This window comes from Protomyctophum parallelum, assembly GCF_964188405.1.
Source record: "Protomyctophum parallelum genome assembly, chromosome: 12".
Lineage (NCBI taxonomy): Eukaryota > Metazoa > Chordata > Actinopteri > Myctophiformes > Myctophidae > Protomyctophum > Protomyctophum parallelum.
In genome coordinates, this window is record NC_139712.1 from 17,467,546 (window position 1) to 17,611,724 (window position 144,179).

General features: G+C 43.4%; 6 protein-coding genes across 11 annotated transcripts in view; 1 reads left to right on the top strand and 5 right to left on the bottom strand.

Moving 5' to 3' along the window:
* Positions 1-5,482: 5,482 nt before the first annotated feature.
* On the bottom strand, positions 5,483-40,666 carry LOC310867544 (kinesin-1 heavy chain-like; the record flags this gene model as incomplete). The annotated part of the gene is made up of 25 exons (XM_083777658.1): positions 5,483-5,610; positions 6,002-6,209; positions 6,770-6,874; positions 10,570-10,641; positions 11,181-11,241; positions 12,839-12,940; positions 13,503-13,612; positions 14,080-14,144; positions 16,290-16,407; positions 17,507-17,695; positions 18,379-18,522; positions 20,595-20,801; positions 22,210-22,278; positions 22,610-22,821; positions 24,290-24,438; positions 25,059-25,204; positions 26,216-26,320; positions 26,501-26,625; positions 30,948-31,035; positions 31,921-31,976; positions 32,143-32,191; positions 33,076-33,180; positions 33,270-33,343; positions 34,244-34,331; positions 40,538-40,666. The coding sequence occupies 25 exons, from the start codon at positions 40,664-40,666 to the stop codon at positions 5,483-5,485; spliced, it is 2,904 nt and encodes a 967-aa protein (XP_083633784.1).
* Positions 37,014-37,528, top strand: LOC310867748 (large ribosomal subunit protein uL14-like). The gene has a single exon (XM_083777867.1). The coding sequence runs from the start codon at positions 37,035-37,037 to the stop codon at positions 37,455-37,457; it is 423 nt and encodes a 140-aa protein (XP_083633993.1). The 5' UTR covers positions 37,014-37,034; the 3' UTR covers positions 37,458-37,528.
* Positions 40,667-45,981: 5,315 nt separating the features above from the next.
* LOC310867904 (NADH dehydrogenase [ubiquinone] 1 alpha subcomplex subunit 1-like) lies at positions 45,982-46,213 on the bottom strand (the record flags this gene model as incomplete). Its single annotated transcript, XM_083778074.1, has 1 exon — positions 45,982-46,213. The coding sequence occupies one exon, from the start codon at positions 46,211-46,213 to the stop codon at positions 46,001-46,003; it is 213 nt and encodes a 70-aa protein (XP_083634200.1). The 3' UTR covers positions 45,982-46,000.
* Positions 46,214-54,338: 8,125 nt separating this feature from the next.
* Positions 54,339-88,707, bottom strand: gfod1 (glucose-fructose oxidoreductase domain containing 1; the record flags this gene model as incomplete). The annotated part of the gene is made up of 3 exons (XM_083778803.1): positions 87,944-88,707; positions 56,108-56,301; positions 54,339-55,091 (listed from the first exon to the last, which is right to left on the bottom strand). Exons 1-3 carry the CDS (start codon positions 88,194-88,196, stop codon positions 54,339-54,341), a joined length of 1,200 nt encoding a protein of 399 aa, XP_083634929.1. The 5' UTR covers positions 88,197-88,707.
* Positions 88,708-112,851: 24,144 nt separating this feature from the next.
* On the bottom strand, positions 112,852-132,675 carry LOC310868076 (copine-3-like). Of its 5 annotated transcripts, XM_083778330.1 has the most exons (17): positions 132,600-132,675; positions 131,322-131,455; positions 130,318-130,497; positions 124,225-124,299; positions 124,048-124,119; positions 123,621-123,701; positions 121,836-121,925; positions 120,620-120,718; positions 120,338-120,424; positions 119,899-119,958; positions 119,268-119,401; positions 118,585-118,639; positions 118,341-118,392; positions 117,174-117,307; positions 116,104-116,340; positions 115,009-115,126; positions 112,863-112,999 (listed from the first exon to the last, which is right to left on the bottom strand). In XM_083778330.1, exons 2-16 carry the CDS (start codon positions 131,451-131,453, stop codon positions 115,010-115,012), a joined length of 1,605 nt encoding a protein of 534 aa, XP_083634456.1. In that variant the 5' UTR covers positions 131,454-131,455; positions 132,600-132,675; the 3' UTR covers positions 112,863-112,999; position 115,009. The 5 variants fall into 5 exon arrangements, with proteins under 5 accessions (XP_083634452.1, XP_083634453.1, XP_083634454.1 ...); XM_083778326.1 differs by lacking the exon at positions 115,009-115,126 and having other exon boundaries at positions 112,852-112,999; XM_083778327.1 differs by lacking the exon at positions 115,009-115,126 and having other exon boundaries at positions 112,852-112,999; positions 131,322-131,509; positions 132,600-132,653.
* A 4,824-nt stretch (positions 132,676-137,499) lies between these two features.
* LOC310868074 (copine-3-like) overlaps positions 137,500-144,179 on the bottom strand; it is a 19,676-nt gene continuing 12,996 nt past the window's right edge. Inside the window, exons 10-17 of one of the 2 annotated variants that reach the window (XM_083778324.1) lie at positions 143,673-143,732; positions 142,032-142,165; positions 141,027-141,081; positions 140,802-140,853; positions 140,533-140,666; positions 139,940-140,176; positions 138,866-138,980; positions 137,512-137,638 (exon numbers count right to left, since the gene is read on the bottom strand). In XM_083778324.1, the coding sequence (XP_083634450.1) occupies positions 138,870-138,980; positions 139,940-140,176; positions 140,533-140,666; positions 140,802-140,853; positions 141,027-141,081; positions 142,032-142,165; positions 143,673-143,732 (783 nt within the window). In that variant the 3' untranslated portion in view covers positions 137,512-137,638; positions 138,866-138,869. Of the gene's footprint in view, positions 137,639-138,865; positions 138,981-139,939; positions 140,177-140,532; positions 140,667-140,801; positions 140,854-141,026; positions 141,082-142,031; positions 142,166-143,672; positions 143,733-144,179 lie in introns of both variants that reach the window. The other variant, XM_083778323.1, reaches the window with a different exon arrangement.

Sequence of the window (144,179 nt, forward strand, 5' to 3'; positions counted from 1 at the left end):
CTGAAATTTTGATTATGGATTTAGACCACCAATGGGAACACTATTACTCCGTTCCCCAAGTTTCAAACTTCAATAACTTCATACATTGCATTTTACGCGAGCCCACGCAGTTTCTACAGGAACTGCTTTCTAGTTATTTAGTTATAGTTGCTGCGAGAGGGAGGTCTAGCCTCTCTGGATCCAACTCTGGATTCCTGGATCGCTGCCCTCCACAAATTCCTATCCAACATCAGGTTCTTGAGCTCTGCAGTGTTGTCAGCCAAGATGTCGCGCCACAGCACGTCTACATAGGTGGTATACGCTTCTTTCCTCTCCTGGCTTTGCCCTGGGTTGGCTCCCATAGGGTCAATTTACTTGCCTATATCCTTGTATAGGGATTAAATGGTTAATATTGTCTGTCTTCATGAGAACTCGTACCGCAGCACAATGTGTTCCTTCTTGTCCTACTTCCTCTCCCCAAGAAGGAAACTGCCTGAGGATAATACCACCCTCAGCACTATAGTACCAAGTTACCGACACGGCAGGGGGTCATGAAGGATAATACCACCACCCTCAGCACGAGTACCAACACGGCAGGGGGCCATGAAGGATAATACCACCCTATAGCAACACGGCAGGGGGCCATGACACTAAACAATTGTGCCGAAGGCAGAACAATAGTAACAAATAAGAGTCACAGCAAGGTTTCTCTTTGAGACTTTATTGGTATAGTAGCGTAACAAAACAACTTGAGGAACCAAGGCTGCAGCAAGCTGAAGCATTTTAGGAAATCAGAAATACATTGTTGTCCACTCTGCATTATAATGTAGCATAATACTGTGTGTACTGTATATATATGAACAGTGCTGTCACAACCTGCAGGGAAACCAATTGGGGGGGGGGGGGGGGGGGACAACATAAATGCTGAGACAATCAATTTAATGTTTAGTTTAAATCATTCCAGTTCTTTTTCCCCTCTATATCAGACATCACAATCATTATTTGAGAGGTTATGCTTATCAGACATCACAATCATTATTTGAGAGGTTATGCTTATCAGACATCACAATCATTACTTGAGAGGTTATTTCTTATCAGACATCACAATCATTTGAGAGGTTATTAAGGCATACGTTTGAAAGTGCTGTATAGGGTAAAGGGATTGCAGGTTATTTACTGTAGATATCTTTGCTAAAGTAAGTGTTAAATAGCTCCATACTCTGATATTTGTTCATAGTGTTTGTTCAGTAACCAGGGTCTCCACGTCTCTACAGCTCAGCAAATATATTCTGAGCTTGTGATACCAATATTATCAAATCAGGAGAGAGGACTCATAGAAACAACTGAAATTGGAAGTGATGAAACAAAAAACAAAAAAGAACAGACATAATTTGAACTGAAAGACTATTAATTTGAACTTCAAATGAATAGTCTTTCAGTTAAAATTTAAATCTTCAAATTTTGAAGATTTAAATATCTTTGAGGCCTTCTCTCTCTCCGGATTGGATAAAATTCGTATCCAAATTCCTAACATAAAAATGTATTTTCTGTTTATACTAAAGAGGTGGAGAGACGGGGAAAACCATTTACTGAACAAACATTTCATAGCAATGATTTCTATACGCGAATATAGAACTTAAACCTTTTAAGAAATTATTTTACTAAAACACATCGCCTTTAACTTCAAATAATGAAAAAAAATAAAACAAGTTTCCAGTTACAGGATCCATTTTAACAGTAAGTTTCACTGCCTGATTTTATTTTGCACTAGTAGGGGTTTTTCAGTAATCAGTACACTTGGCCAAGACAGTCCTACACAGCATGTGTCACTACCATAGACTGTAAAAACATATGGACAAAGCGTTCGCCGGGTCTGATATGGACGTAAAATGAAGCCAGTCAGTCCTTGTATTGTAAATCGCCATCTTTCTAGATCCGTTTTGGCCCAGCTGGCCATTGGCTGGCCCAGGTTTTTATTTTGACTCGAACGGGGGGTGGCTCCCGTTCATAGACCGTAACGGTAGCCACGCCCCTCAGAACATACGCAACTTTATGGTCATGTTTTTAATAAATGGGACCATAATTTTCCAAAAAGAATATTATGACATGAGAAATGAGACTTTAAACTAGTGACTGGAAGCAGAAAGTTTTTTGGGCCCAATGACAGCGCCACAACAGGCCATTATATGAACTTTCAGGATGTCCCGATTTCCTTAGTGGCTTCACAAAATATCTGTCTGACTGCCCCCCTGGTCACTACTAGGGTCATTGCAACCACATCCAACAGAACAGCAACAATAAGCAAAACAAAAATATCTATCTATAAAGTTAAAAAAGATAAACAACCTAAAGTACAGCTCCCACCCACAGTCCAACAATAATAGCTATAATAATACCAATGGAGGTAGTGTCTGCTTCTTACAGGATCATCACTTATAGAGGAATGGATATAAATGCCATCTCTCATCTTCTTACACACCAAAACAAACCCCGCAACATGACATCTGAGACAAGAGCTCAGTCAAAATTCTGCAATCTCTAGGCAGCTGAAGAGAGAAGCCTGAAAAATGCATGTCACATACAGTTAAAGAAAGACAGGTTATAATTTAAACGTGTCCTGGTAAATGGAGGTTTATGAATACTAAATAGTAAAGCTAATGAAATATGTGCACTTCACCTTTTTGGGGTGCTGGGTTAGAAATGATCATAGAGGAAAATAATAGAACCTTCACAATCATAATGCTCCAATACAACTTATTCAACGCTGTTTCGAGCCTGGGCTCTTTGTCAGCTGGGCCAAACTTGATTTTTGAACATTTGGCCTCCAATGGTTTCTACACAGCCCTGGACTTGAGCATACAAAATGTACATCTGATAATGTGAAATGAAGTGTCTGACATTTTTGCGGAGAAATACACGCAAGACATCAGTCCACACATCAGAACAATTGTGACTAAATTTGCCTGAGGGACTGCCATTGGATTTATTTGAATTTTCGTTTTTTTTTTTCATGTCATATGAAAGCAGGGAATCATAGCTTCAAATTGACATATTGGTTTGACCCATCAGTTTTGGAGATATGGCTTATAGAGTAATGTCTTGCAGAAAACAGCGAGTCGAGAAAACAGGCTTGAAAGGTGGTCTCTAACATTACACTTAGCTACATGTTTGGGCATTTATTTCATATTTACATGTCTATTTCAGCTCTGACATTTTTTTCAGACTCTAGTATGTGAAGAGTCTGCCTAGCCTGTGCTATAAACTCATAAAAATAAATAAAAAAAACTCAAAGCTGGAATTTGCGCAATGACAGTCTCTCAGTCAAATCGGGTCACAATTGGATTTAGGTTGGAAATGTACAAGCATTTACCTTTAATAATGGGAGTGTTAGATGTAGGTGTGCCAATGAGCAAGCACTGAAAATGTTACTATAAAATGTAATATTATAATTACCATTTATACACAATGGGCATTTGGCATGATCACTTTGGCATAAGTAAATCTAATCTATCCCATTATTATGCCATGTTTCTCACTGACGGTTACTGTACATCACAATGTACAAAGATGAGTTATATCCATTCCATACCCTAAAATAAAAATGTTAACCTTCAGATAGCAACAGACCCACACATGTAGCCCAAAGCGATAGTTCCCCTTTAACCCATTTTGGGCGGGAACCCCTTTTGGTGTTAGCATTATGATATGCTTTAGATATTGAAAAATAGCAGATCTACAAGCTCATAGCGCGCCACCGAGTGGCACGCTACGAGCTTGTAGGTCTGCTATTTTAGAAAAATCTAAGAACGACTGACATACGTAGACACATAGCTTTTTCAGAAAACTGTCAGGATGTGGAAGACATTTTTTAGAATCTGATCTCAGGTTAACTATTACTCACTAAATGGAAACCCTGCTCAGATGGATCACCGCAGTCATCCTTCCGTAACAAATAGGTACGTCTCAGGTCCCCCATAACTAAACGAGCCTTGTCATTTCCATTTGTGATACCATGAGTGATGTTATCTCTGCAGAGATCGTGTCTCTTCCCAGGGGGAAAACGTTGAACAGCTGTTGCAGTCCAGCTGTGTGATTTGCATATCATATAGTCAGTATAAATGGGTATTATAGTTTATGAATAAGCCCAACCAAGATGTTGCTCTAATACGGAACAGGAATATCTCTATGATGTTACAGCTATTAATGCGCCACGTCTCTGTGTGTGTGTGTGCGTGTGCGTGTGCGTGTGCGTGTGCGTGTGCGTGTGTGTGTGCGGTTGTAATGCACGTAACTCGAGAACCGTGTGCCCCACCACCGACTTCACATTCGACACACGCGTTCTACTACTGGCAGATACAGAGATCTCCATATGGGGGACAGAGTAGACAGATAGTTAAAACGGGTGCTATGACAAGTTGACAACGGGTATTATAGGTTCCCAAGTCACATCCTTCTCAAGTAGGCCGGTGGCCAACAGGCACGTACAGGTCTAGTGATTATTAAAACACAAAGGTTCGAATCCTCCCCGGTGCCTCTGGCTTGGCCAGGCACTCCAACAAGCACAATAGAGCGTCGCAGTCCCGCCCCGTTTCAGAACGACGACGGCACCGGAAGAGAATTTCCCATTCATTTTTTTTCCTTAGACGTTTTAGAAAGTATTTATTTAAAGACCTCGGACAGAGCCAACTCGGCTCCTGACAAATCATGACAATAAACAAAACAGCCGAACAAATAATTAGAAAGAAGAAAAAAAGGGCAGGGTACAGCACTACGTGTACACTTTTTTCTTCTTTCTAATTATTTGTTTTTAGTGTCATGATTTTGTTTGGGCTTGACCCCCTAAATAATAATAATACATTTTATTTATAAAGCACTTTACATTCTTTCAAATCTCAGAGTGCTGCAAGGTTTAAAAGCATGGCATGAAAACAGCATAGGCAACAAACAAAAAAGGAAATAAAACAAATCATTGCAGACTCTTAACAGTACAACAGAGCAGTGGTAATTGGTATGCTTTTCACCAGTAAAAACATGTCAAGTGAGCTGGGCGTTGAATGGTGTTTCCATCGAGATTTCCACTCCTTTTAGAGTTTATGTTTGCTGTTAAGAAACAATTACAGACATATTCTACTTGTCTCAATGTGTAGGTGGAAAACAAAGAGCAATGCATTGATTCATGTTAATATTAGTTTCTCTTTTTTTTGTCTGCAAGATACAGTAAAACCCATACTAAAGTACGTGTACCTCTCATATTTATACTTGACATTGGAACCATCGTCCAGCTATGATTCACTGCTGGGAAATGTAGCATTTGGCCTTGGTGATCTCTCTTTGAAGGCCCATGCTCCATCTTCAGCGGCTGTGTTAGGGGAAACAGATAAGACATGAAGTCAAGAATATTACAATCCTTATATTGACACCCATTGGATATTTTATTAGAAACTGATCTAAGAGATAACACAAAATTACATTTGCAAGAAAAGTGGCAAAATTGTACCCAGTTCTACTCCTGTTTGATGACGTCTCCTCCCCTGACTGTGGGCTGGCTGTTCTGGAGACTGTTGACCCGGTTCACGTTGATGCTCGTGGGAGTGGGTGACATCTGCTGCTGACCCGGCCGGATGGGCTTGGCTGCACGCACGCGCACACACGCACACACAGTCACACACACACACACACACACACACACACACACACACACACACACACACACACACACACACACACACACACACACACACAATTTAGGCATTTAGCAGACGCTCTTAATCCAGAGCGATTTACAGTAAGCAAGAACAACACAAGGTAATGCATCAAATACATAATCATAAGCAAGCCAAGAACATAATATCTATCTAACAGCCGATATCTGTATGGTGAAGCTATGAGTATACATTATAGATTGCTATGTCTATATAAAATGCTTGCTATAAAAAAACGTGTGTGTGTGTGTGTGTGTGTGTGTGTGTGTGTGTGTGTGTGTGTGTGTGTGTGCGTGCGTGCATTGTTTCTTCATGCTGACCAATCTGTCCTCTGCGAGCCATGTTCTTAGCCCGGACAGCCTCCTTGATCCGGTCCACCTCCTGCTGGTAGCGCTTGCGGTCCCGGGACGCGTTCTCCTTGGCCTCCTTCAGGGCCGACTCCAGAGCTTTGACCCGCTCCGCCGTGGCGCGCAGGCGCTTCTCCAGCTTGGGAAGCTCGCAGCGCAGGTCGGCGTTGTCACGCACCAGCTATAGGTGGAGCGAGATTAAGCCATTGAGACGGGCACCGCAGTGTGCAAGATGTGCATCTTGCATAATGGTGATGCTATTGCATTGACTACATACAGTATGCCCACACAGACAGGGCTGGACTGGGACAAAAATTCGGCCCGGGCATTTTCACGTGAATTTGGCCCAGACCGGCCCACCACAACCAGCGCGCAGATAGCAGAAACTCTACCGCCCGCTCCGTCGCGGCACACACAAACAAACAAGCCCTAATACCACCACTTTTGATATGTGATGTAAATTATACTAACCAACAGACAACTACACAACCCTTTGTAGAGGGTATATTTGTCACTCACTGATACAGGTACAGTGACATTATCATGATGGCACTGGCAGAATGGCAGCACGCCCGGACCTTTCCTGGTGGCCTGCCAAAAATAAATAAAAAAAGGCGGCCCCTACGGTCGCGACCCACCATACCAGAATACCAGCCATGCTGTCATGGTAAAAACAAAGTGTGCTTTTTCGTATCAAAAAAAAGAGTCAACATCAACATGGTGATGCTTTTAATTGTTTACCTGTTTGTGGACCTTGGTGAGCTGCTCCAGGTTGTTTTCCAGGAAGGAGATCTTCTGCTTCTGGGCAGCGCTGCCTCCTGTATTCTCAGAGTCCATCTCTGCACTCTGTTCAGACACAACACTCAGAACTAGGGTTCTGTTCAGACACAACACTCAGAACTAGGGTTCTGTTCAGACACAACACTCAGAACTAGGGTTGACCCGATTCGATCACGTCAGTTTTGAATTGATCGGAATCGGATAGGGAGCAAAGAAACGTGATCGGGACATCCCTATAAGAACTTTAGTTTTTTGCTGGACGCAGGGGCTGGCCAACATGAATCCATGCTCTTAAACCTTTTTTGCACGTTTTTGCAATATTTTAGAAAGGGACTGTTATTATTTTTGCAATGCCATAGTTTCACTCTTTAAATTTTGGGGAAAACGTTCCCAAATTTAAATACAGCAATGCATTGATTGATTAATTGAAAGGGAATTTATTCGTAATATGTACTTTTGAAAGCTTGAATATTTGCTTCAGTATATAGTTGCATGTACACTACAGCACCACCGCACGTTGCCTCAGCCTAGTGACTGCAGCCTCAGCCTAGTGACTGTAGCCTCAGCCTAGTGACTGTAGCCTCAGCCTAGTGACTGTAGCCTCAGCCTAGTGACTGTAGCCTCAGCCTAGTGACTGTAGCCTCAGCCTAGTGACTGTAGCCTCAGCCTAGTGACTGTAGCCTCAGTCTAGTGACTGTAGCCTCAGCCTAGTGACTGTAGTCTCAGCCTAGTGACTGTAGCCTCAGTCTAGTGACTGTAGTCTCAGCCTAGTGACTGTAGCCTCAGTCTAGTGACTGTAGTCTCAGCCTAGTGACTGTAGCCTCAGTCTAGTGACTGTAGCCTCAGCCTAGTGACTGTAGCCTCAGCCTAGTGACTGTAGTCTCAGCCTAGTGACTGTAGCCTCAGTCTAGTGACTGCAGCCTCAGCCTAGTGACTGTAGCCTCAGCCTAGTGACTGTAGCCTCAGCCTAGTGACTGTAGTCTCAGCCTAGTGACTGTAGCCTCAGCCTAGTGACTGTAGCCTCAGCCTAGTGACTGTAGCCTCAGCCTAGTGACTGTAGCCTCAGCCTAGTGACTGTAGCCTCAGCCTAGTGACTGTAGCCTCAGTCTAGTGACTGTAGTCTCAGTCTAGTGACTGTAGTCTCAGCCTAGTGACTGTAGCCTCAGCCTAGTGACTGTAGTCTCAGCCTAGTGACTGTAGCCTCAGTCTAGTGACTGTAGTCTCAGCCTAGTGACTGTAGCCTCAGTCTAGTGACTGTAGCCTCAGCCTAGTGACTGTAGCCTCAGCCTAGTGACTGTAGTCTCAGCCTAGTGACTGTAGCCTCAGTCTAGTGACTGTAGCCTCAGCCTAGTGACTGTAGCCTCAGCCTAGTGACTGTAGTCTCAGCCTAGTGACTGTAGCCTCAGTCTAGTGACTGTAGCCTCAGCCTAGTGACTGTAGTCTCAGCCTAGTGACTGTAGCCTCAGTCTAGTGACTGTAGTCTCAGCCTAGTGACTGTAGTCTCAGTCTAGTGACTGTAGCCTCAGCCTAGTGACTGTAGCCTCAGCCTAGTGACTGTAGTCTCAGTCTAGTGACTGTAGTCTCAGCCTAGTGACTGTAGCCTCAGTCTAGTGACTGTAGCCTCAGCCTAGTGACTGTAGTCTCAGCCTAGTGACTGTAGCCTCAGTCTAGTGACTGTAGTCTCAGCCTAGTGACTGTAGTCTCAGTCTAGTGACTGTAGTCTCAGCCTAGTGACTGTAGCCTCAGCCTAGTGACTGTAGCCTCAGCCTAGTGACTGTAGTCTCAGCCTAGTGACTGTAGCCTCAGTCTAGTGACTGTAGTCTCAGCCTAGTGACTGTAGCCTCAGTCTAGTGACTGTAGCCTCAGCCTAGTGACTGTAGCCTCAGCCTAGTGACTGTAGTCTCAGCCTAGTGACTGTAGCCTCAGCCTAGTGACTGTAGCCTCAGCCTAGTGACTGTAGTCTCAGCCTAGTGACTGTAGCCTCAGCCTAGTGACTGTAGCCTCAGCCTAGTGACTGTAGCCTCAGCCTATAGTGACTGTAGTCTCAGCCTAGTGACTGTAGTCTCAGCCTATAGTGACTGTAGTCTCAGCCTAGTGACTGTAGCCTCAGCCTAGTGACTGTAGTCTCAGCCTAGTGACTGTAGTCTCAGTCTAGTGACTGTAGTCTCAGTCTAGTGACTGTAGCCTCAGTCTAGTGACTGTAGCCTCAGCCTAGTGACTGTAGTCTCAGCCTAGTGACTGTAGTCTCAGCCTAGTGACTGTAGTCTCAGCCTAGTGACTGTAGCCTCAGCCTAGTGACTGTAGCCTCAGTCTAGTGACTGTAGCCTCAGTCTAGTGACTGTAGCCTCAGCCTAGTGACTGTAGCCTCAGCCTAGTGACTGTAGTCTCAGCCTAGTGACTGTAGCCTCAGCCTATAGTGACTGTAGTCTCAGTCTAGTGACTGTAGCCTCAGTCTAGTGACTGTAGCCTCAGCCTAGTGACTGTAGTCTCAGCCTAGTGACTGTAGTCTCAGCCTAGTGACTGTAGTCTCAGCCTAGTGACTGTAGCCTCAGCCTAGTGACTGTAGCCTCAGCCTAGTGACTGTAGCCTCAGTCTAGTGACTGTAGCCTCAGCCTAGTGACTGTAGCCTCAGCCTAGTGACTGTAGTCTCAGCCTAGTGACTGTAGCCTCAGCCTATAGTGACTGTAGCCTCAGCCTAGTGACTGTAGCCTCAGCCTATAGTGACTGTAGTCTCAGCCTAGTGACTGTAGTCTCAGCCTAGTGACTGTAGTCTCAGCCTAGTGACTGTAGTCTCAGCCTAGTGACTGTAGCCTCAGCCTATAGTGACTGTAGTCTCAGCCTAGTGACTGTAGTCTCAGCCTAGTGACTGTAGCCTCAGTCTAGTGACTGTAGCCTCAGCCTAGTGACTGTAGCTCTGAATGAGCCTCAGTGACTGTAGCCTCAGCCTATAGTGACTGTAGTCTCAGCCTAGTGACTGTAGTCTCAGCCTGTAGTGACTGTAGTCTCAGCCTGTAGTGACTGTAGTCTCAGTCTAGTGACTGTAGCCTCAGTCTAGTGACTGTAGCCTCAGTCTAGTGACTGTAGTCTCAGCCTAGTGACTGTAGTCTCAGCCTAGTGACTGTAGCCTCAGCCTATAGTGACTGTAGCCTCAGCCTAGTGACTGTAGCCTCAGTCTAGTGACTGTAGCCTCAGCCTAGTGACTGTAGCTCTGAATGAGCCTCAGTGACTGTAGCTCTGAATGAGCCTCGATAGCTCTGTAGCCCATGAGTCAGTGATCTGTAGAGAAACCGAATCCCTTATTTACACATGTTACCTTTGAAGAATCCCATGACCTACTTATCACAGACACTCATTCTTCCCCGGGCTCATTAAAATTTAAACACAGGGACATTTTAATTGGGGATAGCGGCCGCAGGATTAAAGATGCATGGCTGAGGCACACGTGTGTGTGTGTGTGTGTGTGTGTGTGTGTGTGTGTGTGTGTGTGTGTGTGTGTGTGTGTGTGTGTGTGTGTGTGTGTGTGTGTGTGTGTGTGTGTGTGTGTGTGTGTGACCATTTGAACTAATGAAGAACCATATAAAATGGTACAATATATACAGTTATATATATACAGTCATCAATGAAGCAAACTATCAACTCTTTTCCAATATTTTTGAGTAAACAAGAAAAAGAAAAGAACAGTTTACTGTAAAAAGGCTAGCATTTTACAGTTAAACACTGACTGTACGTTACTGTACCGTTACTGCAACGTAAACCGTTACCTTCTTGACTCTGGCGGTCAAATCCTGAACAAACAGCCTTCTCAGGTTGTGGAGGGTTTGCAGCTCTCTAAGCTGTGTGAGTCATCACAGAGAACCAGATCACAGAAGGATTGGGACACAAACATGTAAAGTACATGAGAAAATACTGTACATTGCATGTGCATTATTTCTTCCCCAATAGCTGCTGGTCTGGTCGGAATGCAGGTTCCCACTTACAAAATATAGAATTGTAAGTAGGGTTTGTATATTCATATTTTGGGCCAATACGCTCTTTAAGTATAAACCATTCGTTGACACATACTATGTTCGTCAACCTTGAAATTAACCTACATAATTACCACTCCGGCAGAAGCTGTAGTCAGATATAGGTCACAACTTTTACCATAATATCAACATGTTTTACAAAATGTTCCCCCAAAAGATTACAAGTTCTAAATCCATTGTTGTCCATCCGTTGTAGTTTGTAGCTAAATAACTTAAATAAGCCGTTAACAAACTACAGTGAATACCATTCATATTGATAAGAGTGCAGACAAGCAAATTTGAAGAAAAAATAATCTGCACCCTCCAATAACCGCATAGAAATCCACATGAACACATTAATAACTCACTACTGTCTCCTCCAGTCCCTTCAGGTCCTGTCTCGCCTGCTCCCTTCGGTCCTGCATAATCCTGGGGTCGGATAAAAAACAAAGCCAGAAAATCATTCCATTTAGCCAGCACACAAATAACACAATCCCTGGGGGACTACCAGCTCTGCTAATAAAACAGTATACATTTTGTCTCATTGTCTTCTAGTCTCTTGACAATCACAATTGAACGTAATTATTATAATTGTTTTGTAATCAGTTCAAGTGTGGACTGAAAAGTGCTTTGAGAATTGCGATAGCATAAACGTGCACTTTAAACAATCAAATCAATAATGGTAATGATCAATAGCAGCCATCGATCTATACCAGGGCCCAGCGGGCATTGTAGGGGGTTTGATTGATTGATTGAAATATTTATTAACAGTTTGCAGAATTACAGTACATTTCAAGCACAAACTCAGACTGTTAACTGTTAACTGTGAGTGGACGACCCAATTAAGCATTACACTTGTTTACAAGAGGGTCCACCTTGTTCAATTCATCAAAACATTTAGAGACGTACAAATAGACACTTCTATATAGTCAAAGAACAGAACAGGAATTCATCATAAAGTAGGTAAAAAGGGAAAAGAAGTCAGTGAGGGGGAAAAGGAGTGGGGGGATTCAGATTTTACGAGGGCCAGTTTTGAATTGCAGCCGTCCGTAGGTGCCCTTTGAGAGCAGTTTTGAAGGAGTCAAGGGATTCACATGTCTTAATGTGCGAAGAGACGTGAGGTGAAAGGGACAGCCAATTAGGACATTTCGTTACAGTAGTTATGCTACAGATTCAAGCAACAAAGATTGCAACACTTGGAATGAGATATTAGTTTGCCTAAATCCAGCATACAGTTCAACTAGTGAAACACTTACTTTCAGTTTCTGTAAGTGTCTGTAATGTACTTTATCTATCTTGGTTTGGTTCTTGACACTACTCTCACCTGTACCTATCCTGAATTTCACTCTTACTGCCGTTTCTGCTACTGTATATGAGTCATATCATATGTCAATATGACTCAATGCAGGTCATGACACAGGCATTTCTCCACAGGGATAAAGGAGGTTTCTCTTACTTTTTTCAATTTCGTATTATTACTTTACCCTCTTGCTGCTATATGACACCTGCATTTCCCCACAGGGATACAGATTCATCTCACTTTCAGTTTCTATATTAATATTTTATTATTACTTAATTTATTTTTGTTCTTCTTGACTCTACTGTTTACCTGTACTTTCCCTCTTTCTGCTAAATGACACCTGCATTTCCCCACAGGGATACAGATTCATTTCACTTTCAGTTTCTAATTAGTTTTCATAAAACCAGCATACGAATAGTGAAATAATGGTTTTTACTTTCTTACAAAGCTGTCACTCATTCATCTGTAATGGTGTGCGTGCATAAACTAGAGCCCAACCGATGACAATTTTTTTGGCTGATGCCGATCCCCGCTATCGGAGAGTCCTGTACCACAGATTAACCGATATTTTGTCCAAAAGTCAAGTCTAATCAATTTGAAAAACTTAGACTTGATTTAATTTACTTGAGAACATTCAAATTATAAGTGAACAAAAGGCTCTAGTTAGTATAAACTTCAAGCGGTACAAACTCAGTTCAGTGCATTAGCGTTAGCGTTAGCACATACGTGAGCTCGTGGATCTGGCGGCTTTTCTCCTGGTCGGCGGACTTGAGTTTGTCGTGCTCTGCCTTCAGTCTCTCCTGCTCCAACACGATCTCCTGGTTCACACTGAACACACCATATAGAGAGAGGCAGTCAGTGTGTATTCTATGCATTGGCTCTGTTATCTGTGTGTACGTGCGGTGAGTGGCTGTTTCTAGGGGTGAATGTGGTCTTGTATGTGTATTTTGTTTTGTGTGTACAGTATGTGTGGTGGTGGTGGTGGTGGTGGTGGTGATGTGCGTGTGTGTGTGTGTGTGTAGCACTTGCACTAGTCTCGGCGACCTTACAGGCGTATGCAAAGGCTAAATTTATGTAATTTAGATAGCATTTTATACAGACATAGCACTCTATAATGTATACTTCACCGTACAGATTATCTATTGTTAGACAGATATATTATGTATTGGATGCATTACCTTGTGTTGTTCTTTATTAAATCACTCTGGATTAAGAGCGTCTGCTAATTAAATGCCTAAATTATGTGTGTGTGTGTGTGTGTGTGTGTGTGTGTGTGTGTGTGTGTGTGTGTGTGTGTGTGTGTGTGTGTTTGTGTGTGTGTGTGTGTGTGTGTGTGTGTGCGCGCACACGTGTGTGCGTGCGTGAGTGTGCGTGTGGAGTAGTTTCTAACTCTTGCAGGTCGGTCATCGTTTTCTCCTTCTCGTCCAGTTCGTCTCTCAGGCTGCTGATCTGTTTCAGATGACCTTCCCTCTGAGACTGGATCTTTTTCTCCACTGCCTCCTGACCACAGCCAAACAAAAAAATATATATAATACAATACAATAATATATACACACACACACACACACACACACACACACACAAATAATGCAGAATGTGCAAAGCTGACGTGTTTAAGATGTGTGCATAAATCTGCTGTATATTGTGTATAGAATATACTATACATTGTTTACACAAGGTCACGGTATAGCTACCGTTAGGTAGCAGCTACTGGGGAAAAATATGCCGTTGGTGTATACCAATATACCTAGATTTTGTACATGTACATTTCAAGATGCTCTATTATATTATCTTTTTTGCACTCTCTTTTCTCTAAATGTTTTTATTTGATTTTTTTTTAAACTTTTTCTAGCATTATACCGTTGTTGTTATTATCTATGCAGCTGCATTGTCTGAAGGAGGACAAACCAAAATAAGTTTGACTCTTATGTACCTGTACAGAGGATGTAACAATAAAGTACACTAACCCTGAACCTTGAACCTTGAACCTCAGATTGTCTCTCATTCTCTTTCTCCTCCATGTGGATTTTCTCTGGAGGGGGAAATGCCAGGAACATTTTAGCACCAGGGACACTTTACTGTATGTGGTGCAATGATTCATGAAATACTCCATTATCATTCAACAACATTTTGTAATTGGTTTAGTGATGCATCATAGAAAATGATATAATATATGTGTTTCACAAACATGTGATGGTAAATGTTTGTCTTTGTTCCATTGTTAAACAATATCAAAAGCAATTTCAATTTCAATTTCAAAATGTCTATTTGGGCTCAGGTAACTGGGGTCTGGGGATGAGCATTTAGCATTTCATAAATAATTACCATATCTTACCATAATCTTATTGTTTTAATTACTTACATTGATTAATTAAATTATCAGGAAAAACTATTATATTTCTATAGTCACAAATTACAATACAATTCCTAACACAGCACATGACTACCAACAAAATACATTAGTCATACAGTTCTCATAGTGCAACAGGACACTGCATTCACCACTAGGTGGTGCTAAAAGATAATCTAAGCCATTGCAGTGCTGCGCAAACTCTAAAATAAATCCTCATTTAGATGTTTAAACTCAATTCATTATGTTATATTATTGTATAGTTAGCATGGAAAGCTTAGGAATTTCCACATTCATAAATGCCAGTAGGCCTAACATTTACCCAGGATAGGTATGCTAAGCATGAGTGCTCTTTTTCAGCGACGCCCTGCAAAGGCCTGCATGACTTGGGAACTGCACAACTGTACATCCTCAGTCAGAGACTGATGGCCACTGAGCAGCTCCACTGGAGCGGTGGGGGGGTTCAATGCCTTGCTCAAGGGCACTGCGGTGTTGAGGGAGGGGTGAGCTTGGCGGTCAATAGGCCTGTCTCACAGCCCTTCCCCGCCCCCTTTCTAGACCTAGTGGTGATGACGTCACGTGACGTCACATTACATTACGTTAAAAGACCTACATTCAGAAGCCATAAACAAGGCTTTTTCTGAAGATAAACTTTATTCCATTTGTTTTAGCGGTCTTAACATCTTGTTTTCTTCATAATAATATTGGTCTTTTACATTTTAAGTTTAACATTTGGAAACGGCCTTAAATGGTGCAGAGAAAGCAGGTAGGGATGTAGCTCTGGTCCATGAGTAAGGCTATGGACCAGAGTTACATCCCTACCTGCTTTCTCTGGCTGTGAGACAGGCCTATTACTTTACTTCCCCACCCATATTTTTTTGTTGGTCAGGGGAGGGGTTGAACCGGGAACCTTTAGGTCACATGAGGGTAACGTGTCATTGTTCCGACTGCTCATTAGTCGAAGCCATTACTAGCCCTATCCCAAACGCACGCGGAAGCCATGGGGTGAGTCTTAAGCCCAACACACACCGTCTGTGAAGCGGGTGCGCAGCGCTGCGCCAACGCCTGGAAAATAGAACAGTGGCGTATCGGAGCGGCAGGACGGAGCCGGTGTGGGATAGGTTCATTGAAAATAACGGAGGCGGCTGTTTTGACGCGCGGCGTTCGCAGTCGGTGTGTGTTGGGCTTTAACCGGTCATGTTGTCGGACTAACGGGATGTCAGACTAATGTGCAGTCCCCCACAAACATTTAGGCCACTGCTGCCTCAATTAGTTTAAATCTGGGTGTAAAAATGGACCTATAGCGTTTCATATAGAGCACCGAAGTCTGATGTCACTTTCAGTAGAGGGCGTCAGTCCCCAGGTTCATGTATTTGTTTAGTTGCATTGAAATCCCCATTGAGGCGATTTTAGATCAGCTCATATAACAACTGTGTTTGAAAAATAAACATGTCACCCCGGCCGCTTCACTCATATGGATATGAAGAATTAACTGACTGAGAGAAAACGCTAATGTTACTGCTGCTGAATTAGTTAGATTTTCGCTAGAAGCAGACTGTATCATATATGAGTGACTGACTGTTGCAAACGATACAGAGACACCTCCCTGACAATAACGCAGAGACAGCTTGTTTATTTTTGGACCACAACGCTTATAGTAGACGATATTAAGATCACCCCATGTTATTCTCCATAGAGAAATTACTTCCGCGAACCAGGGGAATCGTCGGGATGAGCGAAGTTACGTCAGGACTTCGGTGCTCTATAGTTATACAACATGGACGTTAGGATGTGGCTGTGTTGTGTTTTCCAGACAGCTCTCCTCACCCTGGGCACTGAGCTGGACCAGCTCCTCGGTCAGCGAGTCTATTTTCTCCTCCAACTGCCTCTTCTTCTGCTCCACATTGTGGAGATACTCCGTCAGGGACTTGATCTTAGCTTCATGCTAAACACCACCGAGAACCAAGGGACAGAGAGAGAGTAAAATGACGGGAGGTAAAAAACTCCATGACCAGACCGAGTAGGCATGCACACTTTGGTCACACACAGAAATGATATATTTTCCACCCAAAGTGTTGGTCAGTCAACAATGTTTTCAGTTTAAATCAAAATTCCTTGCAGATGATTAAGTGTCAGAGTTTGTAAGTGCTCATTATCAGTAAAGCAACGTATTATAACTCCTGTATTATACGCAAATTCAAAACAGGTGGTACACAGCGCTGTTGAGTGATATCCAACGAGCACTTCCAAACTCAAACACTTTGAAAAATAATAATAATCTGCAAGGAAGTAGCTAAGTAGCTAGTAGGCCAAAGAGCCTCTGTCTCACCCACACTCGGTTGCTCATGGACACTTGCAAACTTTAGCAGGGACTTGAATCCACATACTTGGCCTTATTTAAAACTGCCTTTTAACTCACAGCACAGTAGTGTTGTTTTCGTCGACTAAAACTAAGACGAAATATGTTCGTCGACTACCTATTTTCACTGACAAAAACAAATGGAAACTAAATGAAAACTAAGCTACGATGACTAAAACTAAGACTAAATATATTGACAATTTCGTCGACAAATAAAAACTAGACTAAAACGTTAGGAAGGGACTAGTGGACAAGAGATCCAGTAGAAGTCATTTTACACTTGGTTGCATGCTGAAAATAGCTGATCTATCGGCTATTTTCTATCTATCGGCTATTTTCAGCAAGTGTAAAAACACTCATTACGACCCGCCAAAATACATTTTAGTCGACTAAATCAACTGTAGATTTAGTCGACTAAAGTCTTATGAGATTTAGTCGACTAAAACTAGACTAACACTAAGACATTCCAGGTGACTAAAATGTGACTAAAACTAAATAAAGTTTCAGTCCAAAGACTATGACTAAACTAAAATAGAAATTTGCTGCCAAAAACAACACTGCAGCGCACACAATATTCTAACAACAACCAGATGTGACACTACAGTGGTCTGTCTCCTTGACAGCAGCAGCAGCTGCCATGACAGCAGGGCAGGCTGCCGCGGTGTGGTGGTGGTTGGGGTGTTACCTGGGAGATGCGCAACTGGCACGCAGCCAGCTCCTTGTCGTTTTGCTCTAGACTCTGGGCGCTCTCCGTCTGGGTGCTCTCCAGCTGTTTGCTGCGCTTCACCATGTTCTTCACCTCCGACTTCATCTTGCTGATGTAGAGGCGGGCCACCGTGAACTCCTCGTCAATCAGACCGCTGCTTTCCTGTTGCTGGAGGAAGGACACAGAGGGGGCGACAGTACAGTTGACGCTGAGAGTAGACCACCATGAGAAGGAATGGGGTTTGTGTCACCTTGTGGCCAGGTCTGGTGCTTTAAAGGGGCTTTTGGAAAAAAGCAGCCAACAGAAGGCACTTGTTATAGAACGGACATATTTTTGTGCCTAAACATAGCTGGCATGAAATGCAAGACTTTGAAAATGTTATAATTGCTGTCATTAACTGACAACTGTATTTAACCGCAATGAGGGCATCTCCCTTAATACAATCCTACGGTATAAATTAAGGTTGAATGAATGAATAAGCAACAAGTCTTTGTCAAACATTGACAAAGACATCCTGATTATACTGTGTGGAAAGGCTTAATAAGACTGGCAACCTTGATGTGTAGGGCATCTAGTCGACTAGTCGACAAGTAAATCCACTAGTCGACCTTGTTGGTACTAGTTGGCTAGTTGATAAGAAGGAAAAAAAGTTTTTTTATTTTATTTTCCCCCCGATTTTGTAGGCCTCAAGAGCAGGTAGATTATAGTTATAGTCACCAATGTACACAGTTTTTAAATGTACAAATATTTATTTCCAAAAAAAGGAAAAAGTTAAACAACTACCTATTAAATCGACTAGTCGACTAGTAAACTAGGCAACTAGTAAAAATGACTAGAAGTGAATGCCCAACCTTGATGTCCTTGCTGCCCACAGCAATGCCGATCTCCGCCAGATCTTTGAGCAGAGATGACATCATCTCCATGGTCCTCTTCTTCTGATGGTTCGTAATCTCCTTCAGCTTCTGCAGCTCCGAGTCGATGGAGGCCAGCGAACTCTGCTCGGAGACAGTAAAGGAAGAAGAATTGAATTGGAGCTTGTTTAGAAATTAACCCATTCTGACCTGAGATCAGATTCATACGAGGTTTCCGCCGGACACACACTGGTCTGATGAACCCATTCTGACCTGAGATCAGATTCTAAAAATGTCAGTCGCTCTTCGATTTTTCAAAAATAGCAGACCTACAAGCTCGTATCGCGCCACTCGGTGGCGCGATATGAGCTTGTAGATCTGCTATTTTTCAATAGCTAAAGCACGACATGATGCCGACACCAAAATGGGTGCCCGTTCAGAATGGGTTAAGATGTTTACCTACAGCAGGAATAATGGCTGCAGCCTGCAGCGTATACTGCAGCGTACTCCAACCGAACACAAACTTTGTTCAGCTAAGTTAGGTCAATAAGGACAAAAGTACGGTATGTCATTAAGAGTTTTGGCAGTGCCTTTCAAAACATGTGTACCTGTAGAGAAGATGTAGTACCACCTAAACCTTCCAACCCACCGATCAAAGTTCGGACCGAACATCGTCTGTGATTGGTCACAATGGTCAGACACTCGATATGCTCATAATTACTTTTTTTGCGTAGTTTAAAGAAAAAAATCTGTTTTATAATAATAATAATAATAATAATAAATACGTTTAGTGGCAATTTTGTGGCAAGTGTTGTTGTAGCAATAATTCAAGACAACTTCAGGATATTGACAGATTTTGCAGATTATTACAAAGTATAGCTGTCCCACCTAATGTCTCATATCTATCTATACATGCACCATGTCTCTGTTGTACGTAGATGTGTACGGCTGTAATGCATGTAACTCGAGAACCGTTCGCCCCACCGGCGTTCCACACCCCCACAGGGAGTGCAGTGCCCGGTGTTGAGTCGGACGCACGGTTGTCCAGAACCGCCACAAAAGGCCTCTGCCTTTGCACTGGATGAAATGACCCCCAGTGACAACTGGAAGAGGAGAACGAAAATAAAAGCCTGGGTACCGAGGCTACTTTTCTTCTTATAAAACCACAGACACGGTTAACCACTTTAACTTTTTTTGAAAATAGCGAAAACAGCAGATCTACAAGCTCACAGCACACGTTGTGAGCTTGCAGATCAACTATTTTCATTATTACTTTTGACTGAGTGACACAGTTGTACAACGAAGCAGGGTGTTCATTTACATAATAAGTTGACATACGCAGCAAATACAAGGTTTCTACCCGACAGCATGCAAAGAAATGAAAGTCACAAGCTCTCCCGCTGTGACTCGTCTTCGTTCCTGTCATCACAGATTACAGTAACAGGGCAAAGAAAATAAGTGTGATTGTGTACACACAATTGTTTGTACTGACAGAATGTCAGTACAAAAATGCTGCCCTCTAGTGGATGAAATGGTTGGACCTCGTACATGCCTAGCTGTGTGTCCCCCTCCGACCCTATGCAAGTTTAAAGTAAAATTACACGCACGCACGCACGCACGCACACACACACACACACACACACACACACACACACACACACACACACACACACACACACACACACACACACACACACACACACACACACACACACACACACACACACACACACACACAGTATATGTACAGTATATGTATATATGCAAGTGTACAAATGCAACCGTGCAATATATGCCATGAATCAAAATCACACCCGTGTGACCTAATTTCTCCTTTCAATGTCAATGGCAAATATGACGTGTGGGGACAAGATTTACGTCATATTTGGCGGACATTTGACCTAATTTCTCCTTGTCGATATATGAGACGTGTGGAGACAAGTTGACATATTTGTTATTCCCTTCATTGTCAGTGGCATTTAATGTTTTTGTTACATTTTGTGGGGGCAAAAGCTGTACAGTATATAGGAGGAGGGGCTAGCGCCCCTAAAAAACATAGAGCCTGGCGGTGTTGAGGGATGTGTACTGCACCAGTTAACCCATTCTGACCTGAGATCAGATTCTAAAAATGTCTTCTACATCCTGACAGTTTTCTGAAAAAGCTATGTTTCTATGTCAGTCGTTCTTCGATTTTCTTTTGAGGGCCTCAAACTCACCGACTTCTCGTTGAGCTCCTGGTTGAGGGCCTCAAACTCATTGGTCTTGTCCTCCACGTCCTGGCTCTTCTGGTCGTAGTTGACGGCCAGCTCCTCCAGGGCCTGCAGCACCTCCTTCACCTCCTCCTTGGACGCCTCGTTCTCCCCCAGGAGCCGGTTCAGCTCCGTCTGCAGGGTGTCGTGGTCGCGGCGCGACGAGGCCAGGAGCTGCACGGTGGAGACAAACAGGAGAAGGGGCGCATGCAGTGCAATTCAATTCAATTCAATTCAATTCAAAGGGCTTTATTGGCATGAGAAAACATACGTTTACATTGCCAAAGCAAGCAGAAAGATTATGCTACATTTGAAGGTCAGAATCTTCAATAGATCAAATTCTATGTACCAAGATCACTCGATGCAGGTATAGTGCAGGAATATACACAATGATTAGTCTTTAGGGTGGTTGTGTTCCATTTGATATCCTTCTCCTATCACAGGAACTCACAAATCTTGCTGCTGTGTTTGCACTTTGCACATTGTTGTACTTCACCCAGCAGATATGGGAGTTTTTTGTCATTGGTCATGTTTTCAAAATCTCCGTGTGTGGTTGTAATCTGTGGGAAGTATGTGTCTCTGATGTCTTGGTACAGTGGACAGATGGTTAGGAAGTGTAGCTCGGTTTCCACTTCATTTTGTGTGCAGTGGGTGCATAGTCTGTCTTCTCTCGCATGCACACCAGTATTGGTGAGGCGCTAAAAGGCCTAAGGCGATGAAACATAGTGGGTGGGTGGTTAATAGTGAATTGCAGAGTGTGTCATGTCTATGTCTATTGTGGTTCCGCCCCATTTCCCTAGTAAGCTTGCAGTGTGTGGGTTAAAAGCCGGTCCCTAATGCAGTTGGGACCGGGGAGCTACCCCAAAGCAAAATGATTGTTTTTTTTTTGTTTTTATTAATATATCTTTTATCCCACGATTTTGTAACCCATTTTTCACGCCTGTGTCAATCATCTAATGTGATCCATGGGCTCTACACACCCTCCGCCAACCTAGTCCCCATATATGGGGGACAAGGGGAGAGCAACGGATGAGTGTCCAAGTTGCTCCTTTACACCTGACAGGGGGGAGTTTTCCTGGTTGGACGTAGCGTGTGGAGGGAACACGTTATTCCAACCAGTTCCTTTCCCCTCCATCAGGCGCCCCGGCTGGCCAGGGGGAGGCAGTTTAGTGACCAGGATTACCGCATGTTTTTTGTGAGGGTACCTACCCCAGGGGACACGGGGAGAACATGCAAACTCCACACAGAAAGGCCCTTTCGTCAACCCCGCCTTTGGGTATGGGCACTGATGACACGGAGGAGGAAACACGCCGCCAGCACCCACAGCGTCCCGAGCGGGAATCGAACCCAGGACCTTCTAGCTGTGAGGCGACAGCACTACCAACTGTGCCACCGTGCCCCCGCAAAATGATTGATTATTAGGAACCAATTGGACCCTCCTTTGGGTCCCATCAGAGTTAAAGCAATACTTTAGGCTGTGGCCTAATGCAAATGGAACTTGGGGTCTAGGAAATGAAAAAGGTTGAGACCCAGAACCACTGTGGTTCTGGATGGACTGTCACTAGCAGGAGGAGCTGCTCACCTCCTCCTGGTCCAACATCTGCTGAGTCAGCTTCTCCACCATCTGGCTCTGTTGGTTGATCTCTTCATCCTGGAGGAAGACGATGGAGGATATGAGAGAGAAACAAAAATGGAGCTTCTGTATCCTGTGTGTAACTGGCAGGACAACAGGCAAATTATGAATTATAAATGTATATTTTAAAGTTATTTTTTATTACTTTATGTCTACAATGCATATCTGAATCTGTCCTCTTGTATGAAAACAGACTGTGGGCATCACAATTGAAGCACTGACTGTCAATTGTGTGCCATCAGTGTAGAAGTCATTTACACAATTACGCCACCCTGACTTTTTGGCAATTGTTGCCATGCCATTTCTCTTGATTTCAGAGTAATACAAAATAAAAATAAATAAACTTCACCTTGTCATCCAGCTCTTTGTAAAGCTTGGCCACCTCCGCCTCACACTTGTCCTTCTCAGCATCCGTCAGCTTCACCGCAGGGATGGCACTGTTGGCGGGCGTAGACGCCGTCTTGTCGTTGTTGAGGACATTGTCCAGAGCTTGGACCTCCTCTTTAGCATCTTCTTTAGCTTTCTCCTTGTCAAACTGTTCCTCCACCGGCACCTTCTCGCCTGCCAGGGGGAAGCGTTACGTAGCAGATCAGAAAGAGAGGCCTGGATATTATCTGCACACTGCAATTCAAGCTCCCTTTATTTACTGATCAGAATGTTGCTCATAGAAATTGAGCTTAAATTCCAGTGCGCCTATATATATATGTATATATGTATAAATATCTATTTTCTCATTTTAATATTTCTTATATGCGGCAAATGTGGCCAGTTTGTTGGAGTGCCCGGCCAAGCTGGATGCAACACAGAGGATTCAAACCACGCTCTCTGTAGTGGTGGGTAGGAATTGTCCTCCGAGTGAAAGGCAAAGTTCAAGAACAAGTTTGTAAGCTCGTCAAACTTAGCTTTATAGTTAACACCAAACATTGCAAACGCCGTTGCACGAATCTGTGGGCCAAACTACAGTAGCATCCTGGGCCAAACTACAGTAGCATCCTGGGCCAAACTACAGTAGCATCCTGCTGATCATCCCAAACAACCGCGTTATACATATCTCCTCTCCTTCACTGCAGCGCTATGGTGTTTCCCAGGGATGGTGCGCCTCACCCTGGCTGGCTTACAACATTACATCACTTCAGTGTTAATGAGTGAACAACACCACCATGCGTGTTTAGCAATGTCGGAGAACAGTCCCATGACAAGCTCTAAACTCTAAAAATTGCATTCAAGCATGACCATTTTAAGTGTCTGAACTAGGGAACAAAGGCAATATTCTTTATTTTGTGTGGCCAATATGGACCTTAAAAACAAAGGGGTCTTTCTCTGGCTTTCGAGCATCAAGTCAACCATATCCTACTAAAGTTTCAATTGGAACTGGTGTGATGCAGCTGTAATGCACCATGACACGAAAGAAAAAGAATAAAATGAGATGGGACTTCTCTGCACTAAAAAATTATATTGTTTGGGACCGACACCACGAGCAGAGAGGAGGGATGAGATGAAACACAGGTCTCAAGATGAAATCAAACCTGGGGACATTACCTGTGATTAGGTTTGAGGAGCGAGCGGTATAGGATGCTCTGTCTCACCGTGCAGTGAGGGGCAGTGAGGGGTTTGAGGAGGTTATAGGATGGTCTGTCTCACCGTGCAGTGAGGGGCAGTGAGGGGTTTGAGGAGGTTATAGGATGCTCTGTCTCACCGTGCAGTGAGGGGCAGTGAGGGGTTTGAGGAGGTTATAGGATGCTCTGTCTCACCGTGCAGTGAGGGGCAGTGAGGGGTTTGAGGAGGTTATAGGATGGTCTGTCTCACCGTGCAGTGAGGGGCAGTGAGGGGTTTGAGGAGGTTATTATAGGATGCTCTGTCTCACCGTGCAGTGAGGGGCAGTGAGGGGTTTGAGGAGGTTATAGGATGGTCTGTCTCACCGTGCAGTGAGGGGCAGTGAGGGGTTTGAGGAGGTTATAGGATGCTCTGTCTCACCGTGCAGTGAGGGGCAGTGAGGGGTTTGAGGAGGTGATAGGATGGTCTGTCTCACCGTTCCTCCAGCGGTTCAGTTCGTTCTCCAGCCAGGTCACGGTGCTCCTCAACGTCTTGTTCTTCTCTCTCTCCTTCTCCCACTTCTTCTTCCACTGCTCTGCCGTCAGCTCCACGTTGAGGACGCACGCGTTCTTGATGGTCTTGGCCCTGACGTACAGTAGGAGGACAGAGAGAGAGAGAGAGAGAGAGAGAGAGAATAAACAACGTAATACCTGTCTGCAGCTCTTTTTCAAGGATATACAAGGATACTGTTCTCTACCGTTCTCGGACTGAATGATGACAGAGAGAGAGAGAGAGAGAGAGAGAGAGAGAGAGAGAGAGAGAGAGAGAAGGAACTGTAATGTAACACCTGCATCTCTCTCTCTCTCTCTCTCTCTCTCTCTCTCTCTCTGTATACAAGGTTAATGTACACATTAACACATTTTAATGTGTTCTCTGTTGAGTTGTTGTTGAATTCACATCAGCAGAATGCGAGAGAGAGAGAGGGGGAGGTAAATGGTGCAGTGAGTGAGTGAGTGAGTGAGTAAGTGAGCAAGTGAGCGAGTGAGTGAGCGAGCGAGTGAGTGAGTGAATGAGCGAGTGAGTGAGTGAGCGAGCGAGTGAGCAAGCGAGTGAGTGAGCGAGCGAGTGAGCGAGTGAGTGAGTGAGTGAGTGAGCGAGTGAGGGAGTGAGCGAGTGAGTGAGCGAGCGAGTGAGTGAGTGAGTGAGAGAGTGAGTGAGTGAGCGAGTGAGCGAGTGTGCGAGCGAGCGAGCGAGTGAGTGAGCACCTTTGTCCAAACATTAGCGTGGATCGGGTCTCAGCCTCGTTGTTATCGGAGGGCGAGCAGCAGATGACCATGGTGGTCCGACAGTTCCCCCCCAGAGAGTCCTGAAGGATACGGGTCATCTTGCTGTCTCTGTATGGTACATATGGCTGACAGAAGACAAGATCGGATTTGTACTTGGCTACCAAGTATGCTCAAGGGTTTATTGCACTTTTAAGCATTACGTTATACTTTAGCTATTTTTTTAAAGTTGTGAAAATGTGGCGCAAATCTTTGAATATATATTTCAGAGAGAACATTTTTAACTCAAATATTTGCTTCTGGGGGGGTCCCTAGAACAAAATATTTTGAGATGGGGGTCAGTGGCCCAATAGAGATAATTCTGGGGGTCGAACACACCCTTGGTTGAGCACAACTGACATAGAAACATGGGTTTTTCAGAAAACTGTTAGGATTTAGAAGCCTTTTTTTAATCGACCTCAGTCCAAAATGGGTTACTCTGTAAGAGTCTCCTAAATGCCTAAATTGTACATTGTTTGTACATTGTTAAAGGTTTCATGACATACTGGCTTTAGAAAACGTGTATTTAAAGGCTTTTTTTTTTGTTTTGCCGTGTGAGAATGGACTGTGATGTCACAATCCACAGACCAACCACAAATTATTCAGACCACCAAGTTCAGGTTTTTGGGTGTAATTGAGGTCAGAAAAACAAAAATATATAAATTTGATGTCATGAAACCTCTAAGGCCTGGCTCACACCTTCACAACAGATTGTTGTATAGCTGATGCATGAGACTTGTTTACTGATGCAACCTCGCAATGCATTTCCAATGGGAGTCACGTGATTTGATACAACATTTGTGTTGTAGGAGGGGGAGGGGGAGGGGCAGTTGAAACACAGTCGAAAGCCGTACAACAAAAATGTTGTGTTAAACCCATTGGAAATGCATTGGGGCAAGATGTAAACAAACCCTTTGTTTACATCTAGCATCCAACAATGTTGTATGCTAGATCGAAAGGTGTGAGGCAACGGCGTCAACGGGTGCGCAGGAGCTGACGCACCCGCTGGCAAAATAATAAGCCGTAATAATATGCAGTATATGCACGGTGCACCCACTGAAATGTCTGGTGAGCCTACAGACACTGATACCCTCGCTCACCGAGCCTTCAGCCAGAGCTGAGATGACGTTTCCTAACGACGACAGGGACTTGTTGATCATCTTGGCTTCGTCCAACACCGTGCCCTCTGCTCCGGTTTTACCCAGCTATAAACACACACACACACGCATGCACACACACACACACACACACACACACACACACACACACACACACACACACACACACACACACACACACACACACACACACACACAGCCCAGATGAAAACAAACCAAACACATACATGTCTAATATAGTGATAAGATGGAGGAATAGTGATGTACTTTTTCGCTCCCAGCCAGGTCGACCAGGTACAGCTTGCCAGTGAGTTTCTGTCCCGTCTGGTTGTTTTCCTGCTTTATGTTAATGAGGAAGATGCTATGACTTCTGGAGCTTTGCTCATTCATGTCTGAGTTGGAGACACAGACACACACAGACACACACAGACACACACAGACACACACACACACACACGCACGTACGCACGTACCCACACACACGCACACACACAATTAACCATCAATTTAATTACACCAACTAGGACGCTCATAAGAAACATTGCGCATCGATACTACACCAAGATCAATTCAATTCCCCTTTTTTTACTTCATGACATTTAGCGATGAATACTTTAAAAAACGTAAACATTTGTTGTCTCAGAGGCAGCAACACATTTTCTAGTATTAAACATGGGACTGCACAACAAATACAATTCACATGAGATTAGAAGTATGGACAATAAAGCTGACGTTAAGGTTTTTCAGCAGTAAATGTGGAGGTATATGGGGACGATAATGCATGTTTACATTTACAGTTGTAAATATGGAGGTATGGGGACGATAATGCATGTTTACATTTACAGTAGTAAATGTGGAGGTATGGGGACGATAATGCATGTTTAAATTTACAGTTGTAAATATGGAGGTATGGGGACGATAATGCATGTTTAAATTTACAGTAGTAAATATGGAGGTATGGGGACGATAATGCATGTTTACATTTACAGTTGTAAATATGGAGGTATGGGGACGATAATGCATGTTTAAATTTACAGTAGTAAATATGGAGGTATGGGGACGATAATGCATGTTTACATTTACAGTTGTAAATATGGAGGTATGGGGACGATAATGCATGTTTACATTTACAGTTGTAAATATGGAGGTATGGGGACGATAATGCATGTTTAAATTTACAGTAGTAAATATGGAGGTATGGGGACGATAATGCATGTTTACATTTACAGTTGTAAATATGGAGGTATGGGGACGATAATGCATGTTTACATTTACAGTTGTAAATATGGAGGTATGGGGACGATAATGCATGTTTAAATATGGAGGTATGGGGACGATAATGCATGTTTACATTTACAGTAGTAAATGTGGAGGTATGGGGACGATAATGCATGTTTACATTTACAGTTGTAAATATGGAGGTATGGGGACGATAATGCATGTTTACATTTACAGTTGTAAATGTGGAGGTATGGAGACGATAATGCATGTTTACATTTACAGTAGTAAATGTGGAGGTATGGGGACGATAATGCATGTTTACATTTACAGTTGTAAATATGGAGGTATGGGGACGATAATGCATGTTTACATTTACAGTTGTAAATATGGAGGTATGGGGACGATAATGTATGTTTACATTTACAGTTGTAAATATGGAGGTATGGGGACGATAATGCATGTTTACATTTACAGTTGTAAATATGGAGGTATGGGGACGATAATGCATGTTTACATTTACAGTTGTAAATATGGAGGTATGGGGACGATAATGCATGTTTACATTTACAGTAGTAAATATGGAGGTATGGGGACGATAATGTATGTTTAAATTTACAGTTGTAAATATGGAGGTATGGGGACGATAATGCATGTTTACATTTACAGTTGTAAATATGGAGGTATGGGGACGATAATGCATGTTTACATTTACAGTAGTAAATATGGAGGTATGGGGACGATAATGTATGTTTACATTTACAGTTGTAAATATGGAGGTATGGGGACGATAATGCATGTTTACATTTACAGTTGTAAATATGGAGGTATGGGGACGATAATGCATGTTTACATTTACAGTTGTAAATATGGAGGTATGGGGACGATAATGCATGTTTACATTTACAGTAGTAAATATGGAGGTATGGGGACGATAATGCATGTTTACATTTACAGTTGTAAATGTGGAGGTATGGAGACGATAATGCATGTTTACATTTACAGTTGTAAATATGGAGGTATGGAGACGATAATGCATGTTTACATTTACAGTAGTAAATGTGGAGGTATGGGGACGATAATGCATGTTTACATTTACAGTTGTAAATATGGAGGTATGGGGACGATAATGTATGTTTACATTTACAGTTGTAAATATGGAGGTATGGGGACGATAATGCATGTTTACATTTACAGTTGTAAATATGGAGGTATGGGGACGATAATGCATGTTTACATTTACAGTAGTAAATGTGGAGGCATGGGGACGATAATGCATGTTTACATTTACAGTTGTAAATATGGAGGTATGGGGACGATAATGCATGTTTACATTTACAGTAGTAAATGTGGAGGTATGGGGACGATAATGTATGTTTACATTTACAGTTGTAAATATGGAGGTATGGGGACGATAATGCATGTTTACATTTACAGTAGTAAATATGGAGGTATGGGGACGATAATGCATGTTTACATTTACAGTTGTAAATATGGAGGTATGGGGACGATAATGCATGTTTACATTTACAGTTGTAAATATGGAGGTATGGGGACGATAATGTATGTTTACATTTACAGTTGTAAATATGGAGGTATGGGGACGATAATGCATGTTTACATTTACAGTTGTAAATATGGAGGTATGGGGACGATAATGCATGTTTACATTTACAGTTGTAAATATGGAGGTATGGGGACGATAATGTATGTTTACATTTACAGTAGTAAATATGGAGGTATGGGGACGATAATGCATGTTTAAATGTGGAGGTATGGGGACGATAATGCATGTTTACATTTACAGTAGTAAATATGGAGGTATGGGGACGATAATGCATGTTTACATTTACAGTAGTAAATATGGAGGTATGGGGACGATAATGCATGTTTACATTTACAGTAGTAAATATGGAGGTATGGGGACGATAATGCATGTTTAAATGTGGAGGTATGGGGACGATAATGCATGTTTACATTTACAGTAGTAAATATGGAGGTATGGGGACGATAATGCATGTTTACATTTACAGTAGTAAATATGGAGGTATGGGGACGATAATGCATGTTTAAATATGGAGGTATGGGGACTATAATGCATGTTTAAATATGGAGGTATGGGGACGATAATGCATGTTTACATTTACAGTTGTAAATATGGAGGTATGGGGACGATAATGCATGTTTACATTTACAGTAGTAAATGTGGAGGTATGGGGAGGATAATGCATGTTTACATTTACAGTTGTAAATATGGAGGTATGGGGACGATAATGCATGTTTACATTTACAGTTGTAAATGTGGAGGTATGGGGACGATAATGCATGTTTAAATTTACAGTTGTAAATATGGAGGTATGGGGACGATAATGCATGTTTACATTTACAGTTGTAAATATGGAGGTATGGGGAGGATAATGCATGTTTACATTTATAGTTGTAAATATGGAGGTATGGGGACGATAATGCATGTTTACATTTACAGTTGTAAATATGGAGGTATGGGGACGATAATGCATGTTTACATTTACAGTTGTAAATATGGAGGTATGGGGACGATAATGCATGTTTACATTTACAGTAGTAAATATGGAGGTATGGGGACGATAATGTATGTTTACATTTACAGTTGTAAATATGGAGGTATGGGGACGATAATGCATGTTTACATTTACAGTTGTAAATATGGAGGTATGGGGACGATAATGTATGTTTACATTTACAGTTGTAAATATGGAGGTATGGGGACGATAATGCATGTTTACATTTACAGTTGTAAATATGGAGGTATGGGGACGATAATGCATGTTTACATTTACAGTTGTAAATATGGAGGTATGGGGACGATAATGCATGTTTACATTTACAGTTGTAAATATGGAGGTATGGGGACGATAATGCATGTTTACATTTACAGTAGTAAATATGGAGGTATGGGGACGATAATGCATGTTTACATTTACAGTAGTAAATATGGAGGTATGGGGACGATAATGCATGTTTACATTTACAGTTGTAAATATGGAGGTATGGGGACGATAATGCATGTTTACATTTACAGCACCCGAGATCATATCTGCGGCTGCCTCAAGTATCTTGCGTTTTGGAAATTGCAGCAATTCAAATTAAACAAATGTGTAAATTGTGCAGCCCCTACTTAAACACAAATGAGCTGCAAGGCCTTGTAAAACTTCCAAGGAAACAAAGATAATCAGCGGCTGTTCTGAATATAATTTCAGATAAGTGACACAGCCCCGCTCATCAGTAGTCATAAAGGCCCATGGCTATTTCTTTTTTGACATTTCTGCTGAGTAAGTCACCCTTTGCGGAGGTTATTTAGTAGCCCTGGGCTAAAAGGTAACTTGTCACCGGGTCTGTGAAGCTCGGAGGGCTCCATGGTGTGAGCCTGGTCGTCACATACAGTCAGGAGGTCCACTAAGGTTGAACCCATGACAGGCGTCGGTCGGGACTGAAGGAGCTCAGTGTTGAAACTCACTTGTGTAGGCCACGTGTCTGTTGTTCTTGCCTTCGTCTACAGCGTCCATGACCTCCTCGTAGCTGCACACAAAACGCTCTGTGCTCCCCTGGGGGACAAACACACACACACACACACACACACACACACACACACGCAAACACACACTTACTGAGAACCGCTGTTTCAAACGAAGATAAAGGCCCAGCGGGATGGGTCTTTACAAAGGAACAACTATGTTCAAGGGAACCATGTTTGTTACTTTGGTGATTTCAAAGCCTTATGGCATCGAAGATGGGAGAGTTCTCTTCACTTAACTCAACTGTCTTTGCATTGATCTCTAGAAAAATAACTAGAATATGTATTAAATGTCATAGAGAAATTGTGCAACACTATTTTACGGTCAAACTTTACATCTAATGTACAATAAAAACATATTAGGTCACTTAACCACTTAAGTCCAATTTTATACATTGTCACGTTACAAAATAGTTATTTACATTCCGAACTTGTAGGTCAGACATCTTTTTAAGTTGTGACAATTTTAGCCTACAGTATGCTCAAAGTAGGGATGCAAGGTAAAAAGTGGTTAAGTAAATTATTTCCTGACTATGTGATTATCCATAAGTCCTGCAGTCATTGTATTACAAAAACATTCTTAAACAACATATATGCCGGTAGGCACATTTTCTATTGCTTCACTGGCAGACAATAACTCTCTACTGAGACGCACAGCTCCACAACATCAAATAGACATACATAATGCAGATCTGGGCGGGAACCCCTTTTGGTGTTTTACCCCTTCAGGCCGGGAACCCATTTTTGGGTTCTGTACAGTATGTACACTTTGTACAGTATTCAAAAATGTAAAAAAAAATTATGCTGCTATATAAATATTTGAAGTTTTTCAGAAAACAGGATTTAGAAGGCCTCAGGCCTAAATGGGTTAAAGTGTTGGTCTTTAAGTTCTCTATAGTTTCTTTGGGTCTCTCACCTTGACATACGGCACCCTGTTCTTGTCCTCATGCACAGACAGGTTGGTTTTTGATACTGTGAAAGAACAGAGTGTGTTAGAGTTAGACAACTACCTAACAGGAGAACATCCTATTTGATAGGTGATGCCTGGGTGTGGGGTTAGCAACTTAGCGTATGCTGTATTTGAAATAACATAAATACTATAAGAACCTCAGAGAAGGATGTAAAGGGAGGTACAAACCATCTAATAGGTCCTTGATCTTGTCCAAATAGATTTCAAAATACGACACCTGTAAAGCAGTGGCCCCTCAGTTAGACTTTTTTTTTAAACAACTGTATATAATTTTCTGCCAATTTAGTAATTGTCAATGCCAATTCTACACAAGGGTAATGTGGTCCTTGTCACTGTAATAGTCAGGACAAGGGTGTAGTAGACAACCACATCTCTTCTGCATCTTCCAACTGACAGCAAGGAGTTTCACAGAAGTTCACAATATGTTCACCAGTAACCCACCCCGCTGAACAGGTGCCCAGAACAACCAGCAGCTTTTGCTACGACTCACTAGTACGTTGATAAGGACGCACACAAATCTACTGCTGGCTTCCCACCCTACGAACACCTGGCCAAGCCAGAAGAACTGCTGCTGCTGGGAGTCAAACCCGGGTCTCAGCGGTGGTGGGTGAGTGGTAGCCTGCAGTGAAACCACTCCCCCTGCTGGACAACATTTGCATTCTGCCAGCAGGGAGAGTCTGGGAACTCTCAGGCAGAGATGATGTACTCCGGTCCAATTCTGTCCGGAGCGATATGCGGCTGTATGAGGCCGCTAGAGGCGGGATCAACGCGAGACTTATGACATATTGAAGTAAACACAACCTAACAAGACTACAACTCGAAATGATTATGGAGATATCAAATGTTTGTCCCGCTGCTTCCGGGTTCATCGTTTCTGCTTGAGAGATCCCAGATGCAGGCAGGAGGAGGGAACTGGTGAACTCAATACTGCCACCATCTGGCGGAGTCAGGTTAGGTGAATCGTTTCCCTCTATCCAATTTGCAACTTTGACGCCAACCCCATTAGATTAGACATTGTGATTTGTGTTTCATTAACAGTCCCAAATGTTGAGCATGAACTTAGAAGCTTACAAGAAGAAGGTTATGAAATTATTGACATACTTTGATATGAAACTCCAGGTTTTCATCCATGGAATAGATGTAGCTGAAGATGTCTTGAATTATTCTGGGAATAATCCCCATCATGTCTGGGTCATGGAGGTTCCCCTTTATGAAGCATAGAACCCAGAACATTAGTACCGATGTCAGGCTAGTAGAAGACGTCACGTTACTCATAACATTCCAGCTCATCTTACCTCCATGGTGTGCGTTTTGCCTGAGGCGGTTTGCCCATAGGCAAATATTGTCCCGTTGTAGCCTCCCAGGACATCTGCATATACAGTATATACAGTATAGTCAGACACAGTGATGAGAGAAATGTTGTACAGTACATGCACTAATGCATAGTCATGCCCTTGTTTATAGAGGGTATGCGCGTGACATCATCATCAAACCAGGAAGGCCTACTGAGTGACAAAAAACTACTTTCTGGCCTTGACAGCCCATACGACCACACAGAAAAGTCCTATCTGATTGCATTAAACAACATTAAACAATGTTAAACTCACTTTGCACGTTGCTTTGCCACTCGATGTGCCATTCACTTTAAGCATCTATTGGTCTTTTTACCGTTTTCATGTGTCTTTGTGCTTTAACTACAAAATATATAACTTTAATTAATTTTGTTTCTTAAGAAGAATATTGCCTAGCAAGTGGTACTACAAGCCAAGGCACTCTTTTACAGTCAAGGGAAAAGCCTTTATTTAGATAAAGCATAAGCTCGGCAAAGGGCATTAAAAAAAGACAGGCCTACGTGTTTCGGCTGTTAAGCCTTCGTCAGGGTCCCATAGTGTCTAGGCAAGCATTACTTATTAATTACTAACTTATAGCAGGCCGCAAGACAATTGTTATGAGAGATTAAAAACATATATTTTCTTCCCCTTTTTGGTAGCCGGTCACTCCACCCTTTCCATGAATAAACAATTTGAAATCAAAATATTAGCAGACACAAATGTACAACTAAACAAATTGTAAATATAGGATACACAATTATAACTATTTATTTTATTTCTTTAAGATAAGGCAAAGGGAGAAAACACAGCTCCCAGCACAATTCTTGTGCACAGCTCTTATCAATTAGAAGTATATCATATCATATGTTGGATTGGACCCCTTCACAGGCTGTTTGTGACACCCAGGTCCAGTTTGACCGCCTTTGTCTACAGCCTACCTTTGACAGTTCTACAAGCAACAGCATTGTAGAACTGCTCCTGAGTAGTATTGGACTGGAAGACACGGTCAAAGTAGAACGGTTTATCCTGTGAAAGAGAGGGGGTTAGGAATGGTTACAACACTGTTTATAGGCCTATATCAAAACCTAGTCACAGTTTTGAGTTGGAAATAATACATGCTATGCCAATAAATGCTATCGGTTAGCTTACATGAGCTGTCACGTGGTAAAACTCACACTCGTGTGAAGTGAGGGGCGCTCTTATCATCATCATCGTTGTCATTATGACGTAACATGTCTATTTGCTCAGACATTATGTAACATTCTCCATTTATTATCTATGGGAATGTAATGTTTGTGTAAGACAAAAATAGACACTAAGCCGATTTGCTCAGACACTATGATGTCAAATTCTCTATTCATTGTCAATGGGAATTTAATGTTGTAGTGTAGGAGGAAAATATACACTGAATAGCTGAATATAGGAGGGGACCCCTCTAAAACAATACAGAAGAAGCACCACAGTGTTGCCCATTGCCAGGCTAATACTCAGCCCAAATCACTGTGGCACAGCTAGGGTGCTGCAGAGAAAAACGGGTTTGTTCATTACTGGATTCTAAGGCTTTCTATTGGATGGTGATGTGCTGTCTCACTCTTCATTACTGGATTCGAAGGCTTTCTATTGGATGGTGATGTGCTGTCTCACTCTTCCCAGAAGGTCAGACAATGATATTGTAATACTGAAGTCTGGCGGAGAACTCTGATCTGTCTGTATCTTTATTATCTACCTCTCAAATGAATCAGAGGAGAAAGAAATATATTCTTGTGGTAATTTACGATCAGTATGTCCGTGGAAAATTATGAAGAACAAATTAACTCTCATCTAACTTCCCAAAATATTGCCGCACTTCAGGGGGCATTTTCCTGGTCGCCACTAGTGCTCTGTCATGTGGCTCACTATTAGGCCAATAACAGCATAGACAGATCTGTGCAGTTTACGACGTTTTGGAGAATTGCAGAAAAGCCATATTTGTATCAAGACCTAATATCAACCACGACTGTCTTTATCAGATGCATCATGATCCACCATTTGATTTTGCTGATTGATTTTGTAATATTTTTCCTGTATACAATCGGGGTAGGCAAAAATAAGCTCCTAGCTTCAGCCTACACCCTTTTGGTCCGTTATTGTCTCCACCAGGCCGAAGGCATGGGGGGAGAGTATGTTTTGCACTCCGTCCGTCCGTCCGTCCGTCCGTCCGTGTGTGTGTGTGTGTGTCCGTCCGTCCGTGTGTCCGTGAGCAGCTAATCTCGGCCACCGTTAACCCGGTCGATGCCAAATTTTGCACACACACTCCCTGGATGCCAACGATGAACCTCTGCCCCAAAATGTCCAGAACGGCCTGTTATAGCGCCACCAGGAGGCCGCTTTGTGCAAAACAAGTTTTTGCACAGTACACCTACAGATTTTGTCCAAACACCACGCAAATTGGTACACAGTCTCTCTAGAGCCAATCAACGAAACCGGTCTTTCAGATTTCTCAGACTCCATCCTGATTGGTTAAGATTGGCTTCCAAAGTTCACAGGAGTGCTCAGTTTCAAACAAAATGCTGCAAATCATGAACACATCGCGTGATTTCCGTGAAATTGTGCACCCACATTCCCACTAGGCCGAGGACGAAATGCCACATGAACAATTTCAACTCAGCCTCAAGGTGGCGCTATAACTGGCCGAAAAGTGTTTTTACCTCTAATTTACTTTTGTTGCCCTTTTATCCAACCACCAGATGAAGGCAAGCTGCAATGTCCTACATTCCTATCCTGGTGGAGACCTGTGCCCAGAAGGGCACTTTTTCTAGTTTTCTTCTGCATTCTTTTTTTGTTATTATTGTGATGTATTGTGCTGAAAAGGACCAAATAAACTATCATCATTATCACCATTTAGCATAGGCTATTTGGAGATGAATAGAAATAGAATGTTACATCAACCTCTTGAAGAACATCGTGTAGTCTAAACCCTTGAGCCCAAAAGTCAGCCAGAGAATTCTGAGCCAGAAGATGAGACTACACAGTGACTTGAATCAGACTTTGAGACTTTCATTCACTGCCAAGTGCCATTTCACCCGACTGTTCACATAATCAGTGTAAATGACAGACTTTCCACCTGACTGACTAGATGTGCCATGTGTTTCCTATGACCTCATCACAAGCTGTGTGTTTTTGTAAGTAGCACAAGCTGATGCAGAGAGACAAGACCAGAGCAGCTCTTTAACACGGGCAGCAGTGTTAAAAGGTTTCCCCTAAGGAGACTTATTTCACTTTGTTTTTAGTCCAGCAGTGTTTCCTCTTAATCTCTCCTCTACTTCTGGCAGACTGACATCTTAACACTCCACCTCACCCTCTTGCAACTAATAATATCTTTGTGTCTGCACTATTTGATAATTTGATTTGATGTTCTTCTGGTGCTGACTAGTAGAGAGATGTTATGTTATGTTATGTAGATAGCTGCATATAGTATGTTATGTTATTTCATCATCATCATTTATTCTATATTTAAAATTGGATTAAGGGAGAACCGGCCCACCGGCGGGCAGACCTCTGACATCACATTCATGTCATCATGACTCAGCCGCTACGGCCAAATATGGAGTTCGTTGTCTAACCTCAATGTGAGGTCATGGCATCAGGTGCAATCATGTCAGTCAGCTCTGCTAAGGATCTACTTCACTGTCTTCACAACTTCATATCCCACAATTCCTTTTTCCGTCTTCCTCTTTCCCCTCGGCAGCAATGTCTAAGAGAGGACGTGGTGGGGCTTCTGGAGCCAAGTTCCGCATCTCACTGGGTCTCCCAGTGGGAGCGGTTATCAACTGCGCCGACAACACAGGAGGTAAAAACCTGTACATCATCTCTGTGAAGGGCATCAAGGGTCGTCTGAACCGTCTGCCTGCTGCAGGAGTTGGTGACATGGTCATGGCCACAGTCAAGAAAGGCAAGCCAGAACTCAGGAAGAAGGTGCATCCTGCGGTGGTGATACGGCAGCGGAAGTCGTATAGGCGAAAGGATGGCATGTTTCTCTACTTTGAAGACAACGCCGGTGTCATAGTAAACGTAAAAGGAGAAATGAAAGGTTCAGCCATCACAGGCCCAGTGGCCAAGGAGTGTGCTGACCTTTGGCCCAGGATTGCTTCCAATGCTGGCAGCATTGCCTAGTCTGGACCTGCATTTGTTTGTTTTCAATAAAAAACTGATGTAAAGCCAGCCAAAAATAAATAAAATAAAAATCAGCTCTGCTAAGGAATCTTCAACCCCCAAAATATGCAAGGAAACTCTCTAAAACAGAGTCATGTTTGCAATCTAATTGTAACCATTTAATGACTATAAAACGACTACTACTGTTGGAATAAAAACCTTCTTCAACATTCAAACTGTGTTCATATGGCTAAAACACACACACACACACACACACACACTTTGTTTTACTTTTTGCTCAATTGTGGAGTTCCATTATCCCTGACTTCTGTACCAAATCATTGTACCCCATGGGTCACATATGGGCACAAAAGTGGGCATCCATACGCATATACTGTACGTATGACATCAGGGATAGCTAAATACGGGCCTGAAAGGGACATGGACTGACAGATACAGAGATCTCCAGCATGCCCATACAGTATATGGGCATATACTGATGACATCAGGGATCTCCATACAAGTAAGCCTTGCCGAGCCATGAGGCCCATAGGGCAGGAACCTATCTCTTGTTTCTGTAGCGCGAGACAGCTTGACCCTGGACATGATGCTAGTATGTTGCAGGCACTTAGCCCCAATACAACCCTTGACGCTGAGTGCTGAGTGCCAAGCAGGGAGGCATTGGGTCCCATTTCTTACAGTCTTTGGTATGACCCGGCTGGGGATCGAACCCCAACCTCCCAGTCCCAGGGCAGACACTGTGCCTATCTATCTCCTGTTTCTGTAGCACGAGACAGCTTGATGTACAAGTACGCCCCCTGGACATGATGCTAGTATGTTGCAGGCACTTACCCCCAATCCAACCCTTGACGCTGAGTGCTGAGTGCCAAGCAGGGAGGCATTGGGTCCCAGTCTTTGGTATGACCCGGCTGGGGATCGAACCCCAGCCTCCCAGTCCCAGGGCAGACACTCTAACCACGAGGCCACTGAGCTGGTTATATGGGATCTCCATACATGGGCATAAAAGGGACGCGGACTTACAGGCAGAGACCTCCATATATGGGCATACAGATGTGATCTATATTTTAGATGGGCTCGAACCTCTAGTTTTAATCAACCATTTACCCTGTTGATGGTTCGCAACGGTTTACTGCACTTTGTAAGTCACATAAAGTGTCTAAATTGTACTTCAGAATAAAAGCCAATGAAATAGTGCCTGCTTCCCATATAGATTAGTATAGGTATTAACTATAACTTTGTCAACACAGGGAGTAGGAATTCATATAGCCTCGGAAACCCAGACGTTTTTATTTCCAGGGAGAAAGAAAATTCATAAATAATTCATAAAGCGCCAACCATTATGACTGAGGGAACACAACATAATTGGTGCAATCAGGCATGGGTAATTTGGCATTATATAGAAATTTCACAAGACAGTGAAATATTGGTGGATGATATTACACAGCCCTTCTTCAGAGTCACTGTAATGACTTGATGCCAGAGATAAGCCAGAGAGAAATGACAACGCTAATCACTAATCAGTTCTAGTGAAAAGTGATTTCCTTACACAAAGAGCTGGGTGATGAACCCAGGCAGTTACCTCACTCATTCTGTTCTATTTAAGATACATCTTACTCACGGACTGAGTCATCACACTGGTCTTCTGTATCACTGAGTCAGGACAACAGTTCCATTTGAAAAAACAGCTGAACCAAAACCATTAAAATACAGGCTCCTTTAAAATTCCACTGCAGCTTTTCCCCCTCCTATATAAACCAGTTAGAATCAGACCTTATTCCCCAAAGTAGTCCTCATGGACACCAGGTTATTTTGATTTGAAGCAGTATAGCCTACTGCAGTCTACATTTCATATGTACTGTATATAGCCTGTTTGCAACGAGGGGAAAATCACTATAAACCACACCAAATATCATGGCCATGAAGTTGGTGAATTCAGAATTGCTATGCAGGCATGGTGTGACAAGGATGCTGTTATTCTGCAAGGTGTGCTGGCGTGCTGCTATGATGGTCTGCTCACTCTACTTAATTGCCTCTACAGTAGGCTACATATTAAAGAACATTTCAGGCAAGGTACAATATACCACAAACTAAATTAAGTCCTTCCTCAATCTCATCTCGGTGGGGCCTTTCTGGAGGAAATCCAAAACAACATATTGCTCAGTTTCATACATACATACATACATACATACATACATACATACATACAGTATAGTCTAGTTTTAGCAGTTTTTAAGGACCCACTTTTAGGCCAGTGCACCAGAGCAAGCTCTTGCCTTTTTTTTAAACCCTACCCATTTTAACCAAATACATACAGTATGCGGTCTAGTCTAACTTGGACTCAGGGGGGTGGACGCCTCTGCCTTGCATAGTCCCCAGTGAATAGGGATTGAAAGGGATTTTACAAAAAAGCCCCCCCTTTTACATACATACATACATGCATACATACATACATACACGTATACATGTACATACATACACATACATGTACATACATACGTTAGTTTTTTGTTTGTGGGAAGGATGTATGAGGAAAACTGTACTTTTCTCTTGAGAGGTATCGTTCACAGATATTCAAAATAGAGCTAAAACATCCTCTAGTTGCCATTGATGAGCGAGCAGGCCACATCCTCCCTAGTAGGCCTATACAGCATGTTGGCAATTTTAACGTACCAGCCGAAAAGGGCATCACATAGCCTAGCAAATAATCCATGGGTGGGCTATTGTTTGGAGCATTAGCCAGGCCTATTATTAATGTCCCAATCTTACTGGATTTATATTGATTTGATGACAATACTCAACATTTTGATTTAAACGTTCAAAAGGTAACATACCAAACTACATCATTTCAGCCACACTGCCCACACAATGCAAATTATTACATGAAGTGCAAGTGCAACGTCAAGATAAGAGATAAATAGGCTACACACAGTTAGAAGTTAAGACAGAGACTATAATTTAACTAAACACTTAATAGATCATTCTTACAAAACAACTTTTGAAATTAAAGTGTCCTACTTTATTATCTTATAGCCACCACAACGGTGTGAATTATAAATAGGTAGGCGTTATAATAAACCTACCCCTATCTGCACACAATCGTCCCCTTTGAACTTCGGGATGTATTTGTCTTTTCTGGCCAGCTCCATGCTGTTCAGTGGCCTGAAACGACATATCACTTTGATGGTGGTCGACTCGCCCGCGCCCGCCATCTCTTCCGCGCTGGGCATGATGGCTGGACGTTAAGGATGCGAGGATGGGGATGCAATATGGAGAGTCAGCCCTGCTGCCGTGCCGAACCGTCCGGATCCCTGGCTGTCAAGACAGGAGAGAACAGATAACGTTACAAGAACAGAAACCGGAGCAGAGCGCTGCGTCATGGGTCAGTGCGAGGGGAGGCAGTGAGGGGAGGGGAGGGGAGGGGAGCCGCACCCCTGACTGACTCTGTCTCTGTCCCAGTTTGTGCACGGCAGCAGCAGCTACTGTTCTATTACTTTAGTTATTGGGCTAAAGATTGTGCGCAAACAATCGCAGTTTTTATTAAAACAAAGGCAACGAACGGATCATTTTTGTACAACGCTGCTGCACACATGTTAAAACGAATTAAGTCAGGTCGGTCGGTGCACCACTGCACCTGCTGTTGTTGCTGCTTGCACCAATGCACCCCGCCCCGAGCCGAGAGGAGAGAGCCCACTCACTGTCCAGTAGGCCTGGCCTACCCTGAACATCAATGTTCCGTCAATCTGAAGGCACTCGTCAATCTCTTTTACTATATAAGCATGTGACGTCCGGTTGGTGGACTTCAAAATATAATAGTGCTGCAGTTTTGTCATTTACAATTACAGCCATGAATCCAGGATTGGAACAAAACCTTTGCAAACGCTATAAAATAATCCTAAAATAACAACAACAACTCGAATTCATCATGTGGGCTATCGGCCTACAAGAGGATGACATCACTGGGGTTGGGGGGTTGTTTATGCTGTTTTTTGTTTTCTTTTTTCAGTTTGTCTTGTCTTGTTTAACAAAAAAAGATGATTCTGTAATTCGTTGTTTTGAATGATGACGTTTGCATTATCATTAAATAAATCTTTAAAAAAAAGAGAGGCCGACATCAAACATCATCACTCCTTACTTGTGCTTTTAAGAACTGCACTGTTTAGGCTATAATAATAAACCAACGATTATTAGTGGCAATTTTGATTTATATAGCGAGCTCTTGAGGCAGGTCTCTGCTCTGCATATTAAAGTGAATCAAATATACAGTAGAATAGATGCATATCAGAGGAGACATACCACAAGAGGTCACTATATGCTGCTACAAGTCTCTAATGCACTGTCTTCCAGACGAAGGGGAAAAAAAGGAAAGATAAAAAAATATATATATCCAAGGCGTGTATATCCACGGGTATCCCAAATGCTGAATTTCCAGCTGGCCCAAACTTTGCAAAGTAAGCTACACTTTTAACCAGGTCTTATAAGTTCATACTGTCACAGACAGTGGTTACCCATTGATTGGATACACTTGTAACCTGTTAATATTTCCCACACCTACGGCCTATAGTATAGCCTAGTCACAAGCAAGTATATAGATAGCATGTCAGGGTATTCAGAAAGACTCAAATGCAGAAAATAGCAGGCCTTGTTTGCCTTTTTATGTGATACCTATGGTATCACATAAAAAGGCAAACAAGGCAAGGCAAAAGGCAAAATCCAAAAAACTGGCAGTCCGCTTCAAAGGCCATGTTCAGACGGGAACAGAAAACAGGAGTTATGACGACAAACTGACAAATGTAGATGTTGAAGCTCACTTACTTAAATAGCCTCAAACTAATTAGAGCAACAGCCAGCAGGTGAGTAGAAACAGGTAATTGGCTGAATACTGATTGCTAGGAATGTAGGGGGGCGTGAACACAAAGGCCAGGTGTGGAACCAAGTAGGGCAGTAGGCTATACATTTACTTCAGGTCTACTTAAGTACAATTTAGAGGTACCTTTACTGGAGTATTTTACATTTTCAGTAGGCCTACTTTTACATTGCAGAGGCAAAGATTGTAGGCTACTTTTACTCCACTACAATTATTTCAAAACTTTAGTTACTATAACTAAAAGTTTTCATTATCCATGCATACTTTTCATTTGACCAACAACAACAGAACTGGTTCTAAATGTTCTCCTTTGACAAACAACAAATTGATTCTAAATGTTCTAATATGAGAAATAAGGTAAAATAAACATGACATAAACATGGGGCGAGATATCCGCTTTGGGGCGAGATATCCACGCTGTGGGGCGAGCCGTGTATATCCACGAATATAGCCCAAGCCGTGTATATCCACGAATATATTCCTCAGCCTAGTATGAAAGTCTGTGAAAGATTCCATGTAGGCACACTGCCTTCATGATTTGAGACATTTTCAAAAATCCACCTGTTGGTGGCGCTGTAAGTCAAATTAGTTCTACAACTATATACTATAGTTACTTTGTAGATTTGTATTATTATTACAAAACATACATTAACCACTTCAGCCCTATACATCATGAAGCTGATGTGGTTAATTTTGTATACATTTCATTTCAGTAGGCTATACATTTCGGCCATTTGAAAATAGCCGATCTACAAACTCAGTCACAATGCGTCGCCATGCTATTTTCAAAAGAAAACTTGAATTCTACAATGGAGTAGCCTACTTTAATTGTACTTTTGGTAATTTAAGTAGGATACATTTTGATGGCAAAATGATGATGATGATGGCAAATTTGTACTTACACATTTTGAATTCCGTAGCCTACTTTTACTTGTAACGGAGTATAGTTCTACAATTGAGTATATAGTCTACTTTTAACTGCTGACTTCTCTGGCGCTGTCCAAGGTCCTGATCCTCCTCCCGATGCCCTGCTGCTCCTCTCCTCGGTACCGGCATGGACTTTTATTTTCGTCCTCTCCTCGGTACCAGGGCTTTTATTTTCGTTCGCATTCGGCTACGAAAGGGACAACAATGGAAACTACTCTCTGCGGAGAGCAGATCCCCGCCAGGCCGGCTTACTTTAATTCTCAGGGCTGTTGTGTTGTGTTCTAGCGCCACCATGAGGCGGCCTATTTGAAAAAAAATGTAGGGTGTGCGTTCAAAGTATAATAATAATAATTTAAAAAAAAATCAACTGTATCTCTAGACAGACAAACTGTCGGTGACAGTCTGTCTGTCTGTCTGTCTGTCTGTGCTAACAGGCTAAGGAATATTACACATACAATTGTGAATGTAATCACATGAGTTGCAAATTGCAATACCTTAAATTCCAATTTCTACAACTAATAACTAAGGAGTATCTAATCAAACATTGGGTTAAATCATGCAAACTGTCTGCATTGATGTTGATACAGTATGGAGCCCTCGTACAAGGTTTCTTTGACTATGCATCCACCTCTTGGTACCACAGCACCTCAAAGGCCCTTAAAACAAGGCTCCAGACCTCCCAAAACAAACTGGTCAGGCTCCTACTTGGCCTCACCCCCCGAACCCACCTCACCCCTGCCCACTTTGACAGGCTGGGATGGCTTAGGGTCGACGACAGAGTACAGCATCTTGCAATGGGTCTGGTCCACAAGATTCGATACACCCAAGATACCCATGTACCTGTCTAAATACTTCCTTAATGTAAACAAAGTCCACACCCACAACACCAGAGGGAATGCAACAAACCATGTACAACCCAGATTCGGCACAAACAAGGGACTAAATTATTTTCGCTCCTATGCCACCAAAATGTGGAACGCCCTACCAACAGTCATTAAGACATGTGACTCCTTCAAAACCGCTCTCAAAGGGCACCTACGGATGGCTGCAATTCAAAACTGGCCTCTGTAAAATCTGAATCCCCCACCCCCCCCCCCCCCCCCATTTCCCCTCACTGTATATGTATCTTTTCCCTTTTTGCTTCCGATGAATTCCTGTTCTGTTCTTTAACTACATAGAAGTGTCTATTTGTATGTCTCTAAATGTTTTGATGAATTGAACAATGTGGACCCTGTTGTAAACAAGTGTAATGCTTAATTGGGTCGTCCACTCACAGTTAACAGTCTTTGTATTGAGTTTGTGCTTGAAATGTACTGTAATTCTGCAAACTGTTAATAAATATTTCAATCAATCAATCAATAATGCGAGTTTAATAGGGCAGGTTACTATGCTCTAAAACGGGTTATATATTTTGTACCTGCAGAGGGAGCCAAAGAGTGAATGATTCGTTTCATTTAGGTTTGTCCCTATGCTGGTGTTGTGCGTCTTTGGATGGAAGCTGAAACAAAGTTGTTGTTTTTATCTCTATATTGTAATAGTGATTATTTCTAGTGTATGTTCAGTAAGAGCTCGAGGTCTCTACAGATATTTAGGTCAGTGGATCTTTTTCACGTAAGGCCCCAAAATGAATGTATTTGGCTGCTGACCTGATCTGAAAATAATTGGTGCTAGACCTCCATACAAGAGTTTCAATAATATTCATTCTTTTGTAGGCAGGACCATGGCCACATCCTCTGACATCACATAACCATAAACAAACCCAATATGCCCATAGGTATATATGAAGATCCACTTGTCCGGAGCCCGAGATCCAGTCTGCTATGATCATTATAATATGGTCATGACATGTGCATATTATGGGATCGACTGACTTCAGAGTTCAGGCGCACGCATGCATCAGCAAGGACTCGTGGGAGTGCGGTGGCCGCCACCGTCGTTCAGATATGCTGTTGTCCAGAACCGCCAATCGGACCAATATGTCCATTTACTGTATGAAGGTATATGTCCAGTTATCCAGCACCGATCCAACAAATATGCCCATATTGTATATGGGCATGCCAAGATACAGGGTATCCATACTGGGTCATCTGGTAGTTCTTCTGGGCAGGGCCAGGGGCAAGTCTCTGGGAGCTGTATGGAAATACCCAGGGCTACCCTACAAAAAAGAACGACTTCACACAAGAAATGCAGAAGTCCATGTTCGACTCATTAATGAAGACTAGACTTGTACGTGCCTGTCGCAGTCGGCCACCGGCCTACAGTACTTGGGAACGATGCTTGGGAACCTAATGATATACATTGCCATAGCACCTGTTTTAACTGTCAGCCGGTGTCCCACATGGAGATCTGTGTATGTGCCTGCGTGAAGACTGCAAACTGAAAAGTGTACTTGGCAATCAATTGGTCCCACTGACAGAGCCTGATTGGTTGAGCCTCAATTGGCTGAGGCAGAGGCACTGGCCAAGCCTGGCCCAGGTGAAAGGAGTTGGCCTCATTAGGCCAACTGGCAGAGCTTGACCAGAGCCTTTTGTGGTGGTTCTGGAGAACCGTGGGTCTGACTGACTCGATACCTGGCACTGCACTCCCTGAGGGTGTGTGGAGTCGAATGTGAGGTCGGTGGGTCAAACGGTTCTTGAGTTACGTGTATTACAACCGTACGTACGCACGCACGCACACAGAGACGTGGCACATTTATAGTAGGATTGTTACCTTGTGTACTCTCATAATAGTATTGTAATCGTGGAAGTCGATCTTAGTGGATATTTTCAAGTCCCTTAGACTGATGGTATACACCTGTTCCTGACACCCGTTTATCTCTCTCCATCAAATACCACTGCCAGTTAACTCGTGCGATCCTCTTTTCCTTCCCCCCGTTGGTGAATTTGTGGATCTGTGCCGTTGCAATGCCGGGAAGGATCAGACACACGGTCATGATGCCAAATGCAGGCAATATCTCATACCACATACTTTCAGCGTAACCGTCGTCTGTGATCAGATACCCCAAGAGGTTCTATTTTGATCGGCAATAGAGCTAAGAAAATATCAAATATCCTGAACGTGAGTGGTGGCAGTCATCCAACAGTGAACGCACAATCTTCAGACTTCAATGAAAAAAGGTGGTCCGTCAACATCTTTTATAGTGGTGGTGACGTCACAGTTAGTTCCAACCTCACATTAGGATTGGCCCAGACCCATTTTCAGTATTTCCAATCCTACTACTGTATAAATGCACCACGTCTCTGTACGTGTGTGTGTCTGTAATCCACGTAACTGCATGGCGAACTGTTCGCCCCACAACTTCAAATTTGACACACGTTCCACACCACCACCACCACAGTTGAGTGCACTGCAGTGCCCGGTTTCGAGTCGGTCACGGTTGTCCAGAAACACCACAAAAGGCTCTGGTTAGGCTCTGCCAGTGGACCTAATGAGCCTAAGTCCCCTCACCTGTAGATTCCATGACGTCACATTGAGATTACTTATACTTATATTTGGGCATGCCTGACACAGAACTCCATATATAGGAATAAAGGGACACAGAGAGACAGATACAGACATTTCCATATATGGGCATAAAAGGGACACAGACAGATGGGTGGAACAGGTACTCTGACACACACGGGTACAACGGGTATTGGATCTCCAACTTCCATCGTTACTGACTCGGTGCTCTACTACAGCCAGGCACTGGTCTAGTTATAGAAAAAATGTATTTTGTACTGTGATTGATGTTGATATTAATCTGTTTTTAGACCACACACACGAACCCAATGTTATGCCCATGTACCCTGTGTTACCAGTAAAGTACGCTGTGATTTCAAGTCCTGTGTCTGTGTTCTGATCGACACCCCATACTGGTGAAAATTTCCAAACCACCCACCGTACTCCACTACAACACCTCTGCCTCTTCTCAGCCTCCCGGTCGACCCCGACGACACCACTGCTGCCTCGTCTCGGCCTCCAGGCCGCCCTCCAGATGACATCTTGCCGACCTCGTCTCGGCCTCCAGGCCGTCCCCCTGACGTTGCCAGCTCTGCCTAGGCCATCGTCCTGGCCGTCCTCCAGAGGTCGCCTGTCCTGCCGCGTCCCGGCCTCCCGTCCCGGCCTCCAGACAACACCCGCTCAGCCCTGGTCCATCATTCAGGCCACCGCCCACCTGAGATCACCTGCCCAGCCCTGGTGTATTAGTATTGTATATAGTATTGAGTGATAGTTACACAGTATTAAAAGACATTAACAGATGAATATACTGGACTCTTAGTGTAATGTATACATCTTTATTCCATAGAAATGGCATTACAGACACACACACTTATTCAAATGTTCACATTCTCACACACACACACACACACACACACACACACACACACACACACACACACACACACACACACACACACACACACACACACACACACACACACACACACACACACACACACACACACACACACACACACACACACACACCTCATATCATGCCTTACTGCAGTGAGAATTCAGAAGCACTGCTACTTCCATGTACGACCCCGCCCCCGCAGCCAACTCTCTGAAACAGAATATTGTCCTCGGAAGATGGATAGAAAATATAAATATATATATACACAATCCCTATACTAGGCAGATTCTCTAGATTACGACATAAATATGCTTCAGAATTCACATTACAGTATATGTACAGAGGTCCACGAGTGCACACTATACAAACAATTAGAATAGTCAGAAGTCAAGTTGGATATTTTGTGCTTCAACATGAGCAGTGCAGCAACATATAAATAGGAAGTACCAGCCTTTACATACTAGTTGGGGGGCGGGGGGGGGGGGGGGCGGGGGGGGGGGGGGGGGGGGGGGGGGGGGTTTGCACAGCGGTTGCCATGGTTACTCTTGCTCTCAGCAGGTGGGACTGATGTAGAGGTCAAATATAATATATTTCCTTTATTAACATAAAAATGAAGTCAGGGTCGCTATTATCACCACATCATCACACATCAGCCGATCAAATCATCACATTCCGTGCTACACACAAAGCTGTGCATAGGTTAGGAGGGGCTAGCACCCCTCAAAAAAAGTGAGAGAATGATATAAAACTAGCTTACAAGGAGAGAGATAATATAAATAGGGAAACGAGAGGAAGGGAGGAGACCCAAAGATTGCCTGGATAATATAACCAGACCGAATCAGCCGTGTGATTCGAGTCTGGCTTATTAGCCAGGCTAACCTAAAGAGACATGTAAATGTCAGATCAATAACAAGCAGAAGAAATCCACCTTCAATACAGTTTGCAAAACATATATTTTCCGGTCAGTGACTGTGTGTGTGTGTGTGTGTGTGTGTGTGTGTGTGTGTGTGTGTGTGTGTGTGTGTGTGTGTGTGTGTGCGCGCGCGTGCGCGCGCGCGTGCGCGTGCGTGTATAAGACAGATAGTAAACCTAAACACCTGGGTTCCCGAGGCTAGACAGATGGAAGAGAGAAATAAGTCCAGCAGTGTCTGTGTTTCTGTGTGTGTGTGCGCGTGTGTGTGTCTGTGTGTGTGTGTGTGTGTGTGTGTGTGTGTTTGTGTGTGTGTCTGTAGAAAAAAGGAAAAAAAAAAGAAACCCAAGGGCAGGCAGGACCTGGTCTTGGCATCGTGGATGTTGGTTGCTAAGCAACGGTCTTTGAGGGTAGAAGAAGCGACTCTTTGAGGTTGTTCTACTCAAAATTAACAATTTACCCCCTCCCCCCCCCTCCCCCCTTCCCATTTAAAGTGAAAGAAAAAGGCAAGTCCTTCCCTCAACAGTTTCTGAATGCTGGCAGACCAAGGAGAAGCAATTCATAGTGACCGTTTACAGAACACAGTATTCAGAGTGCAGGCAGAACTACAATTCTACCTAGTATCTACAATACTAGATATTTAATGGCAATATCCGGACACATGATTTATACATATTATCATCAACAGAATTGATATAAGAGACCTGTGTTTTGTAATACCTTTCGGTATAGGGCATTGGTACACAACCCATACCATTATGTTCTTAGTTTAAATGGCAATGCAGAACTTGATTCAACGTATCTATAATTGCCCCCTCCTGTTTTGACACTTTCGATAATTGCATACCCTACTAATCTCCATATTTTTGTACTTCTTGTCCTGTAATTGATGATGCTATAGCATTTGTGTTTCGATATATTATTGTGAGAGAGCAACCTTTTTTTCAATTAATGTTTTTAAAAATAAAAATGAATCATCACTTCCAACATTGGAAAGGATAAGACACTGGGTTATCAGTCAAGCAGCAGCCATTTAACAAATACAACGAGGGGAATGTATTACACTACTATATTTTAAAACACATGAAATCTTCATAAGAGTACTGGGCTCATTTAAATTCCACTCGTTAAATATTCAACACTGCAAAATAATCTAACCAGATACTGACTTTTCTGTTCCAGTGATCTGCGAATTTATACTCTTTCCTACGGCAGTGTTGTGCACTGAAAATAGCAGATCTACCATCTCACAACTGGTTGCTTCACAATGCATTGGGGTAGGGTATGCATTGGGGTAGGTTCAACATGGATAACCTGGCATAAATTAACAATTATGAACTGATTTTATTATTTATTTTATTCAATTTTCCCATGCATTCCAATTGAGTCCCCTGTACTGGCTGTGGCCCCCACTCTGAAAACGTGTATGCTATCCTGTTCTGTATTAGTGGACTACTGCAGAAGTTGCAAAACAAATCCACCAGGGGGTGAAGTGAGTTGGCAAGTGGCAACATCAGTGCAACATGGGGGAAAAAAAGAAAAAGTGGAACCCCAAAACAGTCTTTGTTCATTGATTGAGGCCGGTTTCATCACATTTACATCTTAAAGGGAAGCTGCTAAACAGCTAGCTTTGATTAGCTGTAGCTCTGACACCAACTTGTAGCTGATAAAGATCAGCTATGGTTATCAATCTAACAAACAAACAATATGTAAATCAACCAAAGCATGACAGAGGTCTTTGAACTTTTTTCTTTCATTCTCTCTAGTCTATACCATTTCAGTGCAATACCATTTTATTGCCACGCAAACCCAAGTCTTTATCACACTAGTCTACTTGTTTGTGATAACACAGAACAACACAGGACTATGTGGACTGTCTCTTTGACCTGACTGTAAATTGTCAAATATTTATATTATAAGAACTCTTGTCAGACAAAGGGGAAAGTCTATATGCTGTTCTGATAAGACGCTTGCGATGGATGAAGCGGTAGAGAGCATACTATTTATTGTGTTATATATAGCGATAGCTTATCAGTGCTCTCCATTTAGAAAATGACACAGGTTTTTCTGAACATAACTCAGTCGGAACCTGGGATGACGAAGGAAGGGGACGGCGTTTTCTAATAACATTGTAACAACAACAGTTGTTGTGCATTGTTGTGCCTAGGTGTTGCTGATCGCAACCACAGCACGCCTGGTAACACAACACCACGGAGGGCATGACTGCACTGACCTCTCTGCAGCGCATGATGTGACACGTTAGAACACAATAAGAACACAATGCACAATACAGAAAGGGGCTCGCCAATGACTGCTGCCAACTGTGTCTGCTCTGCCCACTGTCTCCAACCACTGGCCATCACCATGCCACAGACGATAACAATGCTATTATTCCACGCTGTGTGACCAAAATCAAACAAACACTAAATGCATGTGCAAATGTTGTTTCTTTATGAATTATTCATGATGCATGTGTCTGAATGCAGAGAGGACACGTAAAGCTTTTCACAATAAAACATTTGTTTAAAAAAAAAAGGGGGAACACTTTGTTCATTAATTATTTCAGACATAAAGGAATTGAGTGCTCCAAGGCCTCGTCTATCCATCTCCCTCCAAATACAGTACAGATCAGTCTGAAACATACCGTAAACAAAGACACAAAAAAATACCCTTACTCTCTTAACAGTGTTTTAAAAAAATGTATTCCAGTTCCTTGGTTTTTACAAATCAAATACATACAGTATAGTACTTGTCTATCCACAATAACATTTGTATAATAGTTTTCTACTAAATATCAGATTTCAGCAGTCAGAGAACTTAAAACCTCGACAGGGAACAAGGATACATTTGAGTTGCTAAAAAATGAAATAAAAATAATATATAATAAAAAATACATCTTTTGGCTCACGGTGTCAGGGCGTATGCAGTGCTCTCCCTTTAACCGTGCGTTAAATACAAGACTTGGGTCCAACTGTATTGGCACATACATTTTAGCATAATTTGTATTACAGTAAATCATATGCCATTTACCACACAAATCAATAAATAACAGTAACACCCTCACAGTAAATTGCTTAATATTCAGTAGTCACTTAAGGACACTATTCCATGACTGACGGCTCACCTGACAATATCTGAATAGTCCTGATGCAGCTATAAGGCCCTCCAAATCCAAGCAGATTGCTAAAAATGCTAAAAAATGATCTGCCAATGTGATTCAACCCAGGTCTACATGATATGCATTGAGACCTTTTTCTCTTCCAACACATACGTAAACAAAATAATCCAGATTTGTTTCCAAATGTCACTGAGCATGAACCCAAGTTATAACAGACCACAATATGGGTGGCTGACCAGGCAGGCCAACTGTTGACCAATACAGAAATATGTGGCGTAGTAGTAGCTGCTAAGTGGTCCTGTCCATCTGCCTGGTGGGAAAATAACTGGGAAAGAAATGGCCGGACTTTCATGAAACTAAGAGGGAATGATCAGTAGGCTGCCCAGAGGAGACGATATACATTTGGAATCGAAAAGGTCACAGGTCAAGGTCACATTGACAGTCAAGGTCGGGAATTGACAACAAATGGCCGGATTTTCACTCAACTCTGTGGGAATGATCAGTAGGGCTGCCCCGAAGATATGGATAACTTTTGGGTTTGTAAGGTAAAAGGTCATGGTCACATGTCACAATCACGGTCAAGCTCAAAATAATATTATCAGTCTGGAATGGGCGGACGTAGCGTATAGGAAGCATTTGCACTATCCAGGTGTGTTTTTCATTTGCTATTTTACCTCTCCGGGCAGGTCTTAAGATTTTATTTCTCTTTGGAGGCTGTCATTTAATCATCTACAGTGAGTACTACTACGATTGGGAAGAGATCTTGAAATATAACTGCATGTGTCGTCTTTGCTCAAGGTTTAAAAAAAAGTGTATACTGTGTATACTGATCAATGATCCATGCCATAACATCCCTCCCAGAAACCAACCTGTGCAACAACTCCCTTCATTTTGCTGCATTCTTCTTGACTGTGTTGCATTGGGTTCTCATCTCAGGCACAAATCCACAGACTGGACCTGATGCTGCAGATACCCTGCTCTAATACCCATGAGTGTACGTGTGTTGGAAGCGTTTTAAAGCATGCTAACATGACCCTGTTAAATTATACCAGCTGGATTAGAGTCTGGGATAAAAACCCACGTGACCCACAGCTTTCACTCACAGCATAGTGCAGGATTGTCGACTCTCAACCACACTGAATTCTGGGAATTTCATTGCAATACTACACAGCCATCATGGTCCGCAGATAATGGGGCATTTTAAAAAAGGGGAAAAAAGAAAGAAAGATACACATTTGAGAAGAATCTGAAGGAAGTATTAACAGCACAAAGTAATCATTGCAAAGGCCATGCATGCATTCCAAGTTGCAGTGCTACTATAGGGCTTAAGCACCGATGCACAGCTTGGTCTAATTCAGAGGTTCTCAAGAACCCCCATAGCTCAAATGGAACCAAAATGGACCCCTTACGGGTCCATTTTGGTTACATTTTAATACGGTCAGAGTATACTTATACGGTATTGGACGCTTACAGACCGCTATGGTATTACAGTAATTGGACCGTTGGTATTTCCAGTTAAATACTCTGAGTTACAGACCTGTAAGTGTCCATTTGGATCCCCCTTCAAAGGAACCATGAGGGCCCCTGGAACCCGCTCTAATTGCATACAAGCACAGCACTATATGAACCTCTTTTAAATGCAGAGCAGGCGAGGGCTCCTTTCCTTACTAAAGGCAGGCTGATGCACAGTAAAGTCCACAGGGATTTCTAGCTTAGATATATTGCATACTTAAAGTGACCCATCTGCAAACCGCACCAGCCAGCCAAGCTATTGATTTTTTTCCCTCTCCCTCTCCGGTTTCATACATACAGAGGCATACATATACAGAGCAGACCGAGACAAAGACTGAAGTAGTCAAGCACACTATACATGTTCAACATTCACATTTCCAGAGGAGGACTTAGTTAAAACTATAAAGCAGTCCAGAGTATCGCAACAGCATAGTGGCACAGTTATCTTTCCAGACTTCCCATCCTTTTCCGTCCATCTTCACTCTGACCCACAGTGTGATATTTCTCATCCAGACAAAGATGGGGGGAAGAGAAGAGAAGAACGGGTGTGTGCTTCACTTTATATTTCACATGGACATAGCTAGCATGGTGGTGAAAACCTTCGTTGACAAATCAACAGTGTCTCTTTCAAATGAATTAGGAGCGAATCCTGGAAAATAATAGTTACTCTTCGTTCACATAATCTCATAACCTTTCCATCAAGACGAGCAGGATGAAAGGGGTGTTTTCCAGTGTTCCTATTGGCTAATCAGCTTAATTGGCTGATGAGGTAACAGGAAGGGCCGTCTCTCGCTCCCTGAACTGCTCCTTGACGGGGGATAGTCGTATTAGTCGTCAGTCAGAATTCCTCATATCGCAGAAACGCGTCTCTTGTTTCCCACAGCTGGGTGAACATCTGTCTCAGAAGGACAATGGTCATTAGTCTATTGGTGGAAGAAAGCTTTCTAATAAATAAGAATGTGCCCGTTTTAAACACTTTGCTACTCCCCTACCTCTGAGACAAGGGGGTGCTGTGATAGCACTCAGAGCCATGTCGGAACCATAGCCATTTGTATCCCATTACCCCTCTGCGTCTGTAACAGTACTATTACAGATGTGAAGGTCTTGAAGAAATGGATGTGAACCAGTAATGAAAAACATTTCCTTAAAATACCTTGCACTTTTTAACCACCATGTCCCCTGACCCGTACAGGACCGCGAGGAGTGTGGGTCTAACAGTAGAGGGACATCCGACTCCGCCGCATGGCCTCGCTGATCAGGTAGGCGGGGCTGATCTCCGGCTCCTCCTTCATCACCTCAATGTTCTGCCACTCTCCGCACTGGTTGGACTTCTTGATGGCGTCCACCACGCAGAGCGCGTAGAGGCAGTCCTCGAAGGTGGCCGCCATGGTCAGCGGCCTCCCGTCCCACGTCCGCCGGTCGTCCTGGTCCTGGAAGGCCTGCCGCACGGCCTGGATCATGCGGATGGTTCCGGTGAGGAACGGCGACGGGATGTCGCTGAAGGCCTTCTCCGGCAGAGAGGCCTTCTCCAGAGGCGTGGTGTCCTTCAGGAGCAGCTCCGGTCCGCCCCCGCCCCCTCCTCCTCCACCCTCTGCCCCGTCGTTCTTCTGCCCGTACAGGTCGGTGCCCGTCACCGTCAGCCTCCCCACCGTGCCCACCACGATCACCTCCTGCCGGAACTCCCCGGGGACGTTGAAGTTGAGCGTGACGGTGCAGCAGGCGCCGCCCTCCAGCACCATCTGGAAGGTGCAGAAGTCGTCGCTGGTGATCTGCCGGATGCCCCGGATGTGGTCCGTCTGCTTGACGAAGGTCTTGAGGAAGCCGTGGACCTTGGCCGCCCGCTGGCCCGTCAGGAAGGTCAGCAGGTCGATGATGTAGCTGCCCACCGAGTGCAGGCCTCCGCCGCCCATCAGGTCGTCACAGCTCCAGTTGTACTTCTTGCCCAGCAGACTCCCACTGTGGACCTGAGGCACAGAGCAAAGGTCATTAGAGCATTAGTTAGGGTGGTTGCTCTAGGCAACACACTTATTGTTCTCAGTCTGAGAAGAGAACCTGTTTTTTGTTAGGTTTAGACCAACAGAAAAGTGGTCATGCAGTCACACAGTGGATTCCTCACGACTCACGTCAGTGCAGCCACACCTTTCTACTTAAATTTTTGTTGTTCGATTTTGAATGTTTTTCAAAGCGGGTTTTCTGGTTTAGTTCTATTTTCAGGTTAGTTTCAGTGGATTTTTTGCATTGTTGTATGGGTTAGTCAGGAGTCAGGACCACCGCCAACCACTGGAGATGTGCTAGTTATATTATAGATACTCTACCGCACAGATCTTTTGAAATACATTTGTATTCAATAAAATAAGTCTGGGATGATAGCCTTAACCCATTTTGGTGTTAGCATTACGTTATGCTTTAGCTATTGAAAAATAGCAGATCTACAAGCTCATAGGGCGCCACCGAGTGGCATCGACTGACTGACATAGAAACATAGCTTTTTCAGAAAACTGTCAGGATGTAGAAGACATTTTTTAGAATCTGATCTCAGGTCAAAATGGGTTAATGTAAATTAGTCTATTCCCTTTTTTGGCAAATATATATAAAATATATAGACATTTTTTCATTGAGAAAGCTTGACTGAATTTGCTGGAAGGAATGTACCCCCTCCCCACCCCATCCAAAGATTATAAATCATGAACAGAATCCATTGTAGTTGTACCTGAGCCTCACAGACCAGCAGCTCTCCCACATATGAACAGCTCTCCCTCATATGAACAGTTCATTGTAGTTGTACCTGAGCCTCACATACCAGCAGCTCTCCCACATATGAACAGTTCATTGTAGTTCAGTACCTGAGCCTCACAGACCAGCAGCTCTCCTACATATGAACAGCTCTCCCACATATGAACAGAATCTATTGTAGTTCAGTACCTGAGCCTCACAGACCAGCAGCTCTCCCACATATGAACAGTTCATTGTAGTTCAGTACCTGAGCCTCACAGACGAGCAACTCTCCCACGTATCCTTCCTCCACCAGCTCCTTCATCCGCACGAAGGCCGGCAGGAAGCGCAGCACATTTCCCATGATGCTCAGCAGCTTGGGGTAGTACTGCGCCGCAGACATCATGCGGAAGGCGTCCAGGGGCGTGGCGGTGCGGTCACAGATCACATTCTTGCCGATGCCTTCAGAACAAAAGGAGAGAGGAGATGGAAAACATTAATGCCTTCAGAACAAATACCAGAACAATACCTTCAGAACAAAAGGAGAGAGGAGATAGACTTTTCTTTTAGAAAATACGTACACATTTGGCCACAATCAATTAGGGATGCAACAGTTAATCAAATGAATCGATTTGATCAATTATAGCAAATAATCGATAATCAATCATTTAATAAAATAATCCCTATTCTGGGCATAATCATAGATAAAACGTTTCCAAAACTTTCAACAAAAAAATCTAAAATATTGAAAATAGCTGACCTACATACAAGCTAACAACGTGTTGTGAGCTTAACCACTTTCTTAACCCCTATATATTTCATTGCCTGGAGTCCCCAAGGTCCTATACTAGGCCTCCATTTATTTTTCACTGGATCATCCATTTTCAAATACTAGTCACAGCATCATCTCATCTCATCCAACCAGGTTCAGTAAAGCAGAGTTAATAATGTCCTCCGGGTGATTGCTACGCAGCAAAAACTCACTAAATAGCTGACTCAACGTCCATTCTCCCTGGAACCAGACGGGGACGTTTAAAACAGAGGGGAATCCTTATGATGAAACACAATGTTCAGCATCTTCAAAGCTCTCTCTCTGTGTGTGTGTGTGTGTGTGTGTGTGTGTGTGTGTGTGTGTGTGTGTGTGTGTGTGTGTGTGTGTGTGTGCGCGTGTGTCACACACATCACTGTCAATATGTTATTTTGTTAGAAGTACAGGTTAAAACTACAGGTTCACACCGAGATCGCACCGCCGATACAACCAATTATGTCCGAGTCATAGTTTGGTCAGAGTACCAGCTGTACCAGTCTGTCTGTGTCACTTTTGTGCCCATATATGGAGATCTCTGCATCCTGTGTCCCATTTCTGCACATGACCATATATGGCCATGGTGGTCGGATCTGTGCCTCTGGATAATAAGATCTCAATATATGCCTATATATGGGAATATATCGGGTATGTTTATGGTTATGTCTGAGTCAGAGTGACGTAGCCGTGGTCCGCTGGTCCATCCAGTAAGACATTTTAATATAGGTATATTCATTGAGACGTTTTGTTGACTATACTGTGTCAGTGTCACTCAACATTATTTTATTTTGTTGGTCTAGTAATATAATATATAATATCATGTCCAGAACCATAAAAAAATGGAATGCAGAGGAGAGAGAACCATAAAAATGGAATGTGTTGGCGAGCAGGCAGAATGTTCTTCACTTCTGTGGCAATAATACCACACTGCTTAGAGAGCTGCGTGTACTTTACTGAGGTCAGAAAGAAGGATATTATGGGTCTCTGTCAGGCAGAAACCTCATAACTCAATTCTTTAACGCCCCACCCGTAAAATAATGGCATACTTCTTGGTGTCACACAAGAGTGGCAATGACATTGCTCATCTAAAAGCTCACAAGCTACAAGCTACGTACAAGCTCACAAGCTTGTAGATCAGCTATTTTTTAACATACACTGTTTTGGAAGGTTTCCACCCGACAGCGACAATATGTTTTAATGGCTTCCCTTTCTTGTTTAATGTGCCAGTACAGAGACAAAGACAGGAAAGTCATAGGTGCTATAAGGGATATTTCAGAGTGGTACAACCACTCCAAGGAATAGCAATGTCCCTATGTCCTAACCTAACCTATGTGACTATGTCCGTTTAGAGTACCAGTAGGGGCAAAAGTGGCGCTGTTGTACCAGAAACAGAGAGAGAAAGAGATAGTGTTGCACTGTTGCTTGCTTGAGAGAGAGAGGAGAGAGGAGAGAGGGAGAGAGAGGAGTTGCACCACTCAGTTCACACAGGTGTGATTTTTTTGCTATTGAATATATTAGTTATAGAAAATAAATTATCAGGTGTGCCACCAATTTAATCCAATCTGAAGAGAGAATTAATTAATCAGCTCGAGTGTTTCAGTTCCAAATGTGTCCGCTGATTTTGTTTCATCACTTGATTCACTTCCAATTTCAGGTGTTTTTATCTGTATCCCTACATACAGCATGGATTCTCCCTCTCCTGACTGGATGAAATTGGTATCCCCAACCCAATGAAAATGCAGTTTCCGTTTACTAAAGACAGCTGGAGAGACAGCATCTGAAACCTGTTGCTGGGGGGGGGGGGGGACATGAAATACTAACAAAATAACACAATACTAACAAAAGAATGATTACTCGATTACTAGATGTTTCTAGAGCTATTTTAACAAAGAGTGACAAAACATATCCCTTTACAGTCTCTTGAGGACAGTGCAAGAGAGAGAGAGGATGGCTTTCAGCACAGGCTGTTATAGTACAACTAAAACCCCACAATGTCAAGAGTATTAGGTTGCCCCCCCCAGAGTACTGTACAGTAGAATGTTTTAATAGGAGAAGAAAATAAAGGAAAATTACTCCTGGGGAAGAAAGTAAGTGACATCTACACAGTATGCAAGATTGATGGATGTGTCTTGTGTGACAGCCACTGCATGCCAAGAAATACAGTACATGACCTGACATGACAGTGTCACGAGACAGGGAGGCACGCTATGGTCCGACGGAGCATTGGTTCGACATGCTTCCGCACCTCGGAGTAGCGCCTGCTCCCGTGCTTGCGGTTATGGTTAGGATAGGGTTTGAGGTGGGTTGTCGTGTTTCGGACCAATGACTAGTCGCACTAAGGTACTGTATACCCCACGAGACAAGATAAACCATTTGCTAGCAGTGTTAGATATACGTCACAATACTGCATGCAGCGCCATTTATAAACTCGTATTTCATGAACGTCTCCATGACCTCAAGCCAAGGAGTGAGGAATACAAAAAAACGCTCACCCCAAAATACGCTCGTCCCGGGTCAAATCCGGCGACCTCGAAACGGTCGCCACCAGGTAACCTCAACTATGCGTAAACCTAATGCCTATGCCTAACCCTAAACTAATTCCTAACCTTAAACTCAGTAAAATGAATACAAGAACCGCTGGGGGGGTCCCCAAAAAGAATGAGTCATCGCAGTTAACCCCCTGCCTGAGACAGCTATAATGTCATCAGAAAATAAAAATAATACAGAAAATAGCAGATATGAAAGCTCTCAACGTGTCGTGGTGAGACGCATTGTGAGCTTTTTGATTGCGGTTATCACACAAAAATGTTGGATTGTTTTTGTTTTTAATCTTTCATCTGCCCAAGGTTTAAAGTGGTTAAGGAAATGGGTCCACACACAGTAATGCATGCCAAGGTGCCAACAATGAGAGATTACATTTTCTCAAATACATTATCCTGAAAGCGGAGAAAAGGATTCTTTGTTGAAGTGAATCAGAGAGGTGCTTGAACAAAAACAAACTATTATGCCAACAGACAGAGTTACGACCTTGAGGGGGCAGAAAACAACTAGTAACTATTCGCCAATACAAGTCTATGTAGAAGAGCCGCCATTGGACTGAAGCCCCATGAAGTGAACAGAGTTGTCGTAACTCTGTCTTACTCTATGGCTCTGGGTCAGACGAAAAAACAAACAAACATGAAATCAAAGGAAAAAACTAAGAAAACAGGAATTTACTGTTTCAAAGAAAGCTGCATTACCCTATGTCCAGCCACATGGCATCTGACCGATCAGCTTTGGCACTTACTTTTCTGGTCACACATAAACAACAGGGGGACAAAACACTGGCAGAAACCCCGAGCGTGTGAAAATCAACATACCGCCACACTTCCACTTCTAGCTGGGAGGTGGCGGGGAATTTTTGGAAGTGAAACTTCTTCTCATGCTAATCCACCATTAGCTCCGATTGGCTACACCCAGCCACACCAGCATATTAATCCCTCTGACCCAGTTCTGAGGGAATGCCCCCACGGGATAACCCCACCCACCACCACACCTTCCTCAACAAGTCATTGACCCCCCCCCCCGCCTTCCCCCTTATACAGTTCAGTTCTGCTGTGAACAATCATATTTGGTGTACTTAGTTCATTGAGACACTTCAGCTCAGATTGACCATAAACCATTTATTGCAAAGCTATTGCATGTTAGTATGGCGGTGTGGCTCTGCTCATGTGTTATCAGATGATCTGCGTACCGAGACACAGCTCTGATATCACATTGATATCTCCGGTTATCTGTGCACCGAGACACAGCTCTGATATCAATGACCCCCCCAGAGCAGAGCCAAAGATACAATAATCCATGAACAACAACAATACACAGTAATAATACATGATTCAGCACAATGCATCTACAGTTCTACACAATCGCAAACAATACAATAATATCCCATAACCCCTGGAAGTAAGAATTACAGGGAGGAGGCCGGGGAGGTGGGTGGAAATTTTCACGCAGACGCCGCACGAGCTGCTTTGACAGCTCAGCATGCAAAGAATGAGTAGAGAGAGCTGAGGCTGCTTAAGTAGGCCTGTGGCACTGTGGGAATGAGGGCGTGGCCTGGAGAGGCAGCAGACTTAACCCATTTTGACCTGAGATCAGATTCTAAAAGTGTCTTCTACATCCTGACAGTTTTCTGAAAAAGCTATGTTTCTATGTCAGTCGTTCTTCGATTTTTCAAAAATAGCAGACCTACAAGCTCGTAGCTTGTAGATCTGCTATTTTTCAATAGCTAAAGCCCAGAATGGATTAAAGAAGCAGTATAGATCACTAAGGGGAATGAATGAGGGGGAACCATGTACACACATATATATATATATAAACACACTATGTACACACATATCTAAACCATCTGCCTTCCGTGCCGCAATGAACTAACGCTACGCTTGAATTCACTTTCGACCACTGGAGATTTGGCTCACATTTACAGTATGTACTGCATTGCTCAAATGTTTTCGGAATCAGAATGATTTAAACAGAATGGTTTAAGTTTCAAAAGCGTCATGCCTCGCCTGGCCGTCGAGTTGGATAAAGAACAGCAGAAGCCCAAGAGTGTCTCCCTAATATTAAAGTCATTTCATGGGTATGAAAACATTAATATTTTTCATTTGATTAGGTATAGATTTAACACCGTGCCATTTTATTTTTTTACCTACGAATAAATAAAACAATACATTGCGATATATATGAGGAATCCGAAAACCCTGCTGCCAATGTATAGATGTGTGCTATACTGCTATTCCACTGTGGCCTTCCTTCGCCTCTCGGCCAGGCATTCACTGATGACCTTTTGTCAAATTAAACCGCTCGCTAGCAACAACCTTTCATCTCCTTTCTCCTCCGAAATGTCACAGCTGGCTTACCCAGGTCAGCCTGTTGAGTCACCAGAGTGACCGCATCTCAGCCAGAAGGTGGGTGTGTGTGTGTGCGTGTGTGTGTGTGTGTGTGTGCGTGCGTGTGCGTGTGCAACTACAGTACTGTGATAGCAGAGCAGAGAAAGGTGAAGTGATATTAGATACTATACAGTAGAACAACAGAGATGACTTCTCTGGACAACAAGAGAGAGAGAGGCAGAGAGAGAGAGAGGCAGAGAGAGAGGCAGAGAGAGAGGCAGAGAGAGAGAGAGAGAGAGAGAGAGAGAGGCAGAGAGAGAGGCAGAGAGAGAGAGAGAGAGAGAGAGAGTTAACAGTTAATCGATCTCTAGGCCTGACATTCTTCTATTTTCACGATCTTTCAAAAATAGCAGACCTACAAGCTTTTCAATAGCTAAATTATAACATAATGTTTAAAACATCAAAAGGGGTTCCCGTCTAAAATGAATTGTGAAAGCGAGTCTGAAAATCAGACCCTCTCTCTGATTTTGTCAGATATAAGAAGGGGGGGCTTCCAGGTAAAAAATAAAGATAAGGTTAGGAACCACTGCACTCTGATGCGTCTGATGTTAGTGTGGAACTCAACAGGCATGTAATGCTCCATGGCCCCGTGGGGGCATAGTAATGGAGCAGAAAGAAGCCTTTAGCTTTAGCCGCTCAGTCCCAGAGCATAAATAATGGACGCACATCCAATCTAGAGACTTCAAACACTTTGCCACCAGCTAGCCAAAACACTGAGAGAGAGAGAGAGAGAGAGAGAGAGAGAGAGAGAGAGAGAGAGATACAGATATCTGTAGGTCAGCGTGTATCTCATCCATGACATGTAATGATAGCATGGTGTGTGTATGTCGTTGGCCTGCCCACAGTAAGGATACAGAATCCTCTGTCACATCCTCATGGGGAACGGTGGATTAACCACATGACAAACTGGGGTGAACATTCTGCGAAAATAGCCCGATCTACAGTGCAAGGTGCAAAGCTCACAACGAGATTTGGAGTACAATGTTCGATACTGGGCTCACCTAGTTACTGAAGTGTCCTTGAGCAAGACACTGAACTCCTAATTGCTGTGCCCGGTTGGTGCCTTGCATGGTTTCCTTCGCCATCTGTGTATGAATGTGTGTGAATACTGAATAGCGTCTTGGATAAAGATGCAAATATAAATGCTCAATTCACCATTTATATAAATGAACCATTTATCATATAAGACACCCAACACCTACAACTCATCAAGCTAATTGAGATCACGATAGAACATTCAGCTATGTCTCAGGAGTCATTCAGTCAGATCCTGTGAAAGCGAATGCTGGGATTATTATGAGTACTATAGGTTACTGACTGTTATGAACATAAAACAATGGCTCATTTGGAGGTCATCTCACACTTCTACCTCGTTTATTGAAACACCTTATCCTGTTTATAATAACGTGAATAGGCTCTCATCCTGATAATGAAAACCCATTCTGTTTGTGGGATATCTGTTGACCTTGGCACTAGAGCTCCAGGTTTCATTTCAATGACAATTTGTTTTCTTTGATTATAATAAGTGATATACTTATTAGATAGTATTGATAGTACTCATTGTTCCAACAAGGACTCATTTTCAGACCATGCCACTAATTAATGTACACTATAGAAATAGATAATAAGTCCACTGTAGTAGCATGGATGTTTCCACTCATAGTAACAATATGCTTTCATCATGTCAAACATGGAAGAGGAAGTAATCATTTCACGGCGCCTCTCTGTGACATGTTTGCTGCTCGATATAATGCATTGGTTATTGTATCCATAACAAGTGTCATTGAATCCCCCCCCCCCTGCAAAACAGGTGGCTGTGAACAAAGAAATATGCATGTGCATATGACCTATGGATACTTTTATATCTATGCTATTGCTTATATTTGTGGTATAAGCACAGTAGCACACACACAGTGAATGAATGGTAGACTGCCTGTGGTAATAGTACTGTAGTGGTTGCGAATGTAGTGATTGTGAAGTGAGACATTACTATGTAACACCACAGATAATGATGAATACCATTGGACTATTAGTTCATCAACAGAAAGAGGCATATTCTTTTAATCAATTGAGGAGGTCATTTGGATCTACCGTTTGCTGAGAAGGATGTTAAAAATAGAGAGTGGTTTAAATAAACTCAGGCTAGAAGATCTGGCAGGAGAGAGCTTATGGAGAGAGGATGAAAGGATCAGAGAGAGAGAGAGAGAGAGAGAGAGAGAGAGAGAGAGAGAGAGATTTGTAGAGACAGGCAGGAAGAGACACAGAGGCAGAGAAAACAGCTGCAGTGTGATGATGACCTCTCGCTCTGTTGCATGGCTCCGACTGCACACTATACTAATGACTGAGCTCCCATCCTATTCCTCTCTGACTGCACAATATACTAATGACTCTGAGCTCCCATCCTATTCCTCTCTGACTGCACAATATACTAATGACTCTGAGCTCCCATCCTATTCCTCTCTGACTGCACAATATACTAATGACTCTGAGCTCCCATCCTATGCTGCACAATATACTAATGACTCTGAGCTCCCATCCTATTCCTCTCTGACTGCACAATATACTAATGACTCTGAGCTCCCATCCTATTCCTCTCTGACTGCACAATATACTAATGACTCTGAGCTCCCATCCTATTCCTCTCTGACTGCACAATATACTAATGACTCTGAGCTCCCATCCTATTCCTCTCTGACTGCACAATATACTAATGACTCTGAGCTCCCATCCTATGCTGCACAATATACTAATGACTCTGAGCTCCCATCCTATTCCTCTCTGACTGCACAATATACTAATGACTCTGAGCTCCCATCCTATTCCTCTCTGACTGCACAATATACTAATGACTCTGAGCTCCCATCCTATTCCTCTCTGACTGCACAATATACTAATGACTCTGAGCTCCCATCCTATTCCTCTCTGACTGCACAATATACTAATGACTCTGAGCTCCCATCCTATGCTGCACAATATACTAATGACTCTGAGCTCCCATCCTATGCTGCACAATATACTAATGACTCTGAGCTCCCATCCTATTCCTCTCGGACTGCACAATATACTAATGACTCTGAGCTCCCATCCTATGCTGCACAATATACTAATGACTCTGAGCTCCCATCCTATTCCTCTCTGACTGCACAATATACTAATGACTCTGAGCTCCCATCCTATTCCTCTCTGACTGCACAATATACTAATGACTCTGAGCTCCCATCCTATTCCTCTCTGACTGCACAATATACTAATGACTCTGAGCTCCCATCCTATTCCTCTCTGACTGCACAATATACTAATGACTCTGAGCTCCCATCCTATTCCTCTCTGACTGCACAATATACTAATGACACTGAGCTCCCATCCTATGCTGCACAATATACTAATGACTCTGAGCTCCCATCCTATTCCTCTCTGACTGCACAATATACTAATGACTCTGAGCTCCCATCCTATTCCTCTCTGACTGCACAATATACTAATGACTCTGAGCTCCCATCCTATTCCTCTCTGACTGCACAATATACTAATGACTCTGAGCTCCCATCCTATTCCTCTCTGACTGCACAATATACTAATGACTCTGAGCTCCCATCCTATGCTGCACAATATACTAATGACTCTGAGCTCCCATCCTATTCCTCTCTGACTGCACAATATACTAATGACACTGAGCTCCCATCCTATGCTGCACAATATACTAATGACTCTGAGCTCCCATCCTATGCTGCACAATATACTAATGACTCTGAGCTCCCATCCTATTCCTCTCTAATAAACACCTTCATCCTCTACATCTTCATGTCTAATTTATAACCGATCCACAAGCCCACAGCACGTCACATGGACGTGATCAGCTATATGTCTGACACGTGACTACAATAGGAATGTGTTGTTCATGCATGCGTGTGTGTGTGTGTGTGTGCGCACACATACACGAATAACAATTCAGCAACAGCAACAACTAGATAAAGTGCCAATCGGCACAGGTCTCCACCAGGATTCTTCCTCAGCCTAGTGGGAAAATGCGTGCACAGTTTCATGGCAATCGGACGCTGCGTTGAGGAGTTGTGGCCATTTGCTACTCCTGAAAACTGTAGGAGCCAATCGTGGCCAATCAGGATGGAATATGAGAAATCAAACAAACCTGTCTTGATCACATGACTATGGAGATCATGTGTACCGATTTGCGTGAAATTTGGATAAAATGTGAAGGAGTAATAATAGAAAATGTGTTTTACATATGTCGGCCTCCTGGTGGCGCTATAAAGAGCAGATGTGAAAAATTCCAGGCAAAGGTTTTTCCTTGGCCTCTAGGGAGTTGGCATACAAAGTTATCCACAGATCCGTGCAGTTAGAGGTAAAAACACTTTTGGGCCAGTTATAGCGCCACCTTGAGGCTGAGTTGAAATTGTTCATGTGGCATTTCGTCCTCGGCCTAGTGGGAATGTGGGTGCACAATTTCACGGAAATCACGCGATGTGTTCATGATTTGCAGCATTTTGTTTGAAACTGAGCATTCCTGTGAATTTTGGAAGCCAATCTTAACCAATCAGGATGGAGTCTGAGAAATCTGAAAGACCGGTTTGGTTGAATGGCTCTAGAGAGACTGTGTACCAATTTGCGTGATGTTTGGACAAAATCTGTAGGTGTACTGTGCAAAAACTTGTTTTGCACAAAGCGGCCTCCTGGTGGCGCTATAACAGGCCGTTCTGGAAGGTTTGGGGCAGAGGTTCATGGTTGGCATCCAGGGAGTGTGTGTGCAAAATTTGGCATCGACCGAGTTAACGGTGGCCGAGATTAGCTGCTCACGGACGGACGGACGGACACACGGACGGACGGACACGCGGACGGACGGAGTGCAAAACATACTCTCCCCCATGCCTTCGGCCTGGTGGAGACAATAATGCTAAGGAAGGAAGGACGGACAGGAAGTGCTAAGTACTGTAACTGTAAATTATCTACACAACTGGTCACACGTCTTTACGGGTCACAATATAAAAAAAACACGAAATTCAACAAAGAACACTCATAATGTATACCGGTACATGTCTATAGCGGACAGTTGTGAATGTATTCCAAACGCTGAAATGAAATCAAGTTAAATTTAATAACAAAGGCCCATCATTGGAAAGTCGCCAACAGCTGGACTGGGGGGGGGGGACCAGGTGGCTTAATGAGGATGCTAAAGTATTCAGTGTGACAGCCGAACACAATAGACCCTCCACTCCAGAACGCCACAAATAGACAGAACTGGGGAAAACCGGTCTCCACGAAGGCAGAGGGGTCTCTCCACTCTTTACACAATCTATAATGTAATGACTCATTCAGAATGAAAACGTGCCCCGTTTTTCCTTTCTTTTTTCTTTTCTTTGTCTTATCTAGTCTTTTAGTCCAATAAATATTTTCACGATTTTTCAAAAATAGCAGACCTACAAGCTCGTAGCGCGCCACTCGGTGGCCTATATACTGTAATATCCAGTGCATAAAATGGACCCACACAAGGGAGACTCTTACTGTGGTGACACGAAACATAATTCATATTCATTCTAAGGTCTAAAATATGTCTCTCACTGCCTCAGTACCTACGTATTTATACAGAATATTATGAATTACGAATATTCATATTCAGTGTTGTGGCGTGGTAATCAGTTGCACTTCCCCAATAATGCACCATTTTACCATTTATTGTCTCCAGGCAGCATCATGCAAATACACCAACCATAAACTACTACCGTGGTGCACCACTGATAATTCACAGACACGGGTGCAGTTAAGACCGTTTTTGGTTTAGACTAGTCATTGGTTAGACCAGTCATTAGCCCTACAACTACAACCTATCTCAAACCCTCAGCCTAAACCTAACCTCCCACGGGGCAGCACACCTAAACCTAACCTTAACCCATGTCTAACCAACTAGTCTAAACTAAGTAGTAAGTATGCACCCCGACATGCCTATAGTTTGTACGAAAACTTGTAGTTTCCCACACAGATTCAAAGCACCATGAATGTAATCTAACAATAAAATTTGTCCATCGTGACATGTAGTTGTCATTTGTGATGGGATTGCATGTCCAGCATGCAATTGTGCACTGGGGAATGGGGCGTGTACTGGTGACCTCACAGTCACGCACATGCACGTGTAGCAGAGTGACTCAGAGCCTCAGCCTGATGATGGCTTCAAAAGTCTAATATCTGTGCACCCGGTCCATATTGTCCCTTTGGTCTAGCGGTTAACCCATTTAGGCCTGACGTCGACATTTATTAAATGTCTTCTAAATCTTGACAGTTTTCTGTTTTCTGATTTGTGCCACATTTTCACGATTTTTTCAAAAATAGCAGACCTACAAGCTCGTAGCGCGCCACTCGGTGGCGCGCTATGAGCTTGTAGATCTGCTATTTTTCAATAGCTAAATTATAACATAATGTTTAAAACACCAAAATGGGTTAAGATATTGATTGGACTTTCACGCGGGAGACCCAAGTTTGAATCCTGGACGTTCTACGGATCTCATACAGGTTTGTCTTACCATCTTTGTGGGGACATCAAAAGCATTTTCATTCATTTTCCCAATCTAACTTTAACTGTAATATCCACCACACTGAACGTCAACATCCTGTAATTGAACCCCTCACCCTAATCCCAATTTGACTCTTTATCATTATAGCCTTATTTAAAATATGAAATATTTATTTCTTCCCATGAAGAAATCTTTTCTTCATGCGACCATAAAAAGGTTCCCACTAGGTCTACAGTACAGTCTTTTGATCGCCAGGACAACAATAGTAAAACAAAAGGCACACACACATCAAAGAGCAAGGGGAGAAAATAGCCTAATAATGGCTACCATTGAAGCCAAATAATCATTTGATTTAATAATTAACAACATGAACCGTAGCATCCCTATGAAGAAATACCTAGCATGTCATAATAATCTACCATTGAGCAAAAAAACATTTGACACAAATAGCAGACCTATACAAGCTCACAAGCTGTGATGCATTGTGAGCTTGTAGATTGGCCATTTTCTGAGATGTGGTGCAGAGAGGGACAAAAGGAAACCTAGTAAAGACCCCAGAGGGACCCCATAGCCATAGGAAACAAGGTATAGGGCTTAAGTGGTCCAAAAGAGGTTGTAAATTCAGCATGTATCCTTGGAAATTAATCGTTTAGAGTGGTCGTTCACCTACAGTACCACTGACTGAAGTGCCCTTGTGCAAGGCACTAAATCCACCAGCTGCTCAGTGCCCGACAGCACTGGGCCTCCCAGTGTGAATGTGTGTCACTGTATGAGTGTATGAAGCAGGATGCCTTGGATGGATAGACAGATACACAGATAAAAACAATAAGCTAAAACAACATGAGAGGCAGAAGAACAATGGATGACTAAGACCAGTTTAGACCATTAGGTGCCTGTCGTCCAATAGAGGGTATGCGTGTGACATCATCATCATCATCATCATACCCAGAAGTTATGTGGGAACGCCTATAGTATAGTATACTATACTGACTACTGACTGTACTGAGTGGCAAAAAATGACTTTCTGGCCTTGACAGCCCATACATCTAAACAGAGAAGTCCTATCTAATTGCATTAAACAACATTAAACTCACGTTGCCATACTCACTTTACTTTATGCATAGTGCATACTCTCTATACTGGTAAGAGATTGGTCTTAAAGCATCCATCTATACACATTACACACACAAGTCTCTGTACGTATGTGTGATGGTGTGTACGTAAGTACAAAAATAATTTCAGAAGATGTTAGACCTAAATGATTTGAATACTGTTCAGTCAGGACAACTCATGAATGGAGTTTGCAGCCAGCGAGTTAAAAAGCCAGTGAGCATATTATCAACCTTTACTGAATTGGCAGACGACAGGAATAGAGCAGAAATGAGAGCCAGAGGACCATAATAACAGAGTAACAGACTCATCTTTCTGCCGATTATCCCAAATTGAATCTACCTTAAAGCAATTACGAAGCACGACAGCAGAGGAGAGAGAGACAGAGACCAGAGGAGAAACCAGACATTCTTCTCGCCAGCATTACTTTCTTGTCGGATTTGCAGAAAACAAGCTTCCGAGTTGACTAATCTCTTATTATGCGGCTGGCATGTCTCCTCAGTCTGAAATTTGCATGTAAATAGCATTGCTTTTTAAGCACCGATGGATGAACACTATACTCTGAAGGCAGAATAACGTTTGACTTCCCAGTCGCCAGAAACAAAAGCGGCACTGACTGAAAACGATATCCCTGCTGGCCTGAACGGCATCACATTCTGTGTTACAGCAGATTACAAGTTAACCCATTTTGGGGCGGGAACCCCTTTTGGTGTTAGCATTATGTTATGCTTTAGCTATTGAAAAATAGCAGATCTACAAGCTCATAGCGCGCCACCGAGTGGCGCGTTAGGAGCTTGTAGGTCTGCTATTTTAGAAAAATCGAAGAACGACTGACATAGCTTTTTCAGAAACTATCAGGATGTAGAAGACATTTTTTTAAATCTTATCTCAGGTCAAAATGGAAATATATTCTGTGAAACACACATCTACTAAAGCAGTAAATACAAAATATAATAGCATGTACTGTACCCTGGTGCACGTTGGTGGGAGGACCAGGTCCATTAGTAAATGGCAGGGCCTGTGGTAGCAGTGTCAAGAAGCATTAGCCTCACTTATATTATAGCCGACTGTCCCTATCAGTTAATAGGAGTTTATAGCATTCCCAAATGTGCGTAAGTGGTGCCATTATGGATTATGCCATGTTACAGAGTGGCTTGCTACTATAAGAGATGGATACCTACCAACCCCACGGATTGGACTCAACATTTTTAATTTAAAAGACCCCCCAGTCTGATATGCATTAGGCCACCACAGACCTTGACATGATTTTTTTTAATCTCTGGGAACCCCATCTATATACTATTAAATCCTCAATGATCTCTGCTAGATAAACTCCATTTAAGCAATATTACATAAGATGGTGTGCTTTATCGTGATTATTGGCATGCCAGTGATGCGGTCAGGAGGCTTTAGCAGAGTTCCGCAAGCACCATATTTAGCCACTACGACCGCAAATGTCCCACACTAACCGCTAGCCTATAACCATTAACCACTCAGCCGGCTCTGCTCTGCAAGACTAGCTGGACGGGGAGTCAGGACACCCTGGAACCTCTTCAAAGGACAACTGGGGGTACCCAGACCCCATATTGAGAACCAGTGCAGTATATTGCTTATTTTTACGCTATGCACGAACACTATTTCATGTGTTTGTGTATATAATGCCCAGGATTCTTCGAAACCGGGCGGGGCAACAAAGCCGAACATCTTAACCACTAGTTGGCTTGGCCGGGGAAGATATTAGGATTTTGGTATTCAGGCAGAGGCTTCGAGGCACTCTGCTACAATTTGCATGCGTGTTGTTAATTGGCACATTAAACTAATTCAATTTGTAATTCGAGCGTTGTTACGATAATGAATAAATGCCGAGTTATTGGATTGCATAAATTACCTCCACCATTCTGCCCTCTCCAATTAATTATTGTGGCACCGTAAATGTCACATTATAGGGTGCTTCAAAAAGGGGGCAAAATGGTTGCTATGGAGCTCCGCTGTGTGGCTAATTGGCCACCAGGACAGTGTTCTTCATGCGTATAAGCATCCCCTTATGCCAAACAATTTCACACATTGATTGTTTAAAATAATATTAAGAATCTAACTTAAGCATGTTACAGAAATTTGTATTGAATACCCTGTTAAAAGTAGAATTTATGCCAAGAGTGGGGAGGTTGCTGACCACGGGAGACAAACTTTAAAATAGGAAGGAGAGGTTGCACAACTCCTAGTCCCGATGCCAAAAATACTTTGACTCAACTACTGAGGTTGGGTATTTTGTCCAAGCCCCAATCCCCCGCCGGCGGGGGCAGCGGCTGTCCACCTCATGAACAGCTCTCAGCGGGTAAATGGGGCTGGTTAAGGTCTCAGGTTCCAACTCCGATATTTTAGATTTTCCCTCCTGGACCCCCCTGGGGTTTAAGAGGTTAAAAAAACATGCATGCTTTTCGCAGTGTCCTTGACCAAGTTACAGGCAGTGGCATTAGAACTGGTATCGGTCCCCGAGCGCTGCACCGTTAATCTAACTCAAAAAGATCTATTTACTCTCCGAGTCAAATTAACAGTCTGGATTTGCACACAAAGCACAAGAGCTAATATAATGATGTAACTTATCATCCATTCAGAGGACAATATTGTACTGATAATGTCATTTGTACGGATATTGTTTCTCCTGTTATCAGTGTATTATTTCCTCACCGTGGCTGGAGACTAGCCCCACTCAGTCTCTAGTGCAGTTGCCACAGACAAACAAATGCACTTACATGGGGCCCCAGACCCCATTTCAACTCAAATTAACTCCCCTCTTTTATTCACTACAAAAGGATTACTGGAAGGACAGATGAATCAGGACAGTTAATCCAAGGCAAATCTTCAGGGGGAACGCTCGTCTTGGTTCACTCAACATTCTAGGTGCAAAGGCTATCTGATATTTTAGATAATTTGTGATTGGAGAACAAGGTAGGCGGTCTGACAGCGAGGCCCTGAGGCTTTAGTGTGAACTAAAACGAGTGCTCCCTCCATGGGTTTGGTGAATCGTAGTGCTTGGGGGCAGGATATTGAGTTCCTTTTTTATTTTCAAAATCTTTTTATTGTAATTTCAATAGTATAGATCCCAGGAATCATAGGGCAGACATAATCTAATGAAAAGAGTATTATTGCAAAACATGCCCCTTCAAGACAAAAGAATAAAGAAAAATGTCCTCCCCTTCAAGTCCCAATTTAGTAAAGCCAATTCCCAATTCCCCAGCCTCTCTACGAGTACTCCATCTCTGCTAACCCCCACAATCAGTCATTGGGAACGTGAAGAAAGCCTCGGGTCTCCTCCGATACCCGGGCCGTCAAGCCACCATCTTCTTTCCACCCGACAGTGACAGCTGGTCTCACTAGGGGGGCATAATCGTGCACCCCTAGAAGAAAGTTAACTGTACATTGTGTCCAATCCTTACTGTGGCCACTGTCATAAAAGGGGTGACCATTTATGAACAAACATAGCTTGAAAGTCATGCTTGTACAACATGACAAACTGAGTGTGTAGACCTCAGACATAGTGTGTGAGGATCTGAATCACCAGCATCATGAGACTATGAGATCAACATTAAGTCACCCAAGTTAACTGCCAACAACAGTTCAGACATTGCTAACTGGTGAGACAGGGGGATGACTTTACTTTGAGCATCCTGTTTCATATTGACTTTTTCCATTCGCTACTCAACTCTCTGTCCCTATTTTGGTCATTATAGGCAAACATTTTAAAAATGTTCTAATAATGTAGAACATTTGAAAATAATAATCATTTGCGAAAATAACCAATTTACAAGCTCCAATTGCGTCTGTTGTGAGCTTGCAGACTCACTATTTTCACCATTTGTCGTATGCCGGGGTTAAGAGGGTAAATGCAGCCATTGTGAATCTGCCTATATGGCCGTTTGTTTGAGGAGGCATTTGTCCGGTTGTTGTACAGTGTGCTAATTTGCTTTGGCGGAACATGTGTCTCACTGGCTCAACTCTGGCCTGGTACGGCCAGATAAGGAAACAGTACAATGATTCATTTAGTTAGTCTGTCGCTCTGTGGCAGGAGGATAAACAAGGTTGGAAAATAATGCACAGTGTCTCTGGAACGAAGCAGAAACAAGCACGTTAAAACAAGGACAGAGAAAACAAAACAGCAGTAGCTGGTAGAAAGGAGATAATGACAGATATGAGAGAGGGGATAGGATATTGTAAACAAAGCGGATTCAAAATATACAACATATCATAATTATCACATGATATCACATGATATCACATATCACATGATGCCACTGAGAGACACGACAGCAAAAGCACCTCGAATAGCTGCAGAGATTAAACTCTCCCTACTGCATGCAAAATCCCTTACTGTCCATCTCCAGTTTGATATCTGATTACTCTGCATGAATAGAGAGATTGTGGCCTCAAACCGAGCTTCACTAAGACTGCAATGTTTGTCTGCATCTCAAGTGTATAATCTGCGTTTGTAGATTTTAATTATTTGTTTTGTGTAACCTGCTGGCTTTGACTGGCTGACTCATGCGACTGGCAGGTGGGCATCTGCATTTGATGGCCATTCAAAGACATGCATTGCATGTTGTCAGATACACCCCCTCACCCCTCTTCTGTCTCTCTGTATTGTCGTCCTCCTATGATGAAAAAACAACAAACAAACAGTGAATTCCCACTGAGCAAGAGAGAGAAAGCCCTCTCCAAATCATTATTGTGGTAGGGTAGTAGCATAGTAAATGTGACAGTCACTCACAAAACGAGGAAAGTGGTTGCTATGGTGCTCCATTGTATGGCTAATTGCCCCACCTCCCCCATATGTGTTCACACTATGAGCATCCATACGTGTGATGCACAATAATAACCATGTGGGTAATAATAGTTGTCCCAGAGAACTAGTTGATTGCTGCTGACTCACGTAAACAGCTGCTGTAAGGTACACAGCAGTGACTGCACCATGAAAATATGGATTTACAGTATGTAACAGAGACACGTACACTGTATGTATGGAACCATGCAGTCATGTTGATGAGTTTGGTCCGTTTAAGAGAGATGTTTGCAACACAAATCACAATGTACATCATAATAAAAGGCCCGACAGCCTTTACTGCATGTCACCTTCCCCATCTCTCTCCCCCATTTCCTGTCAGCCTACTGTCTGTCCCTCTATAAAACATATAAAATAAAGGCGAATGCCGCAAAAAAACACATATATTTTTTAAATAAAGTCCGAAAATATATATCGAAACCGATATTTAGAACCCACTATAAATGACTTAAATAATGAAGAAGCAATTTAATGAAGAAGCAATTGTTTTAGCTGTATACAAAAACAAATTCAAATTAATCACACTAATCTAAGCTTTAGCAGATTCTGCTTGTAGCAAAGCATCTTCAATGTTTACTTCACATGATTTTGAGTTAAGAGGGTACAGTACACTGAGTACAGTACATTGCCTTGAACCGGCTCACACAAACATCAATGTTGACGACGTACAAAAATACATTAAACATATTTGTTGAAACATCTCTCCATTTTCCCCCTTATGCATCCACCCATCACTCACACCTTCCTCCTCACTAACCAAGCCACACAAACCAACCCATACAAATCATAGTGAAGATAGGAATCCCTTAAGGGACCACAGACAGCATCAGCTGTGTCATCTGATCAGAAGCCCTGACTGCTGCATCTAATGTCTCCATGGTGCCTCCTGTGTTCCCCGTTCCCTCGTGACCAATTAGGGAACACGGGGCACGGCCCGGGGCAGGCCCTGTCTGGCCTGAACACAATGTGCATAAACAAAGGGACAGCAGAGCGAGACCGTCATGGAGCAGGTTCACCTCGGGGAATTAGGGAACAGGGGAGGGCAACTATCAGCCGAGGACACAGAGACAGACGGGACAGGAGATGAAGTTCATGGGCCAAAACGATGCAGTGATGTTTAAGGCCATCCATTACACCACAATCAGTGTTTGCCAACACTGATGATGGGTGAATGGTTGTGCGCACACGCGCACACACACACACACACACACACACACACACACCTTTCTCAGTGTCACTCCAATGATGGGTGGGTGCGTTCCAGCAACATTGGTCATGTCCTGTGAAATATGTTCAGGCCTGGGGTGTTGCATCAGGGTGCAGCGAGGTGTGTTCAGTGACACATACATATCTTACATGTGATGACATGAAGGATTACATGCACTTTTTGAATAATATAGTGGCTTAAGGTCATTATCTGCACCAGGCCAAAGGCAGGTGCTGGAGATTATGTTTTTGCCCCCATTTGTCTGTCTGTCTGTCTGTGTGTGTGTGTGTGTGTGTTTATGATTCCGGGATAGATCTTGCAAACTTCTGGACAGATCGGTGCCACATTTCTTGGAACACGCTGCTGTATTAGGCCAAGGAAGTCAATCCTCACATGTCTCACAAATCACTTGTTGAGGGACGTCTATAGAGCCTTGCAGTCCCGCCCCCTCGAGAGACCCGGAAAATAAATCCCTGTTCATTTTCCTCATAGACTTTTCAGAAAGTATTTATTTAAAGACGCGGACAAAGCCAACTGTTGTCGTGACAAATCATGATAAACACAATGTTTTGGGCCAAACAAAGAATTAGAAAGTAGAAAAAAACGGTAGGTTACAACACTTTTTTTGTTGTTTTTCTTCTTTGTAATTATTTGTTTGGTCCAAAATATTGTGTTTGTCGTCATGATTTGTCACGACTCGAGTTGGCTTCGTACGACTCTTAAAAGGTCTTTAAATAAATGCATTTTAAAATGTCTAATGGAAAAATGCATTGGGATTAATTTCCTGGGCCTGGCGTCGTCATGAAAGGGGGCGGGACTGCAACGCTCTATAGAGCACACTTCCAAAAGCACGTTCACTTTCTGACGATACGGGGGGGGACACAAATGCAAAATTGTGAACCACATCATGTCAGAAAGCCACATTTCCCTTTGCATTCCTCGGGTGCCACTGCCTCTCACCGACTTGCTTGCAACACATTCCCATTTCTTGAGAGGTGAGATGGTTTAATGTGCTTTGGCTATCTGACTCTGTGCTGCTTATTAATTTGTTGTCAACTTGGGACAGACATGAGGATGAGGGGCGATGTCATTCATATTCCTGCCCACATTTGTGTGCCCACTAGTCTGGCACTGTACAAACAGTAGGGGCTGGCAATGTGAAAAAAATATAATATCACAATATATTTTCAAGCAGTATCACGATAAACGATATTATCACGATATTTTGGTGCGTTTTTTTATGGTTATTTTTCAAGTTACTTAACAGTTCCACCACCTACAAGGTATCACAAACTAAAACAACAAGGAGTAACAGACCATTTAGATTAGACCATTTAGACCTCCCCCTTAACCCATTTTGACCTGAGATCAGATTCTAAAAATGTCTTCTACATCCTGACAGTTTTCTGAAAAAGCTATGTTTCTATGTCAGTCGTTCTTCGATTTTTCAAAAATAGCAGACCTACAAGCTCGTAGCGCGCCACTTGGTGGCGCGCTACGAGCTTGTAGATCTGCTATTTTTCAATAGCTAAAGCACAACATAATGCTAACACCAAAAGGGGTTCCCGCCCAATTCTGTTAAGTTCAATACAAATGGAGAATCATGCCTTTACTCTGAATGGAGAAAAGGCAGAATTTTGGACGGAGAGATGGGGGTTGGATAGACTTTTCTATCTTTCTTCAGGAATGGATGTTGACTGACTGACTGAAAGAGCTTCCCCACTCTGCCATTCATTTTGACAAAGGCGATTTCACAGGACTCTGACAGGCAGACACACACATTCACACATATATATTATATATACGCTCCCAGGCTGTCATTAGCATGTTAATGGAGGTCTGAGACAGCAGAACATGAAGGAGTGCTAAAGTCTTTGTGCTGAACCAGGCGGGGACCTTGAGAAGGAAAGCTTGGGAAAAGGGAACACACACGCACACGCACACGCACGCACAAAACACTACTCTGAAGGTCAATTGAAGGTTATAATATGTGACTAAAACGGCTACGAAGAGAACTCAATCCCAAGATTATAATCCATGACAAAGGCTGCCCAGACGCACTGGGAAATCAAACTAAATCACATAAATATTAAAGACGGGGGCCTCCATCTTGCGATACCCTTATCCCTTAGCCCTAAACTAATTTGCCATTTTTACTATTTAAAAAAACCCTTTAAAATAGTTCAACAGTTTGAACTATTTTAAAAGGTTTTTGGTTAATTACGGTAGTAAAGAAAAATGGCAAATTAGTTTAGGGATAAGGGTTAAGGGGTAGCGCAAGATATAGCCCAGGATCAATTAATCAAATTTGTGTGTGTGTGTTGCAGTGGTCAATGGGTGAGAGAGTGTGTGTGTGTGAGTGTGTGTGTAATTAGTTTGTTTAGTCACTTTTCTCTGTCATTCCACCCAATCACAATTGGCGTCTTCAATTTTCTGTCATTCCACCCAATCACAATTGCCGTCTTCAATTTTCTGTCATTCCACCCAATCACAATTGGCGTCTTCAATTTTCCGCCCTCACTTTTTATAATTCAATATGTACTTTGCTCAGCCAATCAAATCATCGCTATGGTGGTGATCAGCCAATCACATCATCGCTCTGGTTCAGACAAACACACAAAGCTGGGCATACAGTAGGAGGGGGCTAGCGCCCCTCAAAAACATGCCGCTCCATTATTCAGTTAACCCATTCTGGGCGGGAACCCCTTTTGGTGTTAGCATTACGTTATGCTTTAGCTATTGAAAAATAGCAGATCTACAAGCTCATAGCACGCCACAGAGTGGCGTGCTACGAGCTTGTAGGTCTGCTATTTTAGAAAAATCAAAGAACGACTGACATAGAAACATAGCTTTTTCCAGAAAACTGTCAGGATGTAGAAGACATTTTTTAGAATCTGATGGGTTAATCGTGAATAAATCGATAGAATAATCATGAAGAAATGTATTCAATAGTTGGGGTCAATCAACTGCATGCATGCACCACCAGTGGGAAGTGGAGTTGCATAACAGTGTCTGTCAGTGTGGTGGAACTGGGAAGCTCCAGGGGTGATGATGTGTCCTCCTCCTTCTACAGCGAGGGAGGCTATATATAGCACTACACCACAGGTCAGCCCTCCACTCCTCCAGCTCATTACAACATCATCAGATACACACAGTTTGACATTCAACTCCCAAAGCAAACATCACATCCCGTGACACACACACACACACACACACACCTCATCACAATTAATACTCCTCGGTTTCCACCGTCTTCAGTAGAAGTAGAACGCAAGCAATACCGTATATCCGTTTGGCCGATATTTGGACCATTATTTGAAATCGGCATTAATGCAGCAGCCGATGTGTTCCGATTATACTTTGTTCTACAATTGACTATAATCACACAGTGGCCATTTTGCTCTCACGTAATATTTGTGGGGTGCCATTTAATTTAATTAACTTCAATACAGCTGATGCAACGCATTGTGTCGCCTCTCCACTGTCTCTGGAATATATATACACACATGTATTGCAATTCCATAGGGTATCCTGCCAGCGTGTACATACATACTATAAGACAGATGCTTGGGTGATGTTTTCTGTAAATATTACAGGATTTCATAACCTACTTTGCCACCAGTGCGTGCCACCAAACCCCGTCAGACTGTCACAACAACAGATGCACTGCGACTGCGAGTAAGGCTGAATTGAACATGGAATAATACCATCGTTAGGGGGTCAGTTCTCACACTATTAAAAAGGTTTCAATTAACACACCTCGTTGTATCATCAGTCATGATGCTGTACTAACTCTGCTTTTCACATCTTCCCCCTCTGGTCATTAATTGTTTATGTTTCATCTCTGCTTCGCCTTCTAGTCAGCCTGAATTACATACAGTACCATCGAGACGATAGTCCTCTGGCATGATATTTAGCACCTAAATGAAAAAAGGCCTCATTCCTTCATTCTGCTGATATCTATGCTAATGAGATGCACCGGAAAATGCGAAAACTAACATTCTGGTATTGTTTTCTCAGAGACTGTAAGCGTTATAATTAACACTTGGAGTCGGGGAGGTTCATAATAATTACAAAAAATGAATGAACATATAATTACGTAGAGGGTGGTTTAATCAACACAGAGCCAACAGCAATTCCAATTACATCCACCGCAAATGAAAATTGTACAATTGTAATTGTAAACATGTAACCGTTTGTTGCAAAAAAACATGATTTTTGGGGGATAGATCACTTGATAAATTACTTGATCACAGGTGTGACGTGAAATTGTAATTGGCTAGCAAAATGAGTGGGAGGGGCCTATATTTCCAAATGAGTCTGTGCGATCGAGGCAACCACACTTTTTCCAGAATTGCATCTTTCTAGTTTCTAGTGTTATAACCTCGGCCCGGGCACCATGCTTTACTGTACTTTACTGTGCTGCACATACGTAGCAACCATTGTTTCTTCCAACTGGGAGGCTATGATAAAGGGCCATTCTGAAAGGCCTCACAAGAAAGAAAGATTGTTCCGTTTGTTTGCATTTAAGGAAGGACCGAAGGTGGCTATTCTTGGACTGGCCCGTCTGCTCCACTCAGCAGGAGGGAGGAAGTGTCTGGCGACGACTCGACCTGTACCTGATATCCTCCGTCACTGATGACACACCAGAGAGAGAGAGAGAGACAGAGAGACAGAGAGAAAGACGGAGAGAGAGAGACGTGTGCGTGTGTGTGCACGCGTCCGTGAAAAAGATAATTACTGTAAGTCTCTCAGGATTCCAGTGAAATCAAAGATATACTGCAAAAGAACTCTAGAGGATAGTGGTGTGTTTGCAGACAGTGGTGTGTTCTACCGTTATACCTTATAGTTTTATGAGGGGTATGTATAGCTTTGAGGGTTTGTGTAACAAACATTTACGTCATCTGTAGACGAGCAAGGTTTTTTTTTTTAAACATTGTATCATGGTTAAAAGACAATAACATAAGTTGAGAAATTAATTAATGAAGAAGTATATTCATTTTTTATTGGATGATGTATGACGACAAGAGCGCCCCTCACTTTTTACTTCAGAAATAACCAAACTTTCATTTCAGTTTAATTTCTGTGTGGTAATGTGAAGGTGTTATGAGGAAGTGGCGCCCACGCCGACCACCACTGATGTTCTACACCTTACTTTTACTTTCACACTCAAATTACACACAGGGGGCTTTACGTTTGTTGCAGTCCTAACAGCTCCAATACAGACTAGGTCAACTGCTACACATGACAAGGCGTGCAATATCCGTGCATACAACTCTCTCTGTGTGTGTGTGTGTGTGTGTGTGTGTGTGTGTGTGTGTGTGAGGGGGGGGGGTCACACATTCATTTGTGAACCCCCCCTCCTTTAACTTCCTCCACCCACTTACAAAATAAGGCAGTATAAAGGAAGAGAAGTGCACCTGAAAGTAGCTCGTGTTACATTTCAGCCAAGTGCTCAGATTCCCTCACAGTATCTGTACCAATTTCATACAAACTGCTATAGAGCGTCGTAGTCCCACCCCCTTTCAGAATGACGAGTGGCCCAGGAAATGAATCCCAATGCATTTTGCCCATAGGCTTTTCTTAAAGTATTTATTTAAAGACGGTTACGCCGTGGACAAAGCCAACTCGGATCGTGACAAATCATGACAATGAACACAATATTTTGGGCCGATCAAATCATTAGAAAGAAGAAAATAAAGGCAGGAGACAACACCATTTGTTTTGTTTTTCTTCTTATAAATTATTTGATCGGCCCAAAACATAGTGTTCATTGTCATGATTTGTCACGATCCGAGTTGGCTTTGTCCGCTGCGTAACCGTCTTTAAATAAATACTTTAAGAAAAGCCTATGGGCAAAATGCATTGGGATTCATTTCCTGGGCCACTCGTCGTTCTGAAAGGGGGTGGGACTGCGACGCTCTATTCACTAGATATGAAGTCTAGGAGTGAAACCATTCATTTGGCAATCCAAAATACTAAGTATGAACTCACATCTAGCATTACAAAGCAGATGGTATATAATCGTAGTGGATTTTGGGTCTTATTGCTACGCCCACTACTAGTCTTTTATACTGCTGAGCAAGTGCAAAGCACACAGTAACATTGTAAATTCCATGGGGAACAATGAAATCAATCAATATACGAGTTCTTATCCAGTGTCCTTCTTCTCGCCGGGACCACTTACATGACAAGAATGACAATATATTACACTTTCATGAGCCTCAGTGCCAGAGACACTGATGGACTAAACTCTTTCTCTTGCTGCAAATTCAAAATACTTCTGCTTTAACTTACAGTAAAGTTTCCATCATAAATTAGGCGACAGAGCAACTACATGGAAAATATCTCACATTGACACAGTCTGCTGTGGGTGGGTGAGTTATAGTTTATAATTTGGTTGAATGTTGTTGTATTAATCTCTACAACTGATATGTGATTATTTTTATTTGATTATGGGCCTTTTTTTCCCCCTTGACATTTCATATATTACTCGGCTTAATTTACTTAGTTCAAATTCAATAGGGTTAGCAAGTTGTAAAAAGAAAAAGAAAAAAATAAGTCTTAGATTTCACAGGCACACACACCAGCTCTCTGCAGGCCTTGGGAACATTGGAATTGCTAATATATTCCAAGTGTGAACAACCAGAGGGGCTACCAGCACCACTGGCTTAAGAAATAACACTTTCACAAGCGGGCGGCCAAGAAATCCCTTGGGGCTCAGCACGGCTCACGAGAGTCTATTCTTTGAAAGCAAAGTGCAGTGTGTGTGTGTGTGTGTGTGTGTGTGTGTGTGCGTGTGTGTGTGTGTCGGAGCAGACAGTGTGCTAGTTCTGGTTCTTAGAGCAGAGAATTCACTGTGAAAGCCTCTGTGACATCAGATGCCTCAGGAATGCTATAGTAAGGGAAGGGGGGGAAACGGGCAGAAAGAAACCCCTATTGAAGGAGAGACGTGGCTCAGCAGGAAGGACTGGTTTGCTGTAATGAAACCGACTTCTCTGAACTGAAGGGAATGGGAGGATGATCCTTCTACACAGGTGAACCTAGGCTGACATGCATGTGACCCGGCCATTTCGCTGACTTTACTTGTGTCCCGAGGGCTTAAAAAAACAAACAGAATCAGAAACAGAAGCACTTCATTCACAGCCATATCAAAACATCCACAGAACTGACTGAACTAGATGCCAACCGTGCTTGTTCGGCATTTTATTATTGTGGTGTCTTTGTTCAACTTCAAATGTCCATTTAAAATTTGATATTTTATCCCAAAAGGAATAACTGTCAAATACTTGTTTTATAGATTAATTAATAAAACAAATTTTAATCTTGGACAGTACACTTTATTATCGAATGCCTTCCATGCCGTAAGACCACATTCCTATGTGACAGAGATTAGACTGAACTTGACCCATGATGTAAGCAAGAAGCTTGCTAAACAGCGATAGCAACACCGATGACTATCAACACACACCACACCTACTGTACTGTACTGTACGCCCCGAACAGTAAGAAGAGGAAGCTGCTTTCGCATTCCTCTTTGACCAGACTTTCTAATCAACACGATGACACAGCCTTCCTGGCAGTGATTCAGCATTAAACTTTAACATGGCGTAGTAACCTCACCTTGAGTGAAACAGCATTTATGCTTTGTTTTGACTAGAATATACAGACAATCATTACTAATGGTTAGAAAGAAAGTAGACTACTTTTCTGTGATGTGTTGACCGTTTGAAATGAGTCCCCACTCATCCAGTGAGCAGGTTAAAAAAATCAAAGATGATCAATGAACAATCACCCTAGTATTTTCTCATTTCTACACCAAGGCTGTGGCTCAAGGCAGAGGGAGATCTGGGAGTGGTGGATGCCTGGATGGGAAGGAACAGGCGGTTCTGAAACAATGCGACCATAAGGAAATGGGTTGAGACTTGAGAGAGAGAAAGGAGAATGGCCATTAGCTGCTGTGGAAGGTTGACCTGAGTGAGTTCACTGTGACACTCAGCAGGTTCATTCAGAGCAGAATGTGGTCCAACAGCTGTCATCATGCGTGCATCAATGCAGAAGGGAGGCTAAAAGGAAGGAAGGGCCATCGATTTATTTAGCCAACCACAAGGATGGGGAGAAGTTGAGCCCGTAGGCCTGTTGTACTTGAGCTGTGCGTCTCTGTGTGTGTTTAATGCTGCGTTCACGCAGGCAGATGCAAAGATACAGTATACCATTCATTGTCAAAGGAAGCCGGCGATGCAGCTGGTTTCAACTTCAGATGCAAAGATACAAAGCTACAAATATGCTGTGTAGCTTTGCATCTTTGTATCTTTTGCATCTGCCTGTGTGAACGCAGCATACAGTGCATCATGCATGTGTGTGTGTGGGTGTGTGTGTGTGTGTGTGTGTGTGTGTGTGTGTGTGTGCGCGTGCGTGCGTGCGTGCATCCCCGTAGCTTGTCGGCATCTGTGTATTGACATTAGATTATTGGTATGAACAAACACTGTCTACTGTACAACTGAAGCCTTTCCGTTTCATTTGCCAAAGAATTCCACTCCAAGCAAACAATCCAACAAGGCTACAGTGTGAATGGGTTGTAATGTACGCTGACATGACAAACAATCCAACAGGCTACAGTGTGAATGGGTTGTAATGTACGTGTACGCTGACATGCCAAAGCAGAAGTTTATATTGAGTGTTGTCAAGATACCTTATGGAAGCTTTAAAAAAAAAACCTGATTCAAATATATATAAATAGTTATATGAATATATATGGTACAACACAAATTAAGGACGAATTAAAGGCCTTTCTGGTTGCCTGCTAATTAAAATAATTTCACTTGAAAGAAAGGGTTCTTTGTTTTGATCAAACTACACATATATATATTTGATTAGTATTTCTGAGTATTTGTCTATTGTGTACGACATTTGCATGTAATCTTAAATATATCACATTCTAGTGACTAGAATGTGAATTACACCTCATGAATTGAAATCAATCCAGCCTTTTATCCAAAATGCTTTACATAGATTGTACATTGCATTCACCCAGTCATACACCGATGGCGGAGGAAACCATGCAAGGCACCAACCTGCACATCAGGAGCAATTAGGGGTTCAGAGTCTTCCTCAAGGACACTTCGACACCAACTCTGAGGGAGCCCGGGATCGAACTTGCGGTGTGTGTGTGTGTTATAGCCATTTCTAAGTCTACAATATCAATACCTAGTTTGCATAGTAGAGCGGTTATTAATTACTGCATAATGCACAGGACATGCATGCATGGGATGTGACGAGCAAGATTTGATTGGCTGATCCCCATACCAAAAATAACGATGAAAGCCCATTGAGTGGGTAGTCCTTCATTCCTTTTTTTTTTAAAGATTTGTTTTTGGCTTCTCTGCCTCTATTGATAGTATCAACTATCAAGTGAAGATAGACAGGAAAGAGGGAGAGAGAGAAGGGGAGAAACACGCAGCAACGGTCGTCATGAACGGGACTCGAACATGCAACACGCTGTCAGGCCAATATATGTGGCATGCGCCTGGACCACTTGGCCAGTGGGCGCCCCGGTAGTCAAAAGTGAGCAGAATGCACTGAAGGAAGCATATATTATGTTGTCTACTAGTACACTATATTATGTAAATGGTCGGAGGTGCTCACAGAGTTCTTCAGATGTCTGTCATTAAATTTAGATGCTCCCACCTGGCAGCACCTCTACAGCTGGGTTCCATCAACACTGCACAAGCATGGTGGGCATTATTGGAATTCCCATTTATGTAAGATCATAAATGGTAAATGGTGCATTTATATAGCGCCTTTATCCAAGGCGCTTTACATAGATAGATAGTGCATTACATTCACCCATTCACACACACATTCATACACCGATGGTGGCAGAAACCATGCAAGGCACCAGCCAGCACATCAGGAGCAATTAGGGGTTCAGTGTCTTGCTCAAGGACACTTCGACACTAACTCTGGGGGAGCCCGGGTTCGAACAGGCAACTTGCGGTTACCATCCAGCCACTCTACCCCTGAGCCACCGCCGCCCATAGCTAGTAGTAGGCATTTGGCATAGGGCCAAATAGGAAGCACAATTAGCACAGTAACATATGTTTATTGTCAGCACAATTGATGGGTACACACGTTTGAAACGACAGCTACGGAGGTCCCCCAGGCTGCCCCAGCTTTTGTTGTCAGCTTGTAGATAAGCTATTTTTGCTGAATGTTCGCCCCAGAATAAGGATGCTGGTTTATTCTTAATGGACTGAAAAACCCACCTCAAGAACACTGACTTTCATTGCATTTTATTCCTCTAGAATCTAGATTCATTTGTGTGGACTGTGCTGTGAAGAATATAAAAGGGCAAGAGGACTGTAATGTTTGGGCGGATAGACATGGCTGGCATTAGTCAAACTAATCAGTGGAATATTGCGGACACACCCACATCGGGAACACGACCACACCCACTGTGATGACGGTATCACTTCAAAATAGGGAATCTCTGCAGAAACCCCCTGGCCCGGCTTACAGTACGGATGTTGCATTATATATGCGGTACCACAGATGATGCCTCTAAGTTTAGAGCGAATATAATACGACTGTCTTTGTATTATGTTGAAAGACCACAAAGAGGCAAGACAAGACACCTCAGAAACAGGCCGGTTTAACCAATTTGATTAGCTTTTCCTCTGTTGTGTTTGGCTGTGAGAATGTCAGGTCTTTACAGATAGCAAACACACAGGTCTACACTGCCCTTGCTGCCATTTCTTTAGAACTGCACCACTTCTCCCAATTGAGCTCTCCAAAATAAACCACTTTGCTCCAGATTAAAACTAGAACAACTTCTGTCTTCACTCTCTCTGTGCGTGCGCGTGCGTGTCTCTCTTTCTCTCTCTCTCTCAAGATGGGTCAATTCTTAACACATCTGGCTTAACCTGGAACCCTTATTTGGGAGAGAATGCATGCTAGACCGACTAAACAGAGCTTTATGCAAAAAGCAATAATGATGCTTGCTAGCTAGGCCTGTGCTATACCACAATCATCCCAGCCCAGAATGCTGTCCGTCCAAATCAATGGTGCGACTAAGTCGGTTAAGAGTTGCATACTTAATGTTCCCCTCTCATGATGACCACGACAATATATGACATGAGAGGCCTCTTTCATATGTGGACAGTGGACACACGCACACACACCGCACAATATATGACATGAGAGGCCTCTTTCATATGTGGACAGTGGACACACGCACACCGCACAAGATATGAACTTGAACCTCAGCTACAGTAAAGCCCTACTGGGCTGAGCACCGTGCTCAAGGACAGTGCTTTATCCTTCCAGTCACTCTATCGAGAAGGACCTGTTAGAATACAAGATGGAGAGATGCAGCTAGTTGCATTACTTATAGTACTAGTCAGTCTCTCAGTCTCTCTCTCTCTCTCTCTCTCTCTCTCAGAAAGACAGAGAGACAGACTGTTGACTCCGTCAAATTCAAAGGAAAGTAGGAGACTATTTTTCCTTAATTTTTTGACGATGGGTTCTCAGATTGCTTTAGTACTGCCTTTAGTACACGAGATGTCAGTACATCCACACATCTGTGAGAATAGATGCAATGACTATCATGATAGATGCACAGTCATTCCTTGTCCACTTTATATGAAAAAACACAATCCACCAAAAACTTGTGTAATACAAGTTGATGCCGGTAGCCTATAGTGCACAGTAGGCTACTGCTGGCCTGTGTGTCATAACAGATCAGTCAGCATCCTGGAGGGCCGGGGGGAGGGGGGTACCAGAGGACCAGGGGGGAGGGGGGTTCCAGAGAGGACCAGGGGGGTACCAGAGGACCAGGGGGGGTACCAGAGAGGACCAGGGGGGTACCAGAGGACCCGGGGGGGTACCAGAGGACCAGGGGGGTACCAGAGGACCAGGGGGGGTACCAGAGGACCAGGGGGGTACCAGAGGACCAGGGGGGGTACCAGAGGACCAGGGGGGGGTATCAGAGAGGACCAGGGGGGTACCAGAGGACCAGGGGGGGGTACCAGAGAGGACCAGGGGGGAGGGGGGTTCCAGAGAGGACCAGGGGGGTACCAGAGGACCAGGGGGGGGTACCAGAGAGGACCAGGGGGGAGGGGGGTTCCAGAGAGGACCAGGGGGGTACCAGAGGACCAGGGGGGGGTACCAGAGAGGACCAGGGGGGAGGGGGGTTCCAGAGAGGACCAGGGGGGTACCAGAGAGGACCAGGGGGGTACCAGAGAGGACCAGGGGGGAGGGGGGTTCCAGAGAGGACCAGGGGGGTACCAGAGAGGACCAGGGGGGTACCAGAGGACCAGGGGGGGGTACCAGAGGACCAGGGGGGTACCAGAGAGGACCAGGGGGGTACCAGAGAGGACCAGGGGGGAGGGGGGTTCCAGAGAGGACCAGGGGGGGGGGGGGGGTACCAGAGGACCAGGGGGGGGTACCAGAGGACCAGGGGGGTACCAGAGAGGACCAGGGGGGTACCAGAGAGGACCAGGGGGGTACCAGAGGACCAGGGGGGGGGTACCAGAGGACCAGGGGGGTACCAGAGGACCAGGGGGGGTACCAGAGGACCAGGGGGGTACCAGAGGACCAGGGGGGGGGGGTACCAGAGAGGACCAGGGGGGTACCAGAGGACCAGGGGGGGTACCAGAGGACCAGGGGGGTACAAGAGGACCAGGGGGACTCACTCACCCAGGGTCTTGACGGCGATCTGCCGCGTCAGAGGCGGCGGCAGGTTGATGCACACCAGGTCCACGTCCTGGTGCAGCAGCACGTCGTCTATCCGGTTGGTGTAGAACGGGACGTTCATTTCCTTGGCCAGCTCCTCCGCTTCCTCCTGCGTCCGACCCCACAGGGCTTTGACGGAGAAGCCCTCGTTCTTCAGCAGCGGGATGATCACCCTGGCGGTCAGGCTGGTGCCGAACACGCCGACCCCGGGAAGCATGCTCTCCGAATGATCCACGTTGTTTACGTTTACTTATAATAATAATAATGACAAATGCACGGGAGATAATAAGCTATTAGTGCGAGTGTGGTTGTTGCCCGGCTGGCCATCCGGTCCACCTGCGCCCTGCATCGACCCGCCGCAGCTGCTGTGCATGATCGGCTCAGCACGGCGTTCGGTCACCCCGTTTGCTGCTGCACTACTACTAACGCAGCCCGCTGCCCGTACAAAACAAAAATAAGACAGAATAGCTAAACTGGAACAGACCCTCTATTAATAACCTTATAAATGCACGATTCGGTTCTTCAGCCGTCCGTGTCTGACAGCGATCCGTGCACTGACAGTAGTATGAGCCGCCGGAGGAGGACCAACGAAGGACATGTCACCTTCCTTACTACGCTGTGTTCCTGCAACGCCCTCCTCCTTTTGACATTATTAAAGCATCGAGCTGGAGGGGGAAAAAGGGAGTCCGGCGAAATTCCTTTCAGAATCGAAACGAAAGGCTGTCCAAAAAAAATGTAATCCTCTGCCTGGCTGTCGGCCTGGACGGAGGAGGGAGCTGGACTGGTGTTGATGTTGCAACCCAGTTCTGCACCGAGCAGAGCTGCTGCTGAATGAAGGCAGCGTCTAGTGAGCTAATCTAGTGAGCTAATTTAAGACTTCCGGTGGACGATCTCTTCAAAATAAGAGTACCCTCTAGAGTATTGAAAAAAAGTTTAATTTGCACATTAAAACTACAAATTAAGCATTTAAATGATGCTATATGATGCTATAAGACACACATTATGTTTCTGTGTAAGAATAAGTAATTAAATCCTTATAATAATAATAATAAAGTTATCTAAATGGATAAATGCTATTCACTGGAGTGCATGGACTTTATAAAGTGGACACTGGACAAAAGACGGCTCCGCAAGGCAACTATCTGGACATACCCACGCGTTCGGGGAGATGTCCTATACCACACCCCACTCTCCGCTAAGCGGGAGAGGTGTAAAATTCACAGTAGCAGACCTTCTACTGGGGTCAAGGCTGACAAAAAGTACCGTTTCCGGACCCAGAATGGACACTGGACAAAAGACGGCTCCGCGAGGCAACTATCTGGACATACCCACGCGTTCGGGGAGATGTCCTGTACCACACCCCACTCTCCGCTAAGCGGGAGAGGTGTAAAATTCACAGCAGCAGACCTTCTACTGTGGTCAACGCTGAAAAAAGTACCGTTTCCGGACCCAGAATGGACACTGGACAAAGAGGCCTCCGCGAGGCAACTATCTGGACATACCCACACGTTCGGGGAGATGTCCTCTACCACACCACACTCTCCGCTAAGCGGGAGAGGTGTAAAATTCACAGCAGCAGACCTTCTACTGGGGTCAATGCTGACAAAAAGTACCGTTTCCGGACCCAGAATGGACACTGGACAAAGAGGCCTCCGCGAGGCAACTATCTGGACATACCCACACGTTCGGGGAGATGTCCTCTACCACACCACACTCTCCGCTAAGCGGGAGAGGTGTAAAATTCACAGCAGCAGACCTTCTACTGGGGTCAAGGCTGACAAAAAGTACCGTTTCCGGACCCAGAATGGACACTGGACAAAAGACGGCTCCGCGAGGCAACTATCTGGACATACCCACGCGTTCGGGGAGATGTCCTGTACCACACCCCACTCTCCGCTAAGCGGGAGAGGTGTAAAATTCACAGCAGCAGACCTTCTACTGGGGTCAATGCTGACAAAAAGTACCGTTTCCGGACCCAGAATGGACACTGGACAAAGAGGCCTCCGCGAGGCAACTATCTGGACATACCCACACGTTCGGGGAGATGTCCTCTACCACACCACACTCTCCGCTAAGCGGGAGAGGTGTAAAATTCACAGCAGCAGACCTTCTACTGGGGTCAAGGCTGACAAAAAGTACCGTTTCCGGACCCAGAATGGACACTGGACAAAAGACGGCTCCGCGAGGCAACTATCTGGACATACCCACGCGTTCGGGGAGATGTCCTGTACCACACCCCACTCTCCGCTAAGCGGGAGAGGTGTAAAATTCACAGCAGCAGACCTTCTACTGTGGTCAACGCTGAAAAAAGTACCGTTTCCGGACCCAGAATGGACACTGGACAAAGAGGCCTCCGCGAGGCAACTATCTGGACATACCCACGCGTTCGGGGAGATGTCCTCTACCACACCACACTCTCCGCTAAGCGGGAGAGGTGTAAAATTCACAGCAGCAGACCTTCTACTGGGGTCAATGCTGACAAAAAGTACCGTTTCCGGACCCAGAATGGACACTGGACAAAGAGGCCTCCGCGAGGCAACTATCTGGACATACCCACGTGTTCGGGGAGATGTCCTCTACCACACCCCACTCTCCGCTAAGCGAGAGAGGTGTAAAATTCACAGCAGCAGACCTTCTACTGGGGTCAACGCTCAAAAAAGTGCTGTGCCTTGGGGCATTGACATGAAATCACTTTCTCTACGCAAGCTAAGTCAGGTCAAGGAGTTACCTCTAGCTTTGGAATGGGTGTCACTTGTGTGCGTTGATTGCATCTGTCTGTGCATTTATGCATTTGTTTGTCCTGACGAAACTTGATTATTTCTCGACTGTTTATTTTCTCGTATGACACGACATAGAAACTACTTGTGACTACTGTCTTTGTGTGCTGTCGAGCGGATGTTCTTTGCATCAGCTCAAAGGTATAGCCTGCTGTGTCATTCGATTCATTTGTCCAGATATGCCATTTATGATCTTTAAGGATGTACAATGACGCATATGGTGGCCTGTCGAAAAATACACACATACTGGTCAAAGCATACTCATTTTGGTGGTACAGACAGGATAAATTGAACGTTTTTGGAATTTTTGTGCCAGCTCTTAACAGGAGAAGTAAGGTCTGTGGGCTGTTAATTACTTCATATGTTGATAAGCTCTTTTCCTGCTGACATGTTTCACATTGTTCAGATTGAGCAGGTAATATTTGTGCAATAGTGTCTAAGATTCCTTTTTGTGACACGTCAAGTGGCTGCACTATGAATTGTGACATGTTCTTTGTAGATGGTAAGGCCTTGTCACCACATTGAGTACAACTATACAGACTAAGACTTTTCAGGCAAAGCAGGTCATCTCCAAGGAAAGGAGACCGAAGTGTGTATTCTACAAATCTATTTAATATGGTGCATACTTCTGTCCTAGAACATTTCTGAGACACTAATGACACCGATGTGTTGGCTAGATTGAATTTCTCAAGTTTCCGTCTAAATGTTGAGTCCTGCGCTGCTGCTTCTTCAAGCCGTGTGTGACATTTTTTGATAGCAGATGTCTGTTGTAGAAATGTTAGAATTGGTAATGGTATAGCTTCACACATATTTTCATTTAGACTTTCATTGCATAAAACCACATCATCATCATCTTCTTCCAAATTGTCCTCCGTTATTGTTCTGTTAATTGCTTTCAACTGTCCAGGCACAGAATGTACAGATGTCTGTATGTTTAGCTTGAACAACTGTGTGGACACCACACATACTCAACCAAACTACTAGTTTGTGTATAAAATCTAATGGGTCATTGTGCATTCCTAAGGCCAAGTAAGATGCTATTCACTAGTTGTTGAGTGACACCACAGATTGTTTTGCAATCAAATGTGTGACCTGGATTTTGAAAAAACGCTTGAATGAGAGCTGCTAAATTCCCCGGCATAGATGACAACTGAACCATCGAAGTAGGTGTCAATGGTTTCAATTTATCTTGTACTACTTGTAGATGCAGTATACCCACGCGTTCAGGGAGATGTCCTGTACCACACCCCACTCTCCGCTAAGTGGGAGAGGTGTAAAATTCACGGCAGCAGACCTTCTACTGAGGTCAACGCTCAAAAAAGTGCTGTGCCTTGGGGCATTGACAATTATTTAATTAACGAATTAAATAACCTTATTTTATTCTGAAGGCAACCGGATGTCTTAAATTAGCTAGCTCTCAGACAGGAAGTTCTAAATTAGCTCATAAGACGGAGCCAAATATCTGTCTGAGAGTGGAGCCTGCCTGGCAAATGACATGGGGGGTCCTTTTTGTGGGCTTGGCCGAAAGTGGGCGTTACCAAAAGGTGGGCGTGGCCATGGCCGCCAGAAGTCTGTCAGATTTTGACAGCTTCAAATTAGTGTTAAACATAATATAACCCAATTGACTCCAGTCCTCTCTGTTTAATATATCTATAATGAAACTATATAAACTATGCATATACCATGAAGTGCTATGACTACTAGCTCTGGTCCATAGCTCTAATGCGTTTCATTTAGAGCTATGTTACTCTAAACTTCCCCGCTCGCATGAATGCAGACCAGCCTCTACTCTTTGGCGTAAATAAAAAGAACGTTTTTGCTACACATAAAAACAAAGGCGAGTTGTGTCATTAGAAAGCCTACTTTGGTAATTGGTTCTAGTTCTAGTGAACAGAAATAATAAATAAATAGACTTGGTAACCTAACTGTAGGGAGTGCAAACACATTAAAGAACCTGGGGGTTATCATCTATGAAAAGGCAACACAATGAGCAGAAAATAAAAATGAACCATGTAAATACAACAAATTGAGCAGAGCACTGCAGGGAGTTGAACCCCATTCCGGTAAACCAGAAGTACCACAACCAGTGCCTTGGTTTTTGTTTTGTTTTACGAGGTCCATTCGTTGAAATGTAAATTTTGCATTGCAACGGTAAAGTAATTTCACAATTGACATTGTAGGCAATAATTAATAACGGTATGGCACCAGGCCAAAGCCATGGGGATAGAGTATGTTTTGCACTCTGAGTGAGTGTGTGTGTGTGTGTGTGTGTGTCCGTCAGTTTGTTAACAGCTAATCTCCAGCACCATTAACCCGGTCGATGCCAAATTTTGCACACACACTCCCTGGATGCCAACGATGAACCTCTGTCCCAAATTTTCCAGAACGGCCTGTATAGCACCACACATTTTTGTATGCCCTCCGAGACTATGGACTATAGCCTTTCGCTTTTCCGCGATTTAACCTTTTTTCAAATCGTGAACAATGATGAAGAATCGCGCACTATAGCATGCCACTTAATGACCTTGGGGTCATCAAGGTCATTGATATTGATCAATAACCTTGAGCAGTATAAATGACCTTCAATAAGACTAGTAAATGACCTTGACCAGTATAAATGACCTTGACAAGTACAAATGACCTTGACCAGTATAAATGACCGTGACCAGTATATGACTGACCAGTATAAATTACCTTCATGAGACTAGTAAATGACCTTGACCAGTATAAATGACCTTTAGAAGACTAGTAAATGATCTTCACCAGTATAAATGACCTTTAGAAGACTAGTAAATGATCTTCACCAGTATAAATGACCTTGACCAGTATGCGGTCCGTGACCATGGACTATAGCCTTTTGCTTTTCCTTGATTTTCACCTTTAAAAAATCCTCAACAATGATGAAGAATCGCACACTATAGCGTGCCGCTCAATGACCTGAGACCATGGACCAATGAATGAAATACAACACATTGAGCAGGGCACTGTAGGGAGTTGAACCCCGTTCCGGTAAACCAGAAGTCCGACACCAGTGCCTTAGTTTTTGTGTTGTTGTTCATTTAAAGGTCCAGGTGTGCATACACATGTGCCCCTGTGTGTGTAGGTGCATGTGTGCATGTGTGTGCACGCTTCAATGACCACTGTTGGACCCAATGGCGATCAAGGACCTCAGGGAGCCACCCATAATTCACAACGGTCACAGCGAACTCTGTTGCATCACAACTGGTGGCCAACAGTCGTAACCAACACCGCCACGACCCACAGGAGAATACCATCGCACAGTGGTATCAGACCAACCACAATCAGCCAGCCCTCAAACCAAACCCTTCGACCTAGAAGAACTCAAAACTGCAATGGGAAAGTTGAAACCCGGAAAAGCAGCAGGGATTGATGACATACTGGCAGAAATTATACAGCACCTGGAACCTAACGCAAAGACCTGGCTCGTGGGGATGCTGAACACATGCATGGCACAGAAAACCATCCCTTCTGTCTGGAGAAAAGCCAAAGTGGTTGCAATCCCCAAACCTGGCAAAGACCCATCATCCTCAAAGAGCTACCGACCCATTTCCCTCCTCTGCATCACCTACAAGAGAGGCTGCTACTCCAACGCCTCATACCACTCATAGACACCAAGCTGACTAAAGACCAAGCTGGTTTCCGTCCCGTCCTGTGCTGGACAGAGCTCAACCTCACCCAACACATTGAGGATGGGTTTGAGGGAAAACAAATAACTGGAGCAGCAACTGGAGGGCGAAGCAAGCACGCAGGCAGCTTGTGCCTGCCTGCGTGCCTGCCTGCCTTCCTCATGTGGAAGCTGCATAGTTGAGTTTGTGTGTGTGTTTCTTTTTCTGTCTTTCTTTCTTAGGACGAAGATCAAGGTAGACGCCGTTGGAAGGCTCAACACAAGCCGATGCCCCTAGAGATCCATCCCAAAGCTTCCCTCAGGGAGTCCAGCAAGCCAGCTAGCCAGCAAGCCCGCCCAGTCAGCCAACGCAGCCAGCCAGCTCCGCCAGTCAGCCAGTGTAGAAAGTCAGGCTGCCAAGCCAGCGCACATCAGCCCTTGCAGTCAACCATTGTAGCCATACCAGCCTTGCTCAGTCAGCTCAGCCAGGCCTCTCTCGAGGCCTGGCTCTCTGTCTGCCTGGCCCGGTCTGCCCCGCCCTGCCTTGCAGCAACAGAACCAGCCTTGCTGGCAAGCCAGCCAGCTCAGAATACGAGCTCAGCAAGCCAGCGCAGCTGGCAAGCACGCAGTTAGTCTAAACCAGTTTCAGACTGGCAGGCCAAGGCAGACAGACAGGAAGACCGAGGCGCCTAGGCAGGCAGACAGGCCAGGAAGGCAACAAAGTGCAGGCAGGGGGACTGTCCGGCCTAAGGCTGCGCTGCAAGGGTTGGAGCCTGGCCAGCTCCTGCTGGTCTAGACTGAGTGGCTGTGGCTGCACAGTAAGGCTGCGGTAACCTAGTCTGGGCTTGCTGCTGCACTGGCTTGCTCAGCTCGCATTCTGAGCTGGCTGGCTTTCCAGAAAGGCTGGTTCTGTTGCTGCAAGGCAGGGCAGGGCAGACCGGGCCAGGCAGACAGAGAGCCAGGCCTCAAGAGAGGCCTGGCTGAGCTGACTGAGCAAGGCTGGTATGGCTGCAATGGCTGACTGCAAGGGCTGATATGCTCTGGCTTGGCAGCCTGACTTTCTACACTGGCTGACTGGCGGAGCTGACTGGCTGCGTTGGCTGACTGGGCAGGCTTGCTGGCTAGCTGGCTTGCTGTGCTCCCTGAGGGAAGCTTTGGGATGGATCTCTAGGGGCATCGGCTAGTGTTGAGCCTTCCTATGGCGTCTACCTTGATCTCCGTCCTAAGAAAGAAAGACAGAAAAAGAAAGACACACAAACCCAACTATGCAGCTTCCACCTGAGGAACCGAGACGCGAGAAAAGAACTGAGCGTCACTTGGGATGGTCACAAACTCTCCAACCATACCCACCCCATGTATCTTGGAGTTACACTGGACAGGACACTCTTCTTCAAAAAAAACACCTGGAGAACACAAAAGCCACGGTCAACACCCACAATAACATCCTGTGAAAACTAGTGAACTCCCAAGTGGGGCGCAGACCCACAAACAATCCGTGCAACTGCCATGGCCCTGTCTTTCTCTACAGCAGAGTATTCCTGCTCAAGCTGGAGCCGATCACGTCACACCAAATTGGTCGACACAGCCCTAAATGACACCTGTCGCATCATCACGGGATGGTTCAAGACAACACCTGTCCCGTCCGTGCCTTTATGCGCTAGCCGGCACCTCCCCCCGCACATCAGACGACTGTGTAACGCTCAAGATGAATGGAAAACACAGGAGATAGACAGTGAAGTCTGGAATGAAATGATAGAGAACACCTCACACACACAGTTTCCTTTCGTGGCTGTTTACATTCGAGGGTCGCCGGTCCTCTCAAACGGAACAGTTTAACGTCATGCCCAGGACGAAAAGATATAGAGAACACCATAATGACAAATGACAAATAACAGCAGGAAGGCATGGGCCACAATCCACCGTCTTGGCAAAGACCACACCACCCATAATTCACAACGGTCACAGCAAATTCTGTTGCATCACAACTAGTGTAGGTATTGGATGGAGCCCGCACACCACAGGTATAAGAAAGACGTGATGCAGAGGAGGGAAATGGGTCGGTAGCTCTTCGGGGATAATGGGTATTTGCCAGGTTTAGGGATTGCAACCACTTTGGCCTTTTTCCAGACAGAAGGGGTGGTTTTCTGTGCTGTGCATGTGTTCAGCATCCCCACAAGCCAGGGCCTTGAGTTAGGTCCCAGGTGCTGTATCATTTCTGCCAGTAGGTCATCAATCCCTGCTGCTTTTCCGGGTTTCAACTTTCCCATTGCAGTTTCAAGTTCTTCTAGGTCGAAGGGTTTGGTTTGAGTGATGGCTGATTATGGTTGGTCTGATACCACTGTGCGATGGTATTCTATGTGGGTCGGTGGCGGTGTTGGTTACAACTGTTGGCCACCAGTTGTGACCAAGACCGCCACCAACCCACAGGAGAATACCATCGCACAGTGGTATCAGACCAACCACAATCAGCCAGCCTTCAAACCAAACCCTTCGACCTAGAAGAACGTGAAACTGCAATGGGAAAGTTGAAACCCGGAAAAGCAGCAGGGATTGATGACCTACTAGCAGAAATGATACAGCACCTGGGACCTAACGGAAAGACCTGGCTTGTGGGGATGCTGAACACATGCATAGCACAGAAAACCATCCCTTCTGTCTGGAAAAAGGCCAAAGTGGTTGCAATCCCTAAACCTGGCAAAGACCCATTATCCCCAAAGAGCTACCGACCCATTTCCCTCCTCTGCATCACCTACAAGCCTATCCCGTCACACCAAATTGGTCGACACAGCCCTAAATGACACCTGTGGCATCATCATAGGATGCATCAAGACAACACCTGACCCTGTCCCAACACCTGTTTACATTCGAGGGTCGCCGGTCCTCTCGAACGGAACAGTTTAACGTCATGCCCAGGACGAAAAGATATAGAGAACACCAACATGACAAATAACAGCAGGAAGGCATGGGCCACAATCCACCGTCTTGGCAAAGACCACACCACCCATAATTCACAACGGTCACAGCAAACTCTATTGCATCACAACTGGTGTAGTTATTGGATGGAGCCCACACACCACCAAAAAAAAGAAAAACAACATACTATAGTATGCCCTCCGTGAACATGGACTTTAGCCTTTCGCTTTTCTGCAATTTAACCTTTTTTCAAATCCTCAACAATGATGAAGAATCGCGCACTATAGCGTGCCACTTAATGACCTTGACCAATATCAATGACCTTGAGCAGTATAAATTACCTTCAATAAGACTAGTAAATGACCTTGACCAGTATAAATGACCTTGACAAGTACAAATGACCTTGACCAGTATAAATGACCTTCACCAGTAGAAATGACCGTGAGCCCAGGCGGTGGCGTAACCGTCTGGGCACCCGACTGGTAATCCAGTCGCAGTGTGCCGCGGGTTCGACTCCCGAGCCTGACACGGCCTTTACTGCATGTCTTCCCCCATCTCTCTCCCGTTTCCTGTCAGCCTACTGTCTGTCCCTTCAAAAACTAATAAAAGGCGTAAGCCGCAAAAAAATATCTTAAAAAAAAAAAAAAAAAAATGACCGTGACCAGTATATGACTGTGACCAGTATAAATTACCTTCATGAGACTAGTAATTGACCTTGACCAGTATAAATGACCTTTAGAAGACTAGTAAATGATCTTCACCAGTATAAATGACCTTTAGAAGACTAGTAAATGATCTTCACCAGTATAAATGACCTTGACCAGTATGCGGTCCGTGACCATGGACTATAGCCTTTTGCTTTTCCTTGATTTTCACCTTTAAAGAATCCTCAACAATGATGAAGAATCGCACACTATAGCGCGCCGCTCAATGACCTGAGACCATGGACCAATGAATGAAATACAACACATTGAGCAGGGCACTGCAGGGAGTTGAACCCCGTTCCGGTAAACCAGAAGTCCGACACCAGTGCCTTAGTTTTTGTGTTGTTGTTCATTTAAAGGTCCAGGTGTGCATACGCATGTGCCCCTGTGTGTGTAGGTGCATGTGTGCATGTGTGTGCACGCTTCAATGACCACTGTTGGACCCAATGGCGATCAAGGACCTCAGGGAGCCACCCATAATTCACAACGGTCACAGCGAACTCTGTTGCATCACAACTGGTGGCCAACAGTCGTAACCAACACCGCCACGACCCACAGGAGAATACCATCGCACAGTGGTATCAGACCAACCACAATCAGCCAGCCCTCAAACCAAACCCTTCGACCTAGAAGAACTCAAAACTGCAATGGGAAAGTTGAAACCCGGAAAAGCAGTAGGGATTGATGACATACTGGCAGAAATTATACAGCACCTGGAACCTAACGCAAAGACCTGGCTCGTGGGGATGCTGAACACATGCATGGCACAGAAAACCATCCCTTCTGTCTGGAGAAAAGCCAAAGTGGTTGCAATCCCCAAACCTGGCAAAGACCCATCATCCTCAAAGAGCTACCGACCCATTTCCCTCCTCTGCATCACCTACAAGAGAGGCTGCTACTCCAACGCCTCATACCACTCATAGACACCAAGCTGACTAAAGACCAAGCTGGTTTCCGTCCCGTCCTGTGCTGGACAGAGCTCAACCTCACCCAACACATTGAGGATGGGTTTGAGGGAAAACAAATAACTGGAGCAGCAACTGGAGGGCGAAGCAAGCACGCAGGCAGCTTGTGCCTGCCTGCGTGCCTGCCTGCCTTCCTCATGTGGAAGCTGCATAGTTGAGTTTGTGTGTGTGTTTCTTTTTCTGTCTTTCTTTCTTAGGACGAAGATCAAGGTAGACGCCGTTGGAAGGCTCAACACAAGCCGATGCCCCTAGAGATCCATCCCAAAGCTTCCCTCAGGGAGTCCAGCAAGCCAGCTAGCCAGCAAGCCCGCCCAGTCAGCCAACGCAGCCAGCCAGCTCCGCCAGTCAGCCAGTGTAGAAAGTCAGGCTGCCAAGCCAGCGCACATCAGCCCTTGCAGTCAACCATTGTAGCCATACCAGCCTTGCTCAGTCAGCTCAGCCAGGCCTCTCTCGAGGCCTGGCTCTCTGTCTGCCTGGCCCGGTCTGCCCCGCCCTGCCTTGCAGCAACAGAACCAGCCTTGCTGGCAAGCCAGCCAGCTCAGAATACGAGCTCAGCAAGCCAGCGCAGCTGGCAAGCACGCAGTTAGTCTAAACCAGTTTCAGACTGGCAGGCCAAGGCAGACAGACAGGAAGACCGAGGCGCCTAGGCAGGCAGACAGGCCAGGAAGGCAACAAAGTGCAGGCAGGGGGACTGTCCGGCCTAAGGCTGCGCTGCAAGGGTTGGAGCCTGGCCAGCTCCTGCTGGTCTAGACTGAGTGGCTGTGGCTGCACAGTAAGGCTGCGGTAACCTAGTCTGGGCTTGCTGCTGCACTGGCTTGCTCAGCTCGCATTCTGAGCTGGCTGGCTTTCCAGAAAGGCTGGTTCTGTTGCTGCAAGGCAGGGCAGGGCAGACCGGGCCAGGCAGACAGAGAGCCAGGCCTCAAGAGAGGCCTGGCTGAGCTGACTGAGCAAGGCTGGTATGGCTGCAATGGCTGACTGCAAGGGCTGATATGCTCTGGCTTGGCAGCCTGACTTTCTACACTGGCTGACTGGCGGAGCTGACTGGCTGCGTTGGCTGACTGGGCAGGCTTGCTGGCTAGCTGGCTTGCTGTGCTCCCTGAGGGAAGCTTTGGGATGGATCTCTAGGGGCATCGGCTAGTGTTGAGCCTTCCTATGGCGTCTACCTTGATCTCCGTCCTAAGAAAGAAAGACAGAAAAAGAAAGACACACAAACCCAACTATACAGCTTCCACCTGAGGAACCGAGACGCGAGAAAAGAACTGAGCGTCACTTGGGATGGTCACAAACTCTCCAACCATACCCACCCCATGTATCTTGGAGTTACACTGGACAGGACACTCTTCTTCAAAAAAACACCTGGAGAACACAAAAGCCACGGTCAACACCCACAATAACATCCTGTGAAAACTAGTGAACTCCCAAGTGGGGCGCAGACCCACAAACAATCCGTGCAACTGCCATGGCCCTGTCTTTCTCTACAGCAGAGTATGCCTGCTCAAGCTGGAGCCGATCACGTCACACCAAATTGGTCGACACAGCCCTAAATGACACCTGTCGCATCATCACGGGATGGGTCAAGACAACACCTGTCCCGTCCGTGCCTTTATGCGCTAGCCGGCACCTCCCCCCTCACATCAGACGACTGTGTAACGCTCAAGATGAATGGAAAACACAGGAGATAGACAGTGAAGTCTGGAATGAAATGATAGAGAACACCTCACACACACAGTTTCCTTTCGTGGCTGTTTACATTCGAGGGTCGCTGGTCCTCTCGAACGGAACAGTTTAACGTCATGCCCAGGACGAAAAGATATAGAGAACACCAACATGTCAAATAACAGCAGGAAGGCATGGGCCACAATCCACCGTCTTGGCAAAAACCACACCACCCATAATTCACAACGGTCACAGCAAACTCTGTTGCATCACAACTGGTGTAGGTATTGGATGGAGCCCGCACACCACAGGTATAAGAAAGACGTTCTTTGTTGAAATACTGACAGCGTTTCGATCCATTTGATCTTCATCAGGTCATGTGTACACAAAACATACACTTTTATACTAAGGGAGTGCCCCCATTAAACAATCAAAATACCACATTTTGGTGCCCCTCCCATCACTGCAGGTGTGACACGTCAACCCTGAGTGAGTAGGTGGGGACCCAGACATATTGATGTAAATATAGTCTGTTCAGAAATTGTAGTGCCTCTCATAGAGCTTGTAGGTGATGCAGAGGAGGGAAATGGGTCGGTAGCTCTTCGGGGATAATGGGTCTTTGCCAGGTTTAGGGATTGCAACTACTCCAGCCTTTTTCCAAACAGAAGGGATGGTTTTCTGTGCTATGCATGTGTTCAGCATCCCCACAAGCCAGGTCCTTGCGATAGGTCCCAGGTGCTGTATCATTTCTGCCAGTATGCCATCAATCCCTGCTGCTTTTCCGGGTTTCAACTTTCCCATTGCAGTTTCACGTTCTTCTAAGTCGAAGGGTTTGGTTTGAGGGCTGGCTGATTGTGGTTGGTCTGATACCACTGTGCGATGGTATTCTATGTGGGTCGGTGGCGGTGTTGGTTACAACTGTTGGCCACCAGTTGTGACCAAGACCGCCACCGACCCACAGGAGAATACCATCGCACAGTGGTATCAGACCAACCACAATCAGCCAGCCCTCAAACCAAACCCTTCGACCTAGAAGAACTTGAAACTGCAATGGGAAAGTTGAAACCCGGAAAAGCAGCAGGGATTGATGACCTACTGGCAGAAATGTTACAGCACCTGGGACCCAACGCAAAGACCTGGCTTGTGGGGATGCTGAACACATGCATAGCACAGAAAACCATCCCTTCTGTCTGGGAAAAGGCCAAAGTGGTTGCAATCCCTAAACCTGGCAAAGACCCATTATCCACAAAGAGCTACCGACCCATTTCCCTCTGCATCACCTACAAGGCTATATGAGAAGCTGCTACTCCAACGCCTTGTTGCCACTCATAGATACCAAGCTGACTAAAGACCAAGCTGGTTTCCGTCCCAGCCGCTCCTGTGCTGGACAGAGCTCAACCTCACCCAACACATTGAGGATGGGTTTGAGGGGAAACAAATAACTGGAGCAGCATTCAGAGATCTCTCTGCTGCCTACGACACTGTCCAACACCGCACAATGGTCAGGAAAAGCCTCCTCAACAACAGGCGCTTCTATGTCCAGTTAAATGACCAGAGGAGTAAATGGAAAGCCCAAAAGAACGGCCTCCAACAAGGTAGCGTGCTCGCCCCCCTCCTTTTCAATATCTACACAAACGACCAGCCACTACCCAATGCCTAATGCCAGCGTTTCATCTACGCCGACAACCTCTGCATTACGACCCAACAAGCAGACTTCCAGAAGATTGAGTCTGTCCTTGAAAGTGCCCTCCAAGAAATGTCAAGCTACTACAATACAACCACCTGAAACCCAACCTATAGAGAACACCTCACACACACATAATTTCCTTTCGTGGCCGTTTACATTCGAGGGTCGCTGGTCCTCTCGAACGGAACAGTTTAACGTCATGCCCAGGACGAAAAGATATAGAGAACACCAACATGTCAAATAACAGCAGGAAGGCATGGGCCACAATCCACCGTCTTGGCAAAAACCACACCACCCATAATTCACAACGGTCACAGCAAACTCTGTTGCATCACAACTGGTGTAGGTATTGGATGGAGCCCGCACACCACAGGTATAAGAAAGACGTTCTTTGTTGAAATACTGACAGCGTTTCGATCCATTTGATCTTCATCAGGTCATGTGTACACAAAACATACACTTTTATACTAAGGGAGTGCCCCCATTAAACAATCAAAATACCACATTTTGGTGCCCCTCCCATCACTGCAGGTGTGACACGTCAACCCTGAGTGAGTAGGTGGGGACCCAGACATATTGATGTAAATATAGTCTGTTCAGAAATTGTAGTGCCTCTCATAGAGCTTGTAGGTGATGCAGAGGAGGGAAATGGGTCGGTAGCTCTTCGGGGATAATGGGTCTTTGCCAGGTTTAGGGATTGCAACTACTCCAGCCTTTTTCCAAACAGAAGGGATGGTTTTCTGTGCTATGCATGTGTTCAGCATCCCCACAAGCCAGGTCCTTGCGATAGGTCCCAGGTGCTGTATCATTTCTGCCAGTATGCCATCAATCCCTGCTGCTTTTCCGGGTTTCAACTTTCCCATTGCAGTTTCACGTTCTTCTAAGTCGAAGGGTTTGGTTTGAGGGCTGGCTGATTGTGGTTGGTCTGATACCACTGTGCGATGGTATTCTATGTGGGTCGGTGGCGGTGTTGGTTACAACTGTTGGCCACCAGTTGTGACCAAGACCGCCACCGACCCACAGGAGAATACCATCGCACAGTGGTATCAGACCAACCACAATCAGCCAGCCCTCAAACCAAACCCTTCGACCTAGAAGAACTTGAAACTGCAATGGGAAAGTTGAAACCCGGAAAAGCAGCAGGGATTGATGCCCTACTGGCAGAAATGTTACAGCACCTGGGACCCAACGCAAAGACCTGGCTTGTGGGGATGCTGAACACATGCATAGCACAGAAAACCATCCCTTCTGTCTGGGAAAAGGCCAACGTGGTTGCAATCCCTAAACCTGGCATAGACCCATTATCCACAAAGAGCTACCGACCCATTTCCCTCTGCATCACCTACAAGGCTATATGAGAAGCTGCTACTCCAACGCCTTGTTGCCACTCATAGATACCAAGCTGACTAAAGACCAAGCTGGTTTCCGTCCCAGCCGCTCCTGTGCTGGACAGAGCTCAACCTCACCCAACACATTGAGGATGGGTTTGAGGGGAAACAAATAACTGGAGCAGCATTCAGAGATCTCTCTGCTGCCCACGACACTGTCCAACACCGCACAATGGTCAGGAAAAGCCTCCTCAACAACAGGCGCTTCTATGTTCAGTTAAATGACCAGAGGAGTAAATGGAAAGCCGAAAAGAACGGCCTCCCACAAGGTAGCGCGCTCGCCCCCCTCCTTTTCAATAGCTAAACAAACGACCAGCCACTTGAAACCCAACCCATCAAAAACCCAACTATGCAGCTTCCACCTGAGGAACCGAGACGCAAAAAAAGAACTGAGCATCACAAACTCTCAAACCATACCCACCCCATGTAACTTGGAGTTACACTGGACAGTTTAACGTCATGCCCAGGACGAAAAGTTATAGAGAACACCAACATGACAAACCCTACACTTAAACCCTCTATATTTAATAAAAAACAATTCTGGACAGGAATCCTGTATTGCAGGGGTGCCCAAAAGGTACATCGTGATCTACCAGTAATCACAAAGGCTGTGCAGGTAGACCATATGGCATGCCCCTGTATATAATCTATCACTTGAATTAAGGTGACTTGACACCAGCTCAAATGTTGCACACAAACATCAGTAGCAAAAGTACAAAGTTATTGTGACAGTAATAATTGCTATAGTGTGTGTTCAGTAACAGGAATATTCCTGTCTCTCCAGCTCTTTAATAAATAGAAAAGGGTTTAATCAGGAGTTGTAGTAGCCACAGGATAATCTAAGCGGTGGATATTGCTCTTTTCTTCATGTCTTTATGTATGTAAATTGTCTTGTTGTTTGTGTTATGTCAAATGCGTGTATATGTGTTCTGCATATACTTGGCTGCTGTGTTGCAAGTTACTGAACACACACTATAGCAATGATTACTGTCACACTATAGAGCTATTTAACACTGTTACTGAACACACACTATAGCAATTATTACTGTCACAATATAGAGCTATTTAACACTGTTACTGAACACACACACTATAGCAATGATTACTGTCACAATATAGAGCTATTTAACACTGTTACTGAACACACACACTATAGCAATGATTACTGTCACAATATAGAGCTATTTAACACTGTTACTGAACACACACTATAGCAATGATTACTGTCACACTATAGAGCTATTTAACACTGTTACTGAACACACACTATAGCAATGATTACTGTCACAATACAGAGCAATTTAATTTAGGTAACCAAATTGACCCCAATAGTAGATCTTTACACTCAATAGTTCAATTGTTGTTAAGCATCTGCTTAATTTCCAAAAAAACTACACAATTAGAGAATGTAGAAGATTGCTACTTTTGATCCTTTGATTATATAATGCTGATTGTAGCATAGTGGTTAGTGACTGAGCTTTGTTAACATGAGTGCCCGGGATCGTTTCCCACCAATTTCAAAGAATGTTTGTTGCTTCGTGCCAATTTTCACAGAATGTTTGTCCTTTTACCTACCAAACAATACTATTTTCACCTCTAGTCGATTATTTATTCAGCGTTTGAGCCACGGACCACCATTTGAAGCCATCTAGTCTCTCAGACCCATTTGAGCCACTGACCACCATTGTGAGAGTCTATTAATGTGAAATGGTGGTCCGTGGCTCAAACATGTTATCACTTTTGTGTTACTTGTTGTGTTTAGATATGTAAATACTACTCTTTAAAGCCGTGTTTCGGTAGTCGAGTGGGTACTGTCGACGGTTTAGTAAACATTGAGGCCGGGCATAGTTGTTTATAAACCTTCGACACTAACCATTCGGCTACTGAAACACTGTTTTACAGTTTCGTACAAACATCATATATAAACATCATAACAAGTAACTTCAAGTGATAGACGTTTGAACACACAAACAACAACAGCGTTAAGTATTAAATAACATTTAATCACTTACTTGCTCCGAAGACGGACCCGCGATGGTGACGTGGCACGTTCCAAACAAACACTGACCAAACCTACCTCCACGCGTCTCTTCCGTATTTGAGGGCGGCGGCACTTCCTTCCGGTGTGAGGCCACGCCCGCGAGATTTAACCGCGAATCTATTGTAGTCCTCTTACGTTACATCCGGGTCCCTTGGTCCCATCCGCTTCTAATGCAAAATAGCTACAATTATGAACGTGTGAATCTTTTTTTTTTTTTACAATAACGTTATTTGTCAGAAAGGAAGCCATTGAGGGTTAAAATGGGTCTTAATGCTTCCAACTCATATAACTGTCACCAACAACACTTTTAATGATATTACATGAAGCAGACAGCCCTGTGATGAAACCTTTAGCATTACACTGTGGTTAATAGGTTTTTATTCACAATGGAATGTTATTGTACTCTTAATATATCATGGTGTAGCACAGCACAGTAGATTCATATTTCAATCGATCTGGGATGTTAAAATTGTGCAAAACTCTGTTCAATGAATAGCCTCTTCTGCTACATTAAACATTACTAAACATTAAACGTTACTTATACCTGTTATTGAGACTCCTATAGAGCATGTTGACATGGATAGCTTGGTTAGTAGTATCTCTGTTAGTTAATGCAGTTTGATTGATTAAATTAATAGCCTATTTTATTAGACAAAAATGTAGAACAGTAGTGTCATAGAGTGGAAAATGCCATTTGGTTTAATGTCACAGAATGCAGTGCCACGTAGAGCAGCATGATAAATGGTTAACTTTATAGTGTGTTCAAAAATGGCAGATCTGCAAGTTCAGTGTCTTGAATGAGATGTGCTGTGAGTTTGCATATCTGCTATTGTCCAGCATAGGACCGTTGCACAGTGAAGTATAAACAAGGCTTTAGGATTTATAAGTCGTTTTTAGAATATAATAGAATATTCACTCCAGTGAATAGCATTTATCCATTTAGATAACTTTTTGATGTTATTTAATTACTTATTTTTACACAGAAACATAATGTGTGTCTTTACAATAACTGTAATGTAATAATAATACTAATAATGTAATGTAATAATTATTAATTAAATAACCTTATTTTATTCTGAAGGCAACCGGATGTCTTAAATTAGCTAGCTCTCAGACAGGAAGTTCTAAATTAGCTCAAAAGACGGAGCCCTGAATGAAGCACACAGTGCGCTCTCCTCTCCTCCCCGTTTTAACCCTTTCACTGCAGCCTGCTTCACTGACTTCAAGGCTGTGTGTGTGTGTGTGTGTGTGTGTGTGTGTGTGTGTGTGTGTGTGTGTGTGTGTGTGTGTGTGTGTGTGTGTGTGTGTGTGTGTGTGTGTGTGTGTGTGTGTGTGTGTGTGTGTGTGTGTGTGTGTGTGTGTGTGTGTGTGTGTGTGTGTGTGTGTGTGTGCGTGTGTGTGTGTGTGTGTGTGTGTGTGTGTTTATTAGGCCAATTTCTCAAACTTTAATTTAATCTGATATGCATTAGGCCACAGGCCCACTACAATTGATCTAGATACTGTAAAATACAATGCTCTCTATACGTTTATCTCTAAGAATGTAAAAGGACCCAGGTTCCATTTGTACATGCTCAGAGTTACAGCCCTGTAAGGGTCGTTTGTATTCATAATTGTATTCATTATTAATCATCGACTGGCTGCAAAGTAGCCTATAGCTAACTAGTAGAAAAAGTAGTGTAGTGCATAAAAAAAATGCTACTAAAATGTTACTTTCCACTAACTCAAAAGGCAAATAGAGTGCACCTATGATAAAAGGATTCCATGGGTAAAGAAGACAGCGTCTCCATGACATCAGAGAGCTGAGCTACTTCCACTGCAGGGAGCATGAGAGAGGACTATTTGAGACAGTTTCAATTTCATCATGATGAACAGTTCAGTTCCCCAATTGTATCCTTTTGGTGTGATTGTTTGTGCCTTTACCTAAATATAGACAGCCTCCACACACGTCGAGGGAGGTCCTCGACGCACGTCCCACTGGGAGGAGGAGACCCCGGGGCAGACCAAGGACCACGTCCCACTGGGAGGAGGAGACCCCGGGGCAGACCAAGGACCACGTCCCACTGGGAGGAGGAGACCCCGGGGCAGACCAAGGACCACGTCCCACTGGGAGGAGACCCCGGGGCAGACCAAGGACCACGTCCCACTGGGAGGAGGAGACCCCGGGGCAGACCAAGGACCACGTCCCACTGGGAGGAGACCCCGGGGCAGACCAAGGACCACGTCCAACTGGGAGGAGACCCCGGGGCAGACCAAGGCGCATTTGGAGGAAACACATCGACTCACTGGCCTTGGAACGTCTCGGGATCCCCCAGGAGGAAGTCACTAATGTTGCTCTGGAGGGGGAAGTCTGGAGCACAAGTCTGTTGCCCCCGCGACCCGACTACGGATAGACAGGTATAGACAGCCTCACCCATTTAACCCCTTTTGGTGTTTTAAGCTATTAAGTTATAATTTAGCTATTGAAATATAGCAGATCTACAAGCTCATAGCGGGCCACTCGGCGCGCTATGAGCTTGTAGGTCTGCTATTTTTTGAAAAGTCAAAGAACGACTGACATAGAAACATAGCTTTTTCAGAAAACTGTCAGGATGTAGAAGACATTTTTAGAATCTGATCTCAGGTCAAAATGGGTTAAAAGATACAAAGTGCATCTCTCTTCAAGTCGGCTATATGGCTACGTACATCTGTATCTGTACGGTACTGGATTAGGCAATATCCTCCTCCTACACTAGACTGTTGCAGACAGTGCCCGACCATGCTTGCACACACACACACACACACACACACACACACACACACACACACACACACACACACACACACACACACACACACACACACACACACACACACACACACACACACACATTTCGATTTCTTTATTTGAGTCCACATTTATAAAATACATTATCAAGGGCACAAATATTTTCAGTTGCTTTTGATATACTACGCACTCGAAACATCACGTGTCCAAACAAGTCCAAACAAGCCCTAAATGTACAGAATATAGGCAACACATGAACTTATTCACAGCAAATTGTTCATTCTGTACTATATTGTCAACATAGTGTTTCTCAATCTGTCCCCCATTGATCCAGCCAACACTGTGCACATGTGTGTGTGTGTGTGTGTGTGTGTGTGTGTGTGTGTGTGTGTGTAGGGGTGTCAGACTTTGGACTACTATGTGCAGATTATCACAGATGTGAGAGGCTACTGTGGGCCATAAAAGGTCAAAGGTTAGTCTTGTCTTTACAAACAAAAACAATTCATATTGTGTATGTTTTTTCATACATGAATGTTTTATTACTGTGCATGCATATTTGAGCATGTATATTTTAATAATCAAATAATTGTATTGTGTTCTGGTTTGGATCAATGGAACTATCACTTGAAGTTCCCATTCATCAAGTGTTACAATTAAAACAAAAATGTCAAGGTTTTAAAGAAGAAAAACACTTACAGTTACATTACTTTTTAATGTTGACGTTGATGTTATAATTAAAATCGTATGTATTTTGCCAATTATTTGGGGGCCCACTTGCAATATCCTCACAGCCCACCTGTGGGCCCTCAGTCCATATGTTGGGAATCGCTAATCTGGAAACATGGGAGTCATAACCTTCTCACACGTTGACTCTGTTGTAAATAATGTCTGTGGCTCTCTCTGTGATGGTCATGCTCCAATTCAATCCTCAGATGCTTATGTCATTTGTTTGTGTGAAACGCAGGCCATGTGACCAGTAAGGGGCAGGGATATTAGTGCAGGCCAGCCAGGGTATCTAATTGGGGGTCACTGTGGAACATAGTGAGAAGGAAGACCTAGAGCAACAGTGATTCCTAATAGGTCCCCCTATTTGTCATGTTGTTAGTTAGTTAGGCCACAGAACTCCTTCTGTTATGGCCAGTCATCTGGGACACAGTCCAATCAAGAATCAATACGGTTTATTTGTCGCTATACTCGGCACAGGAAACTAAATGCAATTTTGTGAGGTCAGCTGGTCAGTATGTATGTCTGTGTGTGTGTGTGTGCATGCATGCACATGTGTGTATATGTGTGTGTACATGTAAACTCCCAAATCAGAGAGACATTTAATATCTTAAAAACGTCTAAAAAACAGGCATCTCCTCTCCTGTGACATCATGATATGAGAGATGTGTCCCACCCCAGACACCCTCTGTTCCAGGCAGCCTCAATAGGAACTATACTCACACGGACAAACAGCATTCTGTTCCCACAGAGCAAGCAGAACAAGATGCAGTGCAGAGTGCACTGCAGCACCATATTCTGTGCTTTATAGGTACTAATTCAAAAGTTTTATTTTGGTATCCTTATGGAATATTACCTAAGCATACCGTATTTTCATACATTGATATAATATGTATATATATTTTTAAAAAAGTATACATTCTATAACCAGCTCACCAGCTCAGTGACAGTGGCCTTGTGGTTAGAACTTAAGAGTGTCCGCCCTGAGAGATCGGGGATCGATCCCTGGCCGGCTCATACCAAAGACTCCAAAGTGCCCAGTGCCTCCCTGCTTGGCACTCAGCATCAAGGCTTGGATTGGGGGTAAATCTAGTCTCTGCGACATACTAACTAGCGTCATGTCCAGGGAGTGTACTTGTACATCAAGCTGCCTCAGGCCATGAGGCAGCTTGATGTACACCCCCTGGACACACTACAGGCTCTTGGCCTATTATGGGCCTCATGGCTCGGCAATGCTTACTTACAGACCATTCCAATACCATTCTTAGATTATGTAACATGCGTTCACATATGAGCGGATGTATTCATGCAGATACAGACACATGTTAAAGTATTTTGTGCAGGGACCGCCATACAATATTTGTGATAACATTATTCCAAAATATTCCCTATTGTCCCGGGTTAAATTATATTTTGATGCTATATTATTAACACATTTAGCTGGGGACCCTCCTGGAACCCCCCAATGACCCCTGGGTGTCCCCAGAACCCATTTTGAGAACCACTGATACAGCAGGCATACATAGTCGGTATTGAAAAGAATTCCATGTTAGGATTAATGTGGTAACTGATGTGATTATAGTAGTCAACAGACGTTAAAATGTGTTACAATTCTGTAATACTAGAGTAGACTAACCATAGGATCACTGGATTTTGTAGTTTGGATATACCTAAACAAGAGTAGGCCACACTGTAGTAGTTCACTTCAGGTGAAGGCAGCCCTCTTGTGGACAAAATGAGTAAGTATACCATACCATTGCTCCAGCCTCCAGCCCTGTCACTCACACAATGAAATTGAGCATTGAGTTCACAGTGAGTGATTTCAACTATACTGTGTCTGATTAGTCTAATTAACCACTTAAGCCCCATTGTCATAAAAGTGTCACAAAAACAGCAAAAGTATCCAGGCCAAGACTGCTAGTGTATGTAGAATGAAAACGTAACCTATTTCAATACTTTGTGCCACAGTAGACTGGTGGTACAGGTTCCCATGCAAGACTTGGACCCAGGCTGCCGAGGGCAGGGGTGGATCACCGCATGCATGAGCCTACCGGGCCAGAATATGGCATTGGCCATGGTCCTGGAGTGAATGCAATTAAAGGATCATTTCATCTTTTAAGAATGAATCTCCAGATCAGTAAAGGTCCCACTCCTCTCCCTACACACCGACCGGACGGACGGACGGACGGACGGACGGACGGACGGACGGACGGACGTGTGTTTTTCGGATTTTTAGCAGCGTTTCTCCGTCGGTTTTCCGAAAAACGTGTCCAGTGTGCAACCACCTTTATTCCTAATATTACAACTCTTACAGAAAGAAATGTCTAACAATCAGAAAGTTAATTTGTATACATTTATTTTTTCCTGAAGAAAACAATTGTCATCATTGGCACTTAGGTACATATCTTACTGTATGTACTGCAGAGCATGTAAGCAAATTGGTATACAATTGTATGTATAAATATGCCTTTTAAGGTTCCAATGTAAATCGTCATCAATGAGTCAAATCAGATAAGACAATCTAGTTAAACTCTTGGTAAACGGCAAAATTACAACATACAGTATTGTACGATATACACTGACATTTCTTCCTTTGTGATTATATAATTGTAAATATTTTTTGATATAGACAAATTAGTCTTTGCATCGCATTTACCCAGAACAGGCAATTAATACTTCAGCTAACAAATAGCATATACTGTAAACCAAACAATTTGTTTGTGGCAAATAAAAGGTGATCCATGTTGAAAAAAATAAACATTTTATATGTTTTACATGTATGTAAATATTAGCAGTACTATCACTACTAGTGTAGACAACTAGTGTAGACAGACTGTAGACAACATATATCAAATTAAGTCTTGTTAGACATGGCATTATTCCAACTGAGGAACATAAATCCAGCTATTTCTAATGCCTGCTTTAAATTGGACAATAAACATCTCATTACAACATACTGTACAGTATTTCGGTCCCATGGTGAAAATGTATTAGTATAGATTTTGACCCCAAAAAAGCCCAATGCACATGCATGTTAATAATCTGACGATGGCTAAATATATTCTGGCACAATTCCCTTTGTAAAATGGTCCAACAACTGAGCAGGTAGCCACTATGGTAGGAGGTACCAGTTGGTCCCTGAGACATACTAGCGTCATGTCCAGGGGGTGTACTTGTACATCAAGCTGCCTCACGCTACAGAAACAGGAGATAGGCTCCTGCCCTATGGGCCTCATAGCTCGGCAAGGCTACTTACTTACCAGTTGGTCAGGGTGGATGGAAGGAGTGGTTCGTTGAGTGGGTACAGATGTCAGTTCTTTGAGTGGGTAATGGGTACAGTCAGTTCTTTGAGTGGGTTTAGATGGAGGTACCAGTTGGTCAAGGTGGCTGGAAGGAGTAGTTCTTTGAGTGGGTACAGATGTCCAGTTGGTCAGGGTGGATGGAAGGAGTGGTTCTTTGAGTGGGTAGAGATGTCAGTTCTTTGATTGGGTACAGATGTCAGTGCAGTGCAGAAAGCGCTATGTGCCGCGGAAGCGTTTGAGAACTTTGGAGGATTCCTTGTGCTAAGAGTTTGGTTGTGTTGGGTGTCTGGAGCGTTGGTTCCTTGTCATAGTGTGGGTCCCACTATACTATGGCATGCTAGTTGGTGGCAGCAGGGATTGGGGTCGGGCTGGTGTTGTTGTTGTTGGGTGGAGTCAACTTCATGGCGGTGAAGAAGTCCACCACCTGTCTGGGAACCTCGGCCAACACGTTCTGAGCCAGCGCTTCTTTAGGGCCCTGGGGGTGCAGAACAGACACCAGGTTAAGTAGCAGGCAGGGTGTGCCACACTTAAGACCAAGATGAGAGACATGAAACACTGAAGAGAAATAATAGTGGCCCCCAGTTCAAATGACTTTATTCTGGGGATGTCATAATAGGCTAACATTGGGCCAAGGCCCAGGCGGCTAGTGTAGCGGAAAAATATCTTTAAATTAAAAGAAAATATTCTGCCAAAATAGCAGAATATTCTGCCGATCTACAATAGCCGATATACACATGTGCGCAATGCGCTGTGAGCTTGTATATCGGCTATTTTCACTATGATGTACAACAAAGGATATCGGTTTAAGTGGCTATGGGTAACTAAAAGGGTGAGTGAACAAGCAGATGAAGGCAGGTCTACAAGCATGCAAAGAACGGTGGAGCTTCATGTCACAAATGAATGGTACAAACATGACCAACAGCATGCCGTGCATAATTAATGAAAGCATTGACGCAAATCTAGACCAGGGTGGAAAGCTAGCGGCCCGTAGGCCGGATGCTAAAGGGATACAAATCAGACCTGCGAGATGATTAGGAGAATAATAAAGGGTTTCTCCCTTTTATTCTCCTAATCATCCCATCAACATATTTACGATCATGTATTATTTATCTGTACCACAGCTGATCTCATTCCACTCTCTCACTACCGCTGCCTGTAGCAGGCAGCTTGTTGATCATTTTGCATGACACCAGTCAGTCAATCTCAGTCTACTTAGTCGAGTTCAGTTCTCCTCTATGCAGTCTTGTGTGTGAGTCAGTGTACGCATGTCGCTCATGAACATGACGGGACAAAACCTCATGGCTGAAACGTTAGTTTCAGAATTGTTGGCCCTTGAACTAAAATGAGACCGATAGTCTGACACCACTGCTTTAGATAAAGTCATGGGTAGAAATGGGTAATGCAGAGGGTTTAAAAGCAAAAATACAATCCCCGCCAGGAGTCACATGCTAATATAAGACTCTTTTTCTGAGGTGAATTTGTGTGGACAGTCAGTCTCAGTCCCGCCCCTTTCATGACGACGCCAGGCCCAGGAAATAATTCCCAATGCATTTTTCCCATAGGCATTTCAAAACGTATTTATTTAAAGACCTTTTAAGCGCCATATAAAGCCAACTCGAGTTGTGACAAATCATGACAATAAACACAATATTTTGGACCAAACAAATAATTACAAAGAAGAAAAAAAAGAAAAAAAGTGTTGTAACCTGCCGTTTTCTTCTTCTTTCGGCCCGTTTGTTGTCATGATTTCTCACAACTCGAGTTGGCTTTGTACGACGCTTAAAAGGTCTTTAAATAAATACTTTTTGAAATGTCTATGAGGAAAATGAACGGGGAATCATTTCCTGGGCCCTGTTAGGGGGTGGGACTGGGCCCTGGTAGGGGGTGGGACTGGGCCCTGGTAGGGGGTGGGACTGGGCCCTGTTAGGGGGCGGGACTGGGCCCTGGTAGGGGGTGGGACTGGGCCCTGGTAGGGGGTGGGACTGGGCCCTGGTAGGGGGTGGGACTGGGCCCTGGTAGGGGGTGGGACTGCGACGCTCTATTTATATACTGTATATATGGCCAGTGTTGGTCATATAGACGCTACCGCACCACTTGTTCAATGAAAGTGCTTCGCTAATAAAAACAATGTTGTCAAATTTGGTGTTAATCAAATGTGGGCTTTCACCAGCATATTTCAATGTGACCAATTGTCTACTTCTGCCATGTCCCATAAGGTGGAGGGACAGGAGGAATTGTAATTGGCTAGTAGTAGGACGCTTATCCCACAGACGGGAGGGTCAATTGTACAGCAATTATACAATTATAAAATGACATAGCTGTCGTTGACTGCTTTGAAACATATCTGAGAATTGAGGCCTAAAACATATTACGCCGAGTGGCTTAGTTGTATTTGAGATTAGCTGTGGGCAGACGACACACAGACAGACAAGACATGGATGAAAGACATGAATCTCCTGGCGGAGATCAAACATTTGGGCTAACCCTATGAAGCTTTGGGATCATGGGGCTGAGGCGGCTTCAGTTTGAATAAACTGAAGAAGGAGGCCACTTGTTGAGGTAATTCGGCCAGTACGCTTTGGGCTAGAGCCTGGCTGGGAGCCTGCAATGACATGAATACACAGCAGTAGAGATAAACTACTGTAGGTGGTTGCGGATCATTTGGGCTTGCAAAATGGTGTTGCACAAGGACATATTTGTAAAAATACAATAGTTCAAATCCAAGGTAAACCAATCATAATCCAAGTTAGAAAGCACGTGCAATTACTGTAGCAGGGAGCAAGCATATTGAGAAGAGGTATTACAAGCCAATCAGGATTAAACATAATCGGACAAGTCGATCTTGATCACACGACTACAGAGATAGGCCTGACTCACACCTTTCGATCTAGCATACAACATTGATGCATGCTAGATGTATGACTTGTTTACTGATGCAAGCTCCCAATGCATTTCCAATGGAAGTCACATGGTTTGACACAACATTTTTGTTGTACGGCTTTCGGCTGTGTTTAGACTGTGCGCGCACACACACACACACACACACCTGAACACGCATCTCCTGTTAACACCAACACCTGCACTAATACACTTACAATGTGCAAACACACTTTCACACTTTTTCTCTGATCTCTCCATCACACACACACACACACACACACACACACACACACACACACACACACACACACACACACACACACACACACACACACACACACACACACACACACACACACAAATAATAACTTGTTGCACGTTTTTGGCAAGCGACACAGTGACATATCAGCTTCCAATTCTGTTTAAATCTGTCTAAATTTGAACAAGCACCAGTACAGCTTTACAAACACACACTAAAGCCATTCATCACACGAACCAAAATGACTATTGTTCCAACTGTTGCTTACGTTCTGGAACTGTCTGAAGGGAACAAACTGAACGGTGTCTTACGTTCTGGAACTGTCTGAAGGGAACAAACTGAACGGTGACTTACGTTCTGGAACTGTCTGAAGGGAACAAACTGAACGATGACTTACGTTCTGGAACTGTCTGAAGGGAACAAACTGAACGATGACTTACGTTCTGGAACTGTCTGAAGGGAACAAACTGAACGATGTCTCGCATGGCGGATTCGCCCGTTTGGGATCGCAGCCGACCGTCGTCTCCGTCCAAGAACTCCATGGCGCTGAAGTCGGCCCCGCCCACCCCGACGATGATGACGGACATGGGCAGGCGCGCCGCGTTGACGATGGCGCTGCGCGTTTGGTCCATGTCTGTGATCACTCCGTCGGTTATGATGAGCAGGACAAAGTATTGCTGCCAAGAGAGAAGGGTTATATATGTATATTTGTACTTCATTGTTCGGTCATGCCAAGAATGTACGATTTACAAGCTCATGCGAGGCATTGTGAGTTTTTTGTACACCTGAGATTTTAGCATTCAACAACATTGTGGGACGGATTATACATAAATTACGCATTATACAGGAACATTGATGTAGAAACACGAGAGCATATCGAACAGTAGGACAGATTATCATGGCTGGAACACATACAATGAAATTAATGTACTTTCTTACTGTATAGGGGCACTAGACAACAAAACATTCAGCCACTATCCAGTCCATTCCATTACGTTCCATTCCATTAAGTTTTGTAATTTACCCATCCCCTCTATAAGGCAGCAAAGGCCTGCGATCACCAAGCATTCAACATTGTAAGCCGACTTTTTATAGTGCTTGTTTAAAAAAAATGTGCATTCGAAAGCCTAGGGTCCCCTGACCTAAAGCCCGGACCACCATGCCGACGGTGGCCCGGGCCTTGTTTTTTAAATAGTGTTTAACCCATTTTTACCCGAGATCAGATTCTAAGAATGTCTTCTACATCCTGACAGTTTTCTGAAAAAGCTATGTTTCTATGTCAGTCGTTTCGATTTTTCAAAAATAGCAGACCTACAAGCTCGTAGCGCGCCACTCGGTGGCGCGCTACGAGCTTGTAGATCTGATATTTTTCAATAGCTAAAGCATAATATTATGCTAACAGCAAAAGGGGTTCCCGTTCAGAATGGGTTAAATGCTACACGAGTGGATACTTTTCTGTGTTATCATTCGTTTTCATAAAACAATGGTGAATATCATTCATAACACTCACTGATGCGGTGGTCTGCTGAAGGGCCTGTCTGGCGAAGGTGGCCACATGGTTGATGATTGGAGAGAAGTTGGTCGGACCGTAGAGCTTCACCTGGGGCAGACACACCCTGTAGGCCTCGACCACCCCTTCTACACCTACACCACACACACACACACACACACACACACACACACACACACACACACACACACACACACACACACACACACACACACACACACACACACACACACACACACACACACACACACACACACACACACACACACACACACACACACACACACACACAGTCCTGATTAAACCGGGTGTCAAACCATAAACCATATCGTCGCTGTTGGGCAGAAGCGTCTTATCTACATATTTTAACTTTGTGTTTTTCTGTAAATGAATGCGCAACTTCATCATATTACAGCTTCACACAAAAGCACCAACAGAGACTATATTATACCGGTTCGTTCTTCTGACCCTGCATTCTGAGAGGCATTCTAATGAGTGCCAATAACCTCCGTCCCGAATCGCACCGATATAGTAACACCGGGATCAGTATGTCATTTAATCTACTCAATGGTTTTTATCTTTATGAAAATGTGGTATAACAGCAATAATACAAAACGGGTGTAGCATTCGAGGTCACTGCATTCCATGCTAATCTACGTCCACATCATACAGTGCCAGACAGTGAAGCTTGGCAGGCAAGGTAAAGCTTTACATATGGAAGGCTTTGATTAGCCGCATGCTAACTGCTGCATTAAAGAGCTGTTGTCTAGTCAGGTTGTGTGAAGCTGTCGCAGTCATGTCTCACGCATACACCCGTGCCATAGAGATGAATAGAACCTTTGTCTGCATGACACACGGGTAAAGACTTGAAACAAGCTATTAAAGACTGTATGCAGGGTGAGCGGAGGCTGCTAAGTTACCTTTTGCGACATGAATATCTCGCTCATTACTAATTTTGCTATGTTCAAAAGCAAATAAATAAAAAGACTGCAGTAGCTGTTATGACCTGGTAGGGCAGATAACAAGCAGTACTGGGGGGTCCCCAAGGACTAGAATTGAAAACCTCCAGACATCATTTTTCTGTTAAGAGTGTAGATGATTGATTATTAAACGGAACCTCGAAAATTGCTCAAGCCCAAGCCCGATATGCCTAAATTGTAAACATACCTGCACAGAATGGGTTCGCTGGGTTGAAATTGAGGGGGAACTCATGAGAAACCTGTGAGAAGCATTATGTAAAGAAACAAAACAATCAGACTTTTTTTGGCTGTTCAATGCAAATCCTATGAAACGAGACTTGGGCTCCTAGTTTGAAAGAAAGTGGTAATCTAATAACCAAACTAAAATAGCAGTTTGCTATAGTGTTTAGATTAGATCAACGCATTCACGTGTGAATTCATATTATATTTACCTGCCATGAAGGAGGAATCTGGGCTCCGAAGCCGAAGGCTGGGAACATCTTGTCACTAGACGGGACAACACAGACCAGCAAGGAACCGCATTTAATACAAACTACGTAAATTGCCATATATGTGTACTACTACCGGTATATATAGTCGAACCGTAGCATAGTGTTCTACACCAGTGTTTTTATTAACCCATTTAAGCCTGACGTCGAAATATACAAAATGTGTCTGAAAAACCTTGTTTCTGTATCAGTAGTTCTCAATATTTCATGTCAAGGACCCCAAAAATTATATGTAATTGGCCGGCTGGCCGCCGACCCTCATCTGAAAATATGTTGTTCCAGGGACCTCCCCAGAAGCAAAGATTTTAGTTATAAACGTTCACTCTGTAACATTATATATTCAATGACTTGAGGCACATTTTCACGATTTTTCAAAAATAGCAGACCTACAAGCTCGTAGCACGCCACTCGGTGGCGTGCTATGAGCTTGTAGATCTGCTATTTTTCAATAGCTAAAGTATAACATAATGCTTAAGTTAAAACACAGCAAAAAGGGTTCCCGCCCAGAATGGGTTAATTCACTTCTGTGCTACATAAATGATCCATCAACCTGAGCCAAGCTAATGGACAGCAGCCGTGATCTCAACATCTCCATTGTGAACGGACAGCGTTACCCCTCCAATCACCTGTCATAGTCCTGGATAACGGTGCCCACGGACCAGATGGCAGAAAGGTACTCGTTGACACCCTGAGGGCTGATGTAGTGGAGAGACTGGGGGGTCCTGGGGTCCCCGTTGGAGCCCGTGAAGTCAATAGCCACCTAGTCAAGAAATGAGAAGGGGGTGCGGACATATGTGACCAGATATGACTGAGAGCCTGCCATCGCGCAAACTCCAGCTTTTCACCAGAGGAGAAGAACTTTTTTTTTTGTTTTATCCAAAATGAGTTAATAGCACAGGCAGACTCTTCACACACTAGAGCATGTCTGAAATAAGTGTCAGAGCTGAAATCGACATGTAAATATAAAATAAATGCTTAAACATGTAGCTAGCTGTAATGTAACAGAAGTGAACCTTTCAAGACTGTTTTATTAACTCGCTGTTTTCTGCAAGACATTACTCTATAAGCCATATCTCCAAAACTGGTGGGTCAAACTGAACCAATATGTCAATTTGAAGCTATGATTCCCTGCTTTCATAATGACAAAAATTCAAAAAAATACAATGGCAGTCTCTCAGTCAAATTTAGTCACATATTTTAAGTTATGGATTAGTGGAAGGTGGATGGAGGAAATCAACCACAGAGCCCAGAACTCACCGTGAAGTTGAGCTGACAACCTCCCATGATGTAATCCAGGAAGGTGTACTCCTTCACCACCTGAAAGGTGAAACATGAAGCTAGTTAGTAAGTAGCTCTGCCTGAAACAATATGTCCCATGGTAGGGCCGATTCCGATTCTTTGGCTGAGCAGTATACCTGTATATGTGAAAGCTGGGTTTGAATACACTAGATATTATGTATTGTATCATAAAGCCACTGTACTGTTGCATCCAAAACACTAAAGGTAGTTTAGAGACAACATGATAAAATGATGTTGAATATTCGTTACATTTAAACTAAACACCATTCAGCCACTAGATGTCACACTTTTACACAACACCTCTATTACATAAGGTTTGTTATTTTATTTCCCTGTCACAGTTACATACAGCAAATGCCTGAAAACATACAATCATTGTAAATACAGTTTACTGTACCTGGCATAGCTTCACACTGACAACGCCAGAGTTTTTATAGCTCTTCTTCTTCTGTTTCTTTTTACTGTTGACGCATTCAAACTCCGCCTGAGGGAGGAAGTGTATGTTAGTTAAAGAACTTGCACATTGCGAAATTCTGAGCAATGTGCAAAAGCTCCAATATAGACAAAAGCAGTAATGTTTATTGACAAGAGAAGACAAAACAGAAACATACACATGGGCATCGCCCAACACACACACACACACACACACACACACACACACACACACACACACACTGACCGGAGAGGCTCTATCAGCTTTCTGCAGTTGTGTCAGCGTGGTCTCAAAGGTGCCGATGAGGTCATGTGAGCCGTCGTTGTCGTAGTCGTAACACTCGACCTGGGTACAGACAGAGACACTTAGCAGTGTGGGACTGAATAGTCAAACATGCAAACAAGTTAACAACAACAACAACAACAAAACCCCACTCTGTTTACTCTGCGTGGTATTCAGTTATGTGTCATGGTGGTGGTCAACAAGGTGGTTTCACTGATAAGTAAAAGTTCTATGAAAATAGCAGATCTGCAAGTTCACTTGTGATCTTGTAGAAGAGATTTGGCGTGGAGGGGAAAAAAGGAGATGACCAAGTAAAGACTGTTTGGAGACATTCGGTCAACTAAGTATATACTCTATAGGGTTTAAGTGGTCAAGAAAATAAGCTCTGTCGCAAACAAAGGTCATGATATTCAGTTTGTCTCACTACTACTACTACAACACACACATTGCACACACGCAATTAATTGTAAACAATTAATTAATTGTAAACAAAAGCACAAACAGCTTCTGAATTCACAGCTGAGATATCAACAATAATGGTAATGTATGTAGAATAAAATGTGAAACTCTCTTATGTTAACCACACAGCTTATTTTCTGGATAAATGTAACCCCCTGTGGAAACTAATAAAAACATAATTCAAGTGAATGGGAGAGATCATGGGATCTAACCTCCATGGCGCATGATGGAATACCACCAACCTGGACCCCAAAACTCAAACGCATGCAAATGGAAAACCATCCAACAACAGAATGCTGCATTCAGCGCGAGGAGAGAGAACCTTGCATGAGACCTGCAAACGTCTTCTACTTCCCATCGACTTCCCTTCACCCGACAAGTGATGGAGTGTGTTGGACAAAGACAAACACAGTGAAACCGTTGGGCCACTCACTTGTTCCGCAAAGAGAGGAACCCGCTCTCTTCCTAACATGTTTGCATCGGAGATTGAAAAAGAAAAGGGCTGATTTCAAACTAGCATTAAAAACACTAAAAGTGTATTATTTTATAGCCATTAGCCACTATGCCAGACAGACAGATTTTCTCTCTTGAACAGAGAATAATATGAAGCTAACTTATTGCCATGCAAACCAATATACCAGCCCTGGAGTTATTAAGTATAACAAATTAATAATTACAAATACAATACAAAACAGCTAAAGAGGCTGGGTGCATGTTGTACCTTTATTGGTTTGTCCATGTCTCCTCCACAGAGAGACTGCAGTTGGATTTTGAAAGGTTTCCATGTTGGATTCAGGTTGTTCTGTACCACCTAAAAGAAAAGAAGAAAAAAAAGACGAACTGGAAACCTTTGTCTTTTTGGACCATTAATAATAAATGGTCAAATTGACTGTGTGGCGTGTGCTAGTGCTACCACACAACTCATTCCCATTTAGTCAATCAGTCCCAATTCTGATTCACAGGTTTTGCTAGATTCATCAGCTGAGGGGCCTCAGTGAGACAATATAATAAAGTTGCCATTTAATAATTACTTTAACATTATGACAGAACAAGACACACACACACACACACACACACACACACACACCATATTCAGCCAGAATCAGCCAATCTATCAAAATAATGCAAAAATCGTATTATGACGACAGCTTTTATTTTGATAACGTTATAGAGTAGTTACAAGATAAAAATCTAACAGACAGTGTAATTCTGTCATCTGGCTAACTGATCAAATCCAGTTTGTTTGGGTTCTCTCTCTGGGTACTCCCTGTGTGTGTTGCATGTTTTCCCTCTCTCTGCAGTCTGCACTCACTTTACAATCTCTCTCTGTCTATTGTATTGAAATCGAAATAATAATGCTAACGTGACGTCCGCTGATAAGGGAATAAGACAGGTCTGTTTTAAAGTGTAATACTGAAAACAAGATATTAAATGTCCAGAATGTACAGACAGTTAGCAAGGAGTTAGTATTTCATATTGTTTAGGATTAGGAAATGTAAAGGCGGTGCCGCCCACAGCAGTTAGCTGACATCCTCCTCCTGCAACATCCTCCTCATATAACGGCTGGCCACCCAGCCATCTCTCTATTTCCGTTATCAGGGTGAAATCAGCCTCTTTTTTTAAATGTAGAAGTTAATTTAGTATTTCCCTCCCTCTCTGAAATTCTCTTGTATACAGATTTATTTGATTGCATAGTAGTCGATCTCTATACTCTGTAAAATTTAGAAAGAACAACATGTCACAGAGACGGTGACTGCTTAATTAAGTTAATTTAGGACCTTCTAGCAGTTAATTTCGTTTTATTAATCACATTTCTTCCATGTAGCCCATGTTTTGTAATGGCATCATCATCCTATTATGCCCGTGGATATACAGAGTGAACTTAACAATGATAAATTAATATGATAAACACCTTTTAAATAATCACAAACATGAATTATATTTGTTATTTACAGCTAGGTAGAGTAGTGGGGCGAGATGGAAAAGGGGCGAGCATACCTGTTACCGAAGCCACGGGTGTCGTTCTGACAGAAATAGCAGTCCGGTAACTGCCTTTCTAACAGAACTACCATCTGATTCATGCATTTCTGATAGAAATACATTGTGATGAATGTATTTCTGACAGAAACACAGTAGCAGTCTGGTAACTGCCTTCTTGTTTCTGAACCCTAACACTAACACTAACCTCAAAGACTGTGAGGGCTGATTTTACCTATTTGCTCTCTTTCCACTACGACAACAGCAGTAGCAACATGGAGGATCGACACATTCAACAGGACGTCTCCGCCATAGCCCCAACGACATCCAGGGTTGACACCCGTCCCCGCCAACAGAAGTGGCATCTTCTGGGCAGCTCTCAACGCCATGTTTCACAATTTGCATAAATTATTAATATTTCCCATAATCCCCTATGTTCATTACAACTACATAGCATGCACGCCACATACAGTATGATGCAGAGGTCTGCATAGCTACAGCCAGCCACTAGTGGGTCAAGGTGTTTTACCTCTGTTCTATGGGCCAGCTGCCATGTGGTTTCTGTCTGCTTGTAGAACTCCAGGTATGGGTCAGACTTGCCAAAGAAATCCTGCAATGATAATTATAAGGATGAACATAGCAGTTATTTCTTCTGGTGTTAATGAAATGACCATTCGTAACTCAGAAAACAAAGGCTATAGTCAACGATATGTAGCCTATGACCATAAATGCCCCTCCCTTGAGCTGTTTACTGTACATATTTTTCTTTTTGATTACTATATATATTATGTTTTTGCATAGTATTGTATTTGTATTGTTAAATTTTCTATGAATTGAATACACAGGTCCCCAATGGAAACAAGCCATAGTGCTTTCTTTCTTGTGTTTAATCCTTAAACTGACGTTTATGTGCATTTTTTGCTAAATGTTCTATAAAGTCAATCAATGACTTTTACCTTGTTGTCAAGCTTCCTGGCTTCCACCTCAAAATTCACCACCCTGCTGTCATTTATTTCTTCAGCACTGATCTACAGAGTGACAAAAATACATAGTGTTAAAACACCAACAATAAGGCATGCACGCGCACGTGCACATGCACACGCACACACACTCTTGCCCGCATAGATACTCACTGTGATCGTCCCCTTTCCAGCAGGTCTGTTGTTCTTCAGGACCAGCGGCCGGGTATATTTTTTACTGGACACCACCTGCAACAAGCAAGAAGACAAAATCAGTGGATAACCAATTTGAGTTTATAGTGCACCTCTTAGCCAGTGGATAACTAATCTGAGTTCCCAGAAGTTTTATTTTTCGCCACTAGGCGGGCGAGAAAGACTTCTGGGAAAAAAGGACCGTATCCCTGTGAGGGAAGTACGTTGCGCTCAGAATCTGAGCGGACACTTCCCTTTCCGGTCTGAAGCACTGTGCATACCATGAAAATAGTCCGAAGGGAATCAAATTCCAAATTGAATTGTAGTAGGCCACCACCGCTCAAGGAGCAATTGTTTCCCTTCCGTCTTATTTAGATGTAGCGCCCACTCCATGTGGAACCCGCCCCTGTCTTTTGATTCGCATTTCATTTGAAACGCAACGCACTGGGCCACGCCCCTGCTGCACAGGATCTGAGGCCAATTTTCCTAGACTAGTGGATTACCAATCAGAGATGATAGTGCACCTCTTAACCAGTGGATAACCAATCAGAGATGATAGTGCACCTCTTAACCAGTGGATAACCAATCAGAGATGATAGTGCATCTCTTAGCCAGTGGATAACCAATCAGAGATGATAGTGCATCTCTTAGCCAGTGGATAACCAATCAGAGATGATAGTGCACCTCTTAACACTAGGAAGTCTGAGCAGCCGTTCTGACCGAATTTGAGATTTCAATGTTTATTTTCTCAGCCCATGGAGTCCAGAGAAAGTTCCCCTTGCATGACTTTGTCTAAATATTCGATTGAAATCATCTCTGTTTTTTTCCCCATTTGAAACGTTTTGTAAATATGATTTTAGGCATATATCTCTTACTCAGTCTGACTATATCGGCCCATTCGACCGCTCTCCCCCTTTATCCCTCCACCCCCGCACCACTCGTTCACACCTCTGGAGCTGGAGACGTCATTGTTGCCTACACGCACTCACTTTTATTTTTTATTTTCTTCCCTCTCTTATGAATACATTATTATACACCCAATGAAAATGTACACTTCACGGATTATATATTTGGAATTAGGACAATCGGTAGAAAATTGGCCGAGAATAGCACAATAGCACATTAATTGTTGCCTAAATGTATACGCACTTTTCTGAAAATGGTTAATCTGCAAGCTGCCCCATTTCCTTTTCAACTTGATATGTTTCGTAGAGAGGGCATACACAAGCCAGAATTCCGTGGTTTACATGAGCAAAAAATAAGCGAGTTATGTAAAGAGGGGTGGAGGGAAAAAGGCGATTATTTGGCACAATCAATCAAATATATATTAATTACATCGCGTAGCCTATAATGTTTCCCCCTCTATATAATAGAGGGGGACAATATATAACTCTAATGTCGTATTTCGTCATGTATGTGAACTATATGCTGCTTGTAATACTGTTGGTCAAAGTAACTAGTAGTTGGACAGGCTAAATATAATAGTAGGCTATAAGCCCGTTTTCAGCTAAATGCTTTTTGTTCTCTTTTCTCCAGGCTCATATACCCGCATCGAGATGAGCTAGCTCTGCGACAGCCGTGCTGTTTTCAATTAAATTACTTGCAGTATAATATTAATAAATACTACATCCTATATATATTGTTTGTCTGTCTAATCATTCAAATGTTTTTCTGCATGCATATTGCATAGTTTATGTAAGCCTGAATTAAAGTCTGATTACGGAGGCTTTTTCCCCGTCTCACAAACAACGAAGCCTATAAATATTGTCTGAGAAGTTGAGAATTGGTGTCATGCACATATATATGCACCACACATTCCTGCTGTTGTCACCACGCGGTAAATAATGAATACTTTGTGTTAATTCAACCATGTTTATTTTTTCTTATTGTTCACAATATCAGAAAGCATGAAAGAAAGCAAATATAAAGCGGAATAAAATCAGGGAAAACACAAATCCTACGCATTAGTTTCTGTTGCTATACTTAGAGACACTTGACACATGTCATTGTAAATGTTCCCGTACATGTACCACATTGGCCATGTATTGCGTAAATCCACATCTTGCCTTGGATGGGAAGAGTTGCTCATCGACCGTGATGTTTCCTCCAGGCACATAGCAAGATATGCAGTTATCTGTGAACTGATTCCAAATGTCCGTTATTGCAGCAAACTTGTCTGTTTCTTTGCGTGCTTCTCTGGTGTCCTTGTCGTCAAATCGCAGGTATCGCATTATGGATTTGAAACGGTCACGAGACATTGTTTCTCTCACCGTCTCATTCCCCCATGCCCCTTTCGCCCACAGTTGATTCAATGGATAACCAGATGTCGACATCGCACGAATGAAAAACACGCTGATGAATGCTTTCAGTTCAGTAACAGACAGATCCCATTCTTGATTCTGTCCATCACTGCGGGCAAACTTCACTGTGCAGTCTTTGACGTTTTCCAACATGTCGGGGTCAAACATACACAAAAAACTGCTCAACTCGTCGTGGATTCTGACTTTGGCAAAAGCAGTAGGACCTGGCCTGGCATTTCCCCTCACTGTATATGTATCTTTATTCTTTTCCCTTTTTGCTTCCTATATGATGAATTCCTGTTCTACTGGCTGGTAGCCTATGTCTTGTATAGGGCCTTGTATATCTGTTTATTTTAAGCATGCCGCCGCATTCTGTCAGAGCAGAGACATATTTATTTAAAATAATCCTGTCTCGCACGGCACAGCGGCACGCCATCACTATATATACAAATGACAGGGAGAAGGTGTAATGGTTATTACAACGCAAAAATATATACATAATAGGCTTTGATGTAAAGACATTTTAAATGATTATTGATTATTAGAAAAGGAAAATAAATCACCTGCTGCGGTACTGGCCCTTTCCAAGGTATGGAAATCCATTCAGGAAGTATTTGCTGTCCAGGTCGGCAGCAATCCAGAACTTAATTCCAACAGCATGCAGGATGCATAATTCTCAACTTCTCAATATTTGCCTATATTTTACAGAACATAACTTAACATTAAATGCAGTCTATTAGTATTGACTATGCATAGTATATAACTTATAGCGTAAGCCTAAAACGAATCTATAAACGAAAAATAAAATAAAGAAAGAAAACCTGCACTCTCAATGGGCACTATTTGGTCACATTCGATCATAAAAACATTTAGGCCTACATGGGACAAGCTATATATATATATATATTTCCCTATTTGTCTATTGGTATGTCTCTAAATGTTTTGATGAATTGAACAATGTGGACCCTGTTGTAAACAAGTGTAATGCTTCATTGGGTTAATATAGTATGTTTTTGAACGAATATTTGGGCCTAAGCAGTTTTTTGTGTGTGTGTGTGACCAGTGTTAGTCGACTCGGAATTGCAGCCATCCGTAGGTGCCCTTTGTGTCAGTGTGCGCCTGCCCAACCCCCCCAACCCCTGATGTGTGGCACCTATACGGATGGCTGCAATTCGAAGTGGCCTCTGTAAAACCTGAATCCCCCCACCCCATTTCCCGAGTCGACGAGCAACACTGGTCACACACACACACAAAAAACTGCTTAGGCCCAAATATTCGTTCAAAAACATACTATATTAACCCAATGAAGCATTACACTTGTTTACAACAGGGTCCACATTGTTCAATTCATCAAAACATTTAGAGACATACCAATAGACAAATAGGGAAATATATATATATATATATATAGCTTGTCCCATGTAGGCCTAAATGTAGGCCCCCCCCCACCCCATTTCCCCTCACTGTATATGTATCTTTTCCCTTTTTGCTTCCTATATGATGAATTCCTGTTCTGTTATAGCGCATCATTATATCAAAACCAGGCCTATACTGAATGTATTACTTTTGTTTAAATCAACTGAACTAGACCAATAAAATAGTAGGCTAGTATTTATGTTTTTCGTTAATAATAATACATGCTGAGGGAATGTGCTCCGTTCATTGGCTCTATATAGGCCGTGCGAGACAGGATTATTTTAAATAAATATGTCTCTGCTCTGACAGAATGCGGCGGCATGCTTAAAATAAAAAGATATACAAGGCCCTATACAAGACATAGGCTACCAGCCAGTAGAACAGGAATTCATATAGGAAGCAAAAAGGGAAAAGAATAAAGATACATATACAGTGAGGGGAAATGCCAGGCCAGGTCCTACTGCTTTTGCCAAAGTCAGAATCCACGACGAGTTGAGCAGTTTTTTGTGTATGTTTGACCCCGACATGTTGGAAAACGTCAAAGACTGCACAGTGAAGTTTGCCCGCAGTGATGGACAGAATCAAGAATGGGATCTGTCTGTTACTGAACTGAAAGCATTCATCAGCGTGTTTTTCATTCGTGCGATGTCGACATCTGGTTATCCATTGAATCAACTGTGGGCGAAAGGGGCATGGGGGAATGAGACGGTGAGAGAAACAATGTCTCGTGACCGTTTCAAATCCATAATGCGATACCTGCGATTTGACGACAAGGACACCAGAGAAGCACGCAAAGAAACAGACAAGTTTGCTGCAATAACGGACATTTGGAATCAGTTCACAGATAACTGCATATCTTGCTATGTGCCTGGAGGAAACATCACGGTCGATGAGCAACTCTTCCCATCCAAGGCAAGATGTGGATTTACGCAATACATGGCCAATGTGGTACATGTACGGGAACATTTACAATGACATGTGTCAAGTGTCTCTAAGTATAGCAACAGAAACTAATGCGTAGGATTTGTGTTTTCCCTGATTTTATTCCGCTTTATATTTGCTTTCTTTCATGCTTTCTGATATTGTGAACAATAAGAAAAAATAAACATGGTTGAATTAACACAAAGTATTCATTATTTACCGCGTGGTGACAACAGCAGGAATGTGTGGTGCATATATATGTGCATGACACCAATTCTCAACTTCTCAGACAATATTTATAGGCTTCGTTGTTTGTGAGACGGGGAAAAAGCCTCCGTAATCAGACTTTAATTCAGGCTTACATAAACTATGCAATATGCATGCAGAAAAACATTTGAATGATTAGACAGACAAACAATATATATAGGATGTAGTATTTATTAATATTATACTGCAAGTAATTTAATTGAAAACAGCACGGCTGTCGCAGAGCTAGCTCATCTCGATGCGGGTATATGAGCCTGGAGAAAAGAGAACAAAAAGCATTTAGCTGAAAACGGGCTTATAGCCTACTATTATATTTAGCCTGTCCAACTACTAGTTACTTTGACCAACAGTATTACAAGCAGCATATAGTTCACATACATGACGAAATACGACATTAGAGTTATATATTGTCCCCCTCTATTATATAGAGGGGGAAACATTATAGGCTACGCGATGTAATTAATATATATTTGATTGATTGTGCCAAATAATCGCCTTTTTCCCTCCACCCCTCTTTACATAACTCGCTTATTTTTTGCTCATGTAAACCACGGAATTCTGGCTTGTGTATGCCCTCTCTACGAAACATATCAAGTTGAAAAGGAAATGGGGCAGCTTGCAGATTAACCATTTTCAGAAAAGTGCGTATACATTTAGGCAACAATTAATGTGCTATTGTGCTATTCTCGGCCAATTTTCTACCGATTGTCCTAATTCCAAATATATAATCCGTGAAGTGTACATTTTCATTGGGTGTATAATAATGTATTCATAAGAGAGGGAAGAAAATAAAAAATAAAAGTGAGTGCGTGTAGGCAACAATGACGTCTCCAGCTCCAGAGGTGTGAACGAGTGGTGCGGGGGTGGGGGGGATAAAGGGGGAGAGCGGTCGAATGGGCCGATATAGTCAGACTGAGTAGGAGTGATTTTTTTTCAGCCTTGCTAGTGTTAACCAGTGGATAACCAATCAGAGATGATAGTGCATCTCTTAGCCAGTGGATAACCAATGGATGGACCCGAACATGCACTTTGTGACGGACGCTCATGCTTCCGCTGGGCTTCGCAAGGACTCTCGGGAAAGTTTTGCCCTCCCTTGAGCACATACGCTCCAGAGCCGGAAAGGGAGTCTACCTTTATATGTCTATGCTCTTATGTCAGGAGAAGAGTTCACCTGGCCCATGGTGCACTCCAGCTCGCCCAGGAAGTCATCGTCACTCAGGTCTACGGTCTTGTTGTCGATGTCGTAGAGGCCAAACCTCAACTTTTGGACGATCTCAAAGTAGTAGTCGACCACAAACTTCTTGGCAAACTTTGGACTGAGGCAGTTCTGCACTTTCTCCGTCCGGCCCAGCTGTTGGGAAAGGACAGAACTTGTCATGCTACTGTTACTGTATGGTTTCAAAACACACAAATGGGGACACACATTCATGCAACATGAGCACATGTATTAGTCAACAAGTCCAGGTAGTGACTGTCTTATCGTTATTTATACTGAATGTATCTATATTTGATGTTTTATATTGTATGTTATGTACCAAGTATCCCAGAGAGGATGTGATCTATGTGTCGTCGAATATAGAATCGGCCTTGTGCATGTATTATTAGTGCACTTATTAGGATGTACACATTATTATAACTCAATTAACCATAGAGTGACACAGACATGTCAGACTAATTGGCCCCATACATTACACACACACACACACACACACACACACACACACACACACACGATTCTACACTTCCTACAGCAAGATATTGTTCCGTTGTTTATATGCACTGACAAAGTAAAGCAGTGCACCTCACTTCCGATTTTAGGTTAATGTTTAGCAATCTCGTGATCACAGACAGCAGGGACAAACGGTTAAGAGAAAATGAGTGATTTAATTACAGCCCACCAGTTCTATTCAAATAGTTGTTGAAGCGCTTATAGGATCAGTGTTGATATTCCATATAGACACTACAGTCAATGATATATTCCATCCAGAATAGCTTTCAAGTGTGTAGGATTAGCTCATTCCAAATAGAATTGAGTCTTAAGGTACTCAGGATGGATAATGTATGTATCATTGCTGCATCTGTCTCCCTCTCTCCACAGTCCCATCTAAATACAGAACACAACAAAACAAACTAATTTAAACATTGCACTGAATATTAAATATCCATTCCCCTCACCTCAAACCACTGTGACTGTGAGCTGCTGGTGAGCAACACACACAGGGGGTCAGACTTTGAGCCAATGTCTTTATCCAGCAGATTGTCACAGCTGACAGTCAGCAACACCTTGGTCACACACTGGGCAGCCATGTCTGTCAACACCACAGACACACGGACGGACACACAACAAACACAGCCAGGGAAATCTTAAAATAGATATATGAGACAGGAAAGGCCCGTTTATTGAACCCATAAGCAAGCACACAGTCGTACTAGGGAGTAAACAGCACGCTGAAGGGTGTGACTGTCTGTCGCATGCATCACACATCCAAAACCACAGGACTGTTTGATGTCCTAGGCTAGCCTACGACCATAACAATATTTACAGTTTTACGTTACGTTAATACCAAGAAGATGGACACCGCTGTTTCTCGTACACAAACACGGCTCTGTTCTGTTTATTTACGGGGAGGCAGAGCCATCCAACGTGTTTCATTTAAGGAGCTTATTTCCCTGATTCTGTCATGGAAACAATGAGGTAAATCAACTATAGTACAGTTATAATAACAGGGTGTACTCAACATCCTATAGGCCGGAAGGACCGCAGCGCGGTGATTGGCTATACAGCCTCGAGTGTCGTTAGACTGCCTGATATCAGACAGTAGTGGAAAAAGTACTCACACATTTCACTCTATATAGAAATACTATTGTATACTTACAATACAAAAAGTCCAGAATTGAAAATGTATTTAATAAAAGTACAAAAGTATTTGCATCAAAAATACGTACAAAAGTAAAAGTACTCATTGTGAAGCAGAAGTACTGTCTTGTTTCACAAGTTCAAAATGCATAAGCATAAATGATGTTTTGAAAATAAGCCGTTTTATATAATATATAATATAGGCTATGGCTATGTATATTGAAATAAAACAAAACAAAACAATTTAATTCAGATTCTGAGAACAATATTGCAAGTTCAAACAAGGTCCCGGGCCGGGAATTGAGTTACAGTTTACAACATTTTCTTGAATGACATAACTTTCTACAGAAGTTTGGTTGCCATGGGGCTGTTGCCTGACAACCAGTGACTCACGGCGCCCCTCTGGGATATGGGATCTACACTCCCCTCCCAAGTAACAAAGTGGGTGTGGTTGGTAGAACCGAACCCGGACCGGGGTTTGTGAACCGTTGATAGCTACACGGTCCAATCGTACTATTACACAACAAGTAACTACAGTGTACTGTACTACTACTAATACAAATTACGCTTAAATAACACCCAAACAAAGAACTCACCCGTCGGAGAAGTCTTTGTTACTTCAATCGTAACATACGTATAAATGAAGACTTCCAGGCAGCCGAGATAATCGAGTGTGTGGGGCGGAGCTAATTGACATTATGGGTGCGCTCGTTTATTCCACACGGACTCCCCGTCAACTCTGCACCTACTACACTACATTATAATGTATCATTATACTAATTAAAAACATCTACTTTACTTAAACGTCTGCCTACATATGTTTTCTTGTATTTTGGTATACTGCAAACCTCAGTTTACATATATTTATAATCTGCTCAGCTTAAATTCTTATATTATACATGTATTAATATGGAAGCATACTAGGGCCTTTACTGTTCCTAATATATGTTAATGACATGACTTCAGCTTGTGACTGCAACTTGTTCCTGTTCGCAGATGACTCAGCACTGCTGGTCTCGGACAGGAACAAACTGCAGGTTGAAAAGACCCTCAGCTCTGAACTCGGTAGAATCTGCACCTGGCTCGCTGATAACAAACTATCCTTACACCTGGGAAAAACTGAATCCATCCTCTTCGGATCAAATAGTAATCTCAGCAAGGCAGATGGCTTCTTGGTTAGAGTGGGTGACAATATTATCACACGAAAAGATCAAATTACCTACCTAGGTTCCATCCTGGAGGCCAATCTTTCCGGTGATAAGATGGCCACCAACGTAATCAAAAAAGTCAATCAAAGAACAAGATTCCTTTACAGGATCTCCTCACTGGTCAGCAAAAACACCTTGAAGACCTTAACAGGAGCCCTCGTACAAGGTTTCTTTGACTATGCATCCACCTCTTGGTACCACAGCACCTCAAAGGCCCTTAAAACAAGGCTCCAGACCTCCCAAAACAAACTGGTCAGGCTCCTACTTGGCCTCACCCCCCGAACCCACCTCACCCCTGCCCACTTTGACAGGCTGGGATGGCTTAGGGTCGTCGACAGAGTACAGCATCTTGCAATGGGTCTGGTCCACAAGATTCGATACACCACCAAGATACCCATGTACCTGTCTAAATACTTCCTTAATGTAAACGAAGTCCACACCCACAACACCAGAGGGAGTGCAACAAACCATGTACAACCCAGATTCGGCACAAACAAGGGACTAAATTCTTTTCGCTCCTATGCCACCAAAATGTGGAACGCCCTACCAACAGTCATTAAGACATGTGAATCCCTTGACTCCTTCAAAACCGCTCTCAAAGGGCACCTACAGATGGCTGCAATTCGAAACTGGCCTCTGTAAAATCTGAATCCCCCCCACCCCATTTTCCCTCACTGTATATTGTATATTTTCCCTTTTTTGCTTCCCATATGATGAATTTAGCTACATAGAAATGTCTATTTGTATGTCTCTAAATGTTTGTATGTCTTTAAATGTTTTGATGAATTGAACAATGTGGACCCTGTTGTAAACAAGTGTAATGCTTAATTGGGTCGTCCACTCACAGTTGACAGTCTTTGTATTGAGTTTGTGCTTAAAATGTACTGTAAATTCTACAAACTGTTAATAAATATTTCAATCAATCAATATATACACACTGCAGTGACATAGCCTACTGTAATTAACCTTTGCTCATTATGTTATTCCTCTCCTCCTCACATAAGAGAATAGTCTGCAACAGCAAGAAAGACAGCCCTTTTCAAAACCAGGATAAACCATTGTATTGATTAGATAGTGCAGTAGACTTTGAAAGTTTGTGTTCCTCTTTTAATTTCATAACAGGCATAATGTACATTGAATAGGAGGAGACCACAATAAGCAGCGCAACGAATTAGCAAGCAATCATTTTTTCGCAACAATATGAAATAAAAGAAATACCAGATATTACATCTAGGAGTCCAGTTTATCTAAACCAAACTGAAAGTGTTAGACATGGGTTACTAGGCATACAATAAAGAAATTATTAATGTAGATATGATTGGCACAGTGGTAATATTTGTACAAATAACAGCCTCATTGCACAAAGTTAGTAAGGTGTTGCATCATAACACCAACAGTCATCTATTTGCAAATCAATTTGCACTTTTGTACTTTTGTACACAAAAATGTCTCGTCCAGCTGTAAATATTTTAATAACATATTATTTTGTCTCTGTTAGAAGGTTTTATAACTCAAATGTAGAATATTTCACTAGAGTAAGCCCCTTGAGATGCAGTATCTCGTTTGAGGGCGGTCCTCATATTGTGTTCATGCCACAATATGGAAATATAAACTGTAAGGCAATGATTAAGTTTGTATGTTTGAAGACAAGTACTGTAGGTTGAGCCAGTGAAATCATACCTGTAGATACACTGAAACAACACAGTATTCAACAATGCTGTATAAACTAACAACATAACAAAGATGTACCACTATTTCTAAAACAAATTGGCACCAGCTATCATTCAGATATGCTAGACGCACACAGGGATATTAAATGCCACAAATAACCAAGTAATTTTGTTCAGCAGCAGAGGTACAAAATAGCATTCTTTATACTAACGAAAATGGCACAGTCGTGTAAAATAAATGTTCTTAAAAAGCACATTAGTTCTGTATATCAAAGTCCTGTTAATTGTAAACATTTTAAGGCTAGTTAGTGTATTTGGTCCAGCCTTACTGGATCAACACGTGTGGTAATTACAAAATCATCTTCATGCTGTGAATTTAAACATGAACACTAAACTAAACATTGCTGGCACTTAAGTCACATAAATTACTCATGTTAATATATGAAAGTGGCTTTATATTATGATTAGTATTACTATACAAGACACTACCATGCTCAGCTGAGATGAAGACAAAAAGTGAACTGAAATATGACTTTATAAAGGCCAGACAGCACCAATGCAACTAGTCGCAACTCCTTGCAACAAAACAGTTTTAACCCATTTTGGGCCCCTTTTGGTGTTAGCATTATGTTATGCTTTAGCTATTGAAAAATAGCAGATCTACAAGCTCATAGCGTGCCACCGAGTGGCGCGCTACAAGCTTGTAGGTCTTCTATTTTTGAAAAATCGAAGAACCACTGACATAGAAACATAGCTTTTTCAGAAAACTGAGGAATTAGAAGACTTTTAGAATCTGATCTCAGGTCAAAATGGGTTAAAGGGACATTCACAGCTGGAAGAAACTGCAGTCACTCAATGTTAATAGTATTTGTTGTAGATAACAGTAGCACAATATGAAATTTGCACCCTATGGCCAGAAAAATAATAAAGTCTGTGTTTGACTAGGGTTCGACTTCCCCTGACTCCGCTTGACTTCCCCCTCCCGTTGGAGACAGATCACTCCAATGAACTGCAGCGACCAATGAGGCTACTGTACATGTACTGTATATATTGTTAATATCTATGGAGGAGGCTGCATGGAGGTGCGACCTTGTAGTCCAGGAAGGAAGTGAGACCACATTTTCATGACATGTTTTTAGTCAAGACTCCATGTTCATGACCAAAAACCTGTCATGAAAATGTGGTCTCACTTCCTTCCTGGACTACAAGGTCACACTTCTAGATGTTATCATGTTGGTATAATATGAAAAACTAAAGATTGTCAGACCAAAGGGGAGTGGGATGGGAAACCTGCCAGTTCTCTGAGGATACAGGACGGTCCATTGTCTGGGAACGACATGCTTGGCAGCGGACGTGGAGTAGCTTGAAGCCAAGACGGGGCACCTGAGCTAAGAGTTCCAAGCAGAGAGATATTATAGTATTATGGTAGAAAACTGAACTGATTTGCAGACAGGATGAAAAGTGCAGTCCGTTGTCTGGATATGGGATGCTTGGATGGATACATGCAAAATGGTGAAGAAAAGAAAGAAAAAAAAAAAAGAACAATTGCATGTTTCAATATGTACAAACATACAGTAGGCCAAAATAAATATAATTTGTTTTGTTGTTTTTGTTTTACATTCGCAAATGTAGATTTGAAATGTGCCGGTATGAGAGAGTAGATCCTGAGATACTTGCATTAAAGTTTTACTGGGTATTGATATGTTTGACTAATGATGTGTGGTGGGTGAACTTGTCAACTTCAGGGGTAAACCCAGAATGAGTCCACAATTTAGACAGAGTTCTCTCCGTGTTGAGATGTTGGGTGGGTGAATGGTTGGGGCGAGCACCAGGCACCATGTTGGGGTGTGTAAATAGTTAGACGGGGAGTTTCAGTCAGTGACTTGCAAATACATCACTATACTGTCACTAGTGCTGTGGATTGTGTTTTGGGAGTGTTTGATGAAATGTTACAGTAGGTTCCTTGGTTCATTCAGGGACAAACATTCCAAACATGGAGTGTTCCTTCTACTGTTATACTATAGTGCATGCCATGGGTTCCCAAAGTGGGGTCCGGGGACCCCTGGGGGTACTTGTGGGAGTTCCAGGGGGTACCTAGCTCAATTAGAGATAGTTACAAATGGACCCTTATGTCTGTAACTCAGTTAACTGAGTTAAATTAACAGTGGTTTTACAATATAAATTGGGGTACCAGAGATAGAAAATAAATGCCATTAAATCAGGGATCCATAGCATAATGCGTGTGAAACTGGGGGTCCATGAAATGTTTCGGAATCACTGCTAGAGCCGTAAAAATCCTCCCTTATCGGGGTCACTGGCATATATGTTTTCAAATGGGGGGTCCGTGGCCTAATACATGTTGAGGAGGAGTGTTGAGGAGGAGGTGTGTTCAGGACACCACAGGAGGGGCTGTGGGGGAGGGGCCCCTACAGCCCTACACCACAGGAGGGGCTGTGGGGGAGGGGCCACTACAGCCCAACCCCACCGGAGGGGCTGTGGTGTAGGGGCCCCTACAGCCCTACACCACCGGAGGGGCTGTGGGGGAGGGGCCCCTACAGCCCTACACCACCGGAGGGGCTGTGGGAGAGGGGCCCCTACACCACAGGAGGGGCTGTGGGGGAGGGGCCCCTACACCACAGGAGGGGCTGTGGGGGAGGGGCCGCCGCCTGGCGGCTTCAGCTTCAGGGTGTTGAAGAAACCCATCACCTGACCCGGAACCTCAGCCAAGACATTCTGGGCTAGTGCTGCTTGAGGACCCTGTTGAGAGAGAGAGAGACAGAGAGAGAGAGAGAGAGAGAGAGAGAGAGAGAGTGAGGTGGAGGGTGGCATCATGTGAAAATATTTGACGGTTTAGACAGAGATAGAAAGAGAGTGTAAGTGAGGTGGAGGGTGGTATGTGGAAATATTTGACGGTTTAGACAGAGAGAGAAAGAGAGAAAGAGAGTGAGTGAGGTGGAGGGTGGCATCATGTGGAAATATTTGACGGTTTAGACAGAGAGAGATTGTGTGAGTGAGGTGGAGGATGGTATGTGGAAATATTTGACGGTTTAGACACCGGTTTTCTTGAAAACTATCTGTGAGACAGCAGGGAATAGCAGCCATCGACTACAAGCAACATGTTAGTATCAGAGACAAAGATCACGCAAACTCCAAAAACACTACAGACATGTTTGCTGCATATACTAATAATGAAAGTGCACATTATAGAATGAGATACAGATGGTCGATGATACAGTGAAGAAGAAACGTAAGAGGCTGCTGCATTCAGGCTGTAGTTTACTGCAGTGCAAATGGACACTGCCATGTTTCTGTCTAGCCTACTTAATCACCCTAACTGGGGTGTCCCTGGGCTCTATACTTGGTCCCCTAAAAAAAGATTTTTCCCACTATCTCACAAAGCACAATTGCAATGTTTGTGGATCTGCAATTTTGTTCACTTATGTTCATGACTTTGTGTAAAGTTGTTTGATTATGACCAGAATAGACCATATTCACACGGCGGCCATCTTGCCATTAAATCAATGAAATGCCGCCCGTTGACGCCCTTTCCGGCTCGGGAGCGTATGTGCTCAAGGGGACGGCAAAACTTTCCCGAGATTCCTTGCGAAGCCCCGCGGAAGCATGAGCGTGGGTCACAGAGCGCATGTTCGGGTCTGTAAGTCCCGGAAAAGATATGCTGTGATTGTTTGTTTGTTTACTGCTGTAAACTGCTGTGTTAAATGTACATATTATTATTTTTCCTTACAAGTCTGCTAGGTGTAAATAGGATAGGCCAAATAAGCCGCTGGCTTCAGCCTATTATCTTTTTGGTCTAAATGCAAAGTTATGATGATCAAATTAAATTAATGCATTCAATGTTCAAATGACCAAAATAAACTGAAGTGAACTGTGGTTAAGCCATGCAGCCTTGCATGCAGGCAGAGCAGGGGGGGGGGGGGGGGTCGGGGCACTGAAGCTGACTCAGGCGAGATTGTCCTACTGTACATTTCTAAGACGGTCTGGAATCGTTGGGGGGCTTCAGATGGAATAAATTGAAGAAGGAAGCCACCTGGTCGGGCAGCTCTGCCAGTACACTCTGGGCAAGAGCTGCAGTGCCCGCCTGCAACGAGATGTAGATACGTGTGACATTATAGATTTATGCATTATTAGGGCTGTGGATCTTTGGGTGTTCCACGATTCGATTCAATTACGATTCTTGGGGTCACGGTTAGATTCAAAATTGATTTTTTTTTAATTCTCAATCCAAAACGGATTCAAAACGATTGTCTATTCAAAATGATTCTCGATTCAATACTACAATACAGTACAGCTGTGCTGAACTGAAGTGACTAGTACTGACTACAGTAACTTGAAAATGACTGAAGACATTGATGTTGACTGTGATTAGGGTAAGCTTACATTTCATATCACAAACACCATGTAGTGAAAACTGTAACTGTAAGCAGAAAAAAAATCGATTCTAATTCGAATCGATTTTTTTAAAAGTTGGTGGTGGACGTACAGTAAAAGATTCAGGCCTTTAGCAGATGTGCTTATCCAGAGTGACAATTTCGAGATCAAGAGTAAATGGCACAACACGCAGGGTAATACCCAAGACGTCCATAGACGTCTTGGGCACACAATGTGTTAACATAGTTGAACGTCGTTTAATGCAATCAGATAGGACTTTTCTGTTTGGATGTATGGGCTGTCGAGGCCAGAATGTAGTTCTTTGCCACTTAGTAGGCGTTCCCGCATAACTTCCGGGTATGATGATGATGTCACGCACATACCCTCTAAACCAGATAAGCATTAAACCTAGCATCTGTCTAAACAAAATGCTATCAATAATATCAGGTCAGGCAAACAGTATACATCTGTCTAAACAGCACTGAACAAGTAACCAATATATCTGCATAGTATAATTAGAATCTATTCCAAAAAATAGGCATCATGGAGCAATACAAGGAAAGAGTTGCAAGTGAGGTCAGCTTTAGGCACAAGCCATATCAAGAAGCCACAGCACTCGTGCAGTATGTGTAAAAGCAGAAGCCTGTGATGTTAAACCCTGTTGCTTACGTTCTGGAACTGTCTGAAGGGAACAAACTGGACAATGTCTCGCATGGCGGATTCGCCCGACGCTGAGCGCAGGATACCGTCGTCTCCGTCCAAGAACTCCATGGCCTCAAAGTCGGCCCCGCCCACCCCGACGATGATGACGGACATGGGCAGGCGCGACGCGTTGACGATGGCACTGCGCGTTTGGTCCATGTCTGTGATCACTCCGTCGGTTATGATGAGCAGGACAAAGTATTGCTGTGAAGAGAGAAGAGTTAGGTGAGAGGGGGAAACATTATTATTATTTTTAATATATACATTTAGAGTAGCGAATCCTTTATACCCTTTATCTCTATTGGGCCATGGACCCCCATCTCAAAATATGTTGTTCCAGGGACCTCCCAGAAGCAAATATTTGAGTTAAAAATGTTCGCTCTGAAATATATATTCAAAGATTTGCGCCACATTTTAGACCTACAAGCTCGTAGCGCACCACTCGGTGGCACTCTACGAGCTTGTAGATCTGCTATTTTTCAATAGCTAAAGTATAACGTAACGCTTAAAACACCAAAAGGCGTTCCCGCCAAGAATGGGTTAAGGTCAGCTATACTCACAGAGGCGGTCTGCTGCTGGATAGCCTGTCTGCCAAATTGGGCTACGTGGTTGATGATTGGAGCAAAGTTTGTTGGACCATACAGCTTGATCTGGGGCAGACACTGCTGGTAGGCAGCCACTACCCCTTCTATACCTAAAACACAACCACAAAATATTATCTACCTATTTATAAATGTATGATAGGTACTTCAAAAAGAATAGTTTATTATTACATTTGCACACAGAAAACCAGAATTAATCTGGCAGCTGGCTTTGACTAAACACCTACCTGCACAGAATGGATTTGCTGGATTGAAGTTGATGGGAAACTCATGAGAAACCTGTAAAGACACAAATCAGCCTTTACGCAACAGATTCGGCAGGATTGTGTAAGAAATAACTAATTTAATTCACAAGTTTGAAAAGTAAATCAAGAAAGTGGGAGTAAATATCTCAGGTATTATGGGACACTCATCAGCATTTACACACAGATTCAGCATTTCAGAGACAGTACCTGCCCTGCGGGAGGGATCTGGGCTCCAAAGCCGAAGACGGGGAACATCTTGTCGCTACACAGGCAACGGAGCATGAAGTTAGTTAGGTACAAGGCAACAACTACTGCTTGTATATCGAAATCAAATACATATATACTGTATATCAAAACCAATCATTTACAGAATAAAACAGAAGGAAAGGGAAACTGTCAGTGAGTAAGATCAAAGTTTCAAAAAGGAAACCACACAGACTACTTCTGGGTGACAGTTAGGTACAAGGCAACAACTACTGCTTGTATATCGAAATCAATCAGCTACTATAATGTAAACTGACAACATTCTGTTTTACTACAAAAGTTAACTTGACAGGTGCATTTGATCAATTTGAGCCAATGAACTATGGTACAGTATCTTACTGTCTTAGCTGTCAACATATATTCTGAACAAATTGTTTTAATTTGTTCACTGCGTGCCAAGCCAATCATTCACAGAATAAAACGTTCAACAGTCAAACTATGTTCAGTACTGTTTGCCTTTAAAGGTATATTCACTGATTTCACTTAATTCAAATATCACTTATTTTTTTGTTTTGTTGTGATAATCCTCTCTACTATAGAGTGTGCTGACCATATAAGGAGTTCCTCCCTGTCCCCAGTTAACCCATGGGGGTCAAAAAACCTTAGGTTTCGTTTTTGACTCTCTATCCTGATTGGACGAAAAGGTTGGGTCCCAGCCAAAAACGAAACCTAAGGTTTTTTGAGTGAAATCACTGAATATACCTTTAATTTGAAAATTCTGGAATACATATTAATTGAACGTATGTTCTGGCCAATATTATATGAACCGGGGACAATGCAAGATATTGTATATTCTTGCGTCGTTAGTTGGTTTTGCCACCCAGTGTGCACAATACCAACTGTATATTTATTGGATATAATAGAACACCCCTTCAGTTACCTGTCATAGTCCTGGATAACACTGCCCACAGCCCACTGCCCACGGATATAGAACACCCCTTCAGTTACCTGTCATAGTCCTGGATAACACTGCCCACGGCCCAGATGGCTGACAGGTACTCATTGTAGCCCTGAGGGTTGATGTAGTGGAGAGACCTGGGGGTTCTGGGGTCGCCGTTGGAGCCGGTGAAGTCTATGGCGATCTGGTAGAGGGGTTTGATGTTACATGGTTTAGAACAGAGGTTTTCAACAGGTGGTCCGTGGACCACTGGTGGTCCGTGAAGGTATTGTATGTGGTCCCTGACCATGCAAAGTTGCGAAACAGAGTGCACTAAATGACCTGGTGATGTATGATGACACGTCAATGTTACACGAAAAATGTACAAAAACATGCACATCCAACTCAAACTTGGGAAGGTGCCGAGCGGCGGTACGCTCGGAGACGCTCGCACACTGTGGGCTCCGATGCTGTGACAAGTGCGTCAATGTTGTCATTTACTGGAAAGTTGGATGTCAAGAACTTCCACAGTTGTACGGGAAAGTGTACGCACTGTGTACACACTGTACGGGATTGACTGGTTGAGTCACCATTATTAGGAAATGTGCCCATATAACCAATATAATAATACATAATGGCTGTTAAGGGCAACACAACAGTGGTCCCCAGGTTGATTCTCAGTCAGGGTGGTGGTCCCTGGTTCATAATCAGTTGAAAATCCCTGGTATAGATAACTGGTATGTTGTTATACTCTATGGGTGATCACACCATGACACGTTGCAACAGGCACAGACGCCCTGGCAAAACAGCCCATGGGACAAAATAACAAACGTGATATTAGACTTGATCAAGAAAGAGTCTAATATCAAACTTGTCTGTATTTACCATGGTATACCAACCAGAAAACATAAAGTGTTGACAGTGCACCATCATAATATATTGCCCCTAACAGTAGTAGGGGCAGCCTGTGGGAAAAAAGCCATGACTAAATGAATGATAACTACTTACTGAGCCATTGAATTATAGATAAGAGTATGTCAACAGAACACTGACTTCAATCTATTGTCCTGATTACAGCTGATAATGGCCATTTCATTTTAATGTGCTGATAACAATAGATCCAAAGTATCCATGTTTACTTTGGCTGTGAGTTACGTGTGTGTGTGTGTGTGTGTGTGTGTGTGTGTGTGTGTGTGTGTGTGAAGAACAGGAGCCGAATGGCTTGTTTTTTGACAAAGATTCTGACAATCAAAAAGGTAGGAGCACACACCAGTAGTGGGGAGGTGCTGACAGCAGGAGATAAAACTATGACTGAGAAAGGAGAGAGGCCGCACAGCTCGTAGTCACGATGCCATAAAACAAATATATATATAAAAAATTCTCAGTCAATGATTCTGACAATGCCATAATAGTGGGTAGAGAGGCCGTCTGCTAATTAGAATTTATCTGGCTGACATCCCCCCCATCCATCCCCCAGTTAGTAATAGATGACAAAGTGTCCCTGAGCAGCAATACACACGTAATCGCTTATAGCTCTCCCCCAAGCACTCATCATCACCATCTGCTGGCTGAAGCTGAACCTGAATTTCCCCCATGGGATTAATAAAGATCTATGTTATTTAATACAGTTTCCTGGGAGCCGATACAGTGTGCGGACAGCCGGACAACCCTTCTTTTCCATTGTACGTAGTTGTGTGAAAGGCAGCACTCACCGTGAAGTTGATCTGACAGCCTCCCATGATGTAATCCAGAAAAGAATACTCCTTCACCACCTGCATTAAAGTACAGGACATGCTTACAATCAAACCACAATTCATATTATGCAAGTCTCAGTCTCATAGAACTAAATTAGATTCCATGGATCAACTGAAAGAGTGGATATTATTATATCCAAACCAGCTGCAATCCATACCTTTTGAATGAATACAATTATTATTTTAACCAATCTGTATGGTAGAACATCTTAATAAAATATAACTAACAACTGTGGTGATTGGAGCCGGTCTCCCTACAATTCTATTGACAAATGTAGATCCTGTGGACGCCTACGATATCGTTCTTCAGAATGATTTCATGAACGATAGAAACACTGACAGCTGTCAGCTAGGCATGTAATGATATATCGTACATTGATATTAATCCCGACGATATGAATCGATTCATCGAAATAAATAAAAAATCGATTTTCAAAAAAACTTCTTTTTTTAGGGGGGCTAGTG

Excerpts from the sequence above, each read along its gene's own strand:
- LOC310867748 (XM_083777867.1), top strand. The coding sequence starts at position 37,035 with ATGTCTAAGAGAGGACGTGGTGGGGCTTCTGGAGCCAAGTTCCGCATC.
- LOC310868076 (XM_083778326.1), bottom strand. The coding sequence starts at position 131,453 with ATGGCTGCCCAGTGTGTGACCAAGGTGTTGCTGACTGTCAGCTGTGAC. Across the intron at positions 121,926-123,620 it reads AGCTGGCCCATAGAACAGAG|GTGGTACAGAACAACCTGAA; the intron begins GTAAAACACCTT and ends CTTTTCTTTTAG. Across the intron at positions 119,959-120,337 it reads TCAGTGTGAAGCTATGCCAG|GTGGTGAAGGAGTACACCTT; the intron begins GTACAGTAAACT and ends TTCACCTTTCAG.